Source organism: Ursus maritimus, unplaced genomic scaffold (assembly GCF_017311325.1).
Source record: "Ursus maritimus isolate PB19 unplaced genomic scaffold, ASM1731132v1 scaffold_3, whole genome shotgun sequence".
Taxonomy (NCBI): domain Eukaryota; kingdom Metazoa; phylum Chordata; class Mammalia; order Carnivora; family Ursidae; genus Ursus; species Ursus maritimus.
In genome coordinates, this window is record NW_024425563.1 from 18,507,559 (window position 1) to 18,651,737 (window position 144,179).

General features: G+C 43.1%; 2 protein-coding genes across 2 annotated transcripts in view; both read right to left on the reverse strand.

Moving 5' to 3' along the window:
- Positions 1-1,848: 1,848 nt before the first annotated feature.
- LRGUK (leucine rich repeats and guanylate kinase domain containing) lies at positions 1,849-101,977 on the reverse strand. Its single transcript, XM_008707581.2, has 20 exons — positions 101,690-101,977; positions 94,218-94,325; positions 91,754-91,835; positions 88,121-88,221; positions 84,316-84,397; positions 75,786-75,910; positions 71,597-71,740; positions 66,424-66,504; positions 64,642-64,728; positions 63,188-63,294; positions 58,480-58,599; positions 51,787-51,883; positions 48,139-48,252; positions 45,492-45,693; positions 44,766-44,861; positions 25,712-25,851; positions 18,279-18,367; positions 16,096-16,218; positions 9,830-9,981; positions 1,849-5,251 (listed from the first exon to the last, which is right to left on the reverse strand). Exons 1-20 carry the CDS (start codon positions 101,975-101,977, stop codon positions 5,121-5,123), a joined length of 2,469 nt encoding a protein of 822 aa, XP_008705803.1. The 3' UTR covers positions 1,849-5,120.
- Positions 101,978-139,970: 37,993 nt separating this feature from the next.
- Positions 139,971-144,179, reverse strand: part of EXOC4 (exocyst complex component 4) — a 716,010-nt gene continuing 711,801 nt past the window's right edge. The window contains exon 18 of the mRNA XM_008707579.2: positions 139,971-141,474. Coding sequence (XP_008705801.2) covers positions 141,237-141,474 — 238 coding nt within the window. The 3' untranslated portion in view covers positions 139,971-141,236. The remainder of the gene's footprint in view (positions 141,475-144,179) is intronic.

Sequence of the window (144,179 nt, forward strand, 5' to 3'; positions counted from 1 at the left end):
CATTGATTTTTCTTATTTAGCCCATTATTAGAGTGGATTACATTGGCTGCTTTCAACTACTGAACCAAGCTTGCATTCCTGGGATAAACCCCACTTGGTCCTAGTGTGTAATTCTTTTTATGTATTGAATTTTATTTGTTAATATTTTGTTAAGGATTTTTGCAGCTATTCATAAGCGATATTAGTTTGCAGTTTTCTTTCTTTGTATGGCCTGTCTGATTTGGTATCAGGATAACATTAGCCTCATAAAATAAGCTGGAAACCTACCTTCCTTTTCTCTTTTCTGGAAGAGACTGTATAGCATTGGTATGAATTCTGTAAACCTTTGGTGGAATTCTCCAATGAAAGCATCTGGGCCTGGAGGTTTCTTTTTCAAAATTCAATTATCAATTCAATTCAGCTTAATTCTTCAGTTTCTTTAATATATTTATGGGGTTACTCAAATAATCTATCCCATAGTGTGTGAGCTGTGTTTTATTTTGAGGTATTGGTCCATTTAAGTTGTCAAATTTTTGTCTGTAGAGTTGTTTGGAGTATTTTCTTACTGCCCTTTGATGTCTGTAGAGTCTGTGGTCTCATCCCATTTCACTTCCAATATTGGTAATTTATGTCTTCTCTTTTTTGTCAGTTTTACAAGAGAGGGGTTGGCAATTTTACCGATCTTTTTGAAGGACCACCTTTTTGTTTAATTTTTCTCTATTGTTTTTCTGTTTTCATTTTCAATGATTTCTGTTCTTATCTTCATTATTTCCTCCTGCTTACTTTGGGTTTATTTTGCTCTTTTTCTAGATTCTTGAGGTAGGAGCTTCTTGATTTAAAAATCCTCTGCTTTTCTAACGTATGCAGTTAGTGCCATACATTTCCCTTTCAGCACTGACTTGGCTGCATCTCACAAATTGATGTGGTGTATTTCACTTTCATTTAGTTTGATGTATTTTTAAATTTCCTTGAGAGTTTCTCATAGACCCATGGGTTATATAGGAGTATGCCGCTTGTTTCCAGATGTCTAGAGATTTTTCTGTTATCTTCTCATTATTCTAGTTTGGTTCTATTCAATGTGGTCAGAGAACATACATTGTATGATTTCATCTCTGTAAATTTGTTAAAGTTTCTCTCCTCATATGTAATACACCTCTCTGTCTCTGGTAAAAATTTCCGCGCTGAAGCCTACTTTATGTGATGCTAATCACCACTCCTGCTTTCTTTTGACTAACGTTTGCATGATATATGCAAACATGTTTCTATCCTTTTACTTTTGGCCAGCCTGCCTTGTTAAATTTCAAGTGAGTTTCTTGTAGATAGCATATAATTGGGTCACATTTTAAAATCTACTCTGCCAACATCTGCCTTAATTGGTGTATTTAGACCATTTACTCTAATGTTAATTGCTATTACATAAGGGCTTAAGGCTGATTTTGGTTTTTTACTTTTCAGTTCTTTGTTTTCTTTTTCCTGCCTTCTCATGTGTCACTGAAATGTTTTTAAAACTCTATTTTTATTTATCTATAGTATTTCTTGTATCTCACAAAGTAGCCTTGTTAGTAGTGTTCTAGGTATTACATTACTCATAGGATTTATCACACAGTCTACCAGTGTTAACATTTTAACAGTTCGAGAGAAATGTAGAAAGCTTACCTCCCTTTAAGTCTTTTCATTCCTGCATAATTGCCTTAAATTATACATAATTTCTACACATATTGAGAATCACAGTAGATGATATCATTTTTCCTCAATCATCAAACCTAAGAAATTCAAGATGAAAAAGAACTTCTTTTATATTAATCCATATTTTTACTTTATTGTTCCTTTTCCTTCCTGTTGTTCCAAATTTCCTTCTTTTATCATTTTCATTCTGTTTCAAAAATGTTCCTTAGCCATTCCTTTAGGATATAGGTCTGCTGGCAACATAGTCTCTTTGTTTTCCTTCCACCTGAGAATGTCTTGATTTCCCCTTCCTGCCTAAAGGACACTTTCAATGAATACAGAATTCTAGATTAACAGGTTTTTTTTTTTTCTTTTAGCACTTGAAAATGTTGATCTACTTCCATGGTTTCTGGTGGTACCATGATTTCTGATAAGAAATCCACTATCATTTGGTTTGTTATTTCCCATAATTATGATGTTTTCTCTTTCATTGCTTTAGGATATTTTTCTTTGTCCTTAGTTTTCAAAAGTTTGATTATGCTATGTCTTGTTGAAAATTTATTTGTGTTTATCCCTGTCTGGGTTTCATCATCTTCTTGAATTTATAGATTTTTGGTTTTTGCCAAATTTGGGGAATTTTCAGTCATTATTTGTTTGAATACTTTTTCAGTTGCATACTCTTTTTTGCTTTCCTGGATCACTAATGACATAAACATTAGATTTTTCATATAGTCCTACATGTCTCTAGAGATCATTTTGTCTTTCAGTCTATTTTCTTTCTGTTGTTCAGATTGGGTAATTTCAAGCTCTGTCTTCAAGCTCTTTGGCTTTTCCCCCTGTCCTATCCATTTTACTATTGAGTCCATCCAGTGAGTTGTTCAGGTATAAAATTTCCATTTGGTTCTTCTTTACATCTTCTATTTATTTGCTAAATTTTTTCTTTTCTTTTTTTTGGGCTGAGATTGTCTGCCTTTTTCATTTTTTTCAATTGTGTTTATAATTGCTTCTTGAAGCAGTTTTATGATAGCTGCTTTAAAATCCATCAGATCACTCCAGCATCTGTTTCACCTTGGCATTGGCATATGTTGATTATCTTTTCTCATTCAAGGTGAAGTTTTCCTGATTCTTGATGAGTTTTGTTTTTCTTTTTTTTTAACTGTATCTTGGACATTTGGGAGAGTATATTGTGAAAGTCTGGGTCTTATTTAAATCTTCTTAGCGTACCTTCTCTGACACCATGCTAGTGGGGAAGGGGACACTGACTCATTCTTGCCAGGTAGAAGTGGAAATCTAAACCCTCCACTTGGCCTCTCTCGACACTTGGGGTAGGAAAAGGCGGAATGATGCCTTATTGATACTGGGTGGGGTAGAAGTTTAGGGTCCCCACTAGGCCTTCACCAACATCATCTTGGCTCAGATGTTGATTATCTTTTCTTATTCAAATTGAAGTTTTCCTGATTCTTGATGAATTCATTCTTTCTTTCTTTTCTCTTTCTTTTCTTTCTTTTTCACCTATATCTTGAACATTTGGGGTAGTATGTTATGAGAATATGGATCTTATTTAAATTTTCTGTTCCCCACATGGCCTCCTCTGACACTGGAAGAAGGCAGGTCAGTGGTGAAAGTCCTGAATCTCCACAAGACCTTCTCTGACACCACCCTGATGGGAAGGGAAAGAAGTGCCTCATTACTGTCGGGTAGGGAATGGAAGTCCAGGTCCCCACGTAGCCTTCAGTGACACTGTGGGAGGGGGTTCTCATTAATATTGGGGAGCGTTGCAGATCCTGGCTCTCCACAAGAACTTCTCTGACACTATCCCTGCAGGGAGGAGGAAGGAAACCTCATTATAGCCAGAAAAGTCTTTGCTGACAGTGTAGGGAAAAAAGGTAGGGCCACAGTTTCACCTATGGTGTTTGACTAAAGTAAGGCAGTTATTGTCTAAAAGTTTTCTGTCTTGCTAGGCTGCCCCTTTCCTAGTCCTTTAGCTAGAGAGAGCAGGCTTTCTGCTGAGATCTGTGGTCTTTACTGTTAATGTTTTGGGATTATAGCTTTCAAGCACCCAGTTTAGGATATTTGAGCTAAAAAAGAAATGCAGGGAACTCACCTCGGTGTTGTTACTCAGGTCCCAAGGTCCCCAGCTGGCTTGCCTTCTTCCTTCCACTTCTCAATCTTATGTTTGTTTTAGATACAATTTCTAGGATTTGACTGTATTTCGTGGAAGAAATAGGAAGAAGTGCATCTGCTCCATGTTGTCTGAAATTGGAACTCTTATTTTTATATCTTCTGGTGTTTCTAAAATATTTCATAATAACTTTTTAAAAGATTAGTTGATGCTGGTGAATGTTAAAGTATCCCACTCTCAGCCTCCTCACTGGTCTAGAGAGAACCAACTCTCTTTTCCTGCTCAGCCTTGTCCTTTTCTTCAGGTTCCCCCCTTCCATCCCCTCCCACCAGCCCCAAGAAAAGAACTTTAAGCAGCTTCTGTTGAGAACAGGGCTAGTGGCAGACAGAAGCCAATAGCAAATCAGGTAACATCCAAATTTGATCATGAGAAAAAGGGTTATTAAAGGGGGTTTTAATATTTTTAAAAGGGAAGTCATTACAGGGTTTTGGTATTTTAAATATTTAACAATTAGTACAGTACTACATGAAGGCTCTTGCTCCCATGAATCATCCTGCACAGAGGATTCAGAGAAGAGACCATCTACCAATCCAAAGAGATGTGTCTCAATATTTCAAGAACCAGGATAGTCTTACTGGCACATATCAGCTGAATACCAGCCTTACCTGTAACTACCCAATGTTTTTTTCTGCCAACAGTAGACAGTGAAGCTATAAAGATGAAGAAAGTTGTTTAGAAATATTTCTAAGACAAGCAGTACATAATCAGAGTCAGGAAAGGGTGAACTAAAAGAAATATCTGATAATTCCTATTCCTTCATATTGCTAAAGCAACTCAAAAACCATGAAAAAATACATTAATTAATTCCCTTTGAGAGATGCAGTTGAAATCCTGCTGGTCACGAGTTAAACGGAAATCTACAAGCCTTTCATAAGCAGAAGAACAAAATATTTCAATCCCCTAGGGTACACACTAATGTTATAAATGGATGCACTGAAATTTCAAAAGCAGAATCCCAGTTGGATATATCCAGAAATCACTATGCACACAGCAATGCAGAGATCTTGGGAGAGTTTACCATCTGATATTTCAGAGCAGGAAGCAGCTGGAAAAATCATTAAGAGATACAAGAAAAACTGAAATTGCATTTCTAAAAGCTAAGAATAATTTACATTCAAAAAAGACACTATTCGAGAATCACAAAAGAAATTGATTGAGAGAATTAAGGCATATAGAACATTCTTTTGTAGGTAGTTGGTTGAGTGGGCGACAGGATCCATAAACAGGTAAGACAAAGGGATGGGACATGATCAGAACAAGTTTTGTGTGTTAAGACCAAATGTCAACTACTGGTCTACTTGCGGCCCTGAGGGATTGGAGGGAGGATGAGTTTGGTGTTGAAACCTGGGTGGCTGATGACTGAGACCGTGTGTCTTCTGTGTTGGACAGACCCTCTGTCACATGGAAGTGACTGTTCACATAGCTCTGTAAAAGATTAAGAAAAAAAAAGAGTACATAGAGTTAACCTCTTGGTACACAAGAGATTTCTTTGTTTACAAAGAAAATAAACATTGCAATACTGTAAGCCCCAGAATATCATTTAGAATTAATTCATAACAAACTAAATGGAACAAAAGACACCCCAACAAGAAAAATAGGGGATGAGTTTCAAAATACATCATGTGCAGGTTTGGATAAGCCTTAGGTTGTTTAGACTTGCCCCATGATCAGAGGGTTGCAACCCCAAGTTATTCCCATGTTACTTTTCTATCCTGCTCATACCCTCTGTAACAATGCCTGGGACCATACCTAACCAGACTTAGCACAGACATACACACAGACGTGCGCCCATATATATCCTAAAGTCCTTCCTAGAAAAGCCTCACCCACTGTGCTCTAAGGTTGGTCTGTTCATCAAGGATGAAGACACCAAGGATGGACGATGGAGCTAGGTTCCACTGGGGGCTGTGGGAGGCAAGAAGAGTTTGAAAGATAGAAACTGAAGGGAGAGCGTGGTGGCCGCAGAGGAAGCCGAATTCTCACTGGGGAGAAGCAGTATAGCAGGATTGAGAAAGTGAGGCAGAGGAGTCTACAGAGAAGGAGAAAAATGGAGTGACCTATACCATCAGATCAGGAAGACGCCATCTATCGGGCAAACAGAAGCAATCCGAACCACTGAAGGGAAAATGGGCCTTTTTAAGGTATATTCAGAGCAAGAAGGGCACAGTCCCTGAGATGATGGTATGTTAACAGAGGACGAAAAAAAAAAAAAAAAAAAGAGAGAGAGAGAGAGAGATAATAGAGAGACAAAAGACAGAGACAGAAGAGGAAAATGTCCTCCTTGTTTGCTGCTGCTGCTGCTGTTTTTCCCCCCATACCACTGAGATGCTTTTTCAACTGGATAGAGTAACGAAAACATCTTAAGAGAAGTAAGGCTCTGAAGAAGAAAGGAGACAGTGGAAGAGCAGACCTCCTTTCTAAATCAGATCAAGTTTCCACACTCAGGCAAGCTGTATCCCGGGGTGCCGGAGTGACTACAGAAGTGCTCTCAGAGTTTGGTCTTGGAGAGTTCATTGTCGGTGAGAAAAGTACTGGAAACAAATAATACTGCAGTTTTTAACATGGGAACAAAGATTTACAAACCAGTGCACTTAACCTCAAACTTAGCAAATTCAAGTTTGTGAAAGAAATAGTTTATCCATTTATAAAACATCATAGTGAGTGGTGAGTGTTGAAAGGAGTTCGCAAATTATGTCAAATTAATTATTTCAAATTACCTTCATTTCCCTTTTACTTGGGCAGGGGTCAACAAATTTATAGCCCATAGGCCAGATATGGTCTGCAGTATGTTTCAGTAAATAAAGTTATTGGAACCCAGGCTATGACCATTAATTTACATATTGTCTATGGCTGCTCTCACACCACAATGGGAGGGTTGAGTCATTGCAGAAGGGTCTAACCCTTTACAGAAAACACCACTGATATAGTCTTGTCTCGATTCCTGCAGGGCACGCATCGAAGTTTCTCACATAAAGACACTACAGAGATGTGAGGAGGAATCACACGGCAAGTAGACTCTCCCTGGAACTGAGTCTCCAAAGACTTGTCACAGGACACGACTCTTGGCCAAGTCCTGGAGCCTATCCTCAGCAGGGACTATGACAAAGGCCTAGGTAGCATGCTTGCTGGTTTTACAGAAACTTATAAAACTGTAAATATGGAGGATGAATCAACACCCAGGATGATCGGATTAAACTAGAATGTGGGGCTGAAACCAAAATAATAAAAAGAGGAAAATAAAAGTTGCCTTCATGTAAGAAGAAAATCAAGGGCCTATGTGTTAGATGACGGGAACCTGGTTTGGCAGTTCGTGTGCAAAAGACAGGTCTGCTTAACTGACCCGGAGCCGGTTGTGTGATCTTTGCTAAGAAAACCACCCCTGAGAGACACCGGCAAGACGGCAGCCTAGGAAGCTCCGGGCCCTTGCTCCCCTGTGCAAACACTGAACAGTGAGACTAACTCAAATAACCTGGTAGGAGCTCTGGAAACCAGCGGAAGAGCCTAGCGACCATGCAAATGCCCAATCAAGAAAAAGGCACATTAAAAACAGTAGGAAATGTCAAGGCTTTTTCCCCTCACCTCTGCCATCTAGAGAGAGTAGAGCAATGTGCTAACCCGCCTGGGGGCTGCCGGATAGGTGTCTGTGTGCCCTAACTCGGGTTTCAGAGGGCCACAAGTGGCACAGCAGGGACCCACACGGCCGAAGCTGCAGGAAGCAGTGGGCACGGCTAGCGAGGACCCAGAGCCAAGGCATTACTAACTGGAGAGGACAAATGAACGTCTTCATAAGGCCCCAGGAAGAAGCTGGGGGAAGACTGTTACGTTAGTGGGGACTTTAAAAAGCGGCTGTGTATGCTGGGCAATTGGGAAAAAGCGGACGCACCGGTCCAGGAGAAGTACATGCCCAGAGAAGGACTGGAAAGACCTTAAGCCTTCACACTGGACTGATCCGGCGCTCAGGACAAGCCCCGCACCCGGGGCGGCCTGCGCGCTTGGAGACGTGGCTGCTTTTTCAAATGCTCCGTTTTCAACAAAACATCACGTGCAGGGGCGCCTGGGTGGCACAGCGGTTAAGCGTCTGCCTTCAGCTCAGGGCGTGATCCCGGCGTTATGGGATCGAGCCCCACATCAGGCTCCTCTGCTAAGAGCCTGCTTCTTCCTCTCCCACTCCCCCTGCTTGTGTTCCCTCTCTCGCTGGCTGTCTCTATCCTGTCGAATAAATAAATAAAAAATCTTAAAAAAAAAATCACGTGGCACATAAAGAAACAGGAAAACATGGCCCATTCAAAGGAACAAAATCAATCTCCAGAAACCATCCCTGCAGAAAACTACCGCAGTCTTCTGCTTATGTGTATCCAAATGTATAATCGTAATACCTAGTGGGTATCTAGCACCTGACTTCTTTCTTACACCATGCTCCATCCTGTTGGTTCTAGATTGTTATACCATATATTACAATATATATACATATATATATATCATATTATACATATATAATATATAATATGGTGGTATAGGAGGTTGCTGTATTATTATAGGACAGATGCCATTCTCAAGGCTCGGACATTATCTGATTTGCCCGACACTATGCAGTCAGACAACAGTAGAAATGGAGCCAGAACCAGGTCTTCTGATTTCGAATCCAATGTTCGTTTCATGGGTAATAGCCCCACTTCCTCTCTGATCAGACTGTTTGGAATGCAGTTTTTGCCTCTAAGTATCCCATTGAAGGAAGGGTACAAAAGGACAGAAAATAAGATGGGAAAGGTCTGGAAACACTGTTGTATGGGACACCAGAAACATGATGGGCCTTGGTGACATTTGGTCCAGGGCTCCTGGAGTTTTGTCCTCAGGCCCCGGAGTGGCAGGTCAGAGTCTTAAGGGGTTCCTAGAACACAACCTGTGAGATGACAAGAAAGTGTCTACTTCAGAATCTGGGATGACTTCCTGGAACTTTGGTCTTGGGACTCTAATCCTTACTGTCTGTGTCCACCCTCACAAGTAAAATCCTTGAAAATACCTTATCTCGGCCTGCTGTCCTGAGCGTCAGTTCAGCTGGAGAGAGAGTCCTCCACGCTTGAGTTGGTTAGAAGCTGCCTGTTTAGGAACCCTGCCTTCTGGACATGCCAACCACTGTGTCCTCTTGTCCCTGGCAAACTAACAAGTCTTTATTCTCTTTCTGGTTCCCCCGGTCACCTGAGCATGCAGGGGGTCCTCATGTCCCCTCTGGGCTCAGGCAGAATTTCGCCACCTACCCAGGCTACAAATGGTGGCTCCCTGCTAGCCTGCAGGTCCGACAGAATCCTCCAGGTTACTCGTTGTTCTAGTCATTGCTCACAGAACCTCACCATCTATTCCAACACAGGGTTACTTTCTCCCTTTCTCACTTCACTTCTAGCCCTTCAGTCTCTCCAACACCGTTCAGGGACTTTACTCGCGGTCATTTGTGAACACTGCTACTATGCCCAGAAACAAAAATGCAGCGCCACTCTTGTTGGGGCCTGGAGATACGCATCCACTTGTATGCTGAGGAGCAAGGGGCACGAAGGGGGTGACGTGCCTAGGCTGGGCCAGATCCTTTAAATCTAAAACCGATGGGATTCTGCGAGACTCCCAGAACAGAAGATGGGCCAGAAATCTGAAACCTTGCACACTTCCCTTCACCCTCACTAAATGGAGCCCAAGTCATCAGGGACCCCGTGCAGAGAGCACCTGCCGGACCCCAGAAGACCCCTGCAGGCAGAGTGGCTCAGTGGGCAAAACAGCAGCCTATTCTAAGCCCATTCTAAGGGGCCCACGTAAGTGACCTTGGGGCACATTCCCGACCTTTCTGAACTTTGTTTCTCATCTCTAAACAATGGAAGACGAAAAAAACCCACCCAACCTCAGAGGAGGGATTCTAACTTACAACGTTCATTTAATTAAACAAAATCAGGAAACAATGGGAAATAGATGTAATAAGATTGACATTTCTACGAGAACTGTATGTAAAATGACACATACCTGTTAGGGCCCGATCTGCCTCGCCATCACTGACTCCTGATCCCGGGCGGGAATAAATGCTGCCCTCTGGAGGCTGAAAGGACATTTCTTTTGACCACGGATAAGAATGAAATACTGTAGAATAGTTCCTGGTAAGGTGGGAATCCTTGTCACTGAAAAATGAAAAGTGAATGAGACCATTGAGATGAAAAGCTACCAAGCGCCATATAGTCTACGCCTGTGACTCCACTGGGTCACCTTTCCAGAGTCATGTCAGTGGCTTGGGCACGTCGCTGTTGAGCCCAAGTGTTCAGTGGTTTCTGCGGCAGGAGTTACATAGCACCGGGCATTGGACAAGCTGTACCTATGAGCACAAGCCTCTCCTCCAATCGACAAAACACAGCTGAACGCCTACGACGAGCAAAGCATCGTGATGGATACTGGAGCGCACGCAAAGTGAGTGAGGCACAGATACGAATTCCTAGGACTTGAGAATCGAGTGCAATTTACATATGGCAGTTCCTGCTATTTCTAGACAGACGATATGAAAGCGTGTTAGGACCACACACGGGCATACCCAGAGAGAGTTTTTGGGACTGTGATTTTGTTCCCCGTTTAGGATAAGGCTGGGGTGTGATTAGGGCGCCCGACCTCCCTCTGGTTCGCCCAGTGCACTTTCCGCCACCCGGTTACTCTCCTTTGGGATTCACCTGCTTCTCGGCTTCCTCCCAGGGAGGCAGCTCCACGGAGCGGAAGGGAGAGGCTCATTCTGCAGAGCGCTGTGGAGGAAGTGAGCTTTGTTGCTTTGTTCACAGCCGGATTAAACATTATTTCTTAATTTTTAAGTTTATTTATTAATTAACTTTTCTCCTGTCATTCGTAAACGGTCTTTTCCTCATTTACCTTCGGCCGGGTCTGTCTTCCTGTTTGCCCTAGCAGTCTGTGTGAACTATTTACAGATTGAATGTTGACTCTTTTGCTATATTTTAAATAGCCTGCTGTTTTTCCTTTTACATTTGTTTTGGACCTAGAGAAACTTAGGATGTTTATATAGTCAAAATGTACTCACCTTCCCCTCTGTGATTTTTCTTAGTTCTCCAAAAATATTTCATTAACATTTTAAGCAACTTACTAGGGTTGACCCTTGAACCATGTGAGGGAGGGTTAGGCGTGCTGACCCTCCCTGCAGCCAAAAATCCACATGTAACTTTTGACTCCACGAAAACTTAACTACTCCCAGCTTATTGGTGACTGGGAGCCTTACCGAGAACGTAAACACTTGATTGACACACATCTTGTATGTTACATGTATCAGATACTGTATTCTTACTCTTGCAATAAAGGAACATAGAGTAAAGGCTACTAAGAAAATCATAAGAGAAAATACATTGATGGTACAGTAGTACATTGTACTGCAAATAAGCCATAAATAAATGGACCCATGCCGTTCCAACCTGTTGTTCAAGGGTCAACTGTCTACACATATAATTAAAACTAAGTTCTATTATACAAAGAGCTTATAATAAAAAGCAGCAATCCAAGCCCTGCCTCTCCCCAAACCACTTTCACTCTCCTGAGAGGCAACCATCTTTAACCACGTCTGTTTTTAGATATTCTGACAATAATCGGATTTGTAAATGTTTTAAACCAATCTTTGGTAGATACGGATGTCTGCTATAATCAGAAAGGATTCAGCTCACTTAGTAACACTCCCCCTGGGTTTTCTCCCCCGAAGAGCTCTAGCACTGTTTCCAGTTCCCCCACCTGTCAGATCTACGTCTTCACATATAGGATTTCGATCCTGCATTTCTTGTTCCGTCAACAACAGATGATGTCAACTGTGTCATTAGAGCTCTACTTTTCACTGTCAGTGTTAATTACAGTGAGTTTTGTCATCAGAGTGTTGTCTTTTCATGATTTAGCCCAAGATTAATCTCAAATGTTGAAAATTAAGAGGTAATTGTTTACTGCAGAGCCTGGTGGTCGGCCGTGACTATACTTTCTTCTCTGTAGTTCCGATACGATGACTACTGTCTCAGCACAGAAATACATTTCTGGGATCAAATGTCAAATTCAGGTTGACCTCCACGTGTTCACACTCCACATTTACCTTAAGTTCATATCTTGGCAGTAGCAAAGGCTGATGCAAATTGGGGCTATTCAGGGCTAAGCTTGTCATTTAATGAGGGTGTCTCTGTCTACCAGGATGATATTATGACTGTAGCAGAGATGAAAAGGGTAGAAGCAAGTTTTAATGAGGTGTCCCCAGGAGTTCAAGGCCCCATTACTGGGAAACACAGTCCAGTTAGCTATCTGGGCTTGTCCTTGACCCAGGAGGAAATGTAGTGGGTGATGTAGGCATACTGAGGGGACATGTCCAGTGTGAGGACATTCATGCTGTGTTATGTCTGAATGGCAAGCAGAGGCTGCAGTACTTGCTTGGTAGTCTGTGGCTGGAATCCAAAATCAGCTCTCCTGGAAAGCTCCCACACTGGGCATGGACACCTACCTTCTGCTCAACCTATCAGCTACAGCTGGGGCTAGATGGCACCAACGTTCCCAGGCAGAGACAGTCCAGGATGCAACAATCTCCCTGCAGCTAGGGTTCTGCTTAGAAGATGTGAGTACCTGTAGGGGGCGCCTGGGCGGCTCAGTCAGTTAAGTGTCTACCTTCAGCTCAGGTCATGATCCCGGGGTCCTGGGATCTAGCCCTGTGTCAGGCTTCCTGCTCAGTGGGGAGTCTGCTGCTCCTGCTCAGTGGGGAGTCTGCTGCTCCCCCCCCCTGCTCTCTTTCTCTCTCTTAAATAAATAAATAAATAAATAAATAAATAAATAAATAAATAAATAAAATCTTTAAAAAAAGGTTTTGTGTACTTATTATCAACGGATAGAAAAACTGAATTGCTCGTTGGAAGGAGGGGATCCCTCTTACCAGGCTGGACTGGGTTCTTGGGTTTGTCTTTTTTTGTTAGACAACAATTTTTGGAATCCCTTCACAGAATATTAGCCTCCCTTCAGGGAGACTACCTTGATCCTAGAAGCCTCTTACTCCCACATAAGGTAACTGAACTTGTCTAAGAAGCATTTCCTAAAGAACTGAGACCAATACGGCCAACTTCTGGATTTCTCAGTGACTGAACAGCTCTTTCCTCTTGCAGTGGGCAAGTGCCACTAGCAACCCTGCTTAGGAGCTTCTCTCCCGAAGTATACTAGACTGACACTTGTTCTGCTAAATACAACGTAAGATGCATTTAGGTTTTATGGGCCAGATCTTCTATTCCAAACTATGGAAGTATAAAGTTTTCTTCCTTAAGTAAAACAACAACGACAACAACAACAACACAACAATCCATAGATCTTGTGACCAAATGTCTAAACTAATACCAATACAGTATGTTGAAGGGAGCACAGAAAGAAAATAGCAAGAAAAAGGTCACTGGGTTTTTAATACATATCTTATTAGTTTGTTAAGGTTGGTGTAACAGAGTGAACTGAGTGGCTGAAATTTAATGTCTCACAGTCCTGGAGTCTACAAGTCCAAGATCAAGGTGTCAGCAGGGTTGGTTCCTTCGGAAGGCTGTGACAGAGAAGCTATTCTAGGCCTCTCCTCTAGCTTCTGGGGTTGCTGGCAGCCTGGTCCTCCTTGGCTTCTACGTCACCCCAAGCCCTCTTCCGGTGCGTGAGTCTGTGTCCAAATTTCCCCTTTTTATGTGGACACCAATCGTGTTGGTTTAGGGGTCTACCTTACAATCTTACTCCAGTACGACCTATCTTAACCAATTAACATCTGCAACAACCTTATTTCCAAATAAGGTCACATTCTGAGGGGATAGGACTCCAGCATGTGAATTTGGCAGGGGGTGGAGTAGGGAGGGGGACACAACTCAACCCATAACACATGTTTTGCTCTCTTATTTTTGAAAAAGAGTAGGTCTAGGGGCACCTGGGTGGCTCAGTCTGTTAGGCTCTGCCTTTGGCTCAGGTCATGATCCCAGGGTCCTGAGACTGAGTTCCGCATCAGGCTCCCGGCTCAGCGGGAAACCTGCTTCTCCCTCTACCTGCCACTCCCCCTGCTTGTGCTGTCAAATGAAATGAAATGAAATGAAATGAAACGAAATGAAATGAAATGAAATAAAATAAAGAAAAAATAGGTCTTCATTTAAAACACACACCCAAAAAAGCGGGGGGGGGGGTCACAGAGCAAGGGCTTTCAACAATTGCTTTTCCTTTCTATCAAAGAAAGTATTAAATGAAAATGCTTTGAAAAACACATATAAAAAAGTGGTGGCGTTGAAAGACACTCCTATGTTACCACCTGTGAATGGTACGACTTGAGGGTCGGTCTGACCCACCCTTTTCACCGTGGGGACAGATGATGTGTAAGCCCAGTATGGCTGGTTAAGCATTCTTTTTCTCTCTCTGTTATGGTCTGAATGTGTCTACTCTTCTTCCTTCAATTAATATCGAATATTAATACTAATTAGAATACTAACAAGAGTACTAGGGTCTCTAGTAGCTAGTGAAATGTGTAGGCTTGAAGGAACCACTTGGAAGGGATGGTTATTTTACATCATCAAGTTTATGGGAGGAAATCCAAGTGTTACAGCAATAAAACTCAGAAATAAAGGAAAACATCACTCATTTTTTAAACTCTCATTCTTATCATGACACATGCCCTCAAAAAATATCCCTTTGCTGTGACAGACTTTTAAAAAATAACTTTTTAAAGTTACATTAACCCTTCAAAAATTATTAAATGTTCACCTTGAAAATATGGGAGAAGAACAAAGAAATAAAAATTGGTCATAATCTCATCACTACAAGATAATAACTGATAACTATTTTGGTGTACTTTCAGTATTTTTTTCTATAAATACATACACACGAGTACTTTTAAACCTAATTACGTTGGATATACATATGTATCGCAATTTCCAGACATTATTGTATTATAGGCATTGATTTGTATTTAGCTCCTTATAACTTTAACATTTGCTTTAACATGTAGAGTGACGTGAGAAACTTAACTGTATCTAAGAGCCGATTTTTTCCATTTATTAAATATTTCATCAAACCATCAAAGATTCTTAATGGGTTTTTTTAGGATATAAAAATAAAATATTTATCCTGTGAAGACACTTTAGAAGTTACAAAAAAAAGGATAACGGAGAAAATAAAAATAACTGATATTTCTAGAGACATCTCCCCTATTAATATTCTAGGGCGCTTCATTCCAGTCCCAGTTCTTGTCTATTACGTTGCCATGTATTCAGACACTGCAGAGACTCTGCCAAACCCACACAACCTCTTCTGAAGAATTCTCTACTTGGTTCTCTGTCACTGGTCTGGCCACAGATAAGTGGATAAAGGATGGGTGCTTGATATAGGTGCAACCAGTCCACAGACCTTCCTGTTTCCTATGAGGGCTCTGGCTACAGATCTCCATTCAAGAGTGGCACCCCTCGTAGATGGTCATTGACCCGACCAGGCAGATCTGTGCTTGGGAAGTTTGGATTCAAGACCTGTGTATGGAGGGATGGTCAACTGTAGAAGGAAACACAGCGCAAGCAGAAACGGAATGTAGTAGAATGCCTGCAAGGGCCAAGCACTAAGTTCAGTGGTGGAGTGCCAGCTGTGGTCTGTATGTGGTCTTCAGCTTAACACATACTCAGCTTTTGAACCACACTTTGACATAGTAAGCACTGGAACCCTGAAATGCCCTTTTGTATATTAGACACCAGACGGTAAACATTTAGAAACACAGCGCTATGCTAATCAGAGATGTTAATTGCAGATTACAAACACCAGCTCTGGCTCATTTTAATACCCGAAAGGGAGTTACTGAAAAGGTATTGTGTAGATTATAGACTAATGGAAAACTGAAGAATCAGACCTGAAGACTGGGCAGGAACCAAGGTAAGCTAGGTGCCAAGAACACAGCCAAGTCTCAATATGGGAAGAGACTGGGAGATCAGCACTGCTTACTCTCCACAATGGATTCTTGATCTTCCACTACCGGTTTCTTGATCAATCTCTAACTGCCCTTGCGTCCTTGTGTCACCCCCCTCAAGACTCAAAATCCCAGAGAGAAGACTTTAATTGTATGAACCCAGGCTATATGCCTGTGTCCTCCCTAGAGGGCCAGGATCTACTCCCTTCAAATTCCATGGTGGAAGGTGGGACCCCGTTCCCCAGTTTTAGGATTTCTCTGAAGCTTAGGGAGGAGTGCCGTGATCTTAACTAATCAGCAGAAAATAACTGACTTTATTCAACAAAACTCAACTCACCTCTTCTCAGAATACAGTCCAATGGGAGCTTTAAAATAATCTTCACAAAGCTCAAAACTTTTCTGTAGTTCTAAAGCTGCAAAATTATGTAGACCATTGATAATAGGTGCTGGCACTGGACCCCTGAAATCAGAAAAACAAAAAACAAAGAGCTTTGGGGGCGCCTGGGTGGCACAGTGGTTAAGCGTCTGCCTTCAGCTCAGGGCGTGATCCCGGCGTTATGGGATTGGGCCCCACATCAGGCTCCTCCATTATGAGACTGCTTCTTCCTCTCCCACTCCCCCTGCTTGTGTTCCCTCTCTTGCTGGCTGTCTCTATCTCTGTCAAATAAATAAATAAAATCTTAAAAAAAAAAAACAAACAAAGAGCTTTGTAATGATACCAAGCATATACACAGGTAATACCTAAATACTGACCGATGTACCCACGTAAGTGTAAATGCCAATAAAATCTATTTGGAATAATGTAATATATCCCCTCAAACATTTACTCCAGAGCTTGTCTTAAAACACTAGCATTATTACATTTTAAGTTGTAGATTAGGCGAATTTGTATTGTTTTGAATCTTCCTTCTCCATTAAGTCGCTAATACAGGCAAATTATCTTCCCGCTGATTAGCATGTATTCTATTATAAACCCTAGTCCATTTGTTATGTGAGTCCAGCAAAATATCCACCGCTATAAAAATTGAAATATTTTTGAATTTTGTTTCTAATCCAATGCTTTGAAATGATACCAGAATAAAATAATTCTAAAAATTCTAATATTATATTCTCAACTGAACTCCGGTGTAAAATATTCTTTTTTCATTTCTACTAGCCTGTTTCCCCAGAGTGACTTGGAAGAATGGTTAACCGTTTTAGTGAAAGAAATCCTGTTGCTATTCACCTCAGACCTGCTGAATAGAGCTGCTGTGTGCAAAGTCGCCCAATCGCATATAAATGCATGCAAATTCGAAGCATCTATCTGTCCTGGTATGACCCATTTGGAGATCATATTTAAAACTGCTTCGTTTCTCTGTCGCCAGCGTTTTAACAAGCCTGGCTCTGCTGCTGGTCGGAGGTCACACAGACCCCAGCTCTGCTGCTGTGGAAGACACTGCCTACCTCCCGGCCATCACCTTCCTGGCCCTTCAGAATTCTCTGGATACCACAGCCTATCTTCTGAATCAGACTAACCAAAGATAGCCTATCAATATGGACAAAATTCATCACACTTTTTGGATAGGTAACAAATAGACAAAACTTGGTTTCATTTAAATTGGTTGAAGATTTTCAACAGATAGCTTAAAATTACAGACAATAAAAAGAACTGAAATTGAAAAAAAAATTTAAATGGGTTCTTTATTCTGCTTCCTTGAATCACTGCATTCTAAAAAGCTTTTTAAAATGCTATAATTAAGGTCTTGTCATGTTCTTACTTCCTGAAAACAGGGACTTCACTTTATTGCTCAAATTTTCTAAAATGTGACATAGGAAAGAGAATTCAGAATATCAAAGCCTGTAACATTAATGAGAAAATAAAATGCAAACATTCTATAGCTATCGTATGACCTAGCTGTTCATCTTGAGTAAATATTAAAGCCTAAATGTGCCTCTCGATAAGCAATAATTAATAGTACAGTAATTATTATAGCCACTAACATCACGAAACCTTTACTATGCAAAAGGAATAAAACCTTTCATATTAAGAATAGAGAATTCATAGATTAATAAAGATACGATTCCCACCCTCATGGAATTTACAGTTCAAGATGGAAAAGAGGCATTAAAAAAAATGACTCTGCACATAATTAATTACTATTGTTTTGAGAGTCATGACAGAAAAGAGCAAGATATTCAATAGGATATTGTTAACCTTCAGTCATGAACAGCTTTGGTGAAGGCTGATATATATATATTCAAATTCCACCAGAAATATCATTCTTCATAGTCTTCAAAGAATGCAAAAAAAAAAAAAGCCACCAGTTTCTAGTAGCTATGAACACATTGTATCTTTTAAAAATATATATAAATGAAAGGAAAATACAACTTCGAGAACTAGGTTTACTATTGAGTCACTGGGTCCACTTTAGCACAGAGGTCCCTGTCTACGTCGATGATTTAGGATTCGTTTGGTATATCTGGATACTAGAGAATCAATCTAAAGATACCCAGGTTTAAATAAATGTGATTTATCACTACCTTTGAAACAGGAGTGTGTGATGAGGAGGTATCCTTCCCATCAAGGCCTGCCGGGCTGTCTCATATTGTCTCTCTAGAGAATCTCTTTCCTAGGCAAGAAATATGATCAGAAAATTATACTGATGTTAAAAATATGCCCGATGGTGAAAGCAGCTATAATCATTACCTTCTTATTAGAGATTGCTAAATATGTGGAAAGAAAAATGGGGGAAAGGCCTAAAAAAACAACTGGTATTGGTTTAGTGGAAAGAAAAAAAAACTTCGTAAATGAAATATTTTTATGAAGACCACAATTTAATATGTCAACTTTGACATCTAAATAATGTGGCAATTCCTTATTAATGTTTATATATATTTTTTATCTTTCCAGTGAGATTATCTCTCAAGGATATATATTATTGTCTTTTTGTCTTCCCAGATCTTTGCACACAGAGTAGTCAACTGATTGATTATATCCAACAATGTTTCAGTACGACCCGGAAATATCTCCCACTTTTCACCAGCATGTCACCATCACTACATACTTAGTAAACATTTGATGGGGCTACAAAGACATAAAAGACACAGACACTGCCTTCGAAAGGTTTATAATCTGGTGGCAAAAGGGGATTTAAAAAGACAGAGAAAAAACCAACATAGCACATGCTGCTTTATAAAGAGTACAATGTGTGTCTATTCACTGGTTATGTAAAGAAGTGCGATCTGTTGAGCAACTGTCCAAGTGCTGCATTTCCTCCCTTTAAGCAAAGCTGACATAAAAAATTCTCAGTTTACAGAAAAGATAAATCAGCAAGTGCTTATTTTTTTTTTACCTAAAAGACTCATTTATAAAGGGATTTATAATAACATTTATTTAAACAGCAATCTTTGCTTGCAGTAATTGAATCTGAAATAAACCTCTTTTGATTTTAATGTCACTACCAGGTTCGTCTATGAGTTGATATTCAGTTAAAACCACATAAGAAATGACGACAAACAAGTATGCCAGGGGAAGAACACACACGAAGCTACGGTTGTGAGCCCACAACCCCAGCTGACCACTTGTCTTAGCCTTGGGAGCTAGCATAGTTTCAAGTGGTTGCATGTGTTTCGGGGGAATTTTTCAAGAATCAATTTTTAGAGGTTAAGTTGATGTGATTCTAAAGACATTTTTGCATTACAGAACCAATCCGCAGGAGGGGCTCTGCTCTGTGGTGACGCCAAGGTTGGCACAGTGAACATCCTGGGAAACAAGCGGCATCCTGGAGACCAGAAGCCCCTTCGGTCACTCCTGTGTTCCCCTGTACACAGCACACACACCTGAGCGTGAGCGGGAGCTCAATCTTTAATGTACAACAGTGTAAATCTGGGGAGATGATATAAAACGTGAATAATGTATGATCTGGAATAGAATTTGCTGTCAACGGTTGCTAGCTTGGGAGATTCTGGGTCAAGCTTTTGAAATTGTTCCTTAGACACCATGACACACGAGAGCTAATATGTAAACTCACTGAACATAGGCTCTCGGGTGTCCATTTGGTCGCCAAGACCATTTAACCGTGTTCCTGACCATTAGCTCTGTGATTGTGTCTAAGCAGGACAAGGAGAAAATATCTGTCAGGCTGGAGGGATGGGGTCTGTAATGGGACAAGAAAGGAAGAAAGAAACTCTATTTAAATCTCATCATTTAAAACTGTTTAAATAACTCCATAAATACACCTAAATTATTTCATATTACTACAAAACTACTATATATTGATGAACTCTGCTGTCCTATCCACTCTCAGGGTAATGTGTTGTTATTTTTCCTCAATTACTAGATAGCAGTACATCTATTTTCTATTGTGATTTTACTATATGCCACCTTTTTTCGTTTTAATCATTTGCCTCTGAGTTTTGTCATTCAGCATTTGAGAAACATTTACATGGTTTTATGCATGTCTAATTCATCATTTAAAAATTCTTCATGGGGGCGCCTGGGTGGCACAGCGGTTAAGCGCCTGCCTTCGGCTCAGGGCGTGATCCCGGCGTTATGGGATCGAGCCCCACATCAGGCTCTTCCGCTATGAGCCTGCTTCTTCCTCTCCCGCTCCCCCTGCTTGTGTTCCCTCTCTCGCTGGCTGTCTCTATCTCTGTCAAATAAATAAATAAAATCTTTAAAAAAAATAAAATAAATAAAAATTCTTCATGAATATATCAATTTATTTTTGTCTCTATGGATGGACATGTCGATTGTTTACAGGTTTTTCTTTTACACGTAACTGTATTGAGTTTGCTGCACAAATCCCCGATTGCACACACGCTGGAGCTTCTTTAGAGTATAAGCCCAGAGACGGAACTGCTGGCTAATGAACGAGTTAATGTGTATTCGGTTTCTTAGATGACCAAATTGCTCTCCAGAGTACCTGTGCTTGCAGGAGGTATGAGGGTGCCATATTCCCCCACACAAAGTTCAGGTGACATACTGGGAGAAGACAGGTGCAAAGGATCAGTAAACATAATACATAACACGCAGCTATAAGTCAGTAGAAAAAAGACAACTGATAAATGGATAAAGGATGTTCACAAGCAGTTTGCAGAAGAAATAACCCAAATGTCCGAGAAACATATGAGAAGATGCTCACATGCATTACTCATCAGGGAACAGACAACTTAAGCTGATGATGAGATAACCCCTTTCACACATCAGACTGACCAAAATTAGGAAGCTGATGATACCAAGCATCTTTATTTTTTTCTATATTCGTCCTTGATTTCAATTATATCATGACTGGGAAGATGACAGTAATCGTGAAAGCGTAGTCTGGGTCTTTCAGAATTCCCACACAAAAATAGTTCGAGCAAGCAAATAGCAAAATAAAAAACATATCGAAACATCACCAAGAAAACTAGGTGAACAGATATCCCCTCAAATCCTAAAATACAGGTGATAATAGTGACACCACCACACGGCACCGGTGTGTATGTGAGAGGAAGGCAAAGGAAGCCACAGGGGGACTAACAGACCTGAGAACAGGAGAACCTCAGCATAGTTAAAAAGTACTCATTGGGAAGAAAAGCAGCATAATTGGGCACCACAAGCACCCAACAGGAATCCAGGGGGACTTGTTCCTACCCCAATAGTGGGTAAGAATAAGGGGTCCACAGTAAGTTCTGAAACTGACCCACTGTGGCTCTCCTCTAAGACAGGGCCCCACACTAAAGAAAAGCTGGTGGGAGTGGAATCAGAATTAATTAGGACAGAGTCAACAGAGACAAAGAGAAAGTCTAGACCAAAGCGGTGGAGGGGAACAGCCCGGAAACCCCCAAAAGAAAACTGCTGTATATTTCAATACAATTCAAAAGAACCATGCTTCCTTATAAAAGTTTGAAAAAACTAATTTCACATAAAAATGAGAAATTTCCTAGTAAAATCCCAAAGCTATTATTTTTTAAGAAGAGAAAAAGGAGAATAACTCCTTTACACACAGCAAAACTGTGCTCATAAAACAGATAAAATCTGTCATCTACTATTTCAAAATTAACCAAAGACATCAAGGAAATAGCACAAAGCATTAAGGAACAAATAAATTACAATTTTTTTTTCCAGAGGGAGAGAGCACATGAGTTGGGGGAGGAGCAGAGAGAAACGGAGAGAATCTCAAGCAGGCTCCATGCCTAGTGCAGAGCCCCACAGGGGGCTCGATCTCACAACCCTGAAATCATGACCTGAGCTGAAATCAAGAGTTGGATGCTTGACCAACTGAGCCACTCAGGCGCCCCAATAAATTACAATTTTTAAAACTCCTAAGTGAGGTGACAGAACTCAGGAAAGAATTAGAAATCCAAGGGGGAAAAAAGTCACTTCAGAAATGAAAACTAAGCCAGAAGGAAGAGAAGAGTGAATAAAATCAATAAATAACGCCTTCAGGGGAACAGAAAGTGAATGGAGGAAATTTTTTAAACTCAAAAAGAAAGAAAGAGGTAACAAAATTCGAGAGACAATGACAAATATTTTAGATGGACAAAGAAGATCCAACAGGCAAACAACAGAGCCCTTGATTAAGAAACCAAAACAAGCAAACAGGATAGGTCACAAAAACTGCAATTCGAGTCTCAAGTATGACAGACTGTCATCAGCAGGCAAGAACTCAGGAAATGCTGCCCCCGTAGCCCTTCTTGGATCTGGTAGAGAATATGTCTAGACAACAAAACTACTAGACGTTGGTCTGAGACCTAATGATGAGCATCAAGTATGTACATATTTGAGAACTAAGACAAAATGAGAGTTAAAAGGGAGCGGGCACATGACTATGGGTTGAGAGTGTAGCAGTAACACAGTCGCAAATAACCTGGGCTGGGGGTGGGTGGAAAACATGTACAAACAAAATTTTTAACTGTTCTGTGTTTCTACTGGGCACTAGTCGTACTGGTATTGTTACTGTTTTCAGAGACTCTTCTGTACGCGATCTGAATAAAACACATGAGTTTAGTGACACTGTACTTCTGTCATCTCCCATGTCTTTCAGAATCAGGATGCTCAGTGTGAAAGACAGAGAGCAAGACAGCTACTCAAGTTGACATGGGTCATATTGACACAGGAGCCACCCTGAAGAGGCTCTCACTGGCCGAAGGTAGGACAACTGAGTTTCAATAAGGTTACAAAAATGCAGTGGGTAGATACCATTCAATACACACAAATCAAGAACATAATGATCATAAATGATATTTAAAAATTCATTGGTCACTGTCAGAGAATAGGAAACCATTATCTTGAGAAAAGCACTTAGACGGCAGACCCTATATGATCTGAGCCACCTGGTAGCCAGGTGGTAGATGAGAAGAGCATCTCTTTAGAGTATTACGCCAGCTAATAAATCCGGTGAAGGCTGTGCCCTGAAAAATACATCTGAGTAGAAGAAAGCACTTTTCTTTCGGAGTCAAAATTGACATCGCTAAGCTGTGCGATCTTGGACAAGCTCCCTGAGCTGAGCGTCCTCACAGTATTTTTTTTTTTCTAAAGATTTTATTTATTTATTTGACAGAGAGAGAGACAGCCAGAGAGAGAGGGAACACAAGCAGGGGGAGTGGGAGAGGAAGAAGCAGACTACTTTTTGACCACAAGTGGCCTGCGATACCCACGCCCCTTCCCTGTCTACCACCACCAAGGTGGCCCCTGATACCATCACACTGCCTTTTTATCATAACCTTCCCTCTCCAGTTTCTCCAAACTCTTCATTAATCTTATACTGAAATGTTGGTTATGAATTATAGCGAAGAACACATTGTGTGTATCTGGGTTTTTTTCCCCCTCATCTCTGTTCCTCTTATCCTTTGTTCTCGCTCCTAAATACCTGAGTGCCCTTGACCAGACAAAAGCTGTCCTTAATTAAGCCTGGAGGTTCTCTAACAGGTAAAATTCAGATTGGTCTTGTTTAAATAAATCATGAATACCCACTAACGGGCAGAGGGATGTGTGTGAGGTTGTGCGGCAGGACGGCAGAAGTGGGATGTGAGGGGTTCTGGGTGTCAGGACACAGACTTCATCATGAAGGAATAAATGTGGCTGAGGATTTGTTCTGGAGTTTACGCTATGGACATGCCATATCCTGAGAACGTAAAGAAGAACCTATATTTGCAAGTCGAAGCCCCAACAAGCATAACGCCATACTACCCAAGGACAGGATAACAAGTATAGAGAGAAAGAGGTAGACTGACCCGTAAAGAACTGAGGTTTCCCAGGATGGAAAGACAGAGGCTGAGAGGCTCCTCGTGGAGAGGGAGCCCCATAGGGGTCGGTATTAGGCAAGGATACTGGTAGCAAAGGATATGGAGAATACCAGCACCACTGGCTCAGAGTGGAACTCAGGCTCTTAGACTAGGGGCATCTCCATGGTAACCGTGGTGGTCTGGAGGCCAGGGGCTCTCCCCCAATCTTCCAGGATGCTGTAGCCCTCAGGGTTCTTGAACTTGATCCAAAGAATGGGAGTGAGCCCAACTCCTCATGACTGATATTTGACTCCCCACAGATCCTGGTGGATGGCAACAATTCCAGAATTGATTTATTTTGGATAAATCAATATGATGTTTCCTGCGCTTAAGTATCATGGTACAAATTCATATTATTTATAAATGTTTACAGCGCACTCACCCTCTGTTCCTCCTGAGCCCTGATCTGTACCCATGCCTTTTGCCCTTCCACAGGTGCCCGGACAAGCAGTCTCACATGATCTCTGTGCAATGGCTTGAAAAGTTCAGCTGGGCCAATTAGATTCTCTCGCCTCCCATCATATGAATGACAGAAACAGAGAGAAGTGGCCAGGAATTGTGAGCACAGAGCCAAGAGGTCATGGAGAGTCAGGGCTGGTGTGCATGAGAATGAGCTCAAATTATGCAGGAGGGAAGGCTGTGTGAGTGGAGGAGGCTGGCCAGGAGAGAGAGGACAACAGAACACTCGAGAAGTAGGAGCAGAGAGGAGAGGACCTTGATGCCTCTGGAAGGGAGAGGAGCTCTATCACCTCACTCGCTCATTCCGGTGCCTGGCAGTTCCTGTGGGTCTCGACTTCATCCCTGTTCGTGATGCACTGTGAGTCCACTCGTTACATTTCTTCTATGGAACTACCTCTTCCTTAAGCTCACTTGAACGGGCATCTGTTTCTTGCACCTTGAATCCTGGCATCCTAGGACTTAATCCGAGTAGACTGCAGAGCTATGCCTGGATACACTGCAGCCCAAGGCTTTTCATCTGAAGTCACCAGTCTGGTTCTTTCGACCACTGCCTACGGTTCTGACTTTAGAGCATGACGTGATTATGTGCTGACAGCAGCCTCGCCTTAAGGAAACACCAAGTGGGAGCTGACAACCAAAAGGCAAGTCCTGTCGAATCTGTGGCAACGGCCGTGGCCGTGAGTTAGGCCTCTTCATACTCCCAGATCATCCTATGAAACCATTACAAAGGGAAAACGAGCACAACCTAATCTGTATGCAGAGCCAACTCTGCGCTCAGTATGCTCGCACAGACCGATTTTTCTGGGTGGTCCAAGAACTGGATGCGGACCAAGTCATAGGACTGGCTTGAGTGCTGTGAAGTTATAGAACAGAACCTCTGGGTGGACCCGCTTTGAAGGCTCAGCACAAGGACACTCAACGCTTTACGCCAACAAAAAAGCCAGTTTTCTATTGAAATACCTATTTTACCACCTTAGGTCTGTTAAGTCCTTTTGCAGTCTTGCTAAGGAGCCAAGTGTCTGAGTTTTGACTAAGGGTAACCGGGGAAGTTACTCACAAAAGTTACACTGAATATTCTTTGTAGAACCCGCGTCTATTCCTACGGGCGTAGAAAGAGGCTAAAAATTTGTCGTCAGCTTATACCAAAGAAGAGTTTTGGCAAAACTTAAGTCTCAAAATACCAAATCCCCTTTCGGTCTGAGCCCTGCGAGGCTCAGCTGCAGCTCCGCCCCTCCCCCCCTCCTTACCACTGGGGTTTTTTTGGCTGAAAGTTTGGCCCATAATTTCACAAAGTAGTTTCTGTCTGTAGAATCCAGGAAATCACACGAATTCAAAGTGGAGAGCTTGTTAGAAGGCTCTTCGGATTTCAGTGGCAGGATCTTAATACCTGGTAGGGGAAAAACCAAAGTTTACTAAAAAACAGGCATGAAATAGGATAAGGGAACTTTCTGAAGTGAGGGACATGCTTTGTACCTGGACTGTCCCAAACACAGCAAATGAAATCCTTAAAGTCTGTGCATTTCAACTTGAGAGTAAGATAATTAAAAACATGTTTTAGGGGTGCCTGGGTGGCTCAGTTGGTTAAGTGTCTGCCTTCGGCTCGGGTCATGATCTCAGGGTCCTGGGATCGAGCCCTGCATTGGGCTCCCTGCTCAGGGGGGAGCCTGCTTCTCCCTCTGCCTGCCGCTCTGCCTGACATTCTGCCTACTTGTGCTCTAATAAATAAACTCTTTAAAAAAATAAAATAAAAGTATGTCTTAGAAAACAAGGTAATAATTACTATTGATTACAATAAAATCAGGCCACAGCACCTAGGAGATGCGTCCCGGGAATATACTTGGTGCTCATGAACACAGGCTTATAAAGAGAACTAAAGTAAATCTTGGCACATACAATACCTTCCAGATACTTAAAAGTCACACTGATAATTACTTTCCGCTTGACAAAATTCTCCTAAAAGGCTAGAAAGAAAATAAAACATGTAATGCTGAGAAGAAACTTTAAAAAATAATGGAATGGATGATGAGGTCACTGTTTGACAGAATTTATTCATAAATAATGCTGAAAGTTTCCTTTAAAACATTAGAATGTCCAGAGACCTAGAATATAAAGAATCTAAATTTCTATTACTGCTCAGCCATAGAGAGCCCTGGTGTAAGTAAGTGCTTTTGGATATATACAACCATCAATGCTTTCAGGAATATTGCTTTAAAACTGCTAAAATAAAAAATTTAAAAATGCCAAAATAAATGATTTCCACATGTCCCACCAGTCAATATGGCTGACCGAGCAGAGATGGGAAGCTCTCCTCACCCAAAGACAAGAAAACACTAGATAATATATAATAGAAATTTGTTTTGCATACATAAAGCTGAGAAACGAGGAAAGAAAAATTTCCAGGTGCTGGGAGTGAAGTTTCCAAGTCAGAAGAGTGGGAATCGATGCCAAGAAGTCCGAGTGCTTCTGGGGGCTGAGGTTTCTGGACTGAGAGGGGCCAGGCCCTGTGTTCTTGATGCAGAAGCCCTGGGCTCTTTGATAAGGTGAGAAGCGGCAAAGGGGGAGGAGGGTCTGGAAATCTCAGCTCACAGACTGAGGAACTGTGCCTGGACACAGAGTCTCGCCTGGACTGAGGGTGGAAACACCTGTGGGAAATCGGGCCTCTGATCCTGTGTTGCGTGCTGGTATGGAAACCGAACCCAAACTCCCACCAGATTGTGTGGCAATCCCAGGCCAGTAAGATTAGGAAAAAACTTGTAGGCAAGTCAAAGTATTTAATCATGTCAGAAAGTCTAAAGCTCTACAACCCGACACCTGCCTTGAGAGACAGAGACTCAGAAGATACAACAAATGAGCGAGTCCAAACCCGAAGAATTCCAGGCAACAGAGCAATCTGAGGAGCACTGAGGTAACAACAGTTGTAACAGTCACAGAGATAATTAGGGTTAGTCGCATGTGGAAACCTTCTTTGTTAAATCTTCATGATGGAAAAGCCATTCAGTCCATACTTGTTGAGCACCTGCTATGTGCCAGCCGGGGCTCTGGATGCTGGAGATACAGCAGTAGATAAAAAGTCCTGAGCTGTGGGAATCACATTCTCATGATGGAGACAGACAGACAACACATCAGATGCCGTAGGCAGCGATATGTGCACTGAAGCAACGGGAAGCCAGATAAGGGGACAGAGCGAGAGAGGGCATGATGGCCAGAGGAGTCCTCTCTAAGGGGATGACATCCCGACAGGCAACTAAAATCACAAGAAAAGCTTTCAAATATCTGGGACAAAAGCATTAACATGCAGAAGAAGGTGCCTTGTGGAAGGACCCGGAAGCACGCTTAACTGAATTACAGTAAAGAATGGACATGGCTGAAGCAAGGAGGGAAAGGGGTGAGATGGAGACGATGAAGCCTGTGCTCAAGAAAAAGAGAGAGAACGCTTGTCCTCCTGATGGGACTCTAAGAACCGAGAGCATCGTGAAAAAGACGAGATGAATTTGAGAAAAGTTAAGAGAAAAATTGAAGAAATAGAAGCTATATTCATTGAGAGAATTTCCACAAAAATTTCCAGTCTATGTGTCAGGGTTCCTTTTTCTACCTTTCTGAGACATAAGCAATTTGCACCATGGTGTGAACAACTCAAGTTCAATCTGATGATACAATGGAGGTATAATGCCAACAATTTTATGTCTTTATGGTTTCTCAACAATAAAACATTTTGGGTAAAGATAATGCGTTTACATTACTATTAAACTACCTTGAAATGCCACCACTTTAATGCCTTGGACTCCTATAAGGAAGAGTTTCATACAGTTCTTAAAGCAGTCTCTAATGTCTTACTACATCAACAGACAAGGGATCCTGCTTCCCAATTAAAAAAAATATACATATATACATACAATTACCACGGTTATTTTTTTTTTTTTTTTATTTGACAGAGATAGAGACAGCCAGCGAGAGAGGGAACACAAGCAGGGGGAGCGGGAGAGGAAGAAGCAGGCTCATAGCTGAAGAGCCTGATGTGGGGCTTGATCCCGGATCGCCGGGATCACGCCCTGAGCTGAAGGCAGGCGCTTAACCGCTGTGCCACCCAGGCGCCCCAATTACCACGGTTATAATACCCTGCAAAAAAAGTTTCTTAACATAATCTTATTCAAAGTATCTAAAGACAACCTTGAGGCAACATTAAAAAATACATATAAATTACAGTCCACAAAACGACCAAGTTCTTCAGTATACAGGCTAAATTTATTTAAACACCTACAATGAAGCACAAATGAATTTAATGATGCATGATAGATTTTAAAGTTATTTTATGGACTCGTATCATTATTAAATGCAAGAAAATATAAATGAATTACCTGGAACAAGGGGAAGTACAGCTCAAATTAATTCTAAGTAGCTTAGACCTTTTATTTCGACTTCTATCCCTTTGCAGTCAAGTGAATTAAAATAATTTGCATAAAACATTTTAAAAGCAGCAGCATAGAATCCAGCCTAAGTAACAAATGCAGTACGAGCCACGTACCTAAGAATAAAACACGTTGAGCATGTATTTACTAGCATACCATCACACGGACAAAACAAGGCCTCTTCCTGCACAGAGGAGGAAATACAAAATGTTGATCTGACACTACTGGCACGCAGCCACAGAGTCACGTCAGTAACTAGTAATAAAATTAGAATTTGGGAATCAGACTGTGAATATTTTGAGAAATAAAAATCCCTACTTTAATAACCAATTTTTCTACATTGATAAGCTTAGTATTTATATGGCAAAGCAAGCAAGTCGTTTTCCTGTTCGAAACTATGAGACCAAACACTTGTAAATATACATTTTTTAACATTTAAATAAAACCCTGGGGAAAGAATGAATCAACTGTAATTTGTCTCTCTTTGAAAACCAGTTGGAAATACATGACTTGGAAACAGGCTTTAATTTTCAAACAAAAGTTCTCAGATAACCGGATGGTTTCAGAATCGTTCATTTTCTCCCCCCATTCAAATGGGGTTTAAAAAAACACCCACATGTTTATTCAGGTAATAGTTTTGTTTGTTTGTTTGTTTTAGCTAAAGGGAGTAATTTGTCCCTGCCATGATTAAACCCATAGACATATAAAATAAATACTTGTAAAATCTCTGTAAAGGAGCCAATACTGAAATATGTAACCATAAAAAAGGCCAAAACCAAATTAATACACAATAATCTGTGATACAGTATTTATTTATTTTTAATGAGAATTACATAATTTTAGTGGAAAATTAAAGGAAAGCTCAGTTCATTGGGAAGTATTATTACAAAAACCTATTTCTCTAGGACAGAATAAAATCTTGAAAGTCTTGTCTATCTGTGCTTCCAAGTAAGGAAAAAAAGCAACTAAAATTTCACACATTATCCATAACAATTTTCCACAGCAAAATAAGCTTTCATAGTGGAAAGCTACCAAGTCCAAGGAAACAGAGTAATAATGTTCATGTCATACATGATAAAATGAATACACTTATTAAATCACTCTAACAGTAAAGTGCTCTATTCTTGAGTTTTCAGTCAAAGGAATAATCAGCTACTTAAATAGAGAACAGAGTCTATATCAGGACAAAGGAAAGCATGCGAATGTATATTCTCACACAGACAGAATGAGGCACAAAAAAAAATGTTTCTTTCCATTGAACTTCACACTGAAACCTTCTCAGTACAGCTGAACTAATGGGCTCAATATTGGTACCTGCACTTAGAATGTCCTAATTAGAACATACAACAGGGGTGCCTGGTTGGCTTAGTCGGTAGAACATGTAACTCTTGATCTCAGGGTTGTGAGTTCGAGCCCCACACTGGGTGTAGAGCTTATTTAAAAATAGATACATAAATAAACTTAAAAATAAAATAAAGCATATAACAATAGTACCCTGAATTTCTTCTTTTTTTTTTTAATGGATGAGTTTATCATGAAGTAGTTAATTGACACTTTGAAGGAGATAAGATATAGGACAGGCAAATTTCAAGACTGGAAACTTGATACATAAGATCTGCATATGTACAACACTTGGGCAAGAGAACGGAGAAGCAAGAAATAGGAAAGAAACGTTCAGGGAGTTTGGATACACATGAAAGCCTTCTTCTCCTTTAAAGAGTATGTTTGATAATGAGCCTGGTGATGAGACTTCCACCCAATCCCACACTCCCACCTCCGGCAAGCGCAAGGGGCTTCCTAAGGGCTCATCCTTCCAGAACAGCTTTTTCAAAGATGTTACTTCATTGGTCAATTCCTCTAGGAAAGACTTTTCTTTTGGGGGGGGGGGTGTCTTTTTTCACTTTTCCTTTTCTGTGAAAACTGAGCATCTTTAGGATTGGGTAGCTTGTAGAAGTCGGTCTTGGTCTCTCCCCACCGCAAAAGGAAAACAGAACGCCCACTATCCGGTAGTCGATTTCTCAGTTAAAGAACTTGACAGCACTTACTATCTAAACAATTTGAAATGCAGACTATAAATAGCTTTGACTTTATCAATAAAGAAATACCAATAGTAAAAACAATAGCTAGCATTTATTGAGCATGTACTATGTGCCAGGTGCCATGACAAGCCTTTCGTGTGTGTATCACAAGTAAACGTCATATTAACCCTAGAGCTGACGTTTCCCCAACTCCCTCGTCCAAGCCGCGACGCCGCGCGTGAATGCCCATGAAACAATCTCTTGAACTCAGTAACATGTTGTTCAGCCACAACTCCTTCCAACATTACTCTAATTCTGTTTAAGCTCCTTAATTCGATCAAGGTTGTGAAAGCTTTTAAAAGGATTTTCAGAGAAGACCATCCTATTTGCCAAATATTTCTACCTAGTTTGAACAGTTGTTAAATCCAATTAATGATAAAATGCTACGTTTAAATTTTTTTTTTTGCTGCTTACACTAACACTCATATACACACTTCCTGTGTGCCAGACACTGTCTTTCAATTTATTGACTCAAACTCATTTACTCCTCACAGTAATCTTGAGGTAGGTTATTGTCTCTACGTGAGAACTCTGTAACTTGCCCAAGGTCACACAGCTAGACTGTACTAGTACTGGAATTTCCAGTGATTATTTTGACTGTTAGTGTTATTTGAAATTATGAATTTCTCAGGTTACAAACTTAAAAAAAAAAAAAAAGCTCCGGCTTTTGCTAATCGTGCCCGCACTCTCGTAATCACCTCGGAGATGAAAGATTGGCTGGTCTGACATTATTTACCTATCATCAACACAAAGAAATAGTGAGGCTCTTCTTATCCTCTTTTCTGAACGCCTGGTCAATTAAAAAAAAAAAGCGATTTCTAGAATTATGTCTTTCAGATTGAACTAAGCACTTAATTAAATTCCTTTATGATCATATTGCGCTAGACACTATATGAATAGCGTAATTATCGAAAGTGGAATTTGGAGGATATTTATGTTAACAAGATGATTTTAGGGTTGTCATGGAGCAAAAGGAAAGCGAGTCAGCTAAGTACTTAGTGCTGAAAACACTACAGATCAAGATACTTTTCGAAGTGGTTTTTTTTTTCCTCTACATAAGAACTTATTTTTATGCCTAAGAATTTTAGACGTATCTTCTCTGGAGCCCTAATACTGACAAAGAGCATAAGTGCCAATCCATCGGATCCTCACTATTGTCCCAGAAAGGAATTCAGCATAAATCATGTCAACCCATCGCATTTCACACGAAGCCGCCAGGGCAGGGACACATCCAGTAAGCAGGCCTCTAGGAACAGCACCAGAGCAAAGCTCCAGAGAGCTCAGCGCAGGGGTTTTCAAACTGCAGGCTGCAAACTCAACTGTGGAACCCATTTAGTAGGTTATAACCAGCACTTTTAAAAATTAGGATTAAGCAGAACAGAAAACATCAGGGTGTCTCACTGTAGTAAGGTGGTTTTCTATTTCTGTCTCCTACGTGCGTCTGTGTGTAGGTCATGATATTGTAAAATGTATTCCTAGTTATGGATTTTGGGTCTGCAAGTTTGAAAGCCACTGTTCTAATGAGTCCTAAGTGATGCGATTTTCTGGTACTGAGCTCTATTTTCAATAAAATAGACTGCTGGATTCTTCATAAGTAGGCCAGGAGAGCCAGCGGTAATAAATGGATCATATCATAAAAGGAACGTTAAATTTTATCCAGCCCAACTAATCGCCCGGCATACGGAGGCTTCTTGTAAGATTCCCAGTACAGAGCCTGTTTGTTCCTTTGTACATGACTTCCAACTTTTAGAAAGTTCCTCACTAAGCCAAATTGAAATAGAGCATAAGGCTGCCCTTTCACAGGACAGATTTTCATACATGTGAATTTGATTCTATGTAACCTCTTCCAAATAAACACAGGTCCGTTGTAGAAAACTTGGAAAATACTAAAAAGCATAAATGAGAAAAATTATTCATAACCCGACAACCCAGAACTCACAACTGGAACCATACTGGCTCTACCTCCTTAGCCTGTTTTCTCCTTAATACGTAACAAATATTTTCCTCTTCCCTATATTCTTCTACAACGTGATTGTCATGGCAACATAGCATTCTAGCAGATGGCTATACCATAACTTTTCCATAACTTATTTTTAAAACCCCCTTGGGTTGGCTATATTATTTCCAGATTTTATTATAAAGATATTAATGGGAACATCCTTCTATGTCAAATACTTGTGATAAGTGTAGATTAGAATTACTAGGTTAAAGATAGGCAAAGTTTAAAGGCTCTGACAAGTATTGTACAACTGTCCCCCCAAAAGTTGTGCCAGCTTACTTTCTCAATGATGGCACAGAAAGTGTGTTTACCCTTAACTTCACCAAGAATAGGCATTAATTTGCTTTCCATCTTTGCCAGTTTGGTACCCCCACAATCTAATCCATTTTAGCTTATAGAAGTAGTGAAAGCTAAATCCTTTTTGACCTATATTTTGGTCATTTTTCTCTCCTCTTTTGTGAATTACCTGATCATGTCCTTTGTCCAATTCTCTTTTGAGGCTTGAAAATAACCGATTTAGCTCTTTAAATATTTGAAGAAGGCTCTTATGCCCAGTGGAACTATTATCTCTGTTGATTTCAATACTAGCTGCCAGACTTCCTTTAAAAAGCTAAAGATCATATTAGCTAATAGAGGGACTAAAGCCTGCGATGTTTTTTGCTTTCCCATAAGATCGCTTTGCTGAGGAATACAGCAAATGGAAGTGATATGAACTTTGTAAACATAGATGGAAAATGACAATTCTTATAAAGCTAAACAGCAGAAGTTCCTATTACACCGAGAAAATCAATAATAGCAGTAAAATCCTCCCACCACAGAGGAGTCAATGATCTTTGCTACTCCCTTCCTTGGACTACAAACAAAATTTTGCCCAGTTGCACTGAACCTAGGACATTTTTATCAAAACACAAACTTTATACCATCACGAACCCCCAGGAAGGGAGAGAGAGCTTCCTCTAAGTCAAACAAACGGATTACTTACTTCCCTTTAAAGCCCTAATAAAAATGCAACCCCGAATGCCTTAAGGAGCCTCAGAACCAGTTGAAAGAGGAGGAAACCAAGTATTTTTTTAAAGTTCTCACCTAAGTGAGATATCGGCACCTCTGAAATGCCCCATTCACAGCTCATAAAACAAGGGGTGGTTATCCTTATTTTCTTCCTTTCCTTCACATCTGTCCTTCCCCCCTCACCGCGTCCAATCCAGATGCTTTCTGAATCTGTCCATTCCTGCCACAGTGCCTTATTTCAGGCCCTTACCATCTTGCTAGGACTATTGCAATAGCTTCCCAACCATCCTTCCTACCCCCTGTACTACCTTAAATTCATCCTCCATACCAACTCTAGACACGTGCCTCTAATAAAAATTTATTCAATGGCTCCCCATTGTTAGAAGATCAAGTTTCCAAACTCATTGTTAGCACAGCACAAAACGCCCTTTGGATCTACTGATACCTACGGCTCTCCTGACATTTGGGTCCTTAGAAGAAATGCTGTGTCTGCTCATACTGCCGCACTTCAGTATATGCAGTTCCCTCTTCGAAGAAACCTTCCCTCTCTCCCATCATTCTGATGTTGCAACCTGGATGACTTGGCTGAAAGAGGACCTCCTCTTGGAAGTGTTTTCTGATCAATTCTCCTATCCCAGGCTGGATTCAGTGCCCTTCCTTGGTATCCTTAGGACATTCTGGAAAAGTTAGTAAATGGGTTTGCCTATTTGATGTTACACCTGGCCCAGGGTGCTCTAGGGCTTCCAGCTGCCCAGTCACATGGTGTGGTAATGAACTGTCTTACCGGGCTCCCTGGATAAAAGAGAGAGCTCCTGGCGTGTCCTCATCATCTCGCTACGTACGTCTAGCAACCAGCACAGTGCCTGGCACATAGGAGACACTCAATTGCTGCTAGCTGGATGACTGAACTAACTCCATAAAAGTTATGATGTGTTAAAAAAGATTCACCTTATTACCGTCATCTTTGACAAACCAGATAAATCAAAGGGTAATTACTGGCATAACATAGGCTCTTCATTTTACAAGAGGATTCCTGCATCCTGGATTTTAAAAATGTCCATTTCTTTTACTGAACTTGAAATAACATTTGCCATACATACAATTTCACGGACGCATACCTTTCGTATATGATAAAAATCCATTTATACAGGCATTTAGTCCTCAGCTTCTGATACTGCTATATACATAGTAAGCATTCAATAAATACCTGTAACTTTTTAAGAGCCAAATCTTGGGTTGGCTGCTTTGCTCACAATTGCTGCCTTCCGGGAATGCGGTCGCCGTATACTCGAGGAGGGGGCCCAATGGTTACGTGTATGGGATCCTGTCCCTGGCCAGAGTAGATTAGTTTAAGAATGAGCACTTGACCCAAGCCAGGCCAATCAGTATCTTTCCCCCAATTTTTTTTTTATTTTAGGATTAAGGAACATATAAATAAATCCCTTTCTAGTAGTGGCAACTGCCAGATGTAAAACCAGATGTTAAGACTTGAGAGGTATTGGTGGCCATGTTCCCTGCCATGTGCAGAAACTTCTATGTAGCCCCTCTGAACCAAAGAGAAAGAGCCACCATGGAGAAAGAAACAGAGAAATGACCAGAGTCCAGTTGATGACAGAAGATACTGGGGATGATGACAGTCTGGGTTATGTTCACTAACTGGTCCCCTGTCTGAGGCTCTGCTGCACCTTTGCCCTCCCCACAGTTTGAGCGTGGGAGATAGCCCACTCCCTTCTTGTAGATTCCCGGAAGCGGGCTCAGGTTGGACCCTGGTAACTTGCCAGCAAAGGAAATCCTGATGGCGTGAATCGATAAAGGAAAACTGATTCCCCTCAATCTTCTCCCCACTAAGCCTTTTCACTCGTTCAGCCAGGTGGTTTGGCAAAATGAAGGCATGGGCTAATTTACATTAGGCCCCTATTCAGAGAGAGAAGGAAGGTATTCACTTTGAAATACATTTTGAGCAAAAGTAAGTTTCAGGTCATACGTGCCAACGCAAATCCCAAGCACTCATCAATCACAGCGTCACGTGTGCAAGGAACTTATCCTCTGCCCTTCAAAAGACTCCCATGAATTAACTGTGGGTCTGGAACCTTTGTGGGAGTGACCAAGACCCAGAAACTGCAAAGGCTCCTTTCTCAGAGTTCTCCTTCTGGATCCCTCGATAAGGCGAGAGGTGTGCGAGAATTTTCTCATCTAGAAGTGAGTTTTCCTAATGAATTCAACAAAAACAATGGCAACGTGACAGTGCTTCAGCCAGATTTCGAACGCATACAAAATACATACAAGTCGAGACACAGAGGATCCCTGCTGACACCAATCTTTCAGACCAGCTCTAGAGCTGGCAGCGGGAGCTCTGCTTGCTGGTGTCTCCCCCTCGAGGGGCTGCTCCTCCAGGCTACAATGGCAAACCACAAGAATGTGCACAGACTAGCTGCCTTCTAAGAACCCAATGGCTGGTGCCCACCCCTCCCCATGCTTACGTGGGGTGGCAGAAGGAAGCTGGTATATAGACTCATAGGGCCCTGGCCATCGCTTTCCTTTCTGTGACAGCACTGCCTCCAAGGGGCACAGACGTTAAAGACCCGGTGCTCCAGGGGGGCCTTAAACCTTGGTGCTCTGACTGCCCCTAGCTCGCAGTCTTCCTTTCCAGCTGCCCCGCGCCTCAGCAGACACCTGATTCTGGGGTGTGGCAGAGCTTTTGGCCTTTGGCGCTCCGCCGTGGTTCCGGCTGTGTTTGTCTCTGGCTTGCTGCCTGGAAGCACTGTCCCTTTGGACAGAGCTCTCTCTGCTCTGACTGGTCCCCTTCCGGGCTTGGGTCTCTCTGACAGGCTGCTGGGTGGAGACCTGCTCTGGGGAATCCAAAGCAGTCTCTCTCTTCTGAAATCTTCCCCTTTTATGAGCCTCTTCTCTTCTCCTCAGATGCTCCCTAGGAGCAGAATCATCTGGTCTTGACTCCGCAGAGGATACCTCGCTCTGGGGAGGTCCCCCGTGCAGGGGCTGACCCTCCTGAGTTGGGTGATCACCACTGAGGGTAGCTTTATTTTCTTGAGACAATCTTCCAGAATTCTCTCTTTTCAAGGATGGTCCTTTTTTGGACACAGCTACCTTCTGAACCCAGTCATCTGAGGGACGGTTGGCACGGGCCTTTTTTCTGGAAGAATGTACCTTTTCCTGTTTCCCTTCTTGTAACTGGGGATCCTTAGGCAATGGCTCAGCGTGGGGTGGCTCAAGAATTTCTGGTGCGTGGACTTTTCTCTGGTTCCCCTGAGGACTCTGAGGCGGGCTGGGGTTAGGGTGGTCGGGTACCTTTGGGGGAGTCAGCTTACTCTGGGATTCTGGCTGCAAGGCTGTCTGATGGCTTCTAGGCTGTGCCTTTTTCAGATGCCCTGGTCCTTTAGTTGTCTCTCTTTGGATAGGGAGTTTTTTTTTCCTAGCTCCTGTCTGCTGCACCGGCTCTTGGTTTTGGGGTAAGGCCCGCATATCTGAAATCTTCTTGCTGGAGGAGTGGCCTGCTTTTGGAGCTTGCCTTTCCTTTGCAGGCCTCGAATCATGGCGAGGCCCTGTATTCTGAGGCACCTGCTGTTCAGAGAAGGGAGTGGGAATTTGTGGGAGCTTAACCACCTGAGCCTCCTCTTCCTGGGGCGGATCGGGGGCGGGCTGTGGCATGGGCTCCTGGATGGGGGGACTGATAAGAGGGAGTTTCACTTCCCTGACCTTTTCTTCCTGGACTTCCTGAGGACTGTGGTCCAGATGGGGGCTCAGATTTTGTGGTGGTTTGGAATGGGGAGGGCTGATGGGAGGAAGTTTACTGGGGTCTCCTTCCTGAGCTAGTGGAGGTCTGGGGGAGGGAGTCACAGTTTGATCTGAGGCTGTTCCTAAAGCTTCCTCCTTGCTGGGTGAGAGGAGTTTGGGCGTGGGCCTCCGACTCTGGAGTGGAGCGAGGACTTGAGGCTGGGGCAGCCTGGTGGGAGCCAGGCGACTTCTGGGAAGCAAAGTCATTGGGTCTTTCCTGTCCTGGGTCTGTTTGAGATCTGTTGAATCCCGAGGATGTGGCAATTCTGGGTAAGGAGTGCTAACCCGAACAAATTCGGCTTTGGGGGTTCCCTCCTCTAGAGGTTGTTGAGAATCTTCTGGAGATGGTCCCGGTGTTTTGGCCCCATTAGGGCGGGAAGGATCTCTTGGAGGCTCCAAGTGGGTACTGTTGGGTGGCAGATCAGCTGACTCAGTTTCCTCATCTTGGGTTCTCTGGGGGCTGAGGGATGTTGGGCCAGACTCCTGCGGAGCCTCAGATGGGGGAGGACCAGTGGAGGTTACCTTGGCCTCCCCTGATTCCTCATCCTGGTCTGGCTGAGGGCTGTGAGCTGGAGGTGGGTCAGGGTGCTGAAAAGGCCCTTGGGAAGGAACGGTGGAAGGCTGCCCTATTTTACCTGCTTTCGCCTCAGATGTCTGGGACTCATTTTCAGGGAGGTCTGTCGTTATTATTTTTGAAGAAAGATCTGATAGTTGAACGTCCCCTTCCTTCTGGTTTGGGGATAAGTCTTGGGCCTGCTGGGAAATACCGAATGCTGATGAGTTGGGCTGTGGAGGAGGCTCAGCATTGACATGGCTACTGGGAGAAAGTTCTTGATGGGTTGCTCCCTCCTGAGTCAGCTCTTGGTTCTGGGAGGGGACTAGGTTCTGATGTTCGGGGACCGGTGCAGGAATCTGTATTCCAGAGAGATGCTCTGTTATCTGGCCATCTGCTTGCAGTTTCGCCAAGCGCCTTGGGGATGGGACCAGGTGTGCTGGCACCCCAGAGGGGGTCTTCTTGCTAGAGGGAGCTCCTGCTTTAATATAAAAAGAAGTTAGCAAAAAACATCTTAACACATACTATGTAACTAAGTAACTTTAGAAATAACAAAAAAATACCTTTTCCTTTCCTGATGCACACAGGCCCTTGAAAAGAATAAAATTACACACAGAGAAGAACTGTAACCACTCCTTCCCCTTGGGGACACTAGGTGCCTAAACTGTCTTATTTAGTAGAATGTGAAACAATCTTAGTCAACTGAAACCATGAACTTCAGTAAATAATCATACAGAGACTTATTCACAGAACCAAAATGTACATCCATGTCTGAGTGTGGCAAGAACAATTTTTAAGTGAATGAGATTTGAAATTTCCACAGCTTAGAGAGGTCAGTGCTGCTTTTGATGGTAGAAACTAGAGGATGGACACCTAAGACCGGGGAAGTCCCACTTGTTTAATGACAGTCCCCTTCAAGAAACTGGGAGCTCTATGAGGAATAATCAGCTTATCAAGGGAAGGGAAGGTACGGGAAATTCAACAGGCACTCACTAAGTCAGTAGGGAATGGAAGGAGGCAAAGAACGGATCCCACGGAAGCATGAGGTGCCATGGCTCAGAAGAGCTGCTCCTAAGGATCCCTCCCCCACCCCACCCCCCGGGTCTCTTTCTCTTTTCCCTCCGAGTCTACCCTGATTTCAGCAATGGCTCTCAGAGGCCACTAGCACGTTAATGCTGCAGAGGGGGACACGTCCTTCGATCACCATGGAGCAAATTCTCCGTCTGATTCTGGTCTCGTGGGCCAACCATGGACACAATCAACTTGACAGGCACTTGTTTATGAGAAAGGCCCACACGTACTCTGGTGGCCCATATAATATCTTAATCTAGTCCTAAGGACATGGCTCTGAAATGCTGTGGTCACGGGTGGCACACCAGTGTGGAAGAGCCTTGAAGAAACTAGTCTCAGCCCACTTTGGGGGAGACCTGATGCTCAGAGACTGCAAACCAAGTCAGACCTCCCAGGTGACCCCAGGGTGGTCCATCCCAGAAGCGAACCAGGCTCCCGGCCACTACTGTCCGTTCTCCACAAAGCAGCATGAGCTTGGGCTACTCTGAGTCTTCCCTGAACCTCCCTGTCTGGACAGGTACCCTGTGCCTCCAGCTGAACCAGACGTCTCTGGGGAGAGGGTGGGGAGGCATGGGGATGAGGAAAAGCTTGTCCCCTGGTGGGGTTTCTGAGGGGATGGCCCTGCTCATCATTCCTATCTCCCTAGTTCGTGACAGTTACAAATACAAATTTAGTCAAGAAACAAGGTTAAATTAAAATATAAGAACAGTAAAAAGGTCTAGAATAGGCAAATTCATAGAGACAAAAAGCAGATTAGAGGTGACCAGGGACTAAAGGGGAGTTCTTGCTTAATGGGAGTAGAGTTTCTTTGTGGGAGGGATGAAAAGTTTTGGAAACAAGTAGTAGGAATGGTTATGCAACACTCTGAATGTAGTTAATTCCATTAACTACAATGGCATGTAGTTAACGCCATTAAGTTGTACGCTTAAAATGGCTAAAATGGCTAATTTTATGTTTTTTTTTTTAATCATACAAAAAAAGAAATTTAAAAAAATAGAAAGGCATAAGAACAGTGAAACCCAATGCTGAAGGCTCTTTCTATTTGTAAACCCCTGGTTTCTTAGAATCAGACACACAAAGATTTTTTCCCCACTTTTAGAATTCAACAACTTATCATTTGGCAAATGATATCCTGCCCTTTATTAGAGATAAAGGCACCACGTGGGGACAGTTAATTGCTCCATTTCTCCCTATTTGACTCATCATCACCATCATCATTTTCCTCTATCATTAGTCAGATCTAAATAATGATTTGCAAATATAATTTTATTTTATGATTTCTATAGCAGGAACTCAGGGTGGTAGTTGGACCAGCTTTTTAAAAGCTTTCTTGGGAGCACCAGATAAGTATTCCAGAAGTAGGCTGTAAGAAACACATGGAGGGTAAGGACATCCCTTACACTGAGTTGCGAATAGAGTGAGTTTTTTTCTTATTTCATAAAAACTGCATTGTTTGCTCAGGATTTTTTTAGTCTTTATGCTTTAGAAATGAATATGACCTGCATTGCTATAGGGAAAAAAAAAATAAGATCATCCGTACCATGGTTGATAAACATTTTTAATTATTGGTACATCTCAGTATTTTGAGGTTTTATAATCACTCGGTACCTAAAGTTATTATTTCGTATGTGCATTTAATGGAAATTCAATTAGTTTCTCCTCTGGTAAAGGTTTGCGTTTCTGGGTGCAGGCTGATGGGGCTGCTATACTCAGCTGACAGACTTCAGGCTTACTTTTATGACTTTGTTCTACTTTCATCATTAAGAGTAGAAATTAAAAACTCATTCTCAGTTACAAATTAGCAACATGAAATTACTAAAGATAAAGCTATGTATTATTACTTTAAATATCTAGGAGTTCTTCTCAGCTGGCATTGGTACAGGATTCCTGCTTCTGTGAAAACAATGCCATTGGCCACCAGGTTTCGGTTCATACTGGAGCCTACCTTACAGGCAGTCTAATCTAATGGGGAAATCCTCAGCAAATTCTAGAATGTTCCATAATATGTCACTGCCTTTGTTTTTTAGAAGTGGAAGTTCAAAGTGATTTCTCTAATCAAATTAGTGATTATCGGTGAAATTTGGAATAAAAAACTAAGGCTTCCTATTTCCAGCTCAATTTTTTAATTGCTCAGACTGTCTTTCATAGACTCTTAAATATTTTTTACTTCAATTTCTTACCTTGGACAGCTCCATTAAAGGTTCAAACTATTCCGCTATGCTGAAATTACACTGGCCTTCTCTTCTAGGGGTCTCATTTATATTTACATATGTAAGATAAGTCTTTATGTAAACATACCTGAACTACAGAACTTAAAATCAGAGGGAGCCCAGCTCAGAGTGGAAGCAAAAATTTAAGAGCCAGGCAGGCCTGGGGCGGTGACCCTGCTGGGGCTCTGGTCCCTTTCCGGGGAGTCATGACGCTCATTTTGAGGTGGTTATGGGTGGGCCCTGCTCGCCTGCAGTGAACCTGTGAACATCTGGGCCTGCCCTCCTTGGCATACACTTCACCGCCCTGAAACACCAAGAGGCCACTGGCTCTTGAGTGGCCCTAGGGCCCACAAGCCCCTCGAGATCCTTTAAAAGCTTTATTAGTAAGGACTATGCTCGTTAGAATTTTTAAATACTCACTTGAATCATGTCTGGCCTCCGCAAAGCCTCATGGGCAAGTTTATCCTGAAACCGTCAACTGAAGACAGTAACGTCCTCCACAGATTGACTACTTAAATAAAATGAGGTGGTTTGGCTTCTTAAGGAAACGCATTATTTTCCCAAACACTAAACCTGCCAGGAAAATGGGGGTCTACGGAGGCCAGTGAATTGATGTATTAATTATAAACCCTCCCCTCTCCTTTTTAAAGCTGAGGCTCTATTAGTCAATAACTGGATGACCCAGTTTCAGTTATTCGATGTATCTGAGAGGGATAACCCTTTAACAAATTCTATAACTCATACTTTCCATTAAGTAGACAGGCCTAACCTAATGGGTCCAAATAAATGAAGCTTTATTATACCCTTTAAAACGGGGGTCTGTTTTCCCAGGCACACATTATCTGGTCTATTAATTTGCCAAATGGCAACTGCACCCAATAGTCAGCGTCCTCACGGTCGCAGAATGTGGAAGGATGGAGAGCTGGAGCCCGGCTGGCTTAGAGGCAGCGTCCTCCTCAAGCGCCATAGCTAAGGACTGACAAACATGCTTCTCTCCCTTCCTCAGACCTGGTCAGGCTCGGGGGACTGACTCACGCTCATCTAACTCCACAAGGGGCTGATTTAAAAGCCAGAACGCCCACTTACTAATTTACAGCGGGAGACGGGCCTGGCTCAGGGATCAGAGCAGGCTGTGCTAACGTAGGAGAGCGCCCCCCACGGGACAGCTCCGCCCGGGGGACCGAATTAGAGATCAGAAGTTGCTGGGTTAGCAAAGACTGAAAGCAAAGAGTCAGATTTCCTCACGAGAGACTTCCACCCAGCTACCAAAGCCTCGTGAGATACACTGCGCAGCCTGCCAGGCACGGCTTTCTAAGGACGGATGCCTGACGTGGGGGACGGGAGCAGTGCTGGATAAACACACGGGCACGCTCCTCACGGAATGTCCCTCCCGTGTAGACTGGGCACAGGCCTCCAGTCCTCCATGAACACCTGTGTGCGCACAGGGCACACTGTCTTCCGGTCGTCTGCAGGCAGTAAGTCATACCCTGGTCACCTGTCTCCTAGAAGACACACATGGGACAGGCTCACTCCGATATCTGTGGGCTGTGAACCAGTTTCACACTGACCTCGTTCCAGAATTCCAAGGGTGCCTGACCTGAAAAAAGTGCAAAAGGGCACCAGCAGTTTGAAATCTGGCAAAATCGTGGCTGGGCCTGCCTCAACCTAGCCAGGATCCAACCCGGCCGGCGAACTCCTAATTGGGCCAAGAGTCACAAAGGCTGAAGCACACGAACACGCAGCGAGCCAGGGTCTCACGGCAACATTTTACAACATGCACTATGTGAAAGCACTTCAGCCCACTGGGGGCTGGGGGGGGAGGGGGCTTCTTTTTCGTCATTAGGGTGGTAAAAATACACAACATAAAGTTTGCCATCTTAGCCATTTTTAAGTGTACAGTTCAGTTGTGCTATGTATAGTCACATGGTGTGCCACGAAGCCCACCAAGCCCACGGTTCTTTTCGTCGTGTAATCGTGAAACTCTGTAGTTGTTAAGCAACAACACTCCGTTCCTCTCCCTCCCCCAGCCTCTGGCAACCATTCCATTCTTCGCTCCTTATGAATTTGACTACTCTAGGTTCCTCATAGAAGAGGCATCAGAACAGTATTTGTGTTTTTGTGCCTGGCTTCTTTCCCTTAGCAGAATGTTCTCAAGGCTCATCCACGTTGTAGCGTGTGTCGGAATTCCCTTCCTGTTTAGGGCTGAATAATGTTCCATTGTATTTACAAACCACATTTAGTTTATTCATTTGTTTGTTGACGAACATTCGGGTTGCTTCCAGCTCTCAGCTACTGTGAATCGTGCTGCATTCACTGGTGTTCAAGCATCTATGCAGGTCCCTGCTTTCAGTTCTTCTGGGTAGAGACCCTGAGGTAGAATTGCTAGATCACATGGTAATTCTACTTCTAATTTTCTGAGGAATATTATATTGTTTTCTACCGGAGCTCTACCGTTTTACCTTCCCAGGTGGATTTGGGGTGAGGTGGATTGGGGAGAACCTTCTCAACCTATCTCAAAATACTCATGTACCCAAATTCTAAGTTAGGGCTTTAGAATTCCTGGATTCCAAGGAGATGCACTGCTCTGCAGCCTATGTCGTTTGCTGCACATGCCCCATGAGGCATTAACTCTTCATTAATGGAGGACATAAACTCCATCTAGCAAGACAGTCAACTGAAGCTCCGAACAGTGAAGCAGCTTGCCCAAGGGAGCGGGAGGGCCACAGCCTGGCTCACACCCTCTGACCGTGCTCTTCCACTATCCTCTTTAGTACCCATTTGGAGGACTGTGGCAATGCAAAGAACAGGAGAAAGAAATCTATTGGATTAAAACAGCGCTACATACAAACCTGCCGAGCAGAACGCCACCTCAGCTCCCTAAGGGAGCCAGACTTCTGGAAGGCTGAGTTCTGAACCGGGAGGCTGGCCTTTATTTACCATAAACCTCCAAGGAGGCACCGGCCAGCATGTCCCTGAAAGACAGTCCTGTGAGTGCCACTAAGGCCACCCAGACAAGGAGAGGGACAGGTCCAGGGGGCTGATTCACGCAGCTCATTTGTGGGGACCATCACACCGGAGGAAGGAGGGGGATTAAAGAGTTAGAACCAGCTTGAGCCTGGTCGATGAGTACCCAAGTAGCAATTCACAGACTTGTTTTCCTGGCACGAAAGGGAGATGGTAGTACCTGCAATTGGAGCCAGATTCTTGGATGTTTCCTCAGACAGTCCGAGGTATTCTCTGATGAGATGACTCAGCTTTTGGTAGGCAACCTCCAGATCATCTACAGTAAATGAGAGAAGGTACTTTAAAGAAACAGAATCATACCAAAATACAATTCGCAACCGTAGGTGATAATTTTTTGGGCTACATCTAATGTTATGACTATTGTGGTAGGCAGAATTCTAAGACCATAATGACCCTTCACCCTCATGTAACTGCCTCTCTTCAGTGTGGGCAGAACCTGTGAACGGGAGGGGGTGTTACTCCTGTGATTATGTCACATTAAATGGCGAAAGGGATTTTTGCAAATGTAATGAAGGTCACTCATCAGTTGCGTTTGGGCCACTCAGAAGGGAGACTACCCAGGTGGGCCTTACACTTGATCGCCTGAGCCCCATAAAGGAAGAGAGTTTTCTGGTAGCACAAGAGGAAAGCAGAGACTTGAAGCATGAGGAGAATGCGATATGCGGTCAGCAGCTTGAAGACAGAAGGGCCCCATGTACAGGACCCGGGAGCAGCCTCTAGGACAGAGGGCAACCCCTGGCAGAGAGCCAACAAAAGAAGCAGGGAGACCCCACTCCCACAACCACAAGGAACTGCAGTCAGCCAACAGTTAAGAATGTACATTAGAGCAGATTTCCCCCCAGTGCCCTTAGGCTTCAAAAGTAAAACTTCACTGAAAGTTACAGACCTGCATTGATGATTGCATCAAAATATCCTGGAAATTTCTGATTGGTTTCAACATAAAGGTCCACTCTGGAGACAGCAAATTCAATCTCTACCCGACTGAATAATCCTTTTCTCCGCAAATATCCCTCATATTTTTCTTTGTTCATGGGCACCACCAGGATATATCGAGGCTCAAAATAAGAAAATTTCAAACTTCTTACACCCTGTTTGTTAAAGCAAAGGTAATAAATTAGAAACAGAGACACAACTTCGAAATCATGTTGGAGACATCTGACAACATCGGGGTAATAAGTAGTCTTGTATTAAAAGATTTATTTAGCTAAGTAGCTATTATTTTCCTGTAAATATCTCCAAGTTGGATTACTTCCCTTTGTTCATCAAATACTGTTACTGGAAATAAAAGCACTACCTGGTTATCTGCTAACCAACTACTCTAATTAACAAGATGGTTAAAAAACAAAATTGCTGGGGGCGCCTGGGCGGCTCAGTCAGTGAGGCGTCTGACTCTTGATGTCGGCTCAGGTCATGATCTCAGGGTCATGAGATCGAGCCCAGTGTCAGGCTCCACACTGGGCATGGGGCCCGCTTGAGATTCTCTCTCCCTCTCCCTCTCTCCCCACTCACGCTCTCTAAAAATTAAAAAAAAAAAAAATTGTTAGATACAAACAGGTACATTCACAGTAGTGCTGCATCTTTAGTACTGACAATTTCTTTTTTTTTCTTTTCTCAGATTTTATTTTTAAGCAATCTCTATACCCAATGTGGGGCTCGACCTTATAATGCGGAGATCAAGAGTTGCGTGCTCTACAGACCCAGGCAGCCAGGCGCCCCACTGAGAATTTCAAGTCTACATTTCAAAAAGCACCCTTGCAGCTCTAGGAGATAAAAGATGTTACCAGAGAATTAAGGCTCCTCTGCTACCCCTCTGTCATTTCCTTGGGACTAGTCCTATTCCTAAACCAGCGACCTGGTGGGCTGGTTCCTATTACATCTCCCAGCTTCTACCCAGAGCAAGGGACAGCCAGGCTCTGGACAGCCTGCTGCCAGGAGCTCAGGCCGAGAAGCAGGGCTGGGTGGCGGTCTGCGGATCAGGAGGGCTGGCTGGTGACTGCCTGCGGCGCCCCAGCAACCGCAGACCGCGAGCAAATCCCAGAACTGCTCCACGAGCACCAAGTTCCTCATCGCTGAAACGCAAGAGCCCTTCCAAATGAACTCTAAAGCTCCTTCCACCTCGATCCCACCATCAGTAGTTTAGCTCAACATTCAAAATCTTTGTGTTAAACGTTTGGGGGGAGGGGGCAGGGATGAAATATGGGATCTTTTAAAAAATAATTTCTAAAAGTGTCAATGACTAGAGCAGTTTGGAAAAATGCTTTCACTTGGGAGAATCAGGGACATCAGGCCTGGTTTATAGTCAACCTCTAGGAAATGAGTGGGAGAAAGTTCTCGGGGAGGAAGAAGAAGAAGACAGGAACCAGCCCTCAGAGAACCAGTGGACAGGAAAAAAGTTAAGCACCAGGAGCTGGAGAGTCTGTGCCTTGTCTGAGAAAGATATTTTTTGGGAAAAGGCCCCTTTTTTTTGCTTATTAGCGTAGAAACGCAGAAAACCTCCTTAGAGAAGGAAATGCAATCAATTGCAGAGAGATGAGAATTGCAGGATTTTGAAGTTAGAAAGATGACAGAGCTGGAAGAAATGTGACCAGTTTCACTGAAGTGAGGCAACACTCCGATCTAAGAAGCCAAAAAGGAATCAGTCTCCTGCTCGGCCCAGTTAGACAGGAGACAGTTTTAAAGAAGTTTCAGAGTCAACAGTAAAGGAATATCCAACCAGTCCAAATTTTCTTTTCTGTAAGTTTGATCTAACAGAATCATTTTTCTAACTTCTTTTTCTGACTACAAAACTGTTAGACCGCTCAGTGAAGCTACCTTAAAAACACGATCAATTGTCTTTAGAGATTTCACATACTTAATAAAGCTATATATTTTTGAAACAAATAAGTAGGATAGTCATGGTTTTGCTCTGGATCTGCATTGGAGAGAAACTTCTGCATATTCTAATTATAGAAGATCACTGGGGGAGATGGGATATGGGGGCAGAGAGGGATATCTCCTAAAATCTCCAAGTCTAAATTGCTCAAAGCAATGGCAACCAGCGAGCAAGGGGAGTCAATGACAGCACAGACCACAGGCCTCCCCTGAAAAATCAGAGAACAAGGCTGCCGCACTGAGCTGCCAGGCAGGTCCCCAGGGGCCGGCGCGCCAGCTCCACTGCCTGTGAGAAGGACCTTTACCTAATATCACTTTATATAAAGAGAGACCATGCCCTAAAAGAAAGGGGATAATTTAGTGAGGAAATTAACTTAGAAAGTAAATCCTGAGGAGCACTTTCTTTTCCTAGTATATGAGCGACCAATGTCTTGTATAGTAACTCCTGTCGTTGAATTGTTCATGTCTGCCCCCCCATAGGAACTAGAAGCTTCCCCCTGTGCCTGGCAGTGTGCCACCTGCATTCATAGCTCCCTCCTCAACCCCAAATATATATACACACACGCACACACATACACACACACACACACACACACACACAGAGACTCACACAAACACACACACGCATTAAAAATAAATTGATTGAATGAAAAAACACTTACTTCTATTTCCATGTGAATACAGCTTGCTAAGCCATCTCTTGCGATACCTTCTATGGTGTCCCTGTTTAATCCATAACTGTGATTACCATAATTAAATGTTAGAATGAATTTCCCCTGAAATTTGAGAAGTACAGAGATTTTCATATTACAGCTGCCATAATGAAATTTAATGTAAATAAAATTATTTGATGTCTTACTTTTATATTTTCCCATAAAACTTACAAATATAATAAGGCTGATGACGGGTTTATGAAACTTAGTATCAAAATGTGGTAGAGAAATTTATTCAGAAATCTCAGCTGGCCAAAAAAATGAAGTTTTTGGAGATCTGGTAATCGGCTGACAAAACACGTGAGGAGAGCGAAGGCACGGAAGCTTCTGGGAGAACAGATTGTTTTGCTTATTTACCCGCTTCCTTGCCAAACCTGCAGCATCAACTGGCATCACTGAGAAAGCCAAACTGATAGCTCGCCCTTTGCCTCGGCCATGTTGGCTATGCTGGCAGACCAGGTACCCCAGAAAAAGCGCCCATTCTCGAAAGCCTTGCTTTCCAAGATAAGCCTGAAGGCCATGAATTACAGGGACATCCGAAAACCTTTGCATCCTGAGATAAGCCATGAAAAACAGACCCAATTCTATTTTTCCTTATAAAACCCAGCTTTTTATTGACACTGCCCCAAGTGTTTTTCCACAGAATTGCTGTGTGCCCTATCGTCACTGGAGGTTTAAATACTGCCTTCTATCTACGTTCTGGAAGCCCAGTTCTTCCCAAAGCTGTACTCCCTTGCAAAATGGTCCAAGTAAAATATGCCTCTCAAAATTGACCTTTGCTTCGACAATGTTATATTTATTAAGCTACTAGGTCTCATCTACACTGGAAAGCTGATGACAAAAGAAGGAATAAAAATACGGACAGTCTTGGCAACTGGGGCTCCTCATGCAGGGGATTTTGAAAGAAATGATGAAATGAAAACTTGCACCGCTGAATCCCATCGGAGGGCGGCATCAGCATTAAGAACAGTGGCTGTTAGGAGTCCTTTATGCTACCTCTGCCTGCTGGCCCCAGACGTTCTGGAGATTTGGGAACGGGGGACAGGCTATTTGTTGGGGGAGGGGGCGTATTGGAAGTCCATGAGACACGGAATATCTGTTGTGGTGGCGTGGGTCTCTAGTGAACGTGTCTGCTGTGAGTGATGAGGAAAAGCCACACACCTCATAATCCAAAGAAGTGTATTTCATGCATTCGAAAAGTTCAAAACTCAACAATAAATATCCTAATATTTTACGCCTTCAATGCCATACCTTCTTTGTTCTTTGTAGCAAATACTAGGACATCTTCTCTTCAGATCTATATTGCATCTGTATAAGTAGATAAGATACTGAATCTCCCATCAGGTATATACTTTATCTTGTTTACTGTGACTCATCCTGTTTTCAAAATGGATTTTTTTTTTTTTTTGGAGGTAGGGGAGGGGCAGAGGGCAAGAAAGAATCTTAAGCAGGCTCCATGCCCAGTGTGGAGCCTGACACAGAGCTCAATCTCACAACCCAGAGATCATGACCTAAGTCGAAATCAGAGTTGAACATTTAACCAAGCCAACCATGCAGGCGCCCCTCAAAATGTACTCTTGACTCATGTTTCAGATATATACTATGCATTTGTTTACTTGCGTGTACAAGGGCTTCCCTCTGTGGATCCCAAAAATATTTTCTGGAAGACTGCAGAGCTGGGAGGAATGTGGCATTGTACTTTTATATATAACACAGGATTTGTTAACTTTTTTTTTTTTTTTTTTGAGAATTGAGATTAAGTGGTCCTCCAGCTTTTGGCTGGGGATATATTCCTTTCACGTCTTCCTGGCTTGCAGATTTCTTAGTAAACAGCAATAATCATATTTCAGAAGCCTCCAGGTCTGTGATCTTATTTCCATAAGAAACGAAGAATATCTTCAGGGAAGTGACTGCATTTATGTCCTTAAAAAAGGTTCGTGTGTCTGTAGGCATGCGGTGGGGTGGTGATGAGGGGGTGGAGGAGTGGATGGTTGTGACTGTCCACAGGAGGTGTCCAGGGCCTGGGTATGCCAGGGTAGTCTGACAAGGTGGGGTGGCAGGCTGTCTGGGTGGGTGTTCCGGGGAGGGGGGTTGTATATACAGAAGGCTGAGTGTGTTGGTGTGACTGGCAAAGCTGACAATGTGTCATGAATTATAACCTCTAGGTCTGCCTCTTCGTGAAACAGTCTCAAGCTTGCTTTAAGGAAAGGAGCTCAGAAGCAACATTCAAGTTGAAGAAAATGACATTATACTGAAGTAATATACATTAGCAAAAGCAGTAAAAACTAGTCCTACTCTTTTTTTGTAGAGGGAGTCAAACTGTAGAACCAAATATGGTGTTAAGTACAGCGATTTCTTAGACTAGGAATTGAACCAGACTTAGTTACTACCAGTACGATAAGGTATGGAACGTCAGGGGAGCATATGGGATACTGAGAACAGATGAACCGAACCAAGAAAAAATGCCTCAGACTCTAACAAGAGAAATTAACATGAAATTTGGGAACTAGCTATCTTTCAACCCAAAGTGTCCTAAAGGAATCCTTCTTACTAATATCAAGATAATGCTTCTTATCTTTATTAAGGCTTTTAGGAATATAAAATCCCAAAGTACTCTTGATACATTCAAATGAACTACCAAAACACAGCCCTAGGAGAAAAGATTATCAAGAATCTCCAAGATGTTCTTTTGACAAGGTTAGAGGGGAAACAGCCTAGGGATTACAGGACTCTCTCACTTGGGTTTCTCTGTGAATGCAAGAGAAAACATGCACTGTGTATAAAGTTGGCCATTCAAAATTAAGCTCGTAGAAACTGCAGATCCCATGCTTAACTGTATGACAGTTACCTGCACTGCTGTATAACGTGGAAGGTTAAGGCTATGTATGTGTCCGGGACACGCCAACTGAATGAGACACACCATGATGGAATGATGCCTAGGGCCACAACAGTTAGAAAGCACCAGTGATGGGGCACCTGGCTGGCTCTGTCGGTGGAGCACCCAACTCTTGGTTTCAGCTCAGGTCATGAACTCGGGGTCCTGAGATTGAGCCCCACATCAGGCTCTGCACCCAGCATGGAGTCTGTTTGTCCCTCTCCCTCTGCTCCTCCCCCTGCTCGCTCTCTCTCCCTCTGTCTCTCTCATAAATAAAATCTTAAAAAAGAAGAAGAAGAAAGCACCAGTGATAGCAAACAGGAGTGCTTTCTGGACAGAACACTCAAACACCAAGGGAGACTCAATCCATAAGCTTCGCACGTCAGACCTGGTCTGTGAGAACTGCCTGTCTTGAGTAAAGTCTGATTAATAACAGCGGCACGTGATAAACACGGATCACGAGAACTCTTGGTACTTCCAATTTCTTAAAACGTCTATTCATTCAGCTTTACTGAAAATTCATAATATTCTCTCCAAGATCCTAAAATAAAGCTGCGTGTCAGCAAGGATGTATACATGGCTTAAGGAAAAAACAACCCAAGAAGAACATTTCTCTCGCAACAAACACAACATTTTTTTCTCTTTGTTATCACTAGCTCCTAATACTGCTACCAGAGAGCGTGGATTCCTTGTGTAATGCAAACAAAGGAGAACGTTCTTACCATGTTTAGCATTTCGTCAAACACTTCCTGAGAGATAAAATGATAATCGACTCGATCCCCTTCTCCAAAGTAAGGCGGTCTTGTGGTGTGGCAGGCCCTGAAAACACAGTAGGTAACTGGTCTACTTCCAGCAGCTTGAGATTCAAAATGGAAAAGGTAAAAGTAGGTTTTGAAGAAGCTGAAACTGATCCATGAGTCATGAACTAAGAAGTACCATCGTTGTGAAAACGCTGTGGTTTTGAGGTGCTAGACTACATTCAGCTGCTATACTCTACCGGGATTATACCAATTCGGGATTATCCATACCGAATCTCGACACACTGCTGTTGATCACCTCTGAGCCACCTTCCCCGCTGTCACACGCGACTACTTCAGTTCATTACTCATGTATTTCCACCCCAGAGTTTTCGTGTCCTCTCTGCTCTGTGGGCATTTCCCCACGCCCCTCCTCATCCCTCACCTGGCTGGCCCACCTGTCTTCCAGGACTCAAGTTAAGTGACCCCACTCTCCTCCTCCTTGCCCAAAAAGCCCCTCTTGACCCGCTACCGCTGATTATGCACCTCTTCTTTACATGCTCATAGCCTCAGTGCCTACCATTGATTGCATCCCAGTGCCTTGCTCAGGACCTCATCTCCCCAGCGCTGCCAGTGCTTATCAACACCAGGCATGAGCCTCCCATGGGAAACCATGAATGGAGTTCTCAGCTCAACCAGAGAGGCCCTTGCGGATCACTGTCTGCGATGACACCCCCTCCCCTCCCCACACCCCCACTTACTCTATATCACCAAAACTACCTTGCTTTATTCACATATCTGGTTTCTCCCTGTCTTCCCCAGCAGGACATAGGACTCTTGAGGAGAGGACTTTATCTTGTTCATCTTACTTGCGATTGCATTCCCCACGCCTGGCCCCCATGTAGGCAGTCGCTAGTTATCCGTAACATGAACCAGTAAATGACAACTGTGAGGGGGATAACAGGCGTGACCAACTCCATTTGGTGGAGGACAATGAACATGGCTAGTCTAAGGCCACACAGCAGACCGGTGTCAGTCCCAGAAATAGCCAATGGGGCCCCAACTAGCCCACGACTCTCGATTTCATACCATTCTGACTTCCTAGTGTTAAGTTCTGGAAATGCAATGCAAACTGATCTTTGTGTTTCCTGTGGTTTTAAAGGAGAAGATGAGAACAGCTAGAGACATCTGACATGTTATTTCATTCCTTCCTCACAAAAAACCATGAGGCGAGTATTGCCGTTTCCCTTTTCCAGATGATGAAACTGAGGCAGAGCAACTAAGAAAGGTGACTAAGTAGCAAAGCCAGGACGCCTCCGCGTCAGGTCCTTTACTGTCGCACCAAGAGCGTAGAGTCGCAACCTCGAAAGCCTCTCCGTTAGAGTCCAGTTTTTATAATTCATACCGCTGTTCCCCTTCCATTATCATCAGGAATTAATTAGACTAGTAAATTTTAAGGTCTTAACATTACATTTAAATTACAGACCCAGGAAGGAGAGTATATTCTAAGAAAAGACTGTCAAAACACTGTGCTATTTGTTTTGTTGTGTGAATACACTGGCATTTCTTCACACACCTTGGCAGGGCCCTGGGACCCTCTGTCTACTGGTGTCCTTGACAGGTGGGAAAGATAAATGGGCGACTTGGCATCCTGTGGTGTACGCCCTTAGCCTAGCCTTTACGCGGGGGGCTGGATTTGCATTTTTCAACAAAGGAATTGAGCAGCAGGAATTTTTTCAGAATTTCTAAAAGGAAGACAAAGGAAAGAAGTAATTTGAAGCTTCTAGGCAGGTAAATAAAGAGAAGGCTTCAGTGAGGTGGAGAATGAGGATGACAGCCTGTATCCACTGCAGAACCTTCTATTATGAAGGACCTAAGATGACCCGTGGGTTTTTGAATCCTGTCATCCAATTCCCACATGCAGAAATGTTCACTATGGAGCATGATGCCCAAATGCAAACATCTTCAAAAGGAAATACTGCACGGTGAAAGCAGGGTTTCACTAAACTCAGCAAAAAAATGACGCCAAATTTTAGACAAAGAAACCGGCTTGGGCCATTATCTGCGGTGTCCTTCTCCCCGGTCTCAAGATGATTCCATTTGTAATAAGCTTTCCACGAGTTTATATATTTACTAATTAATTTACTAGTTAAGTCATGGTGGATTAGTTAAGTCATGGTTTGCAATGGGAGCCACACCAGAGAAGTGAGTGAGAGATGAACGCCAGACTACAACACGGGGCCTGAGAGTCTGAGAGTGAGCTTAGACATTCGAAAGGCCCGTTCCTGGGCCAGCTGTCCTGGAGGATCCTAACCGAGTCCTTGGAGAAGAGATGATCAGGCAGGGAAGGAATCCGTAAGGTCAGACCAAACAATGGAAGGGCAACATATTCAGGGAAATAGGAAGAAGAGATGTCTGAGAAGAGCTAGCAGTAGAAATCTTTTCAGTTTGATTCAGAAGCATGCAGGTTTAGAAGCTCAGTTCTGGACCAGATTCCCTCAGGAAATAACAAACTTTTTGTTCCTGCAAATATTTAGGCAGAGGTTTGGCTGTGAGCACATCTAAATTCAAGCACGTGTTGGGATGAGCACTGAGTGTTATACGCAACTAATGAACCGTTGACCATTACATCCAAAACTAATGATGTACTGTATGCTGGCTGACTGAACATAATAAAAAAAATTCAATCACATGGGAAAAAAAATAAATAAAAATAAAATAAATAAAAAATAAATTCATGCACATGATAGCACGCCATATTGGTCAGTAAGCGAACTCTTTCAAAGGCTAGCCCCAAAAGCCCAGGTCTTCCTAGGGCATTCGGTAGGAAAATTAAATTGGTCCTAACCCTCAATGCAAATAGTTGTCAATTAACTGCTGGGCCTTTAAAGAGATTCAACACATAAGATTCCAGCACCAGGTCTGAGTATCCCATTCCAGGAAGCCACTGTCCTGTCCACTTTCCAGTAATGACACCCTGCTTTCTAACTCATGCCATCGTGAGCAGTGACTGTACCCCAGCTGGTCCCCCTGTCTCCAGTCTTCCCTCCCCCACCCTCTGCCGAGCAGCCCACAGGGCGCACTTTCTGGAACACAGCCGTCACAGGAGTGCTTACAAATCCCTTATGCTCAGACTCCTGTCTATGTCTCTGGTCTTATCTTCTGCCATCTCCCTGCACGCTTCAAGTACTCCAGGCTGTCCTTGCACCTCATCAAACGTGCCTGTCCTCCTTCCCGCTCAAGTTCCTCATCCCACGTGTCTCCCACATCTTCTATCCCAGAGGCTCTTTACTCCCCTCATCACAGCACCCATCAAACTATCCTGTTAGCCAGCACTGACCTGCCTGAATCCCATACTAGATGGTAAGCTCCCAGGACAAGCCCCACATCTGTTCTACAGTCCTCGCTAGCACGTGGCCAGTGCTCAGTGAACACTGATGAGATGAATAAAGGAACCGCTTTACTGGTTTGTCGCATCTGGATAACAGACATTAGATTAGGCAGCATTAAGGTAGGTGGAGCTCATCTATCTCTTTTAGCTCAAGAGCTGTGGTCTTTTACTTTACTGTACTATCATACTACAAGTAAAGATGTTTAGTTGTCAATATCAAGAAAAAGGTTACAAAAATAGAGACTGCTGTAAAATGGAGATCTCAGAAAGAAGAATCAAGTTTTTCTTTCATGACTATTCAGATCACCCTCAAGGCCTTAAATCTGGAAGGCGGACAGGTATACTGGCATTGTTTTATGTTTCTCTCCTTAGTCATTACTCTGCTGGCGAGCCACTGATTTGTGGGGTAATATTAAGGTTGGAAATAGATTTTGAAGGCAATAAATTCCTACCTCCACGTAGAACGAATACAGGTAAAGAAAGAACCACCAACCTATTTCTTAAAACCAAGAACAAATAGAAAAATCAAAACCTAAAACAAGAACAATGTCTCAGCCATCCCAATACTTGTTCGACCACTATGTTATGCTTTTAATACAGATATAACTGGATATACAACTTAGTGTGTGAGAAGTCCATCGAATGTCTCAGTTGTGGGTCAACGTCATTTAAAAAAGAAGAGAGAATACCAGGAGAAAATGAAACAGATGGGAAAGACAAGATGCAAGCAAATGGCAGAGAAAGTGCCTTTGTAAATACTTGTATGTTTCATGATGAAACTGTTTTCATGCCTTTTTTCCCCCACTTAATTAAAAATCAATAAAAATTATTTTGGATAAAGAATTAAAAAATCCAAACTAGACCAATGACTGGTCTCTGAGGACGTGCTTTGGTTTTATCATTTGTTTTAATTAGAAAGTTGCTGCCTGGCTGTCTCTATCTCTGTCAAATAAATAAATAAAATCTTTAAAAAAAAGAAAAAGAAAGTTGCTACATATAAAGTAGTACTTTCTTAGCTTCTCCACAGATGAAATTACTAGCTATCTAATATCTTTTTTTTATCCAATGATATGATCTTTGATCCACGCATTGATGGAATTTTTAGAATAATGTGCCAGTGAGCAAGTCCTGATCTCTGCTTCCATGAGGATGCCATTGACCGGAGGGACAATGCTTCGGAGCCTGCAAGGGTGAGCGAGTGTGCACTTGGTAGCAAGGCAGTGAGGGAGCGTCTTTCCACACTTGCCATTAATTCCATCCGGAGAAGAAAGAAAGCAGTGGCAGCAGTAACACTGTAGGCACGAAGCTAGTTTTAAGGTTTTGTTTTGCTGCCTTATGCCTCCACATAAACTATACACGACACTAATTAATTAATCTGAATTCCCCCACTAGATTACAAATTTCATTAAGGCAAGGACATTATCAATCTTGTTCTCACTGTATCTTCAGGGCTTAGCACATGGGAGGAATTCAACAAATATTTATTGAACGAATTGGTAAACAAATGAATGAATCCATCCATCTCTCCATATATCCATCAGTGGCAGTTGTGGGGAATCACCTTTGTTTCTTATCACAGTGATTTCCCACGAAATGTGGCATATAATACCCTTAATTCATTCATCCCGTCCTCTCACTCAATCTGTCACTGGGTTAAGAAGTATTTCTTATGTAGGTATTAAGTGGCTGGTCATCTGCTGAACACCGAGAACTGGATGGTGAGCAAAGCTGACATTGGTCCATACCCTCCTTGGGCTTAGATGAGTAGGGAAAACAAACATTAAATAAATCAATCACAAGCGAGGTGGATAAGCATTCTAATAGAGGGAAAGCAGGATTTAATAAAAATGAATGACTGGAAGGCCCATCCAGGTGAGGAGAGAGAGGCAGACTGGATCACGATTTTGGTGATGAGTTGTTAAACACCTCTGAGAACACACCTGATCCCACGTGCCTCTGTAACGTGGATCACAAACACATATGAAGGACCTGGCTCTCAACCTTTACAACATAATTAAAAGGAATTCTAATCAGAGAAAGCGTTGGTTCCTGGCATTCTGGTTTGCTAAAAGGTTCCGGGTTTACATATTGGCACAATAGTCGGAATACACCTCTCTGTCCGACTTTGACCTTCGAAATTCATTGCGTTCCACTTATCTTTTAAAACAGGTTCCGCACCCCTATATACAAGCATAATGGCACTCTATACTTTTTTATTCTAATGTTAGGTTTTAATTTATTTTTGTTACTTCAGGGTGCTTAAAATATATTAGTAAATAAATCATTCTATATATTTGAATCCCAGAGTTGTTCGAATGAGGGATGTAATTTTAGATATCTAAATAAATGGACCTGTTTCAAATAGTATTTACATTGTTTGAACATGTATAGCTTAAGGGAAGGAAAGGCATTAGAAAATAATTTGCATTTATTTTTCTCGCTGTCCGAAATATCTTCGCAGTCCCCTCCTCCGGTCACCGACAGACATTACTAATCTAGAAGTAATTGCTTCGCCCTAGGTAAAAATTAAGAGGAAACCAGTTTAAAAGACCACAGTGAGGACTCTAACTCTGACTTCCAGAAACCTTTAAAAAGTCTGTAAGTCCGACTGAAGATTTTTTTTTGAATGGTCCTCATTTTTTTTTGACAGTCTCCTTGGTTTCAACTGGACAGTGAGGGAATCACACAGCAAAACGTTTGCTCCAGAAAACTGGAGTGCAGTGAATGCTAGCCCAAGGGAAGGGGAAGGGCTTCGAAGGAAAGGAAAGAGGAAAGAGGAAAGAGGAAAGAGGAAAAAGGAAAGAGGAAAGGAAAGGAAAGGAAAGGAAAGGAAAGGAAAGGAAAGGAAAGGAAAGGCGTCTGCTGTGACTTCTCTTTCCTTCCTCCTGAAATATGCCTCAGAGGACGACGCCCCGTGTGGAGATGAGGAAGCGAGGTACAGTCGGCATGAGCTCACTGGAGGCGAGGAGAGGTGCTCCCGGGTCCTCCGAGCACCATGCCCGCCCCTCGTCACCGCGCCCGTCCGTGCTGTCGCATCCCGTGGCCACCACGCTTCACTATAAACACGTGGGTTTTCAACCCTCGGAGAGTGATGTCAGCTGTCAGTGAATGGAAGGCAACATTGGGAGGATTAAAGTGCAACACAATGCAGGGTATCTATCACCGTGTGACGAATGGCAGAGAAGCCGACGAGCCTTTTCTGTACCTTGTTGAGCTTGCTTCAGATGGACAGCCGCAAGGAGCCACAGCCGACATTTCTACAGCCTTCCCGGCCAATGAGCACTTACCCGTATCTGAAGTACGTGCTGTACTGTCTGCAGAGGCGGTGGGCGAGTTCTCGCTTCCCGCAGGCTTCAGGCCCGGCTAGCACCAGCATGGGGTACGGGGCGTCCAGGCGGGGAAGAGTGCTGCAACACAGGGCAGGCGGCGACGGCTCTAGTCACAGTCCCACCTAAGTCAGTGGCTGAGCACCTGCCACCCACAGGCCCTGGAGAGGAGGCTGGTCCTACCTTCCCGGGCAAGTTGCTGATGAGAGGCCAAAAATAATATTCAAAGAGTAGATAACAAGTCCAGTCCAAATGTATGTAAATTTACTTTAACGACATTTGTAAAAGGAAAAATATGGTAAGATGTGTTAGTTCTTGGTTGATAAAGTATTTCCCCAAGAACTTCAAAACGAAAGAAGGAAGAGAGCATTCCGAGAGGTAAGCTTTAACATCCATACCCACTGAAGTAGAACACAGACAGGCAATGAAAATGGTAATAATTAAAATTTACCTGAGCAATCACTATGTGCCAGGCACCATTCTAGGGGTCTGACGGGCATGACCTCATTTAATGACCACAGGAAGCAGATGAAGGTGTTTCTATCATTATCTATCATTATCCCCACTGCATACACAGAAAGGTCTAATAACTTGCTCAAAGGAACAGCTAAGAGCTAATATAGGAACCTAGGCATGGCTTCTGGGCCTGAAAGACTGGACTGAGGAGTGAAAACATGCTGGCTCAAGTGTGTGAATTCTACTCGTGCTACAACTACAGAAATACAGAATAAAAGATATTTTAAAAATCCATGCTAAGGTATAGACTCTGTGAAGAAGAATGGAGGTGGTGGTGGCATCCACAGAAAAACCAGAAAAAGGAGCAAAAGCCCACGGATAACATGTATAAGAAAACCAGATGAGAAAGTATCCCCATGAACCATAAACCCAGAAGCCTTGCACAGTGCTGGAATGTGTGTAGGGGGGAAGCAATGGGGCAGCAGCTGACAGACCCGAGGACAAGGGAACCCCGGCAGAGCCAAGGGGTAGCCGCTGGAAAGCAAGCAGGCTGAAACTGTACACGAGCGGAACTCTGTGGGTCAATATTCATAACAGCTGGATTTGTAATAACCTCCAAACGGAACCGGCTCAGAAGTCTTTCAAGAGATGAATAAACTAATTGTGGTGCATCCATACAAGGAATACTATTCGGCAATAAAAAGGAAGGAACCGTTGCTATTTCCAACAACTTGGATGCATCTCCAGGGAATAAGGCTAAGTTAAAAAAAAAAAAGCCAATCCGCAAAGGTTATACACTATAGGATTCCATTTGTATAATATTCTTGAAATGGCAACACTGTAGAGATGAGCCTAGACCACCGGTTGCCAGGGATTAGGGGAGCTGAAGAGAAAGGCGATGGCTGTGGCTCTAAAGGGAAGTGCAGGGATCCTTGTGGCAGAACTCTTCTGTAGTGGTGCTCACAGGACCTACATGTGTGACACAACTGCACAGAACTAACCGCACACATGAGTGCATGCAAAGCTGGTGAAATCTGAGCAGGTTGGTGGGTTGTATCAGAGTCAATTTCCCGGTTTTGATATTCTACTATAGTTAGGCAAGGTATCACCACTGGAGGAAACATCTAGAATTTCTCTGTCTTATCTCTTACAACTGCATGTGAATCTAAAATTAACCTCAAAGTTAGACGCAACTAATGAATCCTTGAACACTACGCCAAAAACTAATGATGTACTATATGTGGGCTAATTGAATTTAAATACAAATTTAAAAATAAAACAAAATTACCTGAAAGTAAAGCTTTTTAAATGACTAAAGAGAAAAAAATTGAAAGTGACAAATATTGAATATAGGCAAAGGAGATCATCTTTCTGAAGGAGAAAACCAAAGCAAAAGAACAGAACAAATATTAAAGACTGTAATTCAAGAAAACTTTCCTAAAATGAAAAAACAAAACCATGCATTGAAAGAATACACAGCATACCTGAGAGTATTAGCCCAGATTGACTAATATTAAGACACAGTCTAGTAAAATGACTGGACTTTAAAGAAAAAAAAAAAATCATTCAGCTAGAAAAAGAGAACACATGACTTATAAGGGAAAGAAAACTGTCTATCAGATTTTGATAGGTGTTTTGCACCCCCCCAAAAAGAGAGTAACATCTTTTATATATTCAAGGAAAAAAGTGTGAGCAATGGATTTCAAATATAACAAAAATGACTTTCAAGTACAAAGGACAGAGACTTTTACCAACATGCAGGAGTTCAAGGGATACTGATCCCATAGGCCATCCTCAGGAGTCTACTAGGAGTCCACACCCAGTTAACTCAGGAGACATCAATACAAGGCTGGTGGTGAGCCATAAACGTGCAGTTATCCATAGAACTAAGACCAAATGACAGCAAAGGAGAAAGTACGGTGTGTGATGGATACACGTTCTGACAATATAAATCCAGTACACTATTTTTAAGGTGGGTGATTGACACTTACATAAAATACATACAATAGGCAAATTCACAGGGATAGGAAGGAGATACGAAGTCTCCAGGGGCGAGGAGTAGTGGGCGGTGGGCAGTTACTGCTTAGGGTTACAGCTTTTGTTTTGGGGGCGGGGGATGAAAAATTTTGGAAGCAGGTGGTGCTGATGGTTGCCACAACAGTGGAAATGTAATTAATGCCACTCAACCGTACACTCTAAAATGGTTAAAATGGCAAATTTTATGTTATATATACTTTATCACATAAAAAATGGTGGGGGGCGATGGGAAGAACATAGGCGAAATAAGATTTCAGTGTTTTCGGTAATCATGTCGGTGGTAGTATTAGCACTGATACTGTTGTGCTGCAATATGGGATTTTAAAAAATTATGGGATATTCGAAATCCATCTTCCTCTGTGTCTTTGATGTGGGAGGAAGGGAGGACACAGATATAATAGAAAGGAAGATAAGTAAAAGCTCAACTATCGTCTTGAAATTGAATTTTAAGTATCAATATGAATTCAGGAGATACTTTATCATCTACCTATAAAGAGATATAGATCTATCCATAGACTAGATATAAGCAGATTGAATAAATGTAGATAGAGATATATAAATAAACAGGAGAGACAGAATAGACCAAGGGGAGGATGGATGGATGGATGGATGGATGGAAGGAAGGAAGGAAGGAAGGAAGGAAGGAAATACATTCCTAGCTGTGTCCACTAAAAAGCCTAACAACAATGACCAACTCAGTCAAAGGATAACCTCTAGCACCCAGATTGTGACTGGGAAGTACCATTTCTCACTAAAACAAACCAGGGCTTCTTGGAGAAGTAGTTGATTCCAGACTTTGCACAGGGCTTGTAGAAGATGAACCTGGAGGACCTTGTCATACAGGAGAGCGAGAAAGCTATCCATGACGACCAGGCCAGAGTCAAGATTCCGCCATGTAATTTTAGTATTGTATGATCACCTTAGTCGCACCAGGGGAAGGGACAGTGCTCCCCAATAATGCAGCATAAGAGTGCCAACGTCAAGGGTTAGTTAGGGTTCCCTACTGGCCCAGCCTGGGAAGGGCAATGGTAGGCTTGCCCCTGTCTCCATGAGTTTCTCTAACGAACACTGCTCCATTCTGAAGCGTCTGGGCTGTTTGGCCATTTTGCTCTTGTCTACTCGAGAGCCACAAATGATGATGAAATACGTGTTTTTCAGACAGTGCTGTAAATTTCTTTGATACATATTTTTATATAAATGTACCCTAAAGCATGAAACAACTAGCAATCTCATAAACTAGGAAAGAAATACAATGAGGACATAAATGCCCTTCTTTTAAATCAAATGTGCTTTTCCAGATGTATGCAAATAAATGATAAATCATTTCACCCAAAGGGCGGCCATAAATATATAAAACTGTCAATGTCTATATTATTAAATTACATGTAAAAAATCATGTCCTGGATGCAAAAGAAAACATTGTGCTCCCTGTGGGAAACCAACCATGTGAAGTACAGAAGCAAATACCACATAAAGAAGGGAAGCCATTTATAACGAAGAGATTCTACAAGTATTTTTAAAATGGCTTTGGGTATTGATAGAATTTCTGCAATATACTTATAGCATAAACGGCCATCTGCTCCAACAGATTGTTTAAAAAGAAACGGAGAAACTGTGGTGAATCTGTCTTTGAACTTAGAGGTGAGAGACTCTGTTCATGTGCTCAACTAAGCTGGGTGACTCATGGGCTCGGTGCGATCAGTGTAAAGACTATTTCAGGGTTCCCTCGGGCTAGCTGGGCTTCCTTCTAAGGACTCTCTCATAATCTGCATTCATGCTCTCTGGCAGGGCTACTGAGCATTCACTCACCGCTAAGGAAAGATTTACAGTGGACAGAAATCATCACAATTCTCTGTTAATGAGGCAAAGGTCTGTGGTTCTGTCCTACAGCAGGGAAGTTGCACTGTCCTATGTCACCGGCTAGCCGCCGTTTAAGGGACCGGATGAAAAGGGGGACGATGAACCCACTCATCTCCACACCTGGGAAACCACCAATGAGTGAACCCCACACGCAAGCATGGGACGATAATCGCTAACACTGCGACAGCCAAATGAAGACCCTTGTCTCAGGGAAGGAGAGGAAGGGCTGAGTCACAAAACAGAGGGCTAGTGCCAACGAGGAGGTCGTCCCATGCTTGCCAGCCTGAGTTCTACCCTGGGGATCCCTCACGAATACCTGTCAAAGATCCTCTGTGGCTGCATCACGCTGTTGACGACATGGGTCAGGTGATCCTGGGCTGCGACCACTTCTGGGGGAGGGTCGTATTTATTCACAGCCGTAACCTATTCCCGAATGAGAAACGCAAGAAGAAGACATGTGTCATTTCTTAAAAGAAGACAAGTCTTAGATTTTCTTTAGTGAAACATTTTAGACAGGCAACCAGGTATGGAAAATAATTTAACGCATGCTCACGGACCTTGTGCTCAGTCTCTGTGTCTGCTCTAACTGTCCTAAAACGTAAATAAGGATGATTATCTTAAAATATGGAGCTGGAGTCCCTGGGTCCCCTACTTCGTTATGCTCCCTGGTTTGGGAGGGAAGAAGCAAACACAAAACCTCTAACGCCCAAGATTACTTTGAATAAACATTCCCACCTTGCGTGTGAGAGGAAGGAATAAAATACACAGCTCTAGATTCTAGGTCGTTGATACCATGGGGATGTGTACCTCATGCCGGCTCACCAGGAGCTATTCCAATGATCTCAAATTCTACCCAAATCTCCTCCTCTTTCAGCAGAGCTTCCTGTGTCCAAAGATAGGGGATCTTTCCCTCGTGACCTAGAATTCTCTATCCGCGTGTCCTTGTCACCCCTCTACATACATGATCCTCGTGTACCACACCTTTACTTAATGCAGGCTTTTGAATTGCCTTCCCTTCACAAAACGTTAAAGAGAAAGAAATCTAGCAAGTGCCTCTGAGTTTGAGAATAACAACACACTGACATCTGTAACTATTTTTAACCACGATTTCCAAAACACACGTATGAAACGGAATATCTGCCCCTCTACATACTTATACCTGTTTTCATGCTCATCTCAAATTTGCATCTAGTGTAAGAAATCCCCATTAGTGGAGATTTCAGCTGTCACCAATCACTAAAGCAAGACAAAGTACCACCCCTGGTATGGTGGCAGGGAGGCAGGAGCTAGCGTGTCAGGTCCGGTTATTCTGGAACTGTGTGTCCAGGGGGATCATGATTTTAAAGGGCAGAATTAAGGGTTTAAAATACCAGGAGAATGATTTGAGTACCTTTTGATTATATGTAGAATGACATAATAAATTTCATTATTAAATGAATGTTTAGAGCACCACAGAACCACACACCCTCCAACTATGATAGTGACCCAAGCTAACAGACTGCCATCATGCTGCCGCCCGTACCCATGGAGCGTGGCTTCTGTCCCCACTGCCAGCCTGTTGACTGTGCAAGAGCAGTGCCTTTGCTGCATTCGTGCCGATGCTCAGCTTTGCAGGGGGTTAAACCACAGAGTAACGAAACACTCCCTAAATAAGTAGTTAATTCCCATATTGTCACATGTGCCATTTATTGATTACATTGGTCCTGTGGCAGGCAGCAAAGCCTTTGAGCACAGTCACTCACAAACACACGGAATAATATGATTACATACCTTCTCTTCCACTTTAAGTTTCTTCTGATCTAATTCTGTTAATCGTAGGAGCATAAAAATCACGAAGAACCAATACTCAGATTTTTCCTATTTAAAATAGCAAGAGGAATATTCAGTTGCCTTCCTCTCCCACATGAGCAAGCACTAGCATGCTACTCTCACCAGTAGGTGTTCCAGCTTCTACCCTGTCCACACACACACGCGCACACACACACGCACATCCCCTCAAGGTGTCTGCAGTTTCATGCTTACCAGTCCCTTCATATGAACTCCCATGCAGACTGTGCCTTGCAGCTTACAAAGCTCTTTAGATGTGTGATCTAACCGGGGATGTACTGTATGATGACTAACATAATATAATAAAAAATCATTATTAAAAAAAAAATAGATGTGTGATCTTGTTAATCTCCCTGTGACATAAGCAGGACGGGTACGATTATCTTCATTTCCAAAGAGAAACTAACTAAGCCTCAGAATGGCGAAGCATTTCACCTAAGATTCCGTGGCCGGTGATTCAAATCCTATCTTCTAACTCCAAAGAGTTTCATTACCGTAAATAATGAACATTATTTCCGACGACTCTGTCATTTGTTTAGTATTATTTTGTATTAGTTTGAATTAATTTGTACTGTTTTGAATTTATCCTACAATAATAAATAATATTCATTTATAGAACAAATTCCTTATTACTCCCAGCCATCTGTTATGTTAGGATTATCTGGCTTTTAGAAATATAATTAAAGTTTTGTATTAAGAAGCAACATCTTTGAAGAGAAAGGTATTAGTGGGTGATGCATTTCATGGAGAGGAATGCACACGAAATGAATATACAAAGGTATCTTTTTTGTCCTTTGACGTGCGAGTTGGGGGGGTTGTGTATATAAGTGAGTTAATGTGTGGGAAAGGATTTGCAGTATTTGTTTGTGCTCAAGTGCAAACACTCCCCATGGCTCTAAAATTGGGGGTTGACGGCCGCATCGTAAGCCCTGCTCTTTTCTTATCAGAGATGCTTTTAAGTTGTTGGCCACTATCCCCATACCGAGGACTGGATTTTTTAATCTTGGTTTTTTTTGTTTTGTTTTTGTTTTTTTTGCTTTTGCTTTTTCTTTCTTTTGCTTGTCCAGACATGTTCAGGAGACACACACCAAAAAAAGTACTCAGAGATACATTTAAATTCAAGAGTCTCCGCAAGGGAAGGGAAGGGTATAGGGAGCAAAGTGGAATGAAGGACAAATGGAAAAAGAGGGAGGGACAGAAGCCCGGAGAGAGGATCATCCATCAACGGTAGGAAAGAGAGAGGCTTGAAACACAGTGGATTTTTGAATACCAGAGGTGAAGAATCCACAGGAAATAGAGTCCTACTTTCCATAATTGTTTTACGCCACCACCAACCTCACAACTATATCTAGACAAATTACTATAGGTATCTGCCCAGAGACCTTCTTTCCCCTATTATACAACAGGAACCAGAGTCTGTCTCCACCTCCAGCATCGCACGTTCTAGAATGGAAAAGGACGATGCTCCGGTCTCAGTGCTGTGTCATGTGATCTTTATTACCCTCCACGATGAGTCACATGTGACCACCCGGAGGCGGGAACTCCCGCGCGCTCCACTCAGCCCTGCACAGCTGCTCCATTGCCTAAACCTCCTAATTGTTTCCTTAGAGATGGAGAAAGAAGCTAAACACAGGTATTCACATCCCCGATGCTCCTTATCAAAGGTACTTCTTGAAGAATTCCAAGAAGGTCCTTACTCCCTGTCCCCACATAAATCTCTCTCACCTGAATTGGATTTGTTAGAAGATTGAGAACCCGGAGGAGAGGTAGATTTTCAATGTATTCTATTTCACCCAGCTCAGCAATCTGTTTAATCAAAGAAACAAAGTATTATCAATAGACTGTACAACCAATAATATAAAACACTGTAAGAGGAGTGAGTATGGATCCTCTAACTTCAGCTTATTTTAGAAACTGCTCTGTTGCATACCCAGCCTTCTAATGAGTATTCCAAATGCAGAACAAGGGGAGTACTGCGTGCCCCTGCAGGAAATGTGAACACACACAGCCACATTTTCTTTTTTCCTCTCGGGCTAAAGAACAGTGAGCTGTTCCTCATCTCAGCCGTATTTATTTTAAGGCAGAAATAACTTAGTATGCAGAATCAGAGAAATAGGACCAAAAAATGCATGTGGGGGTTCCCTGGTTCTCCTCACCCTTAATCCTTCCTAGCCCTCCGGTTCCCCAGTCTCCCTCCCCAACGCTGCCCCTGCTAGCCTGGCTATTTGTGACCTGTGAAGACTTCTTACTACGTGTGCATGTCTAGCTCTATTGTTTTTTCACTAAGAGATAATTATTTTAAGGAAAGATAAGAACGGAAATGATAACGACACATTTCTTGACATGGGTGTTCATCTTAAGATTTTTTTGTTTAAACTGCATACCTCTGTTTTATACTCTTTTCTGTGTAGGTTGTGTTTCACAACTTTAAAAAAGTGAGGGTTAAAAAGACTGCTTGCAGTTCCTTAATTCAACCAAGGAGAGAGCTTGGGTTGCAGAAATGCCTGCATTTCCCACTAAAGACAAGCAGTTTTACTTAAATTTCCTGTAGTTAGCATAATCGTAATTTTATTTCAAATGAGGATATTAAACTTTCGCAAAAAAAAATTAATCATCACTTTTTCATTTCTATTTCTCCCCGGGTCATTTCTGTGTGTGTTGTGAAAGAAAGCTTTACAAAGGTAGTCACCGATAATTTGTCAGTTATCCAAGCGCAAAGTTCAGCTAAACTCAAACTACTCCCATAGCTGAGTCAGGGGAAGAATATATACACCGTGTTCAAGGGATGCCATTTTCAAAGACATAATAAAAAAGGTAAATTCTGAGTCACCGTATAGAGCCTGCGTTAGTTCTATATGCTTATTAATAAGCACGAATTTGCTGACAGCCATGCTATGCTTTAGACACAGCTCTTCCCACACAATGACTAGATCTGTTAGAGGGACATTTCGATCCTCTGCAAGATAAAAGGATCATGTTTTAAACATTGTGTGATTCGGAAAGGTGGAAAAGTCAACTTGGTTCACGCTGCTCAGTCAGAACGGTGGATCGATTTTCCTCTAGCATACAGCTCCTGTGCTTGGACCCGGCACGGATATGAGAAGGGGAGGTTTTCCTGCGGTGAACATGTCTCACCACCAGGTCCTGGCCGCGTGCACTGGCGCGCACTGCTGGGGAGGGCGGAAGCTGGCATGTTTTTCCTAAAGGGCGAGCTGATGTGTTACGTGTGCATAGGCTATGAACCAGCTACCCCACCGCAAGAAGTTTACACCGAACGCCGGCATCAGAGTGGCAAACATTACATACAGGAAACGTTCAGCCTAACATTTTTAGTAACAGTTTAAAAATTTCTAAATTCCAAAAAACCCCAACACTATGTGATTGAGTCATAGCCCAGTCCCATAATAGGAACGCTTTAGAAGATGGTCACACCAATGGTAACTGACATGGAAAGATCTTGAAATGTTGCAAACAACATGAATAGCCCGATCACGGACTATCAGCTGGGTCTGTGTCAGCTGGGATCACCTGGTCTTTTGAGAGTCACTTGAGAGGGATCCAGCTCCCTTCCTTACTAGTCCTTCCAAAGGTAGGAAGAGGTTGTAAAGGGCAGAGCAAAGCAAGTATGGGGTAGCCCGGCTTCCAGATCCCACGCCTGCTGAATTAGCCACATTCCGCAGATACTGGCTGTCCCACATGTGCCCTCCCTCCCTCTCCGAAGGCCTCACCCCAAAGCAGACCCACTCTCCTGTCTTCTTCCCAGATGCCAAACCCAAGGCTGTGTGCATCACAGACCATTACAGTAGGTGTAGGGGTACAGCACCCCAAATGACTTAAAGTGAGACATTGCAGAAGGGTTCTATTCTTGAAGGAATGTCAGCCGTCTGCTAAGAATGTCACAGCAGCACAGCTGATCCCGATTCCAGGATGCCCCTCTCCTCAAACGTCCTCTGCCCCCGTGGGTTACTCCCGACCCCAAGCCGCTTATCAACTTCAAATTCCTAGGGGGAACAGTTGACTCTCTTTTTGCCATTTCCTCTTGGGCTATGCTCTTCAAACCCCAGCATCCACACCTAAAGCAGCCTGTGAAGGCTTTTTCTTTGATTGATTGATTGGCTGATTGATTTGTGAAATGACGACACTAAAAGAAAGAAAACATTGTTCTCTAAGTAACTCCCCAACCAATGTCTTGCTTCTAGAAGAAAGGACTGAGGTTATAACAGACTTAACATTTTAACTCTGATAAGTTTTAAATGCTAGAAATGACATCCGCTCCAACAAGGACGATAGAGAGTGATAAGGGCCCCCGAATCACCCGCTGATGGGAAACATTTCCAAAGGAACTGCAAAGAGATGCTGAAATGACCGTGTGAGGGTACAGCAACGTGCCAGCAGCTACACCAAGTAAATAATACTGTGAAACTGCTACTGATAAAACATCAAATTCATCATAGGAGGAGCAACAGCGAAGTTATGTTTCTGTTAAATGACAAATTTTCCATCCCTGACACGGTAGTCTCAGTAGGACTGGGGAGCTCTCTGAGGAAATCTTTGGAAGGCACAAAGAACGTTTCAAAGTACTGCCGGTTGCTCCCCAGCCTGCCCAGGGGGGAGCCAGGGAATTTTGTTATTGTTATGGACTCAATTGCTCCCAAAGGATTCCCTGCTTTGGGACACACGGCCACTTTTTCTTTAATGGAGTCTCATGAACATTTGAAAACGATTAACTCCTTTACTCACTTCATGATATTCCCCCCTTTTTTTTTTCCTTAAAAATTTTCAAATGTAACTTGAAGTGAATGTCTCTTGAAATGGAAGAGAACGATGTATTTATTCCTAGGTCTTTCTAGAGCAGCGGTATCCACTATGGTAGTTACTAGCCACGTGTGGCTGCTTAACATTTGGAATATGGCTAGGATGAACTGAAATGTACTTAAGTATAAAATACACACCCGATGTCAAAAACTCAGTCCCGGCAAGAGGTTATAAAGCGCCTCATCAATGATGTTTTGTGCAGATTACATGCTGACACGACGATATTTTGGATGTACTGGGCTAAACATAAGATATTACTACAATTACTTTTACCTGTTTCTTTTTACTTTTTTATTGTGGCTACTAGAAAACTTAAAATTGCACATACGGCTCACATTGATGGCTTGCATTACATTTCTACCAGAAAGCACTCTTCCAGAGCGTTACACTATATGCTTTTCTGAAGGAAGGGTCATTAGCATTTCATTTACTGTATTATCCTTCAGCATTGAGAACACTGAGTCTGGATGCAAACCATCCTGTATTTGCATCCTGGCTCTGCTATTTGCTAGACGTAGAACTTTGGGCATGTTACACTTAAACTTTCTGTGTCCCAGTTTCTTCATCTGTAAAATATGACAATAGTAGGGATATAATGAGAATTAAGTGGGACAACAGATGTGAAGTGCTTAGAACAGTGCCTTGTACACAGGCAACAAATGTCTCCAGACGATCTTATGACTGCAATTATTACTAATGTTACCATTAAACATTATTCCTTTTCCTGAATTCTGAGATGCATTCAGTTGGGATTCGATGAATGCACTCGACCTTTCCAACACTTCGTGGCTATACCTGAGAACCATTTTCACGGCAATTTCATGAAAGGACACGAAAACCGTATGAAACAGAGATTGTGCTGACTTCATTAGGCACGTGGCACAGGGAACAAAAGTTAAATGAACTTTAGAAGTTGACAAAACAATTTAATATACAAATTAAGTAAAAATAAGGATGAACAGTTTTGTCTGTGATTAAAAGTCTACTTTTCCCCAGACCTAAAGATGGCCTTTTCTTGATGTTTAGACAAACAGGTGATGCAAATTCATTGGTGAAAGAGTCATCGGACATAAGCACCATGACACCTGAACAGAGAAATGTCGCCACCGCGCCACAGCTCACCACCGGTAAGACCAATGTCTCTTTCAGGGCCTCCAAAGTTTGCATTTTCAACAGTCAACTTCCTTATGAAGTCTTTCCCAAAAATGGGATAGAGAACTCAGTAAGAATACAATTGTTTTGTAGACATTACTGCTTAAGTATTCAGATATACTGTGATTAGGAGCACAAATGCTTCACTGAAAATAAAGTATAATTAAGAGTGAATGCCAATTTATATAATTTGTGAAACAAAGTGTGTATTAAGCCAGATATGGAAATTGGAGTCAGTGCAATCCCCAACTCCTACAAATTAGGAACACACGCTATTGTTACCAACAGAATATAGGAACTCACTCCCTGTACCTCTTCTGCTTTCATGATAGGCATGGGCCACGCCAGCCTGAGGCTCTTCTCATGTCTCCCATTTCCCTGCTCTGACATTTCAGACACTCTCAAGGTCACCTTTCTACACAAAATTTTACACGAACACATCTCCTTCAGAAAGTCACGTCAGGGGCGCCTGGGTGGCACAGCGGTTAAGCGTCTGCCTTCGGCTCAGGGCGTGATCCCGGCATTATGGGATCGAGCCCCACATCAGGCTCCTCCGCTATGAGCCTGCTTCTTCCTCTCCCGCTCCCCCTGCTTGTGTTCCCTCTCTCGCTGGCTGTCTCTATCTCTGTCAAATAAATAAATAAAAATCTTTAAAAAAAAAAAGAAAAAAAGAAAGTCACGTCCACTTGGTTGCAATTTAAACCCTTAAAACAATGTAATTAGGAATCATCAGATTTTTAAAAATTAAGGATCATATTAATTATAAACAAACAAACAAAACAGTCCTTCTGCAACGACTGTTCCAGGAGATTTTGTGGAATAACTTTCTAAGCTGGCATTTCACGTGACAGCCCTTGAGAAACCAATAATGGGTCCTAATATGTCCTCTTATGCAGACACTGAAACCAGGACAGATGACGTGTGATGTTACCTTATTATCCTCCAGGTTGATCACTTCCAGGAAGTCATGGTTCTCTAAGCCCTGGAGGCTGCTGATCTGATTATGGGACAGATCCACGATCTGCAAGGCTCTTAGGTCCTCCAAACCCGTGATCTTCTCAATCTGGTTATTGCTCTACAATTGGTAAAATACATCCAAAGTCTTAAAAGCTTCTAGTAGGAAAAAGTACAAGGCCAAGTTTTCATTCTGGATACTGCCCAAATCTTCTAATATCAGCAAGCCATTCTTGTTGCCCTGCCCCCTCCCATTTCCACCAATCGCCTCCCTAAACACATATACATACACCCCAGAAAGAAATCCCAGTTGTTCAGCTGAAAGATTCAGAACGTCATATTTTCACTAAAGGTCACGCAAGATGAATGTTCGAATCAGTCGGACAGAGGCTAGTGTAAGCTTTTAACATTGTTTACCTAAAGCCTAATGACAGCATAACTCCATGTTTATCTTCAGAAACTACATTTAATGCAGTTCTTTCGTTGCCATCATGTTAAACCACTTGAATAGTGTAATTCCCACATGTACCTGGTTTTCAGGAATGATCTTAGATCATTCCATAAACAGCAAATCACTTCATATCACAAGGGCCATGGTAGTCTGATCCATGGCATGAATTATTCATGTTCTTGTGCAGGTCCCTCCTCTTGAATCTAGGCCAGACCTACGACTTGCCTTAAGCAAAAGAATATGGCAGAAGTGTGCCAGTTCCAAGTCTAAGAATTAAGAAGGCCTGGCAGCTTCCCTCCTTGTGTCCTGGAACCCTGAGGTGCTATGTAAGGACTCTAGCTACTCTGTTGGGAGAGGATTTATGGAGCGGTCACATGGAGAAGAAGAGGCCACATGGAAAGGGGCCCTGACGCTAAGACAGAGGAAAAATCCAGCCATTCCAGCACCCTCACTGAGGTCAGCCCCCAGCCAGTCTGCCTGCTGAACCCAGCTCAGATTGCAGAACTGCTAGCTAATAACATGGTTAGCGTGTAAAATTTCTCCATGCCACCCACTCGGGGTGGCTTATTATTCAATAGTAGAACACGGAGTTCTTCAATAACTCACACAGAAGCATCTTCTCAGACAATGAGCATAAAACAAAGATTCAGAGATCCTCTTTCCCATCCCCCATGGACCCATAACAACATATTACGGTGGCAACAATAATCTGCATTTTCTTGTGCGTCTTCCAACATACAACAGCTTGGGTTTCTTAGCCTTGAAGTGTAAGAACATGCCGCAGTAAAGTTACACTTTTAGTTGAAGTTGGGAATCATAAAGACAATTTTGAGGTTTCAATTAATGACATAAAATGCCTATCTTTAAACTTTTAATACTTTTAATAAGCACTTCACTGAAAAATTAAATTATAGCATGCTCTTCCATCTACAATATTTTTCCTGATATATGTTTCCTGGTACATTTTAATAGCAAGAGCTCATTTTCATCCTATCTTTCATAAGATTTCACTTCAATAATGAGCAAGATTTGCAGTCATTAGTTTAATTCTATGGCTTTTTAAAATATATTAATAGAATGTTGATAATCTACAAAGCTGGGTGATAATACATGGGGACTCATTAAACTACTCCCTTTTTTTAATGTATGTTTGAACAATTCCATAATCAGAAGGGAAAAATACTCATAACCCCCATTTGCTTAAGTTAAGTCAAATTTCCTACTATTCAGAGTTCAAAAAAGTTCTAAAAAGTGTAATAGAAAAAGAAAAAACTGCACTACAGTTAACATAATATCCATACTAATTTAATTTCTTGAAATAAGACTTCAATATCCTATTTAAAATATGCCAACATATAACATTTATATACAATACAGTTCTTCCCAAAGGACTTTGAAGTGCTAGAACTGTGGAAGATAGACTGTAATAAATCTTTACAGCGTCTCTGATGGCTCTGATGGCTTTCAAAGTGGGAGCTGCTTAAGCCTAGAGTGAGGCATAGAAACGTTTAATTAGCTAGCCTATGGTCATAAAGCAGAATGGGGAAATATTCAGAATCACAGAATTTCTGAGTTGAAAGTCATCTAGTCAAACCCTTTATCCGATGCTGAAAAATGGATACGTTGCCCCTCAAAGTGGACGTCCAGTATCAGCATGAATAGTTCTGCTTTTTTTTTCTTTTTTGTAAAATCGTGATTGGCAGGGAAAAGGGGGCCTTTAGAGAGAAGCTATTTTCTTAAACAGATGAAATGAGAAATAGTCTTTATCTCCCCAATTTGGAAAGGAAGAAATAAATGGCTCTTATTAAGATAAAACGAATTTTAAAGTGTGGAATGCACTGTCCTTACTTGCCCAGAGAAGTGGTTGACAGAACAGCCCATGAGTGACCCACATTATCCCCTTACATTTATTGTAAAAGCTGATGGCAGAGAATTAACTGGTTTGTATAGCGAATTATTCTATTTTCTCTACAAAAATGTGAAATGAATTATTTGCAGTAGTAAAGCAATTGGTTTTCTAATTCCACAAATTAAAACCTAAAAGCGTTAACTGTTCAAACAAATGTGTATCACTTTATCTTATACATTTCATTAACATTTGTGAAAGAAACCCTTACCATTCTCGAAAATTTTAAGGGGAAATGAATGATGGCATGGTCGGTATTTTCTGATTCATCTTGGGTAATGGGGGCAGGGACTGGGAACAATCCCCGATTTATTTGTAGAAAAAAATAAGTCTTTAATGCTTTTTCTAAAAGCTGCTTGAGATGGAACTGTCAACATGGATTACTTGTTTAGTTATTGAAATAAACTCTTAGGATAAAAGTGCTATGTGTTAATCATCTTAATCATGAGTTCAGTTCTTCTCCCCCTAAGCGCACCCCCATATCTCTTTCCACGTACCATGCTCCACTTAGTTAATGGGAATGTCAATACGAAGTGATGTAAAGAAAAGGATAAGGTTCTAACAAGGTACCAACTGAGTAGTACATACTGCCAGTTCTCTAAATTACCATAATTTTTAGAATGTGACTTTTTAAAATAATTTTTAAATTAGCCAACCAACTTAACAAATCCATTTTCTTTTATGCTTTGCTAACACGTCTCAGTGGGCAGAAAACAGGAGTCCTCAGGGCCATTACTAGACCTCTCCATGCCTCCCGTCCATCCTTGGTACTGCAACCAGTACTCTGACCTCACCTAACTCGCCGTGAGGGAGCGAAGTCTCTTGGAAAAGCACTTTGAGCTCCAAGCTCAGGGAAAGAAAAATTAACACTAGCCAACCTTCAGCTATCTGTAGTTAAATAAGACAGGGATAGTATATTATAAATGTCATAAATCTGCAGATAACCCAAGATGTCATTTCAAATAGCAGTTCAACACTCTCCTGTGGGATAGTTCACATAAGAAATTAATAAGCTATCAGCCTCGTGGCTTAAAATCCTCCCTGCCCACCTTGTGACAGATATAATTAAAAAACAGCAAAGCCATCCAAGGGTAAGACGTAGGAGAAAGGAGGAAAGGAAGAAGAATCCTGAATAATCCACAAACTGTATTATCAGCTTTTAAATTAGTGAGCTGTACTGTTATTTCAAAAACACTCTATATATCTTTGGAACTATTGTAATTCTGCTGACTTTTTAATAAATCATCTGCATGTTTATTCACAGTCACAACACACGTCATAGAACTTAAGAAAAGTTCTCTCTCTATGGGAAAAAAATTTAGAAATTTCAAGTTTCTGATTGGAATTGTTTCTTTATTCTCAGCACCAATTCTGGTTTTCTAGAGTGGGAAACTAGCATATATGAATATAAAATTCAGTGCCCAGAGAACATCTTATGGTTCATTTGAGAACAATAAAGGGTAAACAGCAATAAATATTATGCTTAAATATGCTTAAATGTTATTTCATCAGTGAGACATTATGAAATGTATTTTTAATAGTTGTTAAAAGTATTCCTTTCTTTCTCGGTGTAAAATGTCAATCTTTTAAAAAATTGAATTTGGATGCCAATAGAAAATCACTTTACTGCAGCATGAAATATCATTCCTACACACATAGGGCACCAAAAGGAGCAAACAAAACAGAAAACAGTAACTTTCATGGAGAAATCAGCTCTTCGTCAACTTGAAAAATCCTGATTATCATTCATACACTTGCTAAAACATTAACTAGTACTTTCCATCGAGAATAAGTTTTGGTTAGACTCACCAGACAAAGGATTTTGATTGGCAGCATGCCTAAGCCGTTAATTGACGTGATCTTGTTCTTGGCCAGACTCAGGTGTGTTAGGGCACTACACAGCTCTAGCCCTCCGACCTCCTCTATCTCGTTGCCTATGCACCATGACTATGTTCAAGGAAAATGTCGTGAGAAACATTTTGAAGAGGGGCACCCAGGCGGCTCAGTCGGTGAAGTGTCCGACTCTTGATTTCGGGTCTGGTCATGATCTCAGGGTTGTGAGACCAAGCCCCAAGTCTGCTTGTCCCTCTCCCTCCACCCCCTCTTGCATGCGCACACTGTCTCTCTCTCAAATAAAAATCTTAAGACAAATTTTTTTTGAAGAAAAAAAGAATCAGTGTCAGATCACCATTAGAAGAATCAGATAACAGCATTAATAAAGCACTAACACGTGCCCAATACAGGATGAACACTAAATCCTGAAACATATTTTTTTCATTATAGAAGTTAATACTGGCACTGCTTACATTTTTTTAAAGACATAGCTTTTGAGTATGCCCAGTTGCATTTTGCATTCATAGGTGACTCCTTTAATCAGTGAGGAGAAACATTTCAGGGTGCTTCGAAGCTGCCTCCTTGGCAGTGTTTTCCCTTGGTTCCTTAACGGTCTCCACAAGAAACTCACGTGCTTTCCCACAGGCGGGACTTCCGAATACAGGGTCACCGTGCAGGCAACACGTGCCAAGGTTTATCGCCTGGGGAATGTCACCTGTGGCAAAGAGGTGGTAAAGAACCAATACCCTGATAGAGAGAGGAATGGCCTTTTCTGTCTACACTGGTTTCTCTTCTCCCTTTAAAATAAATGAGGCCTAAACTCCGTCTTCGTTTCCTCATATTGAGTTTCTAGTCGTTTTAAAATTTAAATTTCTTCTGTGTTTCATCCTTACAGTCACCTAAAATTGCAGTCCCAACGTCACCAATTCTATTTCCCTCTCTCTGGTCTTGCTTTCTTTGGCAAATTTTTGGGATTTAATATCATTTGCCCACCACAGGTCAGTTTTTCCTCCCTAGTAGCTGAAGACATCGAGGTTCTCTCGGCCACTTGTAATCTTCAGGGCATCCAATCAATCAGCAAGAGTTGGCATTTTTTGCTTTAAAACACTTCTTTAATTATTCCCTTCCTTTCCGTTCACTCCCCTGCCAACTTAATTCAGCTTTGGCACCGATGGGTACCCCTAACATCCATTTCCTCCTGCCTCAAATCACCTGACACACTGTAGTCAGGTTAATTTTTTCAAAATATTGATTGGATATCATGTTTCAATCAAAAAATTCTCACAGGGCGAATTCCAAATTCCTCACTCCTGCATCTGAAGCCCCTGACTTTAAGCAAAGCCTACGTCTCTGGTTTCATCTCCATTATAACCCAGTGAGAATGCCCTAATTCTGCCAGGTCAGTCTTCTCAGCAGTTCTGGAATGTACCAAGGACTTTCTCACATATTAGCAGTGTATCTTTTTTCATATTGCTTTCCTACCCTTCCTAAACCCTACCCATTCCTCAGGACTTAATTTCAAATTCCATTTCTTTTCTTTAACATTTACGTTAAACCAACTTCTTACTTCTTTTTCAAAGATAACCTCATGGTCTTATTCCTGTTGCTCTTAATTACTTAAGTACATACAAACAATAGGCTGGGGACAGATCTGCAACAGAAATAGATGAAGGATTACTGTCTAGAATACATAGAGAATGACGATAACTTAATAGAAAGAAAGAATAAAGACAGAACCACCCAATAGAAAAGGAGAAAGAATACATGGAGAAAATTCCCACAAGAGCAAGTGCAAGTGGCCAACAAACATATGGAAAGACTCCATCACCCTTAATCACGACAATGCAAATCAAGACGCCATTCCTCACCTATCAGTTTAGCAAGCATTTTAAAGGTTCTGAAAAATGGATTGTTTCATATGACTGAGGCTTCTTTATGCTGGAGCCACTTTGGAAGCAACTTGGCAGGGCCTACTGTAACTGTAAATTTGTCACAGCAACATCAGTTCTTGAGATCTACTCTGGACAGACCATTTCTTCCTCGCAGCCTTTTCTGGTCAACTTCCAACCCCCCACCTATCTCCTTCCATTAATCGTAAAATCAAAGAATTTTTTAAAGGGGAGGGACGGGGTCATTAATTTATCACGAAAACAGGTATTTTCCCTCATAATTCTTTGTAGTTCTCCTAACTCCACTAACAACTCGTTACGTGACTTAACTTCTCTGCTCAGATTTTTCACCTGTCAAGTGGGAATAACAGCAGGTTGCCATGAAAACTGAGTTTGATCATGGAAAAAAAAATCATCGGAATGAGGTTCACGAACCATAAAGTTCCTCACAATTATAAGGCAGCTATCATTACCACATTGCAAGCACGTGAGGCCAAGGGATCACATCCACTCCCCGTTGGCCAACAAGCACAAAATGGAAGCTTGAAGGCCAGCATCTATTCCGAAAAGATGTAGGCCACAGAAAGAGGTAAATTAGGAAACTAGAAGCAATGAGGAGAAAATATTGCCAAATGAACCAGACATTCCTAAATTGTCTTCATTGGTTCCAGATTTGATCCTTGGGCTGAAGCATAGTTTCGCTTGTCATCAAATATGCATTTTCAACTGTGCTGCTATAAAGCTTCCTGCCAGAAGAGCTCTACAAAGAAACCTTTACACTCACAAACGCCATGCTCTTTCTGCTTCCATTTCCTCGGGGCTGTTTAAATAATCATTCTCGAACGAGAACGAAGACCAGATCTTTGCAGATATGGATTGTAACGAAGTACATGAAACATGGGAAACAGAGATTAAACTCCCACACAGCTACAGATGAACTAAAATGTCCTTGGAGTGGCAATCTTTGGCAAGAAAAATTAGGCAAGGGAAACTTCAAATGGCTGTCTGTCTCAGTTTAGCAGAGGAAGCAATAGTCTTTAAGTCCTATGTCGGGGGCACTAGTGTCCTGGTAGTTCTGCTCCAACCGAAATGAAGATACTCATGGGGAAGAGTAGAACAAATGCTTGTGGGAGCTGAGTCAGGAAGCCTTCCCAGGGGAAGGGGGCAAGAATCAGAAAACGACGAAACAGGAATCCTGAAACTGTCAAGAGCTAGTGGGTGGGAATTGAAAAGGCAAGCTTGTTTATGGTGTATGCAGTAATTTTCCAAGACATCAGAGGCTAACCCCAGTTCTCTCAGTACATCCTGGCTCACTCTCCAGCTTTGACTAATACAGCAAGTCAGGTTTCATGAAATTAGCATTGCAAAGGCCCAAAGGAGGAGGAATACGGATGCCTCACTGCAAAGCTAGTCCTGGCTTCCAAAGCTACCTCTGCGGTCACTCACAGCCCTGGGGGCAAAGGCTTGAGGATCTGACTGCACATCTCTGCTGAGAAATAAGTTCATTTCAGAAAAATTGTCTATTTCCTAACTCTTCAACCCCCACCTTAAATTTCGAGGAATTTCAACACTATAAATTAATCAGGTTCCTGAGTGAAGAGTACTTTTTATAGTAGCCTAACACCTCCCCTATCCCCTACCCCACAACTACATACTCCCAAGGTCACATCATCTGTGGCCACCAGCAGTGATAATGGTCAATATGCAGGACTGGTCCATACAGAGCTCTGAGTTCTCAGCTTGCTTTCAGGAATACCTTTATCTCCCTAATCTCTCATTTTCTTATTTTAAGAAACTGCACGAAATGTTACTTATCCTTCCTCTGAACATTATTCTTTTGCGTTCTTTCATATAGGTTTGGGACTTTCCAATAAGAAGAAATACAATCTAAGTCACTAAGCCATTACAATGAATTAGCTTCCTGGGTTAACCCTCTTAGGTATGTTTTAATTTTCAAAGGCCACTATCAGAAGAAGGAGACTCAAAGAACTTAAAATCATCATACTGCATTCCAGCTCTAAAGTTTTACATTTCTGCGAATAAACTTTTCCCTTGGAATTTTAGATCCTCAGAAACGAAGCGAAGGAACACAGAGGCCCATAAGCGTAACTTTACAGTGAGGGAAAAGCCCCGTGACATATTTTTACATTTTGGTGATGCTGTCAGCACTTTGCAGAGCTTGCCATGAATTATTCACTAGTTCAGTATTCGCTCTTATTCATTTGTCTGCAATCATAAAATATGGTTCGGGTGTATAGAAAACAGTTACTGAGAAATAAGTAGGAAATCCATCACAATTCTCTTAGTAGAGAGAACCGCAATGATAGCTTTAATCAAAACCAATCCTGAAAGATCTGTATCACCTTACCAGTGAAAAATGTTCTTCGCTATAGGAGTGAATCTCTAAGAAATGAAACACACATACACTTTAAATGGCTAGGTGATGAAAGTAGTAATTGCTCAATGAATTGCAGCATGGGGAAAACAATGGAATTGGTTGAACTAATCTCAGTTCAACCACTGACCAAATGATCTTGGACAAGTTACTGAGCCTCCCTGGGTCTTAGGCTCCTCTTCCATAAAAGAAGAGTTAGTAGTAGATAATCTCTAAAATTCTGTGAATCACTTTTTAGAAACTCCACGATTCTATAATCATAAAACAAATTCCAATGAACAATCAACCTGTCAATATTTACAGGCAAAGAATACACAGCATTCTTTCTTAAGAAATACTTGACTTATCCTTGACAAAGTTTATCAGCTTGTGATTTAGGATGATTATCAATTGATCATCAATTATTCACAAATGGAATGACAAAATAGCATAAGATAAACTAAAAACTTGATTTCTCATAGTTAACCAGTCCATTTTGAGGCACTAATATAATCTACAATCACAATGTCAGCATTACCAGGTTGATTAATTGACTTGTGTTTATTTTAAAGAAGTGCTTTTTAATGTTGATAATTACAATTTTATTTTATTTTAAATAGAAGTGCACTTGATCCCCTCAAATAGAAAAGACACACTCGCCCACTAAGGAAAGCTTGAACAAATATAAAAAGCAAAAAAAGATAACAACCAAACCCCTAAAAAGGACACATGGAAATGGCATCAGATTAGGGAAGCATGCCCTGCAAGGTAGAACAGAGAGGGCTGGCTAGCTTAAAGCTGGGGATCTTCAAGTGCACTCCTCAGACCAGCAATCAGCATCACCTGCAAACTTGTTGAAAATGCAGTCTCAGGTTCCACCCCGGAACCACTCCCCCGGAAGTTCTGAGGGTGGAGGCCAGCAAGAGATGTTTCAACAAACCTGCCAGGGGATTCTGATACAAGCTCAAGTTTGAAATTTGGTAAATAACTATTTTCAAAGAAATGAATAATTTTTAGATTTAAAACATTTTTAATGGACACAGGTACAGCATTTGCCCATACCTGGCCTATCTAATGAACACTCTTGAAATGACCCCCACTTCCAGCCCAAGAAGAAGAGGAGCAGTAACTTACATCTACCCCTGCACGTCCCTCCTGTTGCACCCAATGCCTCCCCCTTGGAGATGACCACTATGCTGAATTGCCCACTTCCTCTTCCCTTTCCCCTTTGGTGTGATACTAAAATTATATTTAGTTTTATTAACTAGCATTCCTACTGCTGCATGGAGATATATTTCATTCATTTTCACTACTGTATGATATGCTATTATGAGTATAACGTAATTTGTGTTTTCTCTTATCAATGAGCATATGGTCTATTTCAATTTTTTGCTATGACAAGCAGTGTTGCTACGAGCATTCTTCTACAAGCCTCCAGATACACAAATGCTAAACTTCCCATATGTAGTAATAAAAGTGCTCGGCCACAGGGAATTTGAATGTTCAGCTTTATAAAAGAGCATAAAATTGCTCTCCAAAGTGGTTGAGCTAATTTCATACCCAAAGGAAGAAAAAAAGACATCCTCTTGACCTACACGCTCTCCAACACTTGGTATTATAGATTTCTTAAATTTTGTCAATTGAATGGATGTAATATAGTATCTCATGTGGTCTTGGGTTGCATTTCTCCGAATACAAATGAGGCTGACATCTAGTTATATGTTTATTAGCCTTATCTGACTCATTTTCTGTAAAACTCTTTATATTTTCTCCCGTCTTCCTATCTGGGAACATGGAATATATTTCTCTTTGGTTCGGTCTTTAATGCTCTTCAATAAAGTTTTATTATATTCCTCCCACAGGTCTTATCGTTAATAAGATCCATTTTTATTGCTCTCGTAAATGGGGGTCTCTGTTTTAAGTTGTGCTTTCTAATTGCTTGTTTGTGATGTAGAAAAATGCAACTGATTTCTGTTTATTGAAGTCATATCCAACTACTTTGCTAAACTCCCAAAACTATCATTTCTAGTAGTTTATTGCAAGTTATGTTTGATATTCCCTATGGATAATATCATTTGCAAAAAAAAAAAAAGACTTTTATCTTCTACTTTCAATCTTTATACTTTCAATTTTTTTTTCCTCTTATTTTATAGTGCTGGCTAAAACCTCCAAAACAATGATGGATAGAAGGGGCAACGGTAGAGATCTTTATCTTGTTCCCAATTTTAAAGAATGCTTAGAACATGTCCCCAGTTAGGAAAAATTCTGCTTCAAATATTTTTATAGACCTTATCAAGTTGAGGAAATTCCCTATTACTAGCTTACTCATAGTTTTTATTGTAAATTAGATTTTATTAAATTCTATCTATTGAGTTTCTAAACCTACTGCTCATATGGCTTATTTCTCTTAATCTATTAACATAGTTAAAGACATGTATTGACTCTCTGATATTAAACTATCCTTATAGTCATGAGATAAACTAAACTTGGTCATGGTGTATTATCTTTTTTCAAACAATCAGATTCAGGTTGCCAATAGCTGTTTAGGATTTTTACATCTAGATCATGAGTGAAAAGTGTCTGTCATTTTCCTTTCTCTTATTGTTCCTTATCTGCTTTGGGATATCAAAATAGTCTCATTAGAATGGATTGTGAATATGCCTTCTATTCTTAATCTTTGAAAGATTTTGTTCATTATTGGAAGATCTGTTCTTAGCAGTTTGGATCTGGTGGGGTTTTTCTTTAATATGAGTATTTTAATTTAATTAACTTTATATGAACTGCATTTATAATTACAGGACTACTCAGGGTTTCTATTTCCAAATCAGCATTTTGGTGCATATTTTTCTGGGAATTTATCCATTTCATCTAAGTTTTCAAATGTACTGGCATAAAAAATGTTGCTTAAAAATTCTTTTTTATTGCAAAGTTTTTTAGTCTTTTCAAAAATCTTATCTAATAACATAATTATACACAGTATGTGACACTCTTGAACAAGAGGCATATTCAGTACTGTTTAAAAACCAGCGTACTATCTTTTGAAAATGGTAAGCTAAGAAGTTATTTAAGAGTTTATGAAGGGTAGCTTGTTTTGGCTACTTGTGTTTGCAGTTTAAAGACACAGGTGAGGAATGCCGCCATGTTACATTTGAATTATGTGTCTATGTCCTGAATTGCAACTGGGGCTGCTAACGTGTACTACTTTTAGTTTGCCATCGGAGCATCTCATTCGGATCATTTTCTCATTAGGCTGCATTTAGGAGAGAGAACTTGATTGCTTCGAGCGCACCATCTAAATGTCCACTAAGGGCACATTTTCACACACCGGTTCTAAAGAGCGTGGCGCTATGTTCAAAGTCTCCCATCATATTGGTTTTCTCCCCAATAAAATATGTCTTCAAGACAATAGACCTTCTGTTCTCCCCACATCTCAGTCTCATTACAGGTGTAGTGTTCTAACTGCTGCCCTGTCCCTGGAATGAGGCACCCAAGGGCAATCAATTCATTCCCCACTCTGCCCTGAAGAATCCCCAGGTGGGTAGAGAGGTACTGAGAAAGACAAGATGCTGCTCCCTTATCACCCAGAAAACATCAGTCTCTGGTGTAAAGAGACTCAAGCTCATTAAACTCACAGATCCCCAATTAACCCGTTAGGCTCCCGAAGCTGGAGCGTGCGGACTTCAAGGTAAATGCTCTGCGTGGGAGCCTGACTCCTGCAGTAGGTATGTTTCTGAAGCTGGTTACTCATCAAAAGGCGTAGGTTTTGCTTTTTTGAGAAAACGAAAGTACATTTTAAATATGCCAGAGAAGCTTGCTATTTAAAGGGAGGTTACTATAATTTCTTTTATAAAATTAAAAAATAAATCATTTATTCTCCTTTGGTCATATCTGGATTTCCAGATACTGACTTAAGGGCACAAGTTTAAGTAAATTTGAAGAGAGGAGTCAATTAAAACAGAACTTACCTGGTTCTAGAATTAAAAATAAGCCTATGTTTATCAGAAGAATGACGGTCTCATGTAGCTTTCTCAGGTGTAAGAGGCTCTTGGCAAGCTCTGACTTACAATCTTACTCCTTGGTAAATAAAATCTCTTTCTTCATTTTGTGAATATCAATTCTTCATCATTCAAATTAGTCACACATCTCCAGTAAACTGCTGATCTGGTACCACTCCAAGTTATCCAGTACACACTTAGTAAGGGGCCTATTACCCAAACTTCCCCTTTACTCATTCAAAGGATACTGTCCAAAATGAGTTTAGTGAGAGCCTGATATGCCGACAAATCACCCATTTCAGAAATTTGATTGTAGGAAAAATCCACCTTCTGATGAGAAAAAGAGAACAACAGTCAAAGTTTATTTTTCATTCACTTAACCACAATAATTCCTTGCACGAGAAAGTCTTTCTGGCTGTGGGGTTAGAATTCATTACTGAAAATACGCCAAGGCCAACTCAGCTACCCGTATCCACTCCTGTTCTGCCTGGACCCTTGTCTGTTCAGTCTGAGCGAGAGTGGGGATGAGGCCTCTGCCCTCCGGCCGTGCGGACACCCCCTCCACCTGAACGCTTTCCATTCCTGCCCTTCCTCCTTCTGTTTCCGGCAATCACTTCAGACTTTCTTCGTCTTCCCGCAGAATTCACCTCAATTCTGCTCTTACCACCATTTCTTTCATTTTCTCTCCTCTCCTTTCATTCACTTAGTTCACGTGCTCATCTCTTCTCTGCCTTTTCTCCTCTCTCTCAATATATTCTCCCGCGTCACCTCCCGAGTGCCAGAAAAATCTTTCTTATTCATCCCTCAGGCTACATCTCATCCACTTCACACCCTTTCTCAAAACAGACTATTCTAGGAAACCCTTTTCAGCAACAACATCAGTTGTTCTTACTCAAAAATAGGAGACCAAAGAAAAACAACATTCAATAACTTTAAATATTCACCCAGGAGCAAAAGATGAACAAAAAATATTTAAAAAAAAACAAACTTTTTTAAAACACTGCATTGATAACTTGCTGGGCACATGTAATAATTTTCTGGAAAACTATCAAACAATGATCTAATGAGCACTATTCTTATTTCTTGTGCCCTTTAAAACAGTAATTCCACCCCAAAAATATTTTATCAATGTAGTAAATACTAAAAACTTTAAATACTAAAACTTTAAATACTGAATATTAAAAAACATATTGAAAACTCAAGCGGAAAGATAAGAAAACGGATTACAAGATAGCAACAGGACCACACTGTCAGTAAAGCCAAGTGTGTGAACCACGTGAACCAACAGTAATGTGCAAACAAAATACTGTTAATCCAAAATAAACCAAACAATGGAACACAAACCTGGACGTCTATATAAACCGCAACTATGGCAAACACAGACCATGGCTGACCTAAGAAGTCAGTCGGGCATGACGGAATGAGGTTTCATACTCACTTTTGTCTTCTATGTAATAATATGCCCCAGAAGTCTACACAGTGATCTAGGCTTACTTATAATTGACACTTTTTCATCAACACCTCTCATTCTTGTGCCACAGCTGTGTCTGCTCCTCTCTGTCTAACTCTACCCCTCTCTGGGCCACATGCCCATCCTGTGCCCTCTGAGCCCTGTGATACCAGCTTTGTTGAGAGCCTGGAAGGGTTCTGATGGTGCTCTGACTTCCCCTGGGAGTTTCACTGGACCTGAAGCCTTGCAGGGAGTCCCATCCATCAAATGAATCTGCTGGGCCTACTAAGAGCAGAGCATTCTGGGAAATACAAAGCATGGATAAGAACGAGCCCCTGTGCTTTAGGAAATGTAGGCCTTCTCTGGCTGGTGGCACAAGGCTCACAGATAATAAGGGAACAGGATGCACGGCTTTTCGAGAGGGTGGGACGGTGTACACAGTCCGGGTTTACTGCGAAGACACAGGCTGTGCTGGGCAGACACTGGGTTCCAGCTCAGCCCTGCTACCTTCCAGCAGAGATGACATAATGTCATTTGCCCTTTCTATACTCTGGAGTCATCATCTGTGAAACCAGACCGTCCCAGCTGCCTCACAGATTTACGGGGAGAACTGCTTAAGATAATGCACTGAAGGGGTGCGTGGGTGGCTCAGTCATTAAGCGTCTGCCTTCGGCTCAGGGCGTGATGCCAGAGTCCTGGGATCGAGCCCCACATCAGGCTCCTCCGCTAGGAGCCTGCTTCTTCCTCTCCCACTCCCCCTCCTGTGTTTCCTCTCTCGCTGGCTGTCTCTCTGTCAAATAAATAAAGAAAATCTTAAAAAAAAAAAAAAAGATAATGCACTGAAAACACCAGCGGTCCTGGGTCACTGCCCCCAGGCTGACGCAGAGTTCCCACGGGCTTGGAGCAGATTATCAGGGGTGGTTTGGCACTTTGCAGGCACTTCTCTACAGTGACAGATATATTTGCTCTTAACTTTCTGGGAATTCGGAACCTTAAAGATGGGGTATCTGCGTTGTTTTTGTACATTGGTGAAGCCTTCTTGGGGGAGGGGAAGGGGAGGGTGAATGGAAGAAATCCCAAGGAAGTTTTTCCCAGGGAAGGGGTCATACGGTTGCCACTACTCATTTCCCTGGGGCTTAGGACAAAGCAGAATGGGACAGCAACTGGGAGAAAGGAAACAGCTCCGCCAGTACAATCCCTCATCACCTGGAGACCACGTGGCCCCATACCATGTACAAACAGGCACCTCGTGTGGCTTATCTGGGCAAAGGCATGTCGCCTTGGCAATAAGTATAATTTCAAAGGAGAAAACATTTCATCCCACTACTAAGAAAAAAATGGGGTGAACAGAAGGAAAATTAAGAAGGGCATCTCACTAGCAGTATGGGTGATGTCAGATTCTTGATTTCAAACAAACTTTCTCATTTGTGTGAACCCCAGTAGAATACGTGGGATCTAAGTTCATTTGGTTTGTAAACGAAACAAAATAGACACGAGGCAATAACTGATGTCCAATCCTAAAAATATGTAATGAAACATGTTAGTCCACCAGAACACTAATCCCAAACTCACACCAACGGTTCCCAAATTTGTCAGCACTCCAGAGCCACCTGCGGGTCTTTTAAAAATTCCACGCCCGGGCCTTACCTGGACCACTTGAATCAGACTCTCTGGCAGTGAGACCCAGGCGTGAGTAGTTTTTGAAAGTCCCCAGGGGACTGCAATGTGCAGAAGAGTCTGGGAACCACGAATCTATAACCTCGCTGCTCCGGTGTGGCCTGTGGACCACCAGCAGTGGCATCCCCTGGGAAGCTGTTAGAAATCAGTCTCAGGGGGCGCCTGGGTGGCACAGCGGTTAAGCGTCTGCCTTCGGCTCAGGGCGTGATCCCGGCGTTATGGGATCGAGCCCCACATCAGGCTCCTCCGCTGGGTGCCTGCTTCTTCCTCTCCTACTCCCCCTGCTTGTGTTCCCTCTCTCGCTGGCTGTCTCTGTCTCTGTCAAGTAAATAAATAAAATCTTTAAAAAAAAAGAAATCAGTCTCAGGCCTGACTTCAGACCTCCTGGGCCACACCCCTATTTTCCCAAGAACCCCAGGTGATCTGCACGCACATTAAAGCACGAGACGCAGCCCAGAGCGAGCTGCTCCACCGACTACTGCTCACAGCGTTTAGTTCTGCGCCAAATGCAAAAGCAACTTCAGAGAAGCAAGATCGGAAACCATTGTTGAGGAAAAAGAAGGTAAAGGTTGGATAAATGAGGAGGGCAAAATTTGAGCCCCCAAAGAAATTTTTACAGGTTTTCCAGGTATAAAATTGTTGTACACTAAAAATATGTAAATAATAGCTAGTATTCAGCTGTGGGAGAGGAGGATGTTAGTTCCTCAGTCTGAACACTATTAGCAAAGCTTCCTAAAAAGATTATCTGCAGACAGACCATCTTCCTTTTTCACAAATGATACCCAAATTCCTTTTCATTTCGTTTCAGACATTTGTACTATGTGCTCCCATATCTTAGGCTGTCTGAATTCTCTATTTGAACACTGTTTTGCATGTTAATGTACTTTGCGGGCCAGCTCATGAATGGATGTATTGATCAAGTCTACCTTGAGATTTTTGGGCGGCTTGAAATTGAAGAATGTCGTCAGTTTATTGTGAGAAGCATTAAGTTCTAGAAGGTAAGGCATATAACTCACACAAGACAGATCTGGGGGGAGAAACAAATACAGAAGAAGGTAAGCCAATAAAATCAAAATTAGACAAAGTCATTAAAAACAGCTTATGTTACATCAGAGCATTTTCTCATTATGCCAGTTGCAAGCACTTCTTGATTATTCCAAGCAAGTGAAATGAATAAAAATAGGAATGCATGAAACACAGTATGGAGAACTCTCCATGAGCTCCTAACTTCACCTTCTTCCCCACGGCTACCCCTTCACTTCCATCCCTTTTCAAGCAACTGGTGCCCCCTCCAGGTCCCAGCTCACTCTCCCAAGAGCCTCAAAAAAAAAAAAAAAAAAAAAAAAAAAACCCACCCCCAAAAAAAAACCCCCCCCCAAAAAAACCCTTGGGGGCTCCCCCAAGAGCACCAAAAAAAAAAAAAAAAAAAAAAAAAACCCACCCCCAAAAAACAACCTCCCCCCCAAAAAAACCCAGCCTTGGAGGAAAGGACGAGAAACTAAAGCCATAGATAATCCCCTTGATAATTAGCCCCTAAGTGACTGAATTAAGTCTTTTCAGAAAGACTCAAAATGCCACTATTAGAGAAGTTTCTTTGTTATAAATTAAATTTTGTTTTAGTTCACCTTAGTCCTAAATCTCATTAATTATTTGAAGTGATTTAAATTATTGCTATTATTTTACTTCGGCTCTGGATTGGTTCAGAAATAGGTCTGAGTTTTGCACTTTATCCCAAGCAAATATTCTAAACCTCGAATACTAAGGACAGGACGGCTGTGCTCTAACGACAGTATGCATAGAACATAAAAATGGTGAAGTACCATGCTGCCTTCCCCTGCCCCTTTGCAGGAGAGGCACACTGCGGGGCAGCAGGATAAATTAGACTTGGGAAGAATCTTAGGAAGAGGATTTACAGTCCTGTCTCCAGCAGGAACTCAAATCTCCACCTGAAAACAGTAATCATAATAGCTTCGCCCTCTCTTTCCATTCTAGGTCACAGAACCAGCTATTACGCACGCTTCCCAACCCAAGAGGAAGGCCCGTAGTCAGAGAATGGAGCCTCCATACCCGCAGCCAAGAGGACCACTGTGACCTGTCCCCAGTGGCAGACACACCCAGCCTAGGAGAAGGGATCAAGGCCAGCAGCTGGGACCTTCCCTGGAGTACATGGAGTAGGCACCCTGAGCATCCCTCTCCGCTCACCTCCCCCCATCTTTCCTTCTCACAATCCCACCAAATTCCGTATCATTTCTCTGGTCTAAATCACACCCTTCCTTAGCCTGTCTTTATGGAATTGTTCTAGGGCGGACAATACACGGGGACTTTAACACGTTGGTGGGACTTAATGAGTGAATCAAGGAAGGCCGCCTGGAAAAGGAAACCTAAGGTGAAATTATCATGACTTTACAAGTCTTTCCTATTTGTCCTTTCTGAGCGCAGCTCCCTGTCTATCAGTCAGTCAACTCGACTAACGACGACTGGCCCCCATGCCTCCTTGGAGCTGATCTTTCTGTGGGCAGGTAAGTGCTGTACCATGGAGCTGTCTTGAAGCAGAAGCAGCTGCTACCACTGAGATGGAGCTAAGGAAATGGCGAGTACATCCCAACCTTGCAGATGACCAATCCTTTCAAATCACTCGGACAGAGAAAAAAAAAATGCATGGTCTATGTTGCTGGGCTTCTAACTATGACCGGCCCATTAATCCCTACTTGGTGCAGTGACCTGCAGGTCCACCAGATGGCAGGAGCTCCTCGCGTCTACAAGGGTGGTTCTCAAAGTGTGGCCCCGGATCGGGCACATCCGCTTCCCAGGGGACCTAATTAGAAATGCAAATTCTCAAGTCCCACCCCAGAGCTACAGAATCCGAAACTCTGAGGGTGGGGCACAGCCGGCAGGGTTTTAACAGGCCCCCCAGGTGAGTCTGATGCAAGTTGAAATCTGGTCTACGTCAGAACGTGAATAAAGCTGACTTCACACACACACACACACACACACACACACACGAACGAAAGAAAAGAGAAAGAAAAATATACCGTGCGTTACACGTAGTTCTCAAACATTGGATGAACTAAGAAAATGGGCCCTAAGAGATCAAAGAATACTGATTGAGGAAAACTCCATTCGCAACTGTGGCGTCCCAGCTCAAGCTGCCAGGATATGAGGCCGCCACCCAGCACTGCTGCCTTCTCCCATCACCGGGCAGTTCCGTATCCAGGGGAGGAAACCAACCTGGGAGTGGTGGCGTGCGGGGCAGCTCCTGCCAGGGACACAGAAAAACCCCTTCCGATGATAGGGTATCTGGGATTTGCTTTAAAATAACCCTGGCGGGGGCACCTGCCTGACTCAGTTCTAAGTGTCTGCCTTCGGCTCAGGGGCTCAGGTCATGCTTTCCCGGTCTGGGGGATCGATCTCCCTGCTCAGCGGGGAGTCTGCTTCTCCCTCGCCTTCTGCCCCTCCCCCTGCTTGGGCTTGCTTTAAAATCTTTAAAATAACCCTGGGGAAGTTGGGCAGGGAGGTTATAGGTGAAACCAGATGGGCCATGGGCCGATAAATGTTGAACCTGAATGTTCATTACAATAGTCTCTTGTGCACATGTTTTAATCTTCCATAAAAAAAGAAAGATTTATAAAACTAAAAAAAAAAAATTACAGCATTAAAGGAATAAACTATGCTGGAATATTTCTTAGCCACTGAAAAGCAAGGCTGGGTTTTAATTATTGCTCTCATAGGAGGGGAAGAAATCAGAAAGGAGCCAGAGAAAACCGTATCAGCAACATTTCACCGTCATAAAAAAGACAGGCTCAAGAAGCCCGTGGAAAGATGATCAGCAAAGAGAGCAGGTCGGAAATAACTGCTGACTTCCTCCAAGTCTAAAGAAGAGAAATTGGACACTTGAATTTCAAATAAGATCAGAAAATTAGCAACAAGAATCAAGCTTCGAAGACAATGTGACTAATTTCATTAAATGTAGGCAGGATGTCACAACAAATATCTTACAGAGAACTACAAATGGTGGAGGGAAAGAATCCGCTACCTGTAGAGAGACAGGAAAAAAAGGAGGAAAAATAATGTGTGAATCCCTGGCACTCAAGTAAGAGGAAAAGAAGTAGCTGGCCAGACTTAAAATGTAGACACAAAAGCAAAATAAAGAAAAGCATCCAGGAAAAAGGAAAAAAAGGAGGGGGGGAAGGGAGGATCAATTCATCTGTACTGAATAAACTAATAGGGAGAAAGACAGGGAATCATCAAATTTTCCGGAAGCATTAAAGAAGTACTGAGCCGTGTCTTACAAAGAAAAAACCAAGCAAACATTCCATGGGACACTCTTCAACACCACGGGGCGCATTTTAACCACAGCGTAATGCTGCGTGTTTGCTGACTTGACGCATCACCCACGGTGCCTTTTTTACACGCGAAGTAGAGCGTCAGTATGCGAATGGATCCACAGTAGCGCTTATGTCAAGTCTGGTAGTATTAACCCGTATTACATACTGCAAAGCTTACATTGTGAAATAGCTGAGTGAATGGTCCATCAATCTACTAGAACGAGAATTACATACCTTCGATTTTATTTACTGAAAGATCCAACTTCTGTAGGTGAACATATTCACAGAGAATGCTAATGTCAATTAAATCACAACCCTGAGAAAATAAAAGGTAGAAAGACTTTAATGCCGCTTTCACAGGTTAGTACTCAGCCATCTCCTGACACCTGGAAATAAGTTGACAGAAAGAAATCCAGAATTTCTGGAAGTATAGGAAGTATAGTATACTTACAGTGGACTCTACTTACAATAAAAGTATAATAAAAAGTAGACTTACTTATAGTAAAAGTATAGTAGTTACGTGAGAACTAAATCTGAAGCCTACTACTAACAGGATCTCAAAGCAGACGACAAACCTATTTTAAAAAAATGCATTCCTCTGAAGAAGAAAATAGCTTGGAAAATTAGTGCCATTAGCAAGAACAAATACAACATGAAAAGGCAAATTAAAGCAGTGCAAGGTAGACCTTTAAAGCAGAGTTTTGTTATTTAAAAAGAAGAAGAAAGAAGAAAACTCCACATAATAGCAGTAATGCCAAAGCCTTTCTCTAGTAGAAGAAAAGGGAGATGCCTAGAATTTAAATGAAATGCTAAAGAGATCTCAGGCCTCATCAGGAGATCCTTAATGACACTGTCACCTACACTTTCACATCGAAAAAGGGTCCTGTTCAAAGCTCCTTCACAGTAATCTCATCTCATCAGGTAAAACTGAGATCCATAGCGTGGACTTATTTCCAATTTGGAGATGAGGAAGAGGAGGGACAGAGAGGGATGAAAATAACCTAAAATCACACGGCAAATCAGCAACGGAGAACCAGATCCAAGTCTCCTGTATCCTTCTCCAAGATTCTTTCCATGAAATCTTGCTTCTAGAGAACTTTGGGATGGGGTGGAGGGGAATTTGGTCCCTTGGAACAGACTCTTATCACTGGTTTATGATGCAATGTCAGAACTGGAAAAAGCCAACCAATGAAGTATCATGATGAGCAAGTTCTCAAATAAAATGATGATAAAAATGTTTAACGAAGGCCGCAAGAATAGGGTAATAAATAGGAAAGAAACCCTTCCATGTACGAGGCATTGTGCATGAGGAGAAACAGTGCAATGATGGGGTAGAGCTGTACTGTGCCCTTAAGAAACTTAGGACTTTGGTAGGAGAGAGGCTATGTACATAAGTAATAAGTAAAAGTAAAAAATAACGTGTAAACATAAGATATAAGGGGGGGAAATCACCAAACCAGGCAACCCTAAGAAAGTGTACGCAGTAAGACAGGTTATAAAGGCAAAGTAATTCAATATGTATCTCAAATGTAAGGAGGTCAGGGGCTAGGTAAGTTAAGCATCAGTCCATCTAGCTGAAATAAGATTTAAAGGGTTTTTTTTTTTTTTTTTCAGATCAATTTAAGGCACAGCACTCCATACGTAAGCAGAAGATGGATTGAAATGGACTTGTGCGGGGATGTATTGGATGCTGGAATTATCCACCATTCCAATGCCTAACATAGGGCAGTGCACACTGGATGCTCCCTGTAAGTTACTGCTTAACTGGCTGAGTCATCCATAAAATGTTATAAAGTGAAAACGGTAAAAGATCACAGCTTTAATATGCTGTCCTCAAAGGATACGCCATGGAACCAGCATGGGTGAAAAGAGCGTAACGTTTCTTGGATAGTTTACCAGCTCAAATCCAAGATGGACCAAGATCATGAGTCATACATGCTTCGCTTGCTGTGAATTATATATACCTTAGCCAAATTATAGAACAAGAGCAAAAATTCAGTGTGCTTTTTTTCACCTACGTATCTGTGTTTACTGTGTGGATCTCCAAGGAATATTTAATACTTTTACAGTATAAGGAAGCAAAAAGTTAATTTTTCTAGGATACAGAGAAAAGGAAGAATCTGAAATGCGATGAGTACTTTGTTTTTACAGCTTCCCTTAAAAAGTGAAGCCAAGATTATGTGTTAGTATTGATATCTTGAAAACTGATGAACAACAACACGTTTTTTTAATAATGGGGATCTTTTAGAAAGTGAGCTGTGGCTCAAAGCTACTTATTTCTTGACATACTTGGGGAGGAGGGAGTCAATACCAAAATACTTTGTTCCCTTGGATTTAGATACTAATTTTAGTCCTGGCACTGATCAGAGAGAAAATTCTCAAAGAGTTTTTGATTGGTTTCAGAGAGTCAAATTCAACTTCTGGAAAGAAAGCACTGATTACTATAATATAGACTAAAGATGAAAGAAACAGACTGATGGGAATGAAAACAAAGGAATTCAGGGGCCAATTACTGGACTGCCCAGAGGTCTTTGATGCCTCACTTAACATAAATAACTCTTATCACCAGTCTCCATCAAATGAAAGACTCTGAGATCTGGGGCCACCACGAAAGCTATGAGTGGCAGAAAAAACAGATACAGTCCAACCACTATCGAGATGTAGCCTAGTCAGCCCATAGTGATCTTGTCATACTCACTGATAAAGCTAGATTGAGATAGACCTGCTCAGTCCCGGAGCCTGAGCGCCCCAACTGGTGAAGGGCGTTGGCCACGACCTCCTCTCTCAGGACTCCATCAAATTCCTCCTGGAAAACAAACAAACAACATAAACAAACAAAAAACCCAAATAGGTGGACAAAGGACTCCCATTAGAAAAGAAATGGTCCAGGGGCGCCTGGGGGGCTCAGTGGGTTAATTGTTGACTCTTGATTTCGGTTCAGGTCATGATCTCCAGGTCATGACATCAAGCCCCATATCAGGTTCCACACTCAGTGGGGAGTCTGTTTGAGGCTCTGTCTCTCCCTCTCCCTCTGCCCTGACCCCTGCTCTAGCTCGCTCATGCTCTCTCTCTCAAATGAATAAATCTTAAAAAAGAAGGAAGGAAGGAAGGAAGGAAGCAAGGAAGGAGGGAAGGAGGGAAGGAGGGAGGGAAGGAAGGAAGGAAGGAAGGAAAAGAAAGCAAGGAAAGAAAGCAGGCAAACCAAGCAAAAGAAAGCAAAAGAAACAGTCCACCTCCTCATAGCCAGCACTTGGTATATTACATACTCAGGAGCTGACCCTTCTAGAATTTTTCAGCTCTAAAGAAAATTCTGTGTTGAAGACACATACATAGGACATATAATCAAGTATCTATCAAATCGGTGTTTTTATTTCCACTGAATTTTGGGGGGTCCCTTGCATTAGGTATTCAAAGTGAAATCAACGCAACAGCAGTGGAGGCATCACCATCAGTGGTGAGAGCTACACTGATTGTTTCTCTGTTCCAGGAACTCAGAGCTCTCAACGAACAACTCATCGAATCCTCCCGACCACCCTGGGGTAGGTACTCTTAGATCCATTCAACAGATGAAGAAACTAAGGCTTACAGGGATTAACTTGCCTGAAACCACATAGCTAGTAAGTGACAGAAACAGAATACACAAACTTGAATCTGTCTGAACCCAGGGCAATTCTAACCACTACACCAGACTGCTAGCCTCCACCCAAAAGAATGGTTACACCCAGATTAAGGCAATTACTTTGCTAAATCTGGTATTCTTTTTTTTTTTTTTTAAAGATTTTATTTATTTATTTGACAGAGATAGAGACAGCCAGCGAGAGAGGGAACACAGGCAGGGGGAGTGGGAGAGGAAGAAGCAGGCTCATAGCGGAGGAGCCTGATGTGGGGCCCGATCCCATAACACTGGGATCACGCCCTGAGCCGAAGTCAGACGCTTAACCGCTGTGCCACCCAGGCGCCCCTAAATCTGGTATTCTTGCTGGAAAAAAATTAGGTTCTCGGTTTGCTTCCTACTAGCTACTTTTACCGGATTCATACAATTTACAAGATTTATTAAAAGGGTAATGATCACTGCTGTAAGAAGGCTGGCCTTTGGTCTGCAGAAAGCCACGAGCCAGTGAGGAGTCAACATGCCCTCTCCCCAAAAATAACAAACAGAAGAGACAACAGGTAGATCCATGTGAGGTTTGTCCTGCCTTCAACTCTACGATGACCCACACATTAACACGAACCTCAGCACGAGGACGCGAAATCCAGTAACCCCATCAGTCACACCAATATAACTAACCATGACTAGCATGTGGACAGTGATGGCGAAATACTCTTCCCAGTTCTATATTAATTCAGGAACCAACAGTGCGGCTCCAGCTGCTGGTACTGAGGCTGTAAGTACATAGGCTTGTGCTACTAGGAAGTTTCTCTGTGCTCCCCGCGCCCCCCCCCCACTAGCCCAGGGAAGCAAATATCGCTCATGGATAGAGTGGAGACAGGGCACACGCTGTGGGGCTGGACAGGCTTGGCCTGAAGCCCAGACCTGCCATTTTGAGTTTATGACTTTGGGGAGATAACGTTTTCTCTGAGCCTCACATTCTTCATCTGTAAATAGGAAATGTTATTACCTTTCCTTAATGTTTTAGGGAGAATGAAAAAAAAAAAGTGTATACAAAGCTTAGTGCCTTGCCTAGAACCACAGCAAGTGTTCCCAATAAATGACAGTTGTTTCCACTAATTGATGGAGTTGGAAATTCCGCATCGTAATGTTTCATTCTTCCATACCTATCAACCTGTTTACAAATGGAGCAAAGACACTCACTTTTCTAAATATAATTCCAACCTCTTATACAAGACCTGGGAAGGATTCGAGGTAGGGGTATTACCTTCCCTCCAAAACTTTCCATCGAAACCTCTGAAGTTTACCTGACCCACCCCCTCTATTTCCTGGATGTGAGAAGATATGGCACCCGACTGATAGTAGGTAAATGTTTTTCAACACAGCCACTGTGACGGAGGCCGGCACAACGGTCAGCATTTCCCAGATGCCCAAGGTAAGCCTCCCCACGGCAACCCCCTCACACCTCCGGTGAGGTTCTTACCATGTATCAGAATCATGCCTTTCCCTTCTGATCTTCGGTCATTTTCATACCTTTACAAGCCCTGCTTAATCTCTGGTGGCTTCAGAGCCTAAGGATGGCCCTTCCATACCCCCCCCATTCCCATGCGCATGCGCACACATTTCTTCCTCAACTGCAGACACTTTAAATTGATCTCTACTCAGCTTCAGCCACTCACCTCCGTGGCCACGCCCTTAGCCGAGTCGTCATGCTGAACTGTTCCACCTGAGAAACCTCAGACCCTAGAATTCTCCTCTGTGATCCCACCACCTTTCAACCCCTACTGACCCTGTTCTGTGATGACAACAAAATCTCCAGCCTGTTCATCCTTTCCTTTCTCAGAGTCCATCTGTCCCCTCTCACCGCCTTCCCTGCTTGGTATCCCCTGGGCCATTTCAAGGTCTCTCTAGCCTTAAGTCTCTGACTCCTCCTCTCCCGACGCAAACTACCACACACACCCAAACCTGAATCAAGTTCACAATCAACTACCGCGCTGAGGCAGGGATTGTGTCGTGCTCACCATTCATTTGGGATAAAAATCTTTGTAGCAGGCCAGCCAGTATGCTAGGCTCACTGGCTAGAACTATGAATAAGACATGGTGCCTATCCTCAAGGGATTTACAATTCAGTCTGGGAGACAGACAAGTACACAAGCAATTTCAGTAGATGGATAAATATTACAAGTAAGCAGGGTGCTTTGACGATAAGCAGGGCGTCCATTTTATGTCAGTTCTAGGGGGAATTAGGAGGTTGGCAAAGACTTGCTGGGGGAGAACTCAATGAAGTTGAAACACAAGTAACAGTTATTCGGGCAAAGGAGAAGAGGACCAGGAAGGGTACTGCAGACAAAAGGACAACAGGTACAAAATTCCAAAGGCAAAGGTGAGCAAGCCCACTGGGGAAAGTAGAGTTCAAAACAGCTAAAGCATAAAGTAGGAGGGGGAAGACGCTGCCTGGTACACGGTAGGCGCTCAAACACGGCCGAGTCAATTAGAAAGTGCTCCTGCCCTTGAGCTGCTGAGTGGACTGGGAGGGGCCCCACAACCATGCATCCTGGTACCGCTCCACGGTGAACTGTTAGCCGGGCGGCTGCTGTTCCAGTCCCTCGTTCTTCCTCAGCTGCCTTTCTGCTCCCACCTTGGCTGCCAGACCTTCATCCTCTCCTCAAGCCTCAGGTGCCTCCACTCCTTTGTCCTCACTCTCAGCAAATGCATTGCTCCTCCACTTCCCAGGCAAAGTAGAAGCGATCAGACGTCAACCCTGTCCGTGTTCCGCACCTGTCCGGATGCCCTTCATTCAGGTCTCAGAGGCAGACTGCTTCTTTTCCACACTCAGGGCCCCCACTTCCTGGTTCCTCAGACACCTAGCTTAGGAACCATCTTTGCCTGGGATTTCAGCCAGTCACTCTCCGCCATCATTCTGCACCCTGTCAGTTCTCCAGCGGTACAAGTCTGAGTCCCTTCGGTCCCACGTGTTCCTCGAGCTACAGCTAAGGTTTCCCTAAATAACCGAGCTACTGCAGAGCTGCTTTTCCATTCCTTCCATCCCCGGCTCACCTCCCATTCACTCTTCAACACACTTCAGTTAGGTTTCTGCCTTTGCCACATCACAAAACCACATGGGCCAAGGTCTCCAAGCACCCTCAAATGGGCAAAGCTAACGAGCACTTTTTAGGGCCCTTCTCATTTAACCTACTGCCAGCACAACTCATTTCCACGTTCTTGACTCTTTCTTGCCTTGGCTTCCCCTCACATAGCCCTTCTTTCTTCCCCTCCTTCACTTACCATTCCTCTGATTCCTCTTCATCTGCTGGACCCCCTGGGTTCTTCCCTTGGCCCTCCTCTTCTCTTCCTGGATGATCCCAGGCCCCTCCCCTGATTTCCAGAGTCATGTGATTCATATATCTGACCCTTTCGTGTACAGCTGCACCTGTCCAATTCTCTGTGGTGAATGGCCTTAATATGTCCCCAGGCCAACAAGCCAGAGACCTAGCGATCATCCTAGACTTCCAATATTTACTTAGTAACTGTCCCATCTTAAATATTTTAAATGTCTTGTCTTTAGCTTCCTGTCCATTCCCACTTCCACTGCCTTAATCCAGACTCTTGTCTCCTCTGTAGACATTGCTAGAGTCTTCTCATTGATCTCTCTGTCTCCAGTCTTACCTAATCCTCTAATCTAACCCCAGTGGGCCATCAGGGCAGTTCCCCACTGCGTGGAGACCCCAGTGCACGGTCTGTAGAACAGCGTAAAACCCTCCACACTCTGGCCCCCACCTCAGCTGCTTTCTCTGCTCTCACCTATAAGCCATCAGTAGGAAGAGCTGCCGTGTGCCTGCCCGCACACCCCCTCTCCACCCAGACAAGGGTCTGCCTCCCTCGAAGTCTGCCATGATCCTTCCTCGTAGTCTGCCCTATAATCCAGCTGTCATCTGCATACACCTGTGTATAATGCTTCAGATGCTCAATAGCTGTGATTTACTCACATCCTTATCTGACCTTGAGCGCAGGGGACACCTATGTCCTCAACCACGTTCTTATCTTCTTCTATCATTACTATAGCTATTATGCATTACCTCTATAACTTTTAGGAACCTACTCTGTATCAGACACTATATCAAGAACTTCAACAGACTTTCTTATCCAATTTGATGTTTATAACTATCCCATGAGTAGACATTATTACCCACATTAAGTTACTGGCAGAGTAGTTTCCCTGCACCAGACACATGTCATGGGCCTGTAGGTAGTCAGAGTGTGGCTCCCACATAGCAGTCATTCAATGAATGTTTGCTCAAAGTCAGCAAAATTAACCAAATCACTTAATGAGCTGTAGTTAGCAGATAAAAAACATGTGCGTTATTACTTCTATCGGTAACAGTAAAAATAATATATTACGCTAAGCATTTTATGTATAGGGTCTCATCTAATTCTCACAACTCTCCTATGAGATAGGTATCATTCGAATTCCCAGATTACAGAGGAGACATGGAAGTGAAATAACTTGCTCAAATCTCAAAACTAACCACAGCCAATATTCTGAACAGCTGGTCTGTTCTACCTTCCTTAAGTTCACCAGGGGCTTCTGAGACTAATAACATGATAGGCACTCAATACCCACTGTGACCACAATAGCATTATAAACCTTAGCCAGGCTAGGAGGACACTGAATCTCTGAACGTGAAAGAATAAATCTTTCCTTTTAAAAGTTTTCGGCTTATTCAGCATATTAAAACTTACTAGATACCCTAAAAAGCTAAAATAGGATGTAAGAACACAAAACAAATATTAATATTTAGAACATAAGTGGAAGAAAAAATAAACTTTTACACACAGCCTACAAGCCAGGGATAACCCCTTATGGTTTGTTAATGACATACTGAAGACAGATTAATACCAGCACTAATGAAGCCCATAGCCCAAGAGCGTGCGTTAATTAGAATAATAAAGTAAACTGGTGATTCATCTGTGAATTCCTTTGGGGTGGAAGCTGGTAGAAACCATACAAACACCCCAAAGTTGTAAAAACACTGCTGCAGTTTTGCATCTGCCACTGTTAAGGGTAGGAAAGAAAATCAACAAAAGACAAATAACATAAGTAATAATTTTCTATCGTCCACTTTAAGAAAAACTAATGTGTAACTAGCCTGTATAGGAGGTAGAAGAAGAGGAAAGTCAAAATGGGAGAGCAGGGTAGAAAAATGGGCCAAATATTGAAAATGGACAAAAGAACGTTACGAAAGAAGGGAACCTAAGTGGGAAACGTAGGTGGTTAATGGTAGAATCAGAGGAACATAAAACAGTGCAAATTACAGACAGGTGAATATGAAGAAACAGGACAAATGAGGAAAGGAGTGAAAGAGAACAGGAATAACAAAGGAAACCATATTTGGCCTCAAGGAGGAGAGCGGACTAGGAAAATGAGCAAAGATGCAGAGCAGGGAAGCCAGAATATCACAGAAGGGGGGTACTGGAAACATTCTATTTCTCTGTATTACATCTACTTCAGAGAAGATTTTGCAGCAGTTTATACGACGAAGGAAGAGGAAAGGGGAGAGAAAACCCTAGAGAAAAACTATTAAAACGAAGAAAAATATTGATTCTGAGTTTCCTGGCAGCCAAGACAAAGAGGAAAATCCAACAGTTTATTGAAAGGCAGCAAATCAACTTATGTTTTTGAAGGAAAGCAAACAATACATTAGAAGCCAAGGGAAGGAAGTGATAAAGAGGTAGAAAGGGACCCAGACCACCCCCACCCCCACCAAAACAACAACAAAAAGGAACAACCAGGCAGTGGGGTAAAAAGAACACGATGAGGATTAGTGTAGAAGAGAAGTGGAATTGGGTGATGTTTAGAAGAGGTATTGTAGACAAGAGAATTTATAGTAATGTGAAGACAAAGCCACACCTCAGGCAATACAGTTGGGAAGATACAAGCCATTCTCCACCTCCGAAAACACTACCACAGTGAGCCAGCTGTTTGAACACTGTCAGGGGATGTGTGTGTTGCTTGTATAATGCATTATATACCCCTGGCAGAAGTAATACTTTCAAGTCACTTGGTCTTTGAGTTAGCCCTTATCAGATTATTTCAGGAGAGTAATTTTTTTTTCCTCGAGAAAGGAGGATGAAGGCACTGGAAGTGGGGGAGAGTGTTGGAGTACTTCACAATCACGGAAAAAGGTGCAGGTGATGCCAAAGCCGAACTCTGCCCGTTCACAATACCGTCGAAGCACAATTTTTAAAAGCTAAAGCTGTAACTCCCCATACAAATAGGTGGAAACTTTTTCATCAGGACGCTGTGTAACTTGACTCTTAAGACACCAAATGTGCGAGTGACCAAAAAAAAAAAAAAAAAAAGGAGATACTTGGAAATACGGCAGGCAAAGGGTGAGGAAACGGGAAGAAAGGAGCAGGAGCCTAGGAACGGTCAGGGAGAGGTGCTCCCGGCGGCGAGAGCCCGGGGGCTCGTGGGGGTGCGGTGCGTGAGGAAGCGGCCGCCGAAGTAGCGGGGTCCGACGGCTGGAGAAGGGAGCGAGGGGGTGGGGGGGAAGGCACACCTCCAAATTCAGCATCTCGGACTCTGAGGACTCCTCGGATTCCACTTCTCCCTCGCCCTCGTCTTCCTCTCCGTCCGCGTCCGACTCCTGAGAGCGGTGAATGAGCTGCTGGAGCAGGTAGGAGGAGGCTTTGTGGAAAGTACCTTTCGGTCGCTGCCCCATGGGGAAAGAAGACCAGCAAGACTGGCGCTCTTTTTCTGAGTGCGGCAGTATCCACTGGGCTCCAGTTCGTGAACTGCTCTGGAGAGAAGACATTAACCACTGGGGATCGCTCCCGGCGGTCGCCATCGTGTTTACCGGCGTTGCCTAGGAGACTGACGCTTGGGGAGGAGGCGCCGCAAGGGATTCTGGGCTGCAATCTCCGCCCCTCCGCGCGCCTTGGCTTACTGTCTGAGCCACCGCGGGCTCTCGACTTTTTCTTTCTCTTCGTCTGACTCGTCTGGGTGGTTTTTGTTTTATTTTGTTTTGTTTTGTTTTTCCCCTCTCTTTCAGTTCTTTCAATCGCTGGCTTTCTTTTCACTCGTCTTTCTCATTTTTACCTGTCTTCGCATCCCTTTTGTCTCCAACTGGTTTCTCCCGACCTGGAGGTCCCTCTTGGAGATTTTGCATCCCACCCTAACCAACATCACCTGTGAGCCTCCTACATTCACCTGCTTATTCAGAGGACCTTGACGCAGAGTGGTACTTTGAAAGTGTTAGATATCTCTAATGCTCGCTGTCGGAAAGCTAATTAACACTGAAACTAAGCGGACCGCGTGGTGTTAGGAGACCACAGAGAAACTACCCGACTACGACTGAGAGCTGATTTGCAATTAATTTACATTCCCCCTCCCCCCAAATGATAAGCCATGTCCTTGGGGAGCAAAACGGGCAGTGGTCTAACAATCCAAACAGAAAAACAAAACCAAAAAACCCAAAAACGATTGTCAGATTGACACCGTATCTGAAAGCCTCCGAAAAGCTATTAGCATCCCATAAATAATTGTATTAGTCAAGTGACCTGAATTGGTAATTATTTTTATCTTGTTGCATAGGTTCTCTGTGCAGTTTCATAAAATACTCTTGCAAGATTACAAAGCATGATTTTATGCTAGTGTGATTTGATGTTACCCAAATCCCATAGCCTTGAGCTCCATAAAGTAGACTATGGAAAAGCAGAATGAAAATTATAGTAACTATTATTGCCATAGTGATGACAATAGACATCCTTGCAGGGAAGTTGCTCTCATCCTCCTCGTCTCACAGGCTCTTTTCTCCATGCTTCAGTGATAGCAGTTGCAAATACAAAATGATCCTGTCAATGGCTGTCAGGGGAGAAGAAGAAAAAATCCTTATGGACACCATCCATTGACTATTATCTTTCTCAGTGCTTGAGGGACCGTTAAAACTGACATAAAGCTTTCAGAATTACCTTCCTTTATTATCTTGCTAGTCATAAATGTAAAGGCCACAATGAAAGTATCTGTTTTTGCTTGGCTCATCTTGCTGCTTGCTTATTTCTTTTTCCAGTGGGTAGAGACTCTTCCAAGGGGTTTTTCCTCATCATCACACCCATAGGACCTGGCCCTTGCTAACTGACATAGGAAAGAAGGGGGCAGAAAGTCTGAAAATGGACTCCCAATGTGGTTTTGGTTCTTAACATAACTTAATCGGTATTTCCAGCAAAGCAAGATTTGCCAATGTCCGTCTATTGAGGACAGTGTCTTAAGACAGAGTTAGTTAGGACCTGTCAAGGAATAATTGTCAAAAAGTTAAAAACATGATTCTCATACAAAAATGGAATAAAACACTTGTGAGAGATTTTATTCAACTTATTCATGAATGAGAAAACCAGTAAGGTGGTAACAGAGTATTCATAGTCCATAAAGAAAGGCAACCTGAAATAAGTTCACTAAGTTAAAGGAAAAAATCTGGTTGATACCCTACAGGACATTAAACTATAGCCTCTGGAGTTATGTATTTCCTTTTTAAAAAAAAAAATTAATTAATTAATTTGAGAGAGCCAGCATGCGTGAGCAGGGACAGGGGCAGAGGGAAAGGGAGAGAAGCAGACTCCCCACTGAGAGCAGAGCCAGACACAGGCTCAGTTCCACCACCCTGAGATCATGTCCTGAGCCGAAATCAAAAGTCCGACCCTTGGGGCGCCTGGGTGGCACAGTCGTTAAGCGTCTGCCTTCGGCTCAGGGTGTGATCCTGGCGTTATGGGATCGAGCCCCACATCAGGCTCCTCCACTATGAGCCTGCTTCTTCCTCTCCCACTCCCCCTGCTTGTGTTCCCTCTCTCGCTGGCTGTCTCTATCTTTGTCAAATAAATAAATAAAATCTTAAAAAAAAAAAAAAGTCCGATCCTTAACCAACAGACCCACCCAGGCACCCCTGGAGTTATGTATTTCTAAGTGCTTTCTTTTCACCTTCACATTTAACCCGTGTCTATCCCCATTTGACAGATAAGGTAACTGAGGCCCAGGAAGTTAAATAACTGGCCCAAATTCGAGTGGTGGCACTGAAATCCAAACCCAGAATGACCAATTTCACAGTCTGCCTTCAACTACCGTTTTTGCAGATCGAAAACGTGAGTCAAGATAAAGGTACACGAGAGGTCTCAGGAGAGAACACATGTATCAGTTAATGTTTTTAAGTAGAAATAAGAGAATTCACTCAGAGAATGACCCTTTCATATAGAATCATAGCATGTCAGAACTAGAAAGTACTTAAAAGCTTATGTTACCGAATTTTCCCTTTTATAGGAGAAGAAACTGATGGTCCACCAGAGACAATAACTTGCCCCAAATCACCTGACTGGTTAGCAGCTCAGCAGGGATTAAGAGTTTGGACCTCTTGTTGCTCAATCTTTGCTCTTGCTAGTTCACCAAAATGCTCCTGAGGCTGGAATCGTATGAAAAGAATACTTTGGGATTCTGGGCATCAAAATAGAAGGCATTGCCTCCATAAAAGTTATGTTACCAGGCAGGGAAGATAATTAGGCACAGGGAGAAGAAGAGGGGAAGGAATGTTTTGTCTAAACTCTTACTAGCATAAAACATCACCAATTGCTTCCATTTATGTCCAGCTTACTGTAAACAAGGCTTACCCTAAGTGCCATCTACATACCTCAATGAGTTATTCCAATTGCTCTCTGAAATAGGAATTGATATTCCCATTTTACAAAGGGGAAGAATGCTGCTCCAAAATGCTAAGCAAATTGCCCAGTCACACCGTTTGTGTCCATACCAAAATTCCAACTCGAGGCTTACTGGCTCCAAAGCCTCTGATCTTAACCATTAGTACTCTGTCTTCTCCAGAAGTACTTCCTGAGAAAGTAATTGTGAGGCACAAAGAGCATGGCCCTGGTGAGATCCTGAAAACGTGGTGTATGCGTGTGCATGCATGTGTTGGGGGCCAGGCAGGAGGACCTCAGGATTCTGGGACCAGGGAAATAGAGTAGGGTGGTCTGGCAGTGGGATATGATAATCCAGGAGAGCAGGGGTTTCTGGAATAGCCCTGGACCCTTTCCACTGTGGATGAGGGGAAGGAGAAAGTGGAATAGTATCACCGTGAGGCTGAGAGCACCTCTCTTGAGAGGACAAACAGAATAGGCTACTGGGAGGGGAGGGTCAAAGGGGTCAAGAGCTGTAGTTTGAAAGAAGGTGCTAGTTACCAGCTTTAGTGACTAGGTAGCTTGGCCTCTGTAATATTATTTATCTTTAGTCTTGACTTTTTATGTGGAACAGGGGTCTCCCCCAATCCAGAGCCAGCACTCTAATGTAATTGACAATGAAAAGAAAAGGCAGGGACCAACCCTCTATTTCCTGGATTTGGGGAGAGTATCTTCCCAGGAGTTTGGACCTTGGGTAAAGCAAGGAATGTGTGCCTCTGTCCCCTTCATGTACCCCTGCCCCAATTTTGTGCAAGGAAAAACAGGTGGGACAATGCTTCACAGGTATGTTGAGATGGCAGCACCTTGAACTTGTGTTTTTTATGGAATATTTAAATTTTTACAGAATATCATGAAATGGGAGTAAAGATAGGCCATAGAAGGCACCACTGATAAAATAATAACAATGAAAACATAACCACTACTAATGTCTGTGGGTACTTACTATGTGCCAGGCACCCTTATAAGTAATTTACATATATTAATTCATTTTATCCTTATAAGGGCCCTACAAAATAGAGATTAAAATTATTATAGATGAGCAATTTAGGCATAGAGAGGTGATAACCCACTCAACTTTGTCACACAGTGGCAAAGCAAGGTCTCAAATGGAGAGAGCTTGGTTTCCCAGCTCATATCCTTAATCAAAACACTGTACTTCGTGGGGCGCCTGGCTGGTTCAGTTGGANGAGCGTGTGACTCTTGATCTCAGGGTTGTGAGTTCAAGCCCCATATTGGGTGTAGAGATCACTCAAATAAATAAACTGAAGAAACAGAACAAAAAACTGTACTTCCATTCAACCACTTTAGTAAAAGCTGATGAGGTTGTTATGGACTGAATTTTTGTGTCCCCCTCTCCCCAAATTCCTGTGTTGAAATCTAATCCCCACTGTGATGGTATAAGGAGGTGGGGCCTCCCGGGAGTGATTAGGTCATAAGAGTGGAATTCTCCTGAATGGGTTTACAGCAGGCCAGAGAGCTAGATCCCTCTTTCTGCCCTGGGAGGATACAAAGGGAAGGGGACAGTTTGCAAGCTGGAAGTTCTTCCCCAGAACCTGAACCTGGCACCAAGATCTTGGACTTCCAGCCTCCAGAACTGGGAGAAGTAAATTTCTGTTGTCTGTAAATCACCCAGTTTACAGTGTTCTGTTATAGCAGCCCAAACTGACTAAAAGAGGGGAGACCCTTACAGTTGAGATGATTTAATCCACTAACATCATACCTTGCTTGCTTTGTTATCCCTTTTTCTGAAGAAGAGATGATTCTTCATAAGCAAGTTCATTGTCTAATAACAGCCTAGTGGGACTATAGACATTAAGCAAATAGTTATACAAATAATCATTTAATTTCAACTGCCATAAAGGCTAACAAGGGAATATATAAGAGCCATGAGAACATAACCTAGGGCCTTGATACAATAGGGTGTGGGAGGATCCTTCAAACAGTCTGTTAAGACAGACACTTTGAGCCTCACAATTATTATCAAACAGGTTGGGGAAAGACAATACAACAAATGAGGGACTTCATTTGTTATCTGTGCAGAAATCAATTGCATCCAGATTATGGTGGGAGTAATTAATTGGGCTGGTAGAGCCTGGTAAAGTCCAGGCAGGACTTGACTGAGCCAAATAATATGTGTTCTAAGTAGGGGCGCCTGGATGGCTCTGTTGGTTAAGCATCTATCTGCCTTGGGCCCAGGTCATGATCCCAGGGTCCTGGGATCGAGCCCCGAGGTGGGCTCCCTGCTCAGCGGAAGTCTGCTTCTCCCTCTGCTCCTTCCCCTGCTCATGCTCTCTCTCTTTCTCTCTCTCTCAAATAAATAAATAAGTAAAATCTTTTAAAAATATGTGTTCTCAGTAGATATCAAAGGGATTTTGGGGGGTGCCCCACTAATGGGTACTCTGTATCAAATACTGGTATTGAGATCAAAGATAAAAATTGCCGTCTAGGAGGAGGTCATCTCAAAAGCTCACAGGCAAAGGCAGAAAAAATCAAGCCAATGAAAAACTGTTTGAAAAGGAATTGCAAGCATCAGGTCATGAATAAAATCTGAACAGAGGACCAGGCAAGGATCACCGAGAATTTCTAGCTCAGATTACCTTCGCAGACAGAGCGGTGGATTTCATTAGAGCAGTCACAGCCACTTAAGATCAACATGATCAAAATGTGAAAATGACGAGAAGGGACAGTATGAAATCTTTTGGAAGAAGACACGAGGACTTGAGGATGGTATTCTAGGGACGCTCAGAACAAGATCAAAGGAGGCCAAGAGGAAGTCAGGAAGGAATCAACTCAGGAGGTAGTAGAAAGGAAAGAGAGTTGAGGGACCTGAGGTTTAATAACCAAAGCGTCTTAATGGCGCTGAATAATAAAACAGAAGACAGGTGAATGAACTGGGCAAGAAATCCCGCCATGGGCCATACACTGCAAAACTCGCAATACACCTCATCTAGTTAAGAACCAGTTTGAAACAGCGGTGCTCTGTGAAAAAGCAAATCAGGCAGGCTCTGATGGAAAGAGCAGGAAAAACCCAGGTAACCGATATCACTGACCCATCTCACAACCTATGGAGGAGGGGCCAGTCTCAGGCACTGGATACAAAACAGGTAAACTCTTTGGGACACATGAGTGGCTCAGTCGGTTAAGCATCTGCCTTTGGATCAGGTCATGATCACATCAGGCTCCTTGCTCAGCAGGGAGCCTGCTTCTCCCTCTGCCTGCTTCTCTCCCTGCTTGTGCTCTCTCTCTCTCTGACAAATAAGATCTTAAAAAAAAAAAAAAAGGTAAACTCTTGATCTTTTGAGTCAAGAGATTTGCATTATGGTTGGGCAGCAGCATACAGAGGTTTTAAAAAGGAATTAAAAGCATACAAGACAAGGTAAGTTCCACCTGGCAGGTCTGGACCCAGAGGGTTTCAGGCCCTCAGGGAGGCACTGAGCAGGAGGCAGGTGCAAACCCCTCCAGGTAGATACAGCAGGCCAGTCCACGGGAGTTCCCGGTGGAGATGCATCTGTGTTCCCAGACAGGGAGGCTCAGAAGCTTCGTGAATGAGGTCAGAAGTGAACAAGGCCTTCAAGGAGAAGGAGACACACAGGAGGAGGAGAGGGGGGAGTCAAGCAACGGGAAGTGGCATAAATCGAGGCAAGGAGGCTGGCCTGGATGTTTTCTAGGAAGAGGCTCTCAGAAGTAATGGATATAGAAATAAAGCCTGCTCCCAGGAAGTTGGGAAGAAGGGAGGGTGCTGCCTTCCTCGAAGAAGAGGGGCGTGCGTGAAGGAGAAGATGAAATTCCCTCGTGTCAAAATATCTTAGAATCTAGGGGATGACAGTAAAGAAAAAGCGAAGAGATGGGCCTTGTAAGAGGTTCTGACAGCCACGAGGAGAAGGCAGGAGCCATAAAATTCTTGTAAGGGACGAAGTCCCTTACACGCAGATGATGCTTTCCCATGCGAGTAAGAGGGGGCTCTGTTGGTCTCTGACATACCGTATATTTTAGGCACTGAACACAATTCACATCTACACCTTGTGGCCAGACTTCGTCAGTTACCTTTCTCCACAGAGGGTCCCTCCCTTCCTTGCAAAGGCGCTTGTACATAAGCTCTATAAAACGTGCTTTATGAACATGTATCGACTGCTCAAAAGCTTAGCTCTGTGGTGATTATACCGAATACAGCTGCTGCTTCATTCCTCCTGAGTGAGCTGACAGCTGTGCAGATGAGTGTTCAGAATTAGCAGGATGCCTGTCCCAGAAAGGAGTCCCCCTGGACCCTGAAGCTGCCCAAGAAATCCAAAGACACAAACCAGAATTCACGAATTCAAAGGATCCAACAGGGCTCCTTTAGAGTTAGACTTGGGATCTAATCCAAGCCAATCCTAATGCCTGCCTCCCAAGGTTACAGGTGGAGTTCGGTCAGAGGAATGTAAACCTAGAGGCTTCAGTGTGGAGATGGCAAATACAGCCGTGGATTCTTCTCGTCCCTGTACGCACACCTCTTGCAATGTGACTTGAGCCCCTCCCGTGAAGAGGTGGGGCCCATTTCTCCACTCTGCGTGAGACTCGCTTGGTCCACAGAACAGTCCCAAATGTGACAACAGCAGACACCTGGAAATGCTTGGGCACTGGGCTATTCTTTCTTGCTGCTCCTAAGAAGACCACATCACCCTGTGAAGAAGCTAGGACCAGCCAGCGGGATGATGAGAGGCAGTGAGTGGGTCTGGTTCCCTGGGCTTTGGCCAGCTGCCTCCCATTACCAGGCACATCAGTGAAGCCAGCCTAGCTCGTCCAACACCAGCCGACCTGCCAACCGACCCAAGATTTCTGAGGGAACCCAGCAAAAACCAGACGAGAAGAACTGTTCAGTCAGCCTAAAGAAGCATGAGCTAAATAAATGGTTGTTTTAAGCCACTAAGATCTGGGATGGTCTGAAAGGCAGCAAAAGTGAATTCATACATATAGTGTCTGGACTGCCTACAGTCTCACCTCACTGGTTAGTGACACACTGATGTTAGAATCTTTATCTTCTGACTCATTCAAGATATTCTTCTTTTCTTTTTTCTTTTCAAGATTTTATTTATTTGTCAGAGAGAGAGAGAGAGCACAAGCAGGGGGAGCAGCAGGCAGAGGCAGAGGGAGAAGCAGGCTCCCCGCTGAGCAGAGAGCCCAATGTGGGCTGGATCCCAAGATCCCGGGATCATGATCTGAGCCGAAGGCAGACGCTTAAACAGCTGAGCCATCCAGGCGCCCCTCAAGTGATGATTTTCCTATTGGCCTTTGCTACTGTCAGTATTAGGTTCCATCATAAATAAATCTTTGCTGCCATAAAGGCCAAAAAAGAAGCTGCAAATCTTTCCAACAATGCAAGTATATTAGTCAGGATTTTCCAAAGAAACAGAACCAAGAGGAGATAATAGGAGATAAATTTATGCAAAATAAGAAATTGACTTACATGATTACGGAGGCTAGAAGTCCCAAGATTTGACGTTGGCAAGCTGGAGACCTGAGAGAGCCCATGGTGTAAGTTCTGGGCCAAGAGCAGAGGAAGACAGATGTCTTAGCTCAGCAGTCAGACAAGCAGAGTTCCCTCTTACTTGGCCTTTTTGTTCTATTCAGGTCTTCAATTTTTTTTTAAAGATTTTATTTATTTATTTTGAGAGAGAGAGTGAGGGAGAGAGATTACAAGCAGGGAGAAGTGTGGAGGGAGAAGCAGACACCCCACTGAGCAGGGATCCCGACGTAGCACTCTATCCCAGGACCCTGGGATCATGACCTGAGCTAAAGGCAGATGCTTCACTGACTGTGCCACCCAGGTGCCCAAGGTCTTCAATTTTGATCGCAGGAGGCCCCCCCTATATTAGGGAGGGCAGTTTGCTTTACTCAGTCTACTGATTCAAATGTTAATCTCACTCAGAAACCCTCTCACAAATGCACCCAGAATAATGTTTGACTGAATGTGTGGGCACCTTGCGGCCCAGTCAGGTTGACGCATAAAATTAACCATCACAGGAGGTAACACTTATAAGTGGTTTCTAAGTAAGGGACAGAAACAAAGTCCTCTGGGGGCACCTGGGTGGCTCAGTCGTTAAGCGTCTGCCTTCGGCTCAGGGCGTGATCCCAGGGTCCTGGGATCGAGACCCACATCAGGCTCCTCCGCTGGAAGCCTGCTTCTTCCTCTCCCACTCCTGCTGCCTGTGTTCCCTCTCTCACCGGCTGTCTCTCTCTCTGTCAAATAAATAAATAAAATCTTTAAAAAAAAAAAAAAGAAAAAAAGAAACAAAGTCCTCTGGGATCTGTGAAAGGGAAAGAACAAATCTCACACCTTTTCCCGTCAGTGCACCAGTGGCCTCGTCCAGCCGAGGGAGCATTCTCGCGTTCCTTAGGTCTGAGATGATGCAAGCCACTGAGAGTATTAACAAGTCCAGGGGGTACACAGGAATAATAGTAATAATAATGATGATTAAAAACTGGAAAGAGCCACACTTACCTGAGAAATACAAGTAGACAAGAGATAGCCCTAGAATTTTATTCCCTTCAAATGAAACATTCCATATTCAAAAGTGGGAAGAGGATGATAAGGAGAGAAATCATACCTGGAGTCATGTCACAGGGCCTTTTCAGAGTCACAGGACACTGGCAACGTACATATCTGGAGAACAAAAATCAATAACCATCAGAAAAATAGGACAGGATCCTTCCCTTTGGCCTCTTACTGCCCTTAGATACCCAGGTGAGCAAATCTGTGTTTGAATTATTTATCTGCTTTGTAAAGAGTCTTGCAGATACAAACAGCTCTGAATATGCACAGTATTTTCATGATAAATAAATAGAGGCTTAGGCTATTTTTCTAAGTTCATTAATTATTGAGGTCCCCTCAAGCAGCTCTTACTCCGTCTTGTTTCGATTTTTGTTCCTGACCAAATCAAGTTACTAAAGAGTCCATCTTGATTGGGAATTCATTCAGGAAGTGATTCATGGCTTTTATAAAATTCCTTTGCATAAAAATCATGTTGGAGAAACTTGATTTTGACTATTTCGGTTCTGAGTTGTTCTTCATTCTACAGCTTTTTAAAAATGTGGCAAAATACACATAAAATTCACCATTATAACCATGTATAAGTGTACATGCAATTCAATGACATTAAGTATATTCACATCGCTGTGCAACTGTCACCACCATCCAACCCCAGAATTCTTTTCATTGTGCAAAACTGACTCTATACCCATCAAACAATAACTCCCCATTTGCCCTTCACCCCTGGAAACCACCATTCTATCTTCTGTCTCTATGAATTTCACGAGTTCGTGTACTTCACGGAAGTAGAATCATAGAATATATGTCTTTTGGTGACCGGCTTATTTCATTTAGCATAACATCCTCAAGGTTTATCCATGTTGTAGCATGTGTAAAAATTTTCTTCTCAAGTCTGAATAATATTCCTATATGCTTATCCATTTATCTATCAGTGGACAGTTGGGTTACTTCCATCTTTTGGCTGTTATGAATAATGCTGCTATGAACGTGGATGTGTGGAAACCCTGCTTTCATTTCTTTTGTGTATATACCTAGAAGAGGAATCACTGGATCAGATGATAATTCTATTTTTAAATTTTTAATGAACTGCCATACTGTTTTCTATAGCAGCTGCACCATTTTACGTTCCTACTAACAGTGCATAAGAGCTTCTATTTCTCCACATCCTTGCTAACACTTGCTACTTTCTGGTTTTTGTTTTTGTTTTGCTTTGTTTTTGGATAACAGTCATCCCAGTGGGTGTGAAGTTATATCTCCTTGTAGTTTGGGTTTGCATTTCTCTAATGGTTAGTGATGTTACACATCTTTCCATGTGTTTATTGGCCATTTGTAGATCTTCTTTGGGGAAAGTTCTATCAGTCCTTTGCCTATTTTAAAATCAGGTTGCTTGGGTTTTGTTGTTGAGTTGTAGAAGTTCTTTATATATGCTGGATACTAATCTTTTTATCAGATATATGATCTGCAAATATTTCACTCATTCCATGGGTTGTGTTTTCACTCTATTGATTATGTTCTTTGAGGCACTGTTTTAAATTTTTATTTAGTCCAGTTTATGAATTTGTACTTCTGTTGCCTGTGCCTTTGGTACCACATCTGAGAAATGACTGTCACAGTCAATGTCCAGAAGATTTTCTCCTATGTCTTTTTGTGACAGTTTTATAAACTTACCTCTTATGCTTAGGTCCCGATCCATTTTGAGTTAACTTCTACATATGGTGTAAGGCAAGGTCCAACTTCATTCTTTTGCATGTGGACATCCAGTTTCCTCAACATTATTTGTTGAAAAGAACCTCCTATTTTTTTGAACATTTAAAATTATCTAAAGAAACAAGGATTGTCTCTTCAGGCAGGGAGTATTACCACTGTACAAGACGGGACTAATTATAGGGCAGGCATTACCAAGCATATGACCAGTACTAATTTAATAATCTGTGAGGCATAGGCACTGGTTAGTCTCCATTTCTTCCCTCCCCCCTCTGTTCCCTTCTAGTCTCTGTATCCCTGGAAGGGCTGACTGCTGCAGATGATATCATCTGGCTCCTTTGCATTTTGCCTTTGAATTGATTTTGGCCAATGGGAGGACAGGTGAGAGAATGGTCAGAGTTTCCCTTGCACCTCCTGCATTCCTCTGTGACTATTGTTCCTGTCTGGAGGCCCCCTTCCATAGCTTCAGTTCTCATTGGGCTCAATTAGAGTACTGTTTGCTTCCCTTGATCCTTCAGGTCCTGCTTCAGCTGGGCCTTGGTATCTCAACATCCTTTGGTGGTTTCTTTAACTCTACCCATAGTCTCTTTATTAACTTCTCTTCAGAAGCCTAAGCAACTAGGCCTAATATTTCCTGCCGAGTCCCTCACAGATATGAATGGTGAGTGAACATGAAGACAGCCTTTTAAAAAAATATTTATTTATTTATTTGAGAGAGAAAGAGAGAGCACACATGCATGCACACAGAGGGAAGGGGCAGAAGGAGAGTCTTAAGCAGACTCTGGGCTTGGCATAGAGCCTGACCTGGGGCTTGATCTCAAGATCCTGAGCCGAAACCAAGAGTTAGTTGGTTGCCCAACCAACTGTGCCACCAAGGCACTCTGAAGACAGCTTTTTTTAAGGAGCTAGTGAAGCTAATCAGTCTAGTGAGATATTCACCATGGTATTTACAACCTGTTTAGAAGTTGAATGTTGAGCGAGAGAGGCCAGGAGTCCTCTCTCTTGCTCTTTTCTTTTCCTTTCTTTTTTTTGGATGCAAGATAAGTCTAGGGCTATACCACCCTGAACGTGCCCAGTTTCATCTGGATGCAAGGGAATTAGGGAGGAAGGAAAGGGAAATTATGGAGTTTGTTAGTTTTTTTTTTTAAGTTAAGATTTCAAAGGGAAAACAAGGCAAAAGACCAACGCGCCTGCCAAGTATAAAGATAGCTATTATAAGCAGACTAGTAGTAGGATTTTATACTACTAGCAAATTAGAGCAGCCAGAAGGGTTTCTCCAGTCTCCTCAAACACAGTCAGGAAGTTAAACGTTGTTTATATACCACTCAGCCATGAAGATACGTTTACTATTTGGGCATAAGAAGTAAACCCAGGGCTGAATTACATTAAGCCATAATTTATTTCAGAAGTTAATGAGGGAGCTGGCTTGAATCTGGAAGTACCCAAGTATTCTGTTTCTTTTAATCTTGATCCTTTTGTCACATCTCAAAGGAATTGTCTCTTCTCTTGGCTTATTTCTCTTCTATGCATTTGAACCTAACTAAAGGGCAAACTCAGTCCACATCCAGACCTGCCTCACTTACTAAACTAATCTGTGTCTGGAAAGGACCTCTGTCATGTAGCTGGACTTAAATGGAATCATTCTGTATACTACACCCAGAATGTTGTACCCTAGGGGTGAATCCTGGGAACGGTACACTTCCTACACCTTCTGGCTATCCCCATGCTGATTCAGTCCATAAGAAAATGCTTCTGTGCTTATAAATATCCCCAACTACCTCCTGGCAGCAGCTTTCAGAATGGCAGGCTTATACCACAGAAGGAAATAATCCAGTACACTACCTGTGGGATGTTTATAAACTCAACCTCTTCTGATGATGACAACATCACAATTTAGAAGGTTCCATGGCTAATTCCTAATCCTCTGCCATCTCAAAAATTACCCTTTACCTTAAAATTTAAAAGAAGTAAATGGATATGGATCACAGTTAAAAATAGAGAGAGAGATCTTCTCCATGTCCAATCAGCTCTTACTTATTCAAATAATGACTAGGAGTCTGGGACAGAGGGCTTCCAAATTTGATTCATAGCTCCCCATTCAACCATTTCTCAAAGAAACTGCCAAGTCTTCTTAGATAAATCCTAAACAATATTTTATATTTTCATTATGCTTGTTTTTAAAAATGAAAGTAAAAAGACAAAGTATTTTTCACCCTGGCAATAAACCTGCACAGGCAGAGAATTAGATGTCAGAATCTTTAGTAGCAGCCACATTATTTAGCTGACGAATTAATATGAATTTGTGGAAGAGGAGGTAGGATTTAAAGTCAAAGCTGAATAACAATTAGGTCTTACAGTCATTAAAATTCTACTTTCAGCTGCTACTAATTTTCTTTCTGACCACAAAAGACATTAGTTTTTCTGAGTAAGGAGGAAAAAGATCTATGTTTTACAACACTACCCACTGAAGAGGCTGCCACTGTAGGAAGAGGTTGCCATTTAAACTGCAAAGACAGGAATAGATGAACAGAAGAGGGGAAGATTAGGGAAGAAAAGAATGCACTGGGGTGCATGTGAGGACCTTGAAAGCATGAGCAAATTCAGTGGTAGGAAAACAGATGAGGGAGTGTAAGAAGAAACAGCAGAGGCCAGCATCTGGACCTCTGCCTCGACACAGGGGGCAGAGAGCACTGGACACCAGGTGTCCATTATTGCGAAAAAGATCAGGTGCTTTGAAAGGGAAGGTTGGGGGTGTCATGCAAGGCCAAAGACAAGTCAATGTGACTCCAAACGACAGTGCCGCCATTGGTTTTAACCCTTTAGCAAATTTTCATCATTGAGATATTGGTTGGTATTTGGAACTCACTTGGGGGGAAAGCACTTAGATTCACAGCATGATTATGCCATACCTCCCTCTCCCACCCCAAACGAATGTTGGTCTACTATCAGCATCACGGAGTATCCACCCACCTGATTCCTGGTTAGAGGCAATTAATATAGAATCTGAATGCATATCTCTATGAAGCAGGTCCCTCCATGTATTAACTGAGAGCTAAAGAGCACCGACCTTTTGATTATGTGATAAACTGTGGAATCTGAGCTGTAGACTGTTAAGACTACAATTCTGAGCCCAACCATTCAAAAACTGAATCATCAAAGGTGAGGAAACATTGCAGCATGAGAAACATGTGGAAATTCAAAATAGGAAGGAGGCCCTCATTGCCAAACCTCAAGACTGTAGAGCAAATCTGATAAACACACAGCCCCTGGAGAAGAGCAGCAAATCAAAGAAGGGGGAAAAAAGGCTAATTTCATATGTTTTGAGCTACTCTTACTAGAATGGAGGAACACGAATTCTCTCTCAAAGAGCAGCAGTTAAAAAGACAGCTACCAAGAGAGGTTGAGATAAGAAAGGAATGACTCAGCAAGAAGATGACAGCCCTTGAAACCTGAAATGTGGGTCAGAGCCTCAGCCCTTCTTAGCCTTCCTAATGGCTCCTCCGAGGACCATTCTGTTAACTTCTCAGCCATCCCTTAAAGATGAAAATGAACATCCAATGACCTCATCACAGCACTAAAAGGGGTCACATTTTAGTTAGCAAATGGCAGGCTCTCTTTAGAATTTACATACTAAACAGAAGCTTCTAGGTTTCTGGAATTTCCCTTCGGGGAGACAAAGTAAATAAGAAAAGGTGCCTGTGATAACACATTGTCTAGTGGGAGAAACTGAACTAAGTACAGATGATTCCTAAAGATGGGTGACTTTTGTAATACAAGCTGAGAGATGCTAATGATGGAGCAGGACCACTGCTAAGGGACAGCAGAGGAAGCTTGGCTAACAGAGCCCATTTGGAACCCATTGTTCCATTGTAGAGGGTTCCATTTGGAACTCTTTCTCCTCATCGTAGGCTAGGGAACAAGTGCAGGATCGAGTCCTAGTGAAGAGGGAAAGGGCATGCCAATGTTTTCCCTTTTGTTTGGGCCCCTTAATTTGCTAGACTGGCTCTAGGTGCCTCCTGTCCTCGATATCTATGAAAAATACCTTATTGTACTTATTTCCTCAGAAGACTCTGTGGCATTGTAAATTATTTCATATGTTTCCCCTGGAAACAACTCTAGGATGTCAATCCTCCAGCAAATTAATAAACAGTTGGCCTACCTGGTGTTGCTACCATTTCTAATACAGATGAAGGGATTTCATAATAAAGGCACCTGGTATGTGACAGGCACTATGCTGGTTTTTTTTTTTTTTCCTCTTTCTTAATATTTGCAACAGTAGGAACTATTATACCATTTTGTAAGCCAGAAGACAAGAATTAGGGGGTTAGGTGACTTGCCTAAGAGTACATGAGCCAATAGGTAGGTGGTCCAGCAAAAAACCAAAACAGAATGTAAACCCAGGTCTTCTTGATGTAGGAAACAAAGGCAAAGGAAAAGTTAGATTTCCTTCCTACTTACAGCCCACTCACAGGTCCTTAAAACAGGCAGCGTGACATCCCTCTTAGAACTCAGCTCCCTTGATGTTAATACTTTGCTAAGGGCAAAAGGCAATCTTAGCTCAACCCTAGGATCTTGTAAGTCTACTTTAACATATAAAGATTCCTTTGGAAACTTCCTTTATCTCTACCCCTCCCCCCTCCTAGATATATGTTGGCCATCAGCCTTTAAGATTATGACCCACCAATAGACATCTGAAGGGTCTCATGACTGAGTTTTTATTAATCAGTAATAAGTGACCTTTTCCTAACAATAACTAGCCCCTTAAGGATCCTGGAAACCTTGCTCCCCAAAATACCTGGGAGGCTTGTGCTATTCCAAACCCCCTCCCAACTTGAAAGTATATAATGGGGCCACTCCTCAGGACCCCCATGGGTGCAGCTCTTTCTGCCCATGGGTCCTGTCCCTGTGCTTCAAAAAGAACCCCCTTTTTGCACCAAAGACATCTCGAGAATTCTTTCTTGGCTGTTGGCTGCAAGACATCTTTCTAACATCTTTCCTGTATCATTCTGATCCCAAAGCCTATATGCTCTTTCTATCATATTCTGTGCATCCCCCTTTCACCGGTACCGGTGAAATCTCTTAGAAGAAAAAAGCTGAGGTTTCGCCAGTTTAACAAGTAGAATTAAAACACTGGGTCATGAAAGAGCCAGGCTGGAGCACTGTCACTAACATCTTAGACCTAACATCTATTACCCCCAACCTCCACTCCACCCCTCCTTCCTTGCAGACCCTGGACCTCCTCAGGAACTCTGCCTACAAGCAGACAGGTGCTGCTTCCTGGAGCCTGGCCCCGCCCAGTGAAGGCCCTGCTGTGGCCTTGACTGATTTCAGTCAAGCAAAGCGCCCCATTCCTTGCTGGCCCTTGGCTTAGGATGTTCGCATGGAACTCATCTGGCCAGTGGTACGTCTCCACTGAAGGAGCTTCTGGGAAGGGTTCCCACTTAAAAAAAAAAAAAATTTCAGAGGCAGAGATGGTCTCTTCTTGCATGGTTTGGGGACACCCCCACATAAGCCTCTTGGAACTGGGTCAGCATAAAATCATCAGCCTTTGTAGTCAGGGACAGAGGGAGGCTGTTTTCTGAAAAATGGCCGCCTTCGGCCCAGGTCAGGGACCGTCTTGGGTCTTTCATTATTTGCTTTCATCATGGGAATCATTCTTGGATGTTTCCAATGGTTAACTGGTTATTTGAGTTAGTTTGCCTTTTTTTTTTTTTTTTAAAGAATCTGGAGCAGTTAATCACTTCACATTCATTTCTTTTGTAATTTAGAGAGCTTTCTCTGTGAAATGCAGAGCAATTTCACAGAAGCCATAGGAAACTTCTCTCCCCATGGTCCCTTATAAGATCAAACAGGTATCTGTCAACAAAGGGCAGTCGTCCCTGCTAGAGCTCTTTAATGTGATAATGAGATAATGCCGGTCTCTGATTTCTCCTGGGCTTCTCAAGGGTCTGCAGACTGCACCCCACCTGCACCTCTTCTCCCAATTCATCCCCTCTCAGCATCCTCCTCCCACCTCTCTCTTAAATGCAAATGAATTTCTCGATATCTTCTCTGTTCTGTACACTCCTTAACCCTTTCTCTTTACGACTGTATGCTTACAGGGCACCCCAGATCTTTATTTTCTACATTCAGTTCAACCAAGGCTTATGGAGCCTTTCCTACTAGGAGCAAAGCGCTGTGGTAAACAAAAGTGCAGGACAGAAACCTGTCCCGGGGGGCGCCTTGGTGGCGCAGTCGTTAAGCATCTGCCTTCGGCTCAGGGCGTGATCCCGGCGTTCTGGGATCGAGCCCCACATCAGGCTTCTCCGCTGGGAGCCTGCTTCTTCCTCTCCCACTCCCCCTGCTGTGTTCCCTCTCTCGCTGGCTGTCTCTCTCTGTCAAATAAATAAATAAGATCTTGAAAGAAAGAAAGAAAGAAAGAAAGAAAGAAACCTGTCCCGGCTCCCACTTAGTTTAGACTCTAGTGGGAGAACTAAGTCTGGGTAAAGTAAGCAGAAACTACACATTAGGCTCCCATTTTTGACCAGCGGCTGCAGAAAGGGCAGGTGGGACCGGGGGAAAGAGCAGACAGGAGGCACTGGGTAAAAGAGAGCTCGTCAGCTCGGCCTGCCTCACATTCAGTGTGCGGGGCAGCTACAGGACTGATTACAGATGAAAGATGCTTCACCCGCATCTTCCACCTCACCCTTTCTGTGATCTTTCTTACCCTGCCTGTTGACCCTTTCTGTGCCTCTCTACCTTCCCTCTCAAATGAGGAGTTCTCTTCAACTACTTTAAAAAAAATGGACTGTTACGATTGCCATTACCTTTAGCTCCTTTTTTTCCTAAGTTGGATATTTTCTGGCATCTTCTGAGACCGGGTGTGAGGCAGAGTCAGCTCCAAGATGTCAAGTAAGGTCCCATCCCTCAGCCTGTGGGGACAAGACGTCAGTAGGAGAGGAAGGACTAAGGCGTTCCAGGGTAACGGGCAGCTGGCTTAGCCCCCTTCTATGCATCATGTTCCCTGCCCGGCTTCACTGCTGTGCTCGGTGGGACAGGATGAGGGGAGGTTGGTAGGCAGGTCCAATGACCCGCGTGCCTCCATCAGAATGTGAGACGGTCTTGGCGCATCATGTGGGCTGCCTCTGTATAACTTGTTCCGTGCGAAAGCTAAGGAACCCCATGAAGTACCACAATTTGTAGGGTTGGCCTCTGTCCTTGTGTTACTCAGAACGAAAAGTACCATTAGTACTGAAAAGTAGGATTTCTTACTGGTCACACCTAACTAGCTGTTCCTGGTAACATGTATGTGAACGAGATACTTAGCTTCTTTTATCTCCAGTTTTCTCATTGAAGGCTGGGAGCAATGAACACATTGCCCAGGCTCGGCGTGAGGATGACATGGGCCAATGCAGATTTAGCCCCTGCCACAGTACGCAGCACAGTGACAGCCCCCTGTGAGTGGTAGTTCTCATCCGCCCCCCCAAAGCCCTTTCCATAAACATTTACTTGAGATTCTACTTTGGCCTTAGTACAAAATACTATTTGTGAACTGAGTCCTGTGGCCAACCTTTCAACAAGAGGAGATACCACAGAATTTTGAAGAAATATCTAGCAAATTCATCGGTCAAAAATTTTGAAGTAAAGAAAAATCATCTATTTTGAAAATCAGGTGATGTGGATGAGCAGCTTAGCAAGGATGAAGTCCCCCTGGTTCAGAAGAGGCGGTGAGACACTCTCAGATAAGGTGGCCCCTTGTGGCTGCTGAGCCCTTGAAATGTGGTCGGTGTGAAATCAGATGTACTGTGAGCATAAACAGACACTGGATTTTGAAGACTTCATACAAAAAAAAAAAAAACCCACCTCAAAACTTTAAATATTAATTATATGTTGAAATGGATTAATATTTTGGACATATTGGGTTACAGAAGATATTTTATTAAAATATGATGAGATTTTATTAAAATCAACTTCACCTGTTTCTTTTTACCTTGTTTAATGTGGCTGTTAGCAATTATTTAATTACTTGTGGCTCACATTAGACGTTTACTTGGATGCGGATGAGGCAGTAAGTGGTTTTGGCGACAAGCCACCCTGTGGGGGTCTTTTATTTGACTTAGTAAGTTTGGGTGACCAGACTGTAGGAGATGTTATTCACTTTGGCCTGGCTTAATAAACACGTCAGCACAGAGAGAGTTAAGTGTGGTTTGTACTCTTCTACTACCCTTCACTGCTGAACTTAACCACAGCTTGTTTTACTCTGCTTTAAAAAAAGTACTTTCTCTCATTCTGTTGCAAAAAGCATCCAAGGTCTTCTTTCCAGATGCTGCTTCTTTTGTCTCTGTCTCCCGATGCATCAATTAAGAAGACTTTGATGACCGGAGTTTCCTCTGTCAGAGCTCAGTGCTCACCAACTAATTAACTCTCCAAAGAAAGCTGAGCTCTTTGCTTTCTCACTCCCTCGATGTCTCCACTTCCGCTTCCTGCTACGGCCAGGAAAGCAAGGCTGGGAGCTCACTCTCTGGGGCTGCAGGGCCTCCGGCTGGAGTTCTTGCTTTTGTTTTTCCAGGTGGAAGAGATTTTCCCTGACAAACGGCACATTTATTTCATTACTTCATCCTCTCACACAGAGACATGACTTGGTCAAAAATAAGGTTCAAGCCATTTTGCCGCTGACCAAATATTTTCTTTGTTGACAGTACTTAAACAACAACAACAATAACAAAACAACCACATTTGAATAGGTTAGAACAGTCTTTAAATGGATTGCCAGACTTCCCCGCCCCCATTTCATTTCTGGTATGCTAGAACAGTTATTTTACAGTTGGCTTCAACATTTCAGTTCTCATGTCAAGGGGAATGATGTCCTATTTTCTCTCAAGTTCATTTTCTTCCAAGTTCAACGCCTGCCCCACAGACAACCCCAAGGTGGATGTGTGTGAAGGAACGCCTCGACTCCCTCCACATGGTCCTGTCCTCATAAATCAGTCAGTGGCACTACAGTCCTCCTAGTCAGCAGGATCAAAACACTGACGTGTAGTCCAACTCCTCTCTCCCTCTTCCTCTTCACTCACAGACATTTGCCACATCAACATATAGTTTCATTGCTCGTCTTCATCCCCTCTTCTCTGTTCTGTTGCCATTTTCCTACTGCAGTCCTCCCTAGCTTCTTCCTCAGGGGCCCGTGGCAGCTTCTTAGGCTGCTTCCTGTCTCTCATTTCTCTCAGTAGATGTGTCCAAGTTCATCTTCCTGTAGACACTCTGATCAAGTCACTTCTTAGAACATAACCTGGTTCCCCATGACTTACAGACTGAAGTTGGACACCTCAAATCACTTCTTGTCAAAGTGGATATAAATAAACATAAAACAACTGAGAAGCAGAATCCCCCAGATAAAAAAATTTCCTGCCAGCCAAAGCTCTGTATCGCCTGTCCCCAAAATACCTTCCCATGGCTCTTCTTCTGACTCGTGGTTCCTACAAAACTGGACCACTGAATGTTCCCAAGATCCAAGTCCAATTCTTTTATTTTTTTTTATAATTTATTTGCAAAAGAGAGAGAGAGAGAGAGAGAGGAGGGCAGAGGGAAAGATTTTTAAGCAGACTCCTTGTTAAGCCTGGAGCCCATATGGGGCTCTACTCGGGGCTCAATCTCAGGACCCTGAGATCACGACCTGAGCCCATATCAAGAGTCAGACGCATGACTGACTGAGCCACCCAGGTGCCCTGCAAGCCCAATGTTTAACTCAAGAAGCTGCTCTTACCTTCACCCAAGGCTCTCTTTTCCCCTGCCTAAAAATATAGTCCTACAAATCCCTTGTAGTTTGCTGGGGCCGCCATAACGAAGCACCACAAACTGGGGGGCTTAGAACGATATAAACGTATTGCCTTGCAGTCCTGGAGGCCAGTGAGAAATCAAGGTGTCAGCAGGACCACGCCCGCTCTGAAGGCATGAGGGAAGGATCTGTTCCAGGCCTCTCTGACAGCTTCTAGTTTCTTGGCTTGGAGCAGCGTAATTCCAATCTTTATCTGGCATCTCTGAGTGTGTGTGTGTGTGTGTGCGCGCGTGCATATGTATCTAAGTTTCCCTTTTTTATAAGGATGTCATTCACATTGGATTAGGGCTCACCCTACTCCAGTCTAACTTTATCTTAACCAATTATATCTACAATGACCCTATTTCCAAATAAAGTCACAATTCTGTAGTACTAGGGTTAGGACTTCAACAAACGAATTTTGAGGGAACACAACTCACTCCACAATACCATCCTTATGGCCAAGCTCAAATGTCACCTCCTTCTGGAAACATCCCAGACCTGCTCTCCTTCTCCCTGCCCCAAACACGTTAGGATCACTCTCCCTCTCTTCACCACCTCTGGCCTAAGTAACCCCTATGACTTTTCTGCATTTTATGACCCAAGCACTGGCTTTGCATCTGGTTCAAGCATTGAGTTGTCACCAGGCTGCTTTTTGAAAGGAACGTTGACCCTGCCTACAGAAACTCTTAACTTGTACACCCATCCCTCATCCTAGAAGATGGAGAAGAAGCTAAATGCTTCGGAGGGCTCTCCTTGGCCCTTGAAACCTGCTGCGTGTGATAAGGAGATGTCCCAGTGGCAGTTCCGTGCCAGGACAGTTGTCCCCAGAACAAGAGCTGCAGTTCTGAAGACACCTCTGTGGACTCCTTCACCTCCAATGGCTAGAGGCTGTGCTTCCAATTGCAACCGTGGAAAGAAGTGAAGTTGCTTTGAGCCATCCCCACCCCTGCCAGCAGCTCTCCCTTCCAGAGCAGTTAATCTGCTATTTAAGATGCAGATCTTGATTTCTTTTCGCAGCTTGCTCAGCCACATTTGGAGGTTTTGATTAGGAGACAGCACCCTGTGTGCAAGAATTGGGTCGGGTCACATCATTTAATAAAGCTATCATGACTGATGTGAGCACGACACGCAAAAGGGAACAGGAGTCATACAGCTGTACTCCTTGTGGCATGAAATCGTGCAGCTTCCACTTGGGTAGGGACCTTTCTGATGTCACAGGGTGAGGGAGTAAGTCATAATTATGTAGATCCCAATTACCTTCCAGCAAACCCACTGGCGGGTCTTCATTAACATCACAGCAGGCTTTAATTCCGGCGTAAGACTGATCACCTTCAGCTGCCCGACATCCAGCCTGCAGAATATGGAATTAAGCAGGGACTTTGGTGAAAAGAACAAGTGCCATTTCTCTACCTTGTCTCAGACTCGATTTTGATTAGTAAATGCATGTCCTCCTTTCATGATATTGCTTGGATGTGTGCTTGCTGGTTCCACACATTTGACCTCACTACCCAAAGCTCATGGCACGAAATGTGAGAACCTAGTAGTGATTAGGGACCTGGGATATCATGGATCATCTGAGTTTTCAGCAGAAGGCAGTACAACTCCAAGTCAGATTTCTTCCAGAACCTTTTACAACTAAGGTGGCCCACTGATTGGAACATGAACCTTTGCCAGGACCAAATTAGATTTAGAGCCATGACATCTTACTGTTTTTTTCTGGAAACACTGAGATAATGAGGGGGAGAGGTTTAGGGACAAAAGGAATCTGCTAGGAACTTGGATGTTTCCATCCATATCACATCGTAGAGGTTGATCCCTGGTCAATGTGCAGGATGCCTTATGATCAGTGAGTTGACTCCTGTTCTGGATCACCCAGGAACTTGTCTCAGCAAGGATGTCTATGAGCCACAACCATCTCCTCCGTCTTCCACTGGAGTAAACCAGGGAAGCTGTCTCCTGATGTTAGCTGAGATAAAACAGCCTTGCTTTAGCGGACTATGCTGCAAACAATAGACAGTGAGATCTACTTCTCTCCATTAAGGAGGGAGATAGGCTTTCTCATACTCATCTTCTGGGATTGGTTACCCATAGACTTTTTATTTTATTTTTTTTCTCTCTGTAATAAGGAATGTTCTTCAGTTAAATCAGGTAGGGGCGCCTGGGCGGCTCAGTCAGTTAAGCACCAGCCTTTGGCTCAGGTCATGACTTTGGGGTCCTGGGGTTGAGCCCCGAGTTGGACTCCCTGCTCAGTGGGGAGTCTGCTTCTCCCTCTCCCTCTGCCTCCCTCTTTGTGCTATCTCGCTCACGTGCGCATGTGCACTCTCTCTCTCAAATAAATAAAGCCTTAAAAAAAAATCAGGTAATGTTTAGCCCCTGACAAAAGCACAGATTTGGGAGGGATAATCCAGGCCAGTGATTCTCTAACCAGAATTAGCTAGTGGGCTGAAGAAAAGGAAGATATTGTCAGGTCTCACTATAGGGGTAGGATGTCAACATCTCCAGTGATGGGGAGTGGAATTTTTTTCTTAAGCTGCCATGAAGCTTAATTTTAATTCTAGCAACTCTTCTAATTCTTCTGCATGGTTTCTGGCCTCTGTTATTTTTTATCTTAGCTTGTTTATGGATGCATCATAATTCTAGACTACTTCAGATTCTTTCTGGAAAACAGATGGTAGTGATAATGGTGGGTGTGAAATTATAAGTAAATTTGAACACAGAGGTCATCTGGAAAAATCCTGTACTCACTAGAGAAGGAAACCACAGTCATCATCTGTGATAAATGGCCATTGATCTCTGGTTGAAAGTTTTTAATGACAGCAATGAACCACTTCAAAATGTGACTTATTCCACTATAGGCTTCTCTCGTATAAAGTTCTCCCTCATATTGAAACAAAAGTAGCTTCCCGGTAACATTTCTCTACTGATCTTAATTCTTTCCTTTGATTATTTTAAAAGATTTTTGCCTCTCAGCATTTATTAGTTACTGTTGCTGCATGACAAATTATCCCCAAACTTAGCAGCTTACACAACAGACACAGATGGTGTGAGATACACAGCTTCTGAGAGTCAGAAATCCAAGAGCAAATTACCTGGATGATTCTAGCTCGGGGGTTCTCTTGAAGCAATGACTGAGATGTCAGCTGGTGGGGCTACCTTCATCTGAAGGCTTGCCTCAAGCTGGAGGATTGGCTTTCAAGGTGACCCAACCACATGGTTGCTGGTGGGAGGTCTCAGTTCCTTGCCACGTGGCTCTCTCCATAGGGCTGCTCAAGCGGCCTCATGACAAAGCAGCTGGCTACCCCCAGAGCAAATCATCTAAGAGAGTAAGGAGAAGCATCAGTCTACTTAGTACCTATATGGTCACCACCGTCATTCCTGCCATATGCTACTCAGTAGAATTAAGTTGCTAACTGCAGCCCAACTTAAGGGGTGCAAAATTAAGCTCTGTCTCTTTAAAACAAATAATCTCTATTGATATTCTCTATTTGGTGGGACATTATTCTTATGCTTCCATTTAATTCTTTAGATATGGTTTCCTTTAGTTCTTTAAACATATTTATAATAACCAACTGAAAGTCTTTATATAGTAAGCCCAACATCTAGGCTTCTTCAGGGATGATTTCTATTGACTGTTTCCTTTCCTGTGTATGGGCCATACTGCTGTTTCTTTGTGTGTCTCATAATTTTTATTGAAAATTAGACATTAAAAAATTTTACTGAGATATGTCACATACTAACCATAGTAATTCACACTTTTAAACTGTACAATGCAGTAGATTTTTAGTATATTCACAAGGTTGTATAACCATCACCACTATCTAATTCCAGAACATTATCACCACCCCAAAAAGGAAGTCCATACCCATTGAAAACTCGACATTTGAAATAATATAATGTGGCAGTTCTGGAAATCAGATTACCTTCCTCCCCCAGGGTTCTTTTTACTGTCCTTATTTCATTTTGTTTGTTTGTTTTGGGGGACGAGGAGGGAGGAGCAGAGAGAGAGCGAGAGAAAATCTTAAGCAGGCTCCATGCTGAGTGCAGAGCCCGACACAGAGCTCAGTCTCACAATCCTGAGATCACGACCTGAGCCGAAATCAAGAGTTAGACACTCAACTGACTGAGCCACCCAGGCCCCCAGTTGTTGTTTTGTTATTGTTGGTTTGGTTTGTAACTTTCCTGGACAGATATGGATATGTATTCCCTGTCATGTGTGAAAGACTGTGTTCAGTTAACTTAATGGTCAGATAATGACTGAACAGAAATTTCCATAAATGATTTGAACCAATTAGTCTCCAGCCTTTCCCAAGAGGCACTGCGTGTGTGGGTATGTGTGTGTGTGCATGTATGCATATGTGCTGGGCCACACTTCCAACACTCCTGAAGTATACAACTTCCTGCTTGTTTAAATTCTCAAGGTCAGCCAGTGATGAGAAGTTGTGAAGTTCGGTCCCTCTTATGTCTTTCCGGAGTGTTCTGAGAGTCCTGCACATGTGTGTGTGGACTTCCAGATCCTGTGATAATGTTGGAACTTTTCAAAGCCCCCTATGAACAACTCATTTCTGAGAACTCCCTCTTAAATTTTTGGCCAGGCTCTTGTTGGCCCCAACTGGTGTCCAGCCTCAGACACTCAATGCAAAACAATTGCTGTTTATTGTTTTTGACAAATGCCCTAGGGATTAGGTTCCCCCCTCCCTCCCTGCTCCCACTGAGCTCTGAATCAGGTCAAATAATGACAATGTCCTATGAATCGGGCTTTCCACGGAGCTGTAAGACAGGTAAAATAATGACAACTCTATGCAAAAGGGGCTTTTTGAGGGCCTCCAAACTCAATCCACCCCTCCAATGGTCGTAAGCCTGCTCATTCTCACAGCTACCATGATTTTGAAGCTGCTGGTTTACACGACGGCAGAGCCAGGGTGAGGAGCACTGGAATAGAGCAAGTTAAAAATGCTATGACATTTGCTGTTCGTATGGAGATTTAACAGTTTTTCTTGAATACGTGCTCTTTGGGTTGTTGGAAGCTTTGGTTAATTTCCAGTGTTTGGAAGTGTTGCTTTTGACGATTTTTACAAGTATTCTTACTGCTTTTATGGAAGAATAAATCTTCAGGAGTTCTTAACTCCACCATTTTGGAAGTCTCCAAGGTCCACCTCTCGAAGGGAAGAGTACCAGAGAATCTGTGGACATATTTAAAACCACCGCACAGCATCTGTCCTCAAAACTCAAATCCAAACTCTCACCTGCCAACCTGGCACAGAGGGGCCATTAGCAGTTATGAGATGTGGCAGCAGAATTCAAGGGTGAGGAGGCCTGTCCTTTTGGTGAATACGTTTCTTAGAGTTGAAACAGATGCTTTCCCAGTGTAGCTTATCTTCTCTTTGACCTCTTGGAAAGCTTGTTTCCTCTGTAACCACCTGCCAGCCTTGAAAGGTAGGGAGGCATCTACATTCAAAGAAGCCTGCTGGAGCTCTCCTGATACAAAGATAATCCAAGGGCAGCCCAGGTATTCATCTGTGATAAGAAGATCTGCCAGCCTCTCGGGACCTTCTCTCTGATCAGCTTTCCTGGTGAGGTCACTCACTGTGCCTGGTAGCTCTTCTTCTTGCCTGGATGCTGCCCTCTGATTGGCAGCCATGTTCTCACTTTTGGCCAACCCCTCTGGCACTTTTTATGTAGTCCATGGTGTCCTGATAAGAGGTTTTAATACTGTCTTTTATGCTGTCTTGAACACTAACAAGAGACAAGTCTCTTCGCTATTGGACAAATAAGGACGTAACCATGGCTTCCATGGGAGTATTTTCAAATTATAACTTAGGCCTGTACAATTGGCTCCTAAGTAGCTGCCCTCCCAGTGGCCATTTATACATGGTGCTCAGAGTAAGAGCTAATCGGTAGAAACTCCACCCTCGTGGCTGAGCCATGTTTCCAGAAATGAACAGCCAACACTGTTTCCAACTCTTTCACAGTGAAGGGCCTTCCCGAGGAGAGCCAGGATAGCTATTCGCAGGAGCCACACAGCCTTGGTTTGCCTCACGTCTAGGTATCAGAATGGCATTACGGGGGTTCTTTTTTGTTTGTTATTATAAGCCCAGTTTTCTGTGGAGAAGGAAGCTGAGAGATTTTCACTTTGCAATACACTTACAGGGAGGAACGAGCCCACATAGTAGAGGAGTGGAAGGAGAATAACCAGTATGTACATGCTAGACCTTGCCTTCTTGGTGACCCGGAATTAAGAAGTCAGTTAAGCGTCTGCCTTCGGCTGAGGTCATGATCCCAGGGTCCTGGGACTGAGCCCCGCATCGGGCTCCCTGCTCAGTAGGGAACCTGCTTCTTCCTCTCCCGCTCCCCCTGCTTGTGCTCTCTCTCTGTCAAACAAATAAATAAAATCTTAAAAAAAAAAGATATGTGACAGATTAAAGATGGCTAAAAATTCTTTGATATGCCTCCTATTGAGAGCTGGGATCTATTACAAGCCCATTACCTTTTGACCTTTGGAGTACGGCAAAAGTGATGCAAAGCTAGTCTCAGGGCTAGCGTTCCAATGCACTGGCAGCTTCCATCTGGGTGTCTTAGTGTCCCAAGCCACCATGAAGAAGTGCAGCTACCCTGCTGGAGAGCCCACATGTGGAGACTCTGAGACAACGCAGGGCGGGAAGAGGACCCTCAGAGCCATTCCTGCCAACGTGCTGGTCATGTGAGTAAAACCATCTTGAATGCTCCAGAACAGCCCAGCCGCCAACTCAACACCACAGGGTGACACTGGTAGATGCCACATGGAACAGAATTGCCCAGCTAATCTCTGTTCAAATTCTGGATTCAAAGCCCATGAGATAGAATAAAATGATTAGTTTCAACTATGAGATCGGGTTAGTGTGTTACACAGCAGCATGTAACCGGAACTGGGAGCCAGTGCCCTTCTTTGAGAGTATGCCTTAGGCTAAGCAAAGGACTAGCGCCAGACCCTGACTTTTCCGCAGCTGCATCTAGATGGGGCCCTCACAGACCTTCTTAGGGTGCCAGGACTAAGGGGCCTGCCCTGTGCAGCACCGGGTGGGGTTCCTAGTTGCTTGTCAGTGTGCAAGCTGGCCATGCTGAAGTAGGAGCCTCTCGGCATACAGCGTGTCTTGTGCTTATGATTAGCAAATAAATATCTAGAAGAGAAACTGTTGAGTCACCAACATGTCCATTCCTAAGCTTTTTGATACATACTGCCAAGTTGTGTTCTGAAAAGTTCCTACCAATTTCTAGTTCCTTCTACAGTCTGTGAAGAGTACTGGATCTTTGCCCCCTCAGTAACATGAGCTATTATCAACTGTGGTGGTAACTGTATTATCATCCTTTTGCCTGACCTCACTTTGCTCCTCGTGGTATCCATTGCGCCTGGCAGAGTGTCTGGAACAAAATAGGTACACAATAAAGATATTTTGACTGAATAAAAGCTCAAAAGGCTGCAAAGTCTATTCCTCCAACCCAAAGCCCTCTCCTGTCTACTCTTTTTTCTCTAGATGTCCCACGGTTGCTTCAAATTTATCCACTCACTCCTTCGCCTCCAACCCTGCTTCTCCTCTCCCACATGGTGTTCCTGGTCTCACTGACTGGCATCTCACCCCCTCAGGTAACCTACCCAGAAACCTGGGAGCCTTCCTTTGCTCCTTTACCACTTCCTCGCACCTCCTCCCAGCCAACCAATGATCATGTCCTGCAATTCTATTCATTCTTCACCCCTACATTCATTCTAAAAATATTTCTTGATCATCTAGTATGTTCCAGGGACTGGTCTGGGTGTTGGAAATCCAGAGAACAAAAGATATAAATACCTCAGCGCTCATAAAATGTGTATTTTAGATGGCAAAGAAAAAAAAATTAACAACTAAATTCTATGGGATGTCAGATGGTGATCAATGCTGTGGAGAAAAATCAAGCAGAGAAGGGTGACAGGGCATGGGAGAGGAATTGTTGTGTTAAACAGGTAGTCAATGAAAGACTCACTTAGATAAAATCCAAGCAGAGACCAGAAGGAAGTGAGGGAGCCATCACACTCCTTACCTCCCGAATCTATCCACTTCTGTCCATCTCCACAGCCACTGCCCTAGCTCAAGCTACCACCGTCTTTCTCCTGAATTATTACTAGTCTCCCTGCCATCCACCTTCTAATTTATTAACCATCTTCCTCCAGGGTGATATTTCTCAAGTCAAAACCTGATCCCAATTCTCTTGCTTAAAACCCCTAGTGATCACCCTAAACTCCTTGAGGTAAAAACTAAAAATTCATTCATATCTCCTATAAGCCCCCAAGACCTTCTCCAACTTTTCGTCCCCCAAGTGCCCCTTGACAGCCATAGCTACTTTTAGTTCCTTCGATAAGCATGGTGCTGAACTTTAAAAAACCTTCTTAAGATCTTTTCTCATTCCATAAAGAGAATAGCAGGCCTCTTTTTGTTGTTGCTGTTGATTCGTTTTTATTTGGAGATGCATTTCAGAGAGCCTGGCTCCTTTAAAAGAGGCATTCATTCAGAAATGTAGGTTTTGGGGCAGGATGAAACATTCTAATCAGTAAGGTGAGAGCTGGTCATGCAAATGAAGGATGTCTGTAGCTTAACTAAGTCAGGGGCTGCAGCTCTACATTATTAAAAAGCTATGGGCTGCTGGCATGGCCCTGGATATCAATAGCATAAGGTAGATGGTGTGATAAGAGTACAAAGCTCTGTACCCTTGGAGAGGGAGCCAGTTTGCAGCAGCAACAGGGGATTAGGTCTGGGGGCTCTGTGTACCAGTTCATGGAGGCTCTGGACCAGACTTCGTGACTGTGGCTGAGTGGGGTAGAGTGCTCAGGGGGTTGGAGAAGTGCCACATGACTGGGGCTGGGCCTGGCTTTGTTTTGGGGGGACCTAGTCAGTGCCTTTGTGCTCTGAGGCAGGCTGGGACTGACGAATTCAAGTTGTAGGTTCCACAGTCGTGTGGACCACTCACTGCAAAGCCATGTCCACAACTAGGAAGAAGACCATTAGTAGATGTCCTAATGTGTGGCCTTAGAGGAACGGACACTCTATCCGAAGGGTGGGAGGTTAATGGGGGGCAGGATAGCCCAAGGATGAGAGGGGTCAGACATGGGTGGTGAGATGTGTTCAAGATATGCGCTTGGCTGATAAGACTTTATAGGCTCTTCCACCTTTTCACGAATGAATTTCAAAATAAGTAAAGCCAGTACCTACAGCTGTGGAACCAACTCCAGGACCCAGATCCCCCCTAATTAACACAGAACTCTGTCTCCAGGTCTGACTAAACGGTGAGTCTGATCCTGCTGACAAAACATTGTGTGTTTGCCTTGGAATGAATGTTCCAGTAACAGTGGTGGTCAGAAAGCAGGGACAGAGGGGGAATTCACTGAGCTTTCAGAGTGTGTTGAAAGATGACTTTCATTCTTGCTAATGAGGTTGCTAATAAGTGTTGTCTGTGGCCTGCTTACTTCGTCACATGCTACCTGCTAGCAAAGTTGTGGGGAACAGGTAGACTGCTCCTCTTTACTTCTTATGGGGGAAGGCTACTGACGTTTACCAAAGGAACCTGGCAAATATCAATGTCACACTGGCTTAGATCCATGCTATGGTCTGAATGGTTGTGTTCTCCCAAAGTTTGTATGTTAAGGGGTGCCTGGGTGGCTCAGTTGTTAAGTGTCTGCTCAGGTCATGATCCCAGGGTCCTGGGATCGAGCCCCGCATTGGGCTGCCTGCTCAGCGGGAAGCCTGCTTCTCCCTCTCCCAATCCCCCTGCTGGTGTTCCCTCTCTTGCTGCCTGTCAAATAAATACATAAAATCTTAAAAAAAAAAAAAGTTTATATGTTAAAATCCTAACCCCCTATGTGATGGTGTTAGGAGGTGAGGCCTTTGGGATGCATTTAGGTCATGAGGGTGGAGCTCTCATGAATGGGATTAGTGCCCTTAAAAAAGAGACCCCAGACGGGCGCCTGGGTGGCTCTGGTGGTGAAGCCTCTGCCTGCAGCTCAGGTCGTGATCCCAGGGTCCTCGCATTGAGCCCTGTATCAGGCTCCCTGCTTCTCCCTCTCCCTCTGCCTCTCCCCCAGCTCATGCTCTCTCTCTTTCTCTCAAATAAATAAATAAAATCTTAAAAAAGAGAGAGAGAGAGACCCCAGAGAGCTTCCTGACTCCTTCCACCACGTGTGGACATGGTGAGAAGTTGCCATCTGTGAACCAGAAAGCGGGCTCTCTCACTAGACACCAAATCCGCCAGTGCATTGATCTTGGACTTCCCAGAACTGTGGGAAATACATTTCTATTGCTTATAACCTACCTAGTTTTTGGTATTTTATTATAGGCCAGAATGGACTAAGACAGTCAGTCCCCAGTGTGGGGGGGGGATGTGGGGCAAATTACATAGAGAGCTCTGAGTAGGGTCTGGGGCAGTGTGCAACCATCTCAGGGACTGTTGGGGCAGGACCTGTGCCATGACTAACTGTATCTAGGAACATGGGAATAAAAATTCGAGCAAATGATAATAGTTAATAAACCTGCAAAACTTAAGAATTTCTATAGCCTCTGTGAAAACACTTTAATGCTTCCTATCTTGCAGATGAGTGAACTGTAGCTCTTTAAGTATCAAAAGATCTAGCACCTCGTGCTTTATAAGTATCTTAAAATTAGCTGAGTTAACAGCATTTCAGTGTTATGTTTCCTCGTTTTAAAATTGCAACTTCACATCTCCTTCACAACCATAACATTTACTTCCATTGGGACACCAGAGAAATACAAAGAACTCTGAGCTGTTGAAGAAGATGGTAGAAAAACAGGAAATTGATTTCTCTGCCAGTCTTTTTCATGTTTTTGTGAGTGGACCTAGGTTATCAGAAGATAAAAACTCAATTCTAGGGACTGGTATTGAATGGCTCTGTGATGGAAAGCTTCCAAAGTAAAAAGGGTTGGTCCAGTGAGATGATTAGACCTCAGAGAAAATTCAGGAGCTGAGATGTGTGGCCTCTTGGTTAGGTATTTTCAAGCTTTAAAACAGATAATTGTAATGCTCTATTTTTCTCTGTATGTAGTGGGTGTCTCTAGAAGTTTTCCTATGAATACTCAGAAATACTGAACTAAGGCCTGTGTAGATGGCCCACTAATACCAGAAGTATCAGGAGTTCGAGGAAGGAGGCAGAAACATTAAAAGACATAAATAAAGTGGGGGGCTCAGGGTCACTCCTTGAGTGAACAACACATTGGTTGCTTCTATCTCTAACACAAATGTGCTGACCGAGCACTTGATACTGGGAAAGCACCATCTCTTCTCCCTTGGGTCTCTAAATTTGGCTTCTGTTCCCATCACTCCACTCAAACAGTTTTCTTTGATGCTAATAATTTCATCCTTTTAAAAAAAAGTCCCTTGCTCTTTCTGCTCTCATCAAGGTCAGTCTCTTTTTTGTACATATTGGTCAGGACAAGCGAGGTTATGCTGCTGGAACAAACAACCCCCGAATTTCAGCAGCTCACAACACAGATTCATTTCATTCTTACATCACATGTCTGCTGCACGTCAGCTGGGGCTCTGCTCTGCGTTGTCCCCCTTCTGGGACCCGAGCACACTGAACGGTCGCTGTCTGGCACATTGCTGATGTTGTGGCAGGGGAGGGCAGTGAGCTCTGGAGGGTTGCACACGGTAATTAAATGCTTTGGGAAATGGCACACTTCTACCCACAACTCATTGGCCACCTAGTCTCATCGTTCCACTGAAACACAAAGGAGCCAGGAAGGAAATACAATCCTACTATATTCCTGGAAGGTGGAGAGCATGAAATCAGGTATGTTGCCCTGTTCTTTCCATGCGAACATGTCATGTCTTTGAAGGCAGGGCCTTGCCTTCTACTACTCTACTTGGTAGCTTACCAGCGTGGGGCACATGTGGGCTCCCAAATGCAGGGTCCCTGGGATTGGCAGTCAAGAGATCTGGATGCTGGTCCCACCTCAGTCACTAGGTGTCCCCGCTCTCTTCTCTTGGAGCTTCTTACTTGATCACTCAGAAAAGTGAAATGCTGGGGACGAATGCTCTCCGAAGTTTGATCCAGCTCTTACGAATCCACAACAGATATGTTAGTGGGAAATTGACGTCATCGCTCCACCCCAAATTAGAATAAAAAGGACATCCCCTCCCTCAGCAACCTTACAGGAAGATTATTTGGGGACTCCTCCTGAAGCCCAGGCTCCCTTTACCCCCCAGGTGTCTGGTTAATAAACTTCCTGTTTCAGGGCAGAAAAAGAAGAAAGGGAGGGGATGGGAGAGAGTCATTTGGGAAACTCCCTTAAGCAGGCTAGTGTCTTGGGGCGCCTGGGTGGCACAGCGGTTAAGCCTCTGCCTTGGGCTCAGGGCGTGATCCCGGCGTTATGGGATCGAGCCCCACGTCAGGCTCCTCCGCTGGGAGCCTGCTTCTTCTTCTCCCACTCCTCCTGCTTGTGTTCCCTCTCTCGCTGGCTGTCTCTATCTCTGTTGAATAAATAAATAAAATCTTAAAAAAAAAAAAAAAAAGCAGGCTAGTGTCTTGAAAGGTCCGGGACCTCCCGGTGGTGGAAAGGAAAACACACTTTGGCATCTGGAGCAAAGAAGCTCCTGTCCCACCTGGAGTGTTGGTCCCCAAAGCTGGGAAGAGACAGGCTGTGGGTTCCAGGCAGCTCGGACCTGCGCCTAGCTCACAGTGCCCCCAGCAGGCAGGACCTTGCATGGGGGTGACTGTGGGGCATGCCTGTGGAGGCCGGACACTGTGGCCGGGAAGCCCCTTCTGGATGAAGCCTGGAGACTCGAGACAGGACTTCCACATCTGGGGCAGCAGAGGGCGTCCGGAGCAGGGGTGGTGAAGCGCTGAGGACTCACAGATGATGATTCTGTCTTCGCCGCCATTTTCCGGCCGTGCTTTAGCAGTGGAACGCTGACACCCCCCACAGGAAGGGCAGCCTCTTCCCTACCTCCCTACCAGGAAACCACAAAAATTACTGCTGTTAAGGCGTTTACTGAGAATAGTAAGTGGGAGCTCAGAGCCAGATTTGATTTAGAGGAAAAAAAAAAGCCATTTTTCTCACCTCAGTTTCATAGATCAATTTATGAACTTCGTTTACAGATCCCTGATCTGACCTTGCTCAGCACAGGCAGGAAGGGTAACAGCAAACTCAAGCTCTGGGGCAGGAGGCCACTCTGTCTGTTAAGGCCTGGTCCCTAACGGGTCCTGGAGCCTTCAGAGATTAATGAGATGCGCATAAAACATGGGCAGGCAGTGAGATGCAAACTCACTACCAGCTAAAGGGGAAGCAGACACTGGAGGGCAGGGGTCCTGTGCTGGAGAGGGGGCTCGAACAATGCGGTGCTGCTGTATGGCGGCTTCAGGCTTCAAGCACAAGCAGCATCCTGGACCCCACCCGGCAGATCTCAGGCCTTTCTGACAAGGAGCCCTGTCAAGGTGGCTGAGCTCCTATGCCACATCCACAGAGCAGGTTTTCTAGATATTGGGTCAGCAGCTCCTCAAAGAAACAGACAAAATAATATTAGAGTACTATTCATAATGCATATGTCATATTTGTTATAGGGCAGGTGCTGAATACCTCTTTTACTTTATACAGCAACTGTGGGATAGGAGTTGTTATTATTATTATTATCATCCCATTTCACAGATGAGGAAACTGAAGCTTAGGGCATTTAATGTTTATACAACAGCAAACCACTTCCATAAGGCTGAAGTGACATTCTGAGCCAGGGTACAGAGGATTCTTGTTTTTAATTTTTTCCCAAGATTTTATTAAATTCAAGTTAAATTCCAGTTACCATATAGTGTATTATTAGTGTCAGGGGAAGAATTTAGTGATTCATCAGTTGCATATAACACCCGGCGCTCACGACATCAAGTGTCCTCCTTAATGCCCATCACCCAGTTACCCCATTCCCCCCACCCGGGGTACAGAGGATTCTAAAACCTGAGCATTTAGTCCCCACTCCCCCAGTGCTCCAGCCGTTGGTCCAGGTATGGGTCATCGTCAACCTCCAGCTGGCTGCGCCCAGCCCCTGGACCGAAGGTTCTTGCGTCCAAGAATTTTGTAGATAGTTGGCCACAGGGAGCTGAGGAGCAGAGGAGAGTAGGAAAGGCAGTCTTAAATTCAGTCTGGGAGTGGCTCCCTCTGGGGGCTGGAAGAGGACACAGCAGATGAGAATGTCACCCGGAGCCCAGATATAGCATGTGAGGGTCTCTCCTTTGCCCCAAGGGATAAGAGAGGGGTGCCAAGTCTGAACTCTGGCGTCGGCATTGTCTGGCCACGTCGTAATGTGAGCCTTGGTTTCTTCTGCAAAGTAGGGATTTATTGAGGATCCAATGGAATAATGTGGTAAAGCATTCAGCACAGCATCTGACACATATTAAGTGCTCAGTAAGTGATATCTAAAATAACATACTAGCAATCATAAAAATAACAGCAAAAGCCAGGTGCTGTTTTCCTGATCGCTTGCAGTAAATACACTTGTGAAAAAAAGCTCGGCCTGGCAGGTAAGTTTGGAATGAAGAGATGGCCAGTTTTTCTCCCCTTCCGGGATATATTGCAGTCAGCAGGAATGTGAGGCCACATTTCTAAAAGGGACTGAATATAATGGGAGCTGCACTCACCCAACAGCCCCTAACCTCTTTTTTTTTTTCATGTGTATGTACACACACAAGCTGTATATACATTAAAAAAAAAAATACAAGTGCAGCTATTACAGGTCCCCCTGCATTCCCAGGCTCCCAGGGGCTCCCACTCCAGGTGTGTGACTGTCCCAGCAATATTTTAAATTACAGACACGAGTCTTTGGCAGGGATGTCGAAGCGACCGCTCAGCCCAGGCACCTTTCCTCAGACTCACACCTAGCCCCATTAGCAGAACCTTCTCTTGTGTTTGCCTCTGAGTTCCCTTTTAGAGAGGCTTCCAGCTTGATTCCAGTGGCTTTTGCATCTCATTACACTCGTGATAATTAGCTATATCTCATTACAGCCCAGCCCAGCTGGAAAAGGATTAGCTGTTTTCAGGTGTAAAGCCGGGGTGGGCCTCTTACTCCACCTCTTCAAAATTCCAGGCAGGCTGCCTGCCTCAGCCAAATTAGGACAACTCCTTCCAGCTGTGCACACTCCATTACAACTTCCATTTCAGGCAAAGACTCTGCTGTATTCCACATCTGGTCACACGCTTATTAATTATGCGCTTCTTAGAACAACCAGGCCTAATTAGGACAGAGCCGAGACCTTTGCTGAGCCAAGTCTTTCTTTGTTTTCTTCTCCTTGGTACCTCATTACCCTCCCTCCAAATTAGGCCCAATTTGTTTTACGTCCCTGCCCCATTAAGACAATTGCTCTCAGGTGTGTGTGTATTTCGGCACAAACTCTGCTTTTCAAGCACAATCTGGTTGATTGGGACACTCCTTGTTTTCCTATCACCTCCTGCTCCAAGGACAGCCTCTTTCCCGGGCTTCTCATCACATTTTGCCTTCAGTGGAGTGGAGACCGGCTAGGGCTCATCGAAGCCTAATAGCTTCTGTTGTTTACGGTGAAATTTCTGTGCCCCGGTGCTGGGAGGCAGCCACAGCTCTGCTCCAGGGTGAGAATCCGGAACCCAATGGCCTCAGGCCGTTCATGGAACCTGGGAGGCAGGAATCCTGTTCCATCAACAAATGGTAAAGGGGGAACTTCCAGGCTCTGGCTAGCCAGGGAGGGCACAGTGAACAGTGAGATACAGTCCCGAACTTCCAGAAGGGCAAAGCTCAAAAGAAAGCAGCAGTTAGGCTGAAGATGTCAGTCCTCAATCCCAGGAGATGTCTTCCTAGATGAAAGGGTGGTCTTGGTGGACTGAGTGGCAAATAAAAACCCTGGGGAGGGCGAGATCGGGGTGGAAGTTGGGTAACTCTTTGTCAGACTGGAAGTATAAGCTCCATGTCCTAAGAGACTGCTTCTCTTGCTTGTCGCTACAGAAATCCCATATCACCTGAGCTGTGTAACGGGCAATTACATCTTCGTGACCAAATGAATGCAGTAGCACTAAGACATTCATGGATATGACTTGACAGGAAGATCATTGGGTTTGGTTGCCAATTCAATTTGGCTATATTTGAGTTTTTCTCCCCAAGTATTTGAAACAAATTAATGATGGTCAGGCTGAGGAAATATTCAGGCAAGAATGAAGCCCTGGAAAGGGGCTGGGCTTCTGTGAATGAAGTCCTTCCATCTGTATCGATTCGACCATCCACTGAATAGTACACTGGCTGTCCTTGACCTGTTAAAAAAATGAGTGATGCGCCATCCTACAAAGAAATCTGGGCCTTGAATGTCTTGGACAGAGAGGCACAGAGCACTTTTTCTGCGCAGAACTGACATTTTTCAATCCTATCATTATTATAAGCAAAGCAGGGATTCTACTTTTCTAAACGCTCCCCCGCAGCAGCCCATCTGCCATTTTCCTGCTGGTTCTCAGTGTTCTTGGCATTCTACTCACTCCAAATCCATGTCCCTCTCCACATCCAATAAAACTATCTTAAGCACTCAACAATTCCACCCCTAGATCTTCTGGTATCCTTGTAACCACCCCAGGGTTCTATACCTAGAGAGGAAGGAAAGAGAAGAAAAGGCACAGAAGCTATGCTGGGAAGCCATGGCCACCAACCAAGAGGAGGCCTCCAAACCGAAGGGGTTGGCTCGAAGTTCCCTCATCTCCCTTCTCTCACCCCCACTTCTTGGGTAGACTACTTTCCTACAATGTTGTTTCTACGGTTTTCTCCTACGTGGATTCAACTTCTTTCCGACCAGGACTCTGAAGCACATAGATTTACAGTATTCCTTCCAGAACCCTCTGGAAGACCATCTTTCAGTTGCCTGCTGAATTCCCACCGTAGGTCCTGATTTCTAACTCAGCCCCGAGCGTACACCCTTTAGGGTTTTGCTTAGAATCCAGTGTCCATACTCTGTCTTAAAGGGAGATAATGAGGTGCCCTCCCTCACTGTCTAGTATCTGCCCCTATGCCTAGCAGCATTTGGCACACATTAGGCCCTCAGGGAATGTTTGCTGAATAAGGAACACAAGAAAAACAACACACAACATTTCAGCTTCTCAAAACATTTTTTAATTTTCTGCTTTTCCCACCAACACCAAAGCTGTACAAATAGGTATACAATTTTGGACCGTCACAATGTGAGGCAAGGTCGTGTATGGTCAAGTGTCCTTCCTGTTCTCCTCTCCACGTGTTTCCAAGGTGTGTTCTGGTCACTGCCTTGCTTTCTCCTGTGACTTAACAACCATGGGTAGCAGGAGTGCTTGGAGACTTGGGGGGCTGTGGCAGGGTCCAATGTGCCAGGAGAGCTGAGCACCCGGAACACTTTAGAAATGGCCTCAGCTGGTGGGTGCACAGAGGTTGAATGTCACGCTGTCCCATCTTCCGTGCACTCAGCTGAGTGGACTAGGGCAACTTCCTAAGGCGAGAAAGACCTAGGGGCTTATATCGAGAGCAAGTAAGCATCTAAGAATCACTCACATCCAAACAATGTTTAACTGAGAATAAAAGTTTTCTACCCATTATTTTCTCTTGGAAAGTAGACATTAAAAAATCAAGAAGAGGGTTTCATTGCCTTTCATTCTTCCATTTTTGTGATTAATTTGAAGGCTTTTGGTTTGGATGCAGCAGAAGTAAAGACAAAAAGGCAATACACCAACTATAATCTGTGTACGAGCTACCGCACACAAAACTCAGCCAGGGACTGAGGTGAAAGGATCCTTCGCCCTAGCCCCAGAGGTCCTGTTTTGGTTAGGAAAACTTATTGAAAATTACAGCCACCCGAGAAGTCACTAATTTGATGTTGGCAACAGAGACAGAAAGCACTGCACATATGCTTATTTCACTGAATTGGAAACTGACAGGGTCAAGGGAGTAAAAATCTACTGTTTGTGTAAGAGAAGCCTATGAAGTGTTTTAGGAAGGGACTAAAACTGACAGAGCAGTCTGCTTTCCAAAGATTGCTGGGTAGTTGTAATTTGTGCATTCATTTTTCCAGAGTCCAATTTGATACAACCTTCCTCCCATCCCACCCTAGTCACTCAACCCTTTGGAGCTGACTGCATTAGAGTAGACGTTAAATCTAAACATTCTGTACTGCAAACCCCCTTTAGAGTTTAGAGGAGAAGCCCAAAGTAAAGAGACAAAACAACAACAACAACAAAATCCTCACGTCTTCTCTCCACTAAAGCATCAGTGTGGAGAAAAGCAAGTCTGCTCCGAATATACCAAATAACATACCAGAGAAAGAAGCAAGTATGACTGAGTAAACAAAAATGGCGCCCCCCCATCCCCCCACCCCCAGCAGCGCGCCTGATTAAACTGTAGTTATTTTCTTATCCTTGGTGGCTTGCTTGATGGCAGCCTGCTCGCAAATGATCTCCTTGAGCCGCTGCAGCCTCATGTTCTGGGTGGTCTGGTCTCCCACCCCGGTCTGACTGCGGTGCAGCAAGGTCAGGGCGTGGATGTACTCTAGCTCCGTGTACTTCACACCCTGGTCTACCACCAGGTTCAGGAGTTCGTCGGCCGTGTTGTATAACATCTCGTAATACTGCCTGAGGAAGCAAGAGGGGACACTGTTCACCATCTCCATTGTCAGCCATTTCTGTGGTTTCAGTGGGAACGAACAGGCTGTTCATAAATTACTTATTCCATAAGCATTTGTCGACCACTAGACATTGTTCTAGGTCCTATGAATATAATTGGGAACAAGACAAACATGATCTCTGTCTTCTTGGAGCTCACTGCAGCTTTCTTCATGAGAATAAGTTTAAATGAAGACTCAGGGAGACCTCACATCTTTCAGGGTCTTCGTTCATTTGAGATTTGCCCTAATGTTATATTTACCTAGGAGGTTCCAAAGAAAAAGAAGTAGGGGCAGAACCAGGAGGGAGAGAATCATCTGGCAGGCACTGCAAAAGCTGTTTTTGTCTTATCAATCCCTCATTCATTTACTTATTTGTTGGAGGCTCTGTGAAATGTGTGGTTTTCTCCTCCGTAAGGTGGGCTAATAATAGTACCTACCTCTTAGGGTTATTGGAAGAATCAATTCATCCATATAAAGCACTTGGAGTGGTGCCCGACAAACATACATGCTCCGTAAGTATTAGCTATTATTATTTGAAATAACAATTATGTATTCTAGTCATGATAATAATGTAACTATGTAATGATGAACAAGGCATGACCTCTCTCCTCAAATAGCTCAGAGATCAGTTGGAAAGATAATGAAATAGGGAAATAATGATTGTGTTTCTGTTGACAAAGTTCTTTTCAACGTATTGTGTCATTTAACCCTCACTCCACCTAGGGAGCTACTAGTCACTTTTTTCAGATAAGGAAACTGAAGCACAGCTAAGTTACAGGACTTGTTTAGTGTCCCAAAGAAGTGAGGGGCTGTGGCAGGATATGCACCCAAGTTTCTGACTCTCAGTCCAATGCTCCTTCCTCATGGATACAGATAAGAACAATGCTCCATGTGACATGAGGAAGTATAAATGTTATAAATTTATAGCAGAGGAAGGAGAAATCCCATGCGGAGGGGAAGGTGAAGAATCAAGGAAGACTTCATATGGGGTACAATATTGTCAGGCAGGGCTTCAAGGAAGGAAATTCTAGACTAGGGGGAAAGAGAAGAGCGAAGCAGACTCCTCCTGGGAAGAGGAATCTGGTTGGTCTGGGGACTGTAGCTGAACAGCAGAGTTGTGGGAAAAGGCAGTTGAGGCCAGAAGGCGGACTGTTTGACATCAGGTTAGCTAAATTAATAAAGAATCTTGGTCTTATAAAGGACTTCCTTCCCTCACCCCTCAAGGTTCTGTTGAGAACAGAAGCACCATCCAGGTTGTGCTTCTGGAAGATTAAGGTGACAGTGGTACATAGAACGGTCTGGGAGGGGATTAGCTATAATTCTGCAAAAAGCTGCAGACTTGAGATCCATTTGGCTGCAAGGCCATTGGCCTAGGTGGAGGAGAGAAGAGTAGTACATGTAAGAGAAACAAGCATTACAGTGAGTCTCTAATGCAGAGCCAAGATGGGGGAGGTGGGAGTCAGGAACGAAGAAGGCAGCCACTTGCCCTTCTTAAAAACAATATTATGCCACCATTATCCCTCACGGAGTCTACACTGAGGCTCAGACTTGCATGTTTACTACAAATTACCCAGGAGGTAAAGTTGAGTATGGGCTCTGAGCCGAGCGATGCTATCACAGCTGGTTAGGCAAAGAACAGAAGAAACCTTCCCAGGCACAGTTTACTCCCTTCTGTCTTCCTGACAGGAAAGGCAGCTTGCCCTGGCGGGGCAGACCAAGGCAGAGAGCCCAAAGCAACTCCAGAGATGAAGGGATCTTGCAGATCTACCAGGATCACTGGACTTGAGTCTTGAATTTGTTTCTTGTTCATCAGGAACATCTTCATAAAAAGAACACCCTCTGGAAGAAGTAAGCTATCCTTGTAGTGAGGAATATATTCTGGGAGCTCATAATTTCAAGAGTATTTTCTAAATTGTTGTTACAATGGGAATATGGTCAGTAAGGGCATTGGTGTCTTTTCACATGGCTAGTTCCTTTTCCTGCTCCGCTAAACCTCCTTTTCTAATTAACATACTCTTAAAAAAAAATACACTTTCACAAATAGTGTCTAAATTGTGGCAGGAATAAGAAGTTCTCATCTTATATTGGCAAGTTTATGAATGACTCCAGGCAGCAAAAGGGTCAACATCCTGTGTAGAGGGTCCTCTCGGGGCTAGTTTTCTGTAAATGAGTGTTCACTTTAACTTCCTGGAACCACATATTTAGAAATCACTGGTCAAAGGTAACCTTGACTGTAGACAGAGGTACTTCTAATAGAAGAGGCAAATTAACTCCAGCCTGCAGACTTCTGGGAGCCCAGTATCAGATACGGTCAGGAACTTTTCTGAAGCTTCATGTTCAGCATAAAACCCATGTGAACTACCCATACTCCACAATACATCTGTTGTAACTTAAAAATACAAATTTTAAGAAAAACTTGATGCTGTAGGAAGATGCATCATATTCACCTGATGGCTCTGCGTGTCCCTTGGCACACCATGACTTCCTCTTTTTTTTTTTTTAATTTTTTTTTAAGATTTTATTTATTTATTCGACAGAGATAGAGACAGCCAGCAAGAGAGGGAACACAAGCAGGGGGAGTGGGAGAGGAAGAAGCAGGCTCACAGCAGAAGAGCCTGACGTGGGGCTTGATCCCATAATGCCAGGATCACGCCCTGAGCCGAAGGCAGACGC

Coding starts and splice junctions, on each gene's coding strand:
- LRGUK (XM_008707581.2), bottom strand. CDS start 101,977: ATGGCGACCGCCGGGAGCGATCCCCAGTGGTTAATGTCTTCTCTCCAG. Junction 48,253..51,786: donor TTGACGAAATGCTAAACATG/GTAAGAACGTTC, acceptor CTCAAATTTCAG/GGGAAATTCATTCTAACATT. Junction 16,219..18,278: donor CACACACTCCTGTTTCAAAG/GTAGTGATAAAT, acceptor TTCTGATTTCAG/GGGTCCAGTGCCAGCACCTA.